This window comes from Acomys minous (assembly GCF_964271855.1).
Source record: "Acomys minous genome assembly, chromosome: 10".
NCBI lineage: Eukaryota > Metazoa > Chordata > Mammalia > Rodentia > Muridae > Acomys > Acomys minous.
Window position 1 is genome coordinate 48250500 of NC_140491.1, and position 141791 is coordinate 48392290.

The 141791-nt window shown below is 49.0% G+C and overlaps 3 protein-coding genes and 1 long non-coding RNA gene across 11 annotated transcripts in view; 1 reads left to right on the forward strand and 3 right to left on the reverse strand.

The window, feature by feature from the left end:
- Positions 1 to 3498: 3498 nt before the first annotated feature.
- Positions 3499 to 62492, reverse strand: AP1B1 (adaptor related protein complex 1 subunit beta 1). Of its 3 annotated transcripts, none has more exons than XM_084798689.1 (22): positions 62267 to 62492; positions 36773 to 36834; positions 33362 to 33467; positions 30865 to 31000; positions 29227 to 29472; positions 27952 to 28142; positions 26700 to 26921; positions 24092 to 24212; positions 22597 to 22692; positions 22305 to 22420; positions 21684 to 21849; positions 16193 to 16291; positions 15147 to 15406; positions 14606 to 14807; positions 14012 to 14032; positions 13359 to 13514; positions 8675 to 8820; positions 7048 to 7177; positions 6709 to 6793; positions 6064 to 6150; positions 5824 to 5978; positions 3499 to 4376 (listed from the first exon to the last, which is right to left on the reverse strand). In XM_084798689.1, exons 2-22 carry the CDS (start codon positions 36807 to 36809, stop codon positions 4302 to 4304), a joined length of 2853 nt encoding a protein of 950 aa, XP_084654815.1. In that variant the 5' UTR covers positions 36810 to 36834; positions 62267 to 62492; the 3' UTR covers positions 3499 to 4301. The 3 variants fall into 3 exon arrangements, with proteins under 3 accessions (XP_084654815.1, XP_084654816.1, XP_084654817.1); XM_084798690.1 differs by lacking the exon at positions 62267 to 62492 and adding an exon at positions 60876 to 60966; XM_084798691.1 differs by lacking the exon at positions 14012 to 14032.
- Positions 62493 to 84635: 22143 nt separating this feature from the next.
- On the reverse strand, positions 84636 to 102055 carry LOC311606349. The gene is made up of 3 exons (XR_014782302.1): positions 101965 to 102055; positions 96762 to 97052; positions 84636 to 85683 (listed from the first exon to the last, which is right to left on the reverse strand). It is a non-coding gene; the product is annotated as an uncharacterized lncRNA (long non-coding RNA).
- Positions 101909 to 111690, forward strand: NEFH (neurofilament heavy chain). Of its 3 annotated transcripts, none has more exons than XM_084797649.1 (5): positions 101909 to 102858; positions 104516 to 104715; positions 106011 to 106135; positions 109102 to 109990; positions 110177 to 111690. In XM_084797649.1, the coding sequence occupies exons 1-5, from the start codon at positions 101976 to 101978 to the stop codon at positions 111077 to 111079; spliced, it is 3000 nt and encodes a 999-aa protein (XP_084653775.1). In that variant the 5' UTR covers positions 101909 to 101975; the 3' UTR covers positions 111080 to 111690. The 3 variants fall into 3 exon arrangements, with proteins under 3 accessions (XP_084653775.1, XP_084653774.1, XP_084653773.1); XM_084797648.1 differs by having other exon boundaries at positions 109102 to 109559; positions 109596 to 111690; XM_084797647.1 differs by having other exon boundaries at positions 109102 to 111690.
- Positions 111691 to 129202: 17512 nt separating this feature from the next.
- The window catches only part of THOC5 (THO complex subunit 5), a 38822-nt gene continuing 26233 nt past the window's right edge, over positions 129203 to 141791 (reverse strand). For all 4 annotated transcript variants that reach the window (XM_084798698.1, XM_084798699.1, XM_084798700.1 and 1 more), the window contains 9 exons: positions 141598 to 141706; positions 138389 to 138490; positions 137235 to 137331; positions 136623 to 136737; positions 135162 to 135265; positions 134962 to 135049; positions 133704 to 133819; positions 131848 to 132038; positions 129203 to 129392 (listed from right to left, as the gene is read on the reverse strand). In XM_084798698.1, coding sequence (XP_084654824.1) covers positions 129329 to 129392; positions 131848 to 132038; positions 133704 to 133819; positions 134962 to 135049; positions 135162 to 135265; positions 136623 to 136737; positions 137235 to 137331; positions 138389 to 138490; positions 141598 to 141706 — 986 coding nt within the window. In that variant the 3' untranslated portion in view covers positions 129203 to 129328. The remainder of the gene's footprint in view (positions 129393 to 131847; positions 132039 to 133703; positions 133820 to 134961; positions 135050 to 135161; positions 135266 to 136622; positions 136738 to 137234; positions 137332 to 138388; positions 138491 to 141597; positions 141707 to 141791) is intronic.

Sequence of the window (141791 nt, forward strand, 5' to 3'; positions counted from 1 at the left end):
GAGATGTCCCATTCAGAGCTGAGCACTTGACAGTCATTTATCCTCAGTACCCTGAGCAGCCAGGCGTCTACATGTATTGCTGTTCGCTGTAAAAAGAAGCCTCTCGGGCTGGAGAGATGGCTCAGAGGTTAAGGACACTGTCTGCTCTTCCAGAGGTCCTGAGTTCAATTCCCAGCACCCATATGGTGGCTCACAGCCATCTGTAATGTGATCTGATGCCCTCTTCTGGTGTCCATTATCATATACATTAAATAAACAAATGCTTAATAAAAAAAAAAAGGTCTGTCTGATCAAGGCTTGGCAATGTACTCATTTAACAAAACAAAAGCAGTAGGTTCACTCTAGTGCCTGTACCTCCACAGCCATGGGCTTGTGACCAGGTCCACAGTGCCACATACATCCTCCTCCTGTGGAGCAGGTCTCAGATCCTAAGTCATGCCACTATCGAAGATCAACCCCAGACAGACTGGCCCACACAAGCCATGAGGTTTACTCAGTTGCTGAATACCCAGAGCCAGGAGACAGGAGAGAACAGGCAATCCTGAGGGCAGCAACAGTGTGTAAGGCAAGGCAAGACTGTGACAACAGAGTCCAGTGGGCTTGGCAGGACTTTGAGGCTTCAGTGGCTTTACTAAACCCATAGCCTTTCAGTCTGGGTCAAAGAGGCCCTGTGTGATCTGGGCTGACAGGTCAGGATCATAAAGTGCTAAAGCAACTGAGAAGGGAAAAGGAAAAAGGCAACATAGAGGCCCGTTTGGGCCACTTGAAAGCAAACAGGCCAAGATTTGTGTCCAACTGAAGTTCACAGGGGAAAAAAATGGCCAGAAAGGCAAAATGCAGTGTTCAGGAGCCTCTGGAAGCTCCAGAAAACAGCTCTCATTTCTTTTTTGTTTTTTGTTTTTTTGAGACAGGGTTTCTCTGTGTAGCCTTGGCTGTGCTGGACTCGCCTTGTAGACCAGGTTGGCCTCGAACTCACAGTGATCCATCTGCCTCTGCCTTCTGAGTGCTGGGATTAAAGGCGTGCACCACTATGCCCAGCTCAGCTTTAGCCTAATGGGCCAGTTTCAGTGATGAAACTGATGTGCCAGAGAAACACTGGGGTTGGGACCATTCACACGCACATGCGCAGGCACACACACACACACACACACAAAACCTAAATGACATCACCACTAGACATGTCTCTCCACATGAGACCTCCAGTGGCACGAATGTGTTACATCTAAGTGAGCTGTTGACCAAAGGTGCCCCTTGGAAACCTCAACCAACTCAAGCTTTAGTCAAGGCTATTGGTTTATTTGCTTTTAAAATTTTGCCTGTTTGTTTTCTATAGAGGAAGAATGCATGAAGTTGGATGGGTGGGGGAGGATCTGAGGAGAGACGAGGGAGGAGAAGCCATGATCGGTGTATAAAAAAACTAGAAGAAAGGTGGGGAGGGGGAGGGGGAGGCTGAAGAGATGGCTCAGTGGTTAAGAGTACTGTCTATTCTTCCAGAGGACCTAGGCTCAACTCTCGGTACCCACATGGCAGCTCACAACTCTCTCTGTAACTCCAGTTCCAAGGATTCTGACAACTTCATATCAATGTGAATAGAATACAATTTTAAAAATTATTAAAAAAGGAAGTTACTCTGATACCTTACCCCCCCCCCCCATTTTTTAAAAAAATATAATGCTCACCCCTGAGTCTCTTTCAAATTTAGAGAAGCACCTGAAATAACTTGCTAGGATGAAAAATAAGTTTATCCAGGGTGTAGGGTCCAGGGTCCAGGTGCAGCTACAGAGTTCTTGGGAATTTTATGGTTAAGGCACAGATAATACTCAACAAGATGACAGAAAGCCCTACAACAGCCTACATCTGTAAGTGTCAAACGTTAAGGAGTTTAAACGATGAAGGTGGGGAAAGGCACATTCAGAATGTTTTTGGATGAAAATCCCAGTGGCTAGGGATTTTTTTTCCCTATCTTTTTCATTTGTTTGTTTGTTTTTCGGGACAGGGTTTCTCTTGTAGTCCTGGCTGTCCCAGACTCACCTTGTAGACCAGGCTGGCCTCGAACTCCCAGAGATCTGTCTGCCCCTGCCTCTGCTGGGATTAAAGGTGTGCGCCACCGTGGTCGGCAGGGATGTTATCTTTCTGTAAGCTGATGGCCAGGGAGACTCCTGAAGCCTTAGAAATCACAAAGGCAATTGCCATTGTTGCTGACTGCACACTAGAACTGGATGTAAGTCCTTATTACCAAAGACATGATAAGCTATGTTGTAGAGCATGAAACAGTATGGCAAAGGCTGGGCTGGCAGTTCCTCCCTCTTAGCTGGCCTTCATAGCACCAGGTGGTAGGCAGGCTTATAACAAAGTGCTACCGATGGTCTTAACTATGTACACAGGCATCATGTTAACATCAGCCTGCCAAGCAAGATTTGCTTGGTGGTACAATAGTGGTACAAATGTTATGGGTGCAACCAGTTGTTTTCTCATTGGATTGAGCGCCTGCTCCATTGCAGGGAACCCTCATTTACTGTAAGACACAAATTTGTGGTTGGTGAGGCTCTAGCCCCTAGTGAGCATGCTACTGCTGCTGAGATTCTTGCTGCTGTAGACCTTGGTTAGGGAAGCTGCTTTTTGCAGTGGGCAGTGCTTCCTGCAGAAGACTCAGAATTGGCCACAGTACTGAGAATAAATGACTATTGCTATGGACTACTAGCACCAGCTCACCCCCAAAGAGCTGAAGTGGTAGGTTACCGTGGAACCCTGTTCAGGCATATGGCTGACACTGTGCCAGAGTAGTTGTGATTAATGGCACAAGATCATCACAAATTTGGACCACCAAGTTAACTCATAGAAGCGGACCACAGGAGACCCTTCCCTCTCCAAGGATAGTAAGAGGTTGGCAATGCTGAGGTGCTGCTGTTCTTGGGTGGTAGAACTTTCTGTAAGTAGCTATGTTTCTTAGGCGAACTGTTTCTTTGGTCTATTGTGAGTTCTCTTCCTGGGTGAGTCTCTCCTCAGGAAGAGACATGCAGCACTGCCCAGCCCTCTCCTGTGCACCTCACTCAGTCATTCCTACTGCTCCAAGATGACGTGACAGAGGAGGAGCCTCAAATGGGACTGCAATCCCTTCCTTGGGCCTAAGAGGACACAGCATCAGCTGGGGAGGACTTGACATCAATGACAGGAAGGTGGCAGGGACACCAATAAGCCGTAGTAGGGCACAATGAAGAAGGGAAGGCACAGTCCTCGGAGAATCAGAGAAGGGACCACAGTCAGGTATTTATGGCTTCAACCCGGGACCCCTGACCTGACACAACGGCCAGGGACACCCCTGATGTCATCATTTTTATTCAGTTTCTCTTTTTGAAAATAAGAGTAAACATACAATATATATTTTCTATTTATACGTAGTAGATATAATTACTGCAGGGGTCAGACATTAGCCCCAGCCACCCAGAAGCAGTTTCTTAGGCTGGTCTGTCTTTGTAGAGGGAAAGAAGTGTGCATGACTGCCAAAAGCAGAATCTCTTTATTATCAAACAGCAGTGACAGGAAAACCTATCACTGTCATACACACTGAGACTGGGGAGCTGGGGAGGGCAGCGGATGCTAAAGAGCCCATGGGAGCCCTGCACTGGAAGCATTTCCACTGCCCCTTGCTCCACTTTTCACCCTTTTTCTGTTCTAAGAGCCCTGGACTCGCAGAGGGGACACCGAGGAATGTTTTGTAGGCAGTGACCATCCTCCAGGGCATAAGGGAACAGAATCCCAGATGGGCTCTGGACCATGCAGGCGGTCACACCACACCATCTGGTGTACACAGGGTGGACGGTGCTTGCTGGCCCAGGTTGCTGCTTTGGGCTCATATCTGCCCATTACCACCTCCAGCCTCTAGAGTCCCAAGACCGTGACAGAGCAGTAATATTGGCACCCAGAGGGCTCTACCCAGGACAGGCTAAGTGGGAAGACAGGGCAGGGATTATGGGCTGGGACCCCAATGGGAGTTCCATGCTCACCCCAGGCAAAGGGAGAAGGAAGAGCACCCTGAGGCCTCTCGTCCAGTTTCTGCTGCTGTGCCGGCGCCATTTCCTTTATCCCACATCAACAGCAATAGAAAAGAGCAGCCACTGGAGATGCACTGAGATTTCACTCCAGGACGGGGCATGGCCCTGCTCTGGGCCCTCAGTTAGGATAAGGGAGCCTCCTGGATGGTCAGGAGCCCACCTGGCCTTTCCCTAAAGAAAGGAGGTACTGCTACCCATAGGGCTTCATTACAGGGCTGGCAGAAGGCTGGGGTGGATGCTGGAGGGACTTCAGTTCTTGAGGATCGTCTCGTAGGCCTGGTATACGTGCTGGGACACCTCCGGTGCGCGACACTTCAGGGATAGCTGCAGGAGAAGAGGGCAGGGAAAGAGCTTATCCCTGGGGCTCTCCAGTAAAGGGACGGGAGAGGATGGGCACCAGATGGGAAAGCAAGCATGAGTACATGTACATGCACACACGGCAGGGTGGAAGCTCAGTGGGGCAGATGTGAGGTAAAGCAGAGGGGGTGGCCGTCACAGGAGGGTGGGAACCAAATATATTTGCAGCCCCCACACCTGCTGTCAGTTCTGCCACCAAACCAGTGTCAGGCAGCATGATTCACAAGCTGCTGGGAGTACCCAGCCCACCCCCCTTTCTGGGCTGTCTGCCCCCCTATAACCACTGGAGGTCTAGGTCAGGAGTGATTCTGACATATAGTCCTGGTGGATGAAGGGTTAAGAAGAAACAGATCTCTGCTGGGGAATGCAAGGTGTGTGGGGCTTGCTCTGGTTCCTGCACAGAAAACAGGTTTGTGTGAGATCTGAGCCCTGAGAGTCCAGGCACAGGGGACAGAAGCCAGCCAGCCCTTCCACTAGCGAGCATCAGGTCTGTCTGAGGCTGTAATTAGGAAGAAGTGCCATGGAAAGCCCTGGTGTTGGTAGCCTCTGTGAACATCTGCTGGGCCTTAGCATCAGGCGGAAGCAAGGCCAAGTGACAGAGGGAAGCAGGGTGCACTGGGGCCAGACCAGGCAATGAGGCATGCGCAGTACTGCTAGGAAGGATGGAGGTGGGGCAGAAGAAGAGAGAAGCTGTCTGCTAACCTCCAAGTCCTGAGCCATGGCACCAGCAGGGAAGGTGGACATGCAGCAATCAAATAGGGAGATGGAAATTACCACCACCTCAGCTACCACGGCCCCACCCACCAGTGCCAAGGTCACCAGCCTTGGGAGGCAGTGTCTACAGGGCCACGCCTGGCAGGCAAGGGTACATGGGGGAGGCAAAGCCTGGACTCTAGGCCTGGGAACAGCACTGCAGTTTGCAGAGTACGCAGGCCTCCCTGGAAGGTTGCCGAACTCAGTGCACCCCTGTCCAGGCGCTCAGGCACCCACATGGCAGCAGGGCCAACACCTGTAGCCGTGATACTACTTCTCTGCCTGGGGATTTGTGTTTGTGTTCCTTGTCTTGGTAACCTGACAGGGTTGAGTTGAAGTTTAAGAAGCAATTCTCACCAGGCATGGTGGCGCACGCCTTTAATCCCAGCACTTGGGGAGGCAGAGGCAGGTGGATCTCTCTGAGTTCGAGGCCAGCCTGGTCTACAAAGCGAGTCCAGGACAGTCAGGGATACACAGTCAAGGATAACCCTGTCTCGAAAAACCACAAGGAAAAAAAAAAAAAAGCAACTCTCATAGAGACCTTGGCATAGACCCTTCAGAGTCTCCTAACAGCCTAGACTAGGAAGGCTGATTTGGGGAGGTGCCACCAGGGCAGGGAGGTGGAGGGTCAAGACCCGGCAGTGGGTACAGAGGTTCTCACCGTGAAGCTGGGGTTGCCTGGCTGGATCCGCAGCTCGGCCAGCACCCAGATGCCATTGGTCAGCTTCAGAGACTGGTAGAGCATGTCCTGACCCTCCACATTCCTCTTGGCGACGGTGAAAATGTTACTGCTTTGCAGCTTGTTGCTTGCAGCCTCTGCAGGATCAGACACCCAAGGAAGGTCCACATTCAGTGGGTCCAGGGGGAGAACAAGTGGAATGGTGGGGTTGCGGGGTCTCACCTGTGTTGAGCGGGCAGTCCCTGATCTGGAACTGGGCTTCATTCTCGTTGGGAATGTCCTTCCAGGTAGCCAGGAACATCTGCCGCTCTGCAGGGTGAGTAGGGTGGGGTGAGATGGGATCCTGGTGAACCATGGCCCCGCAGCATCACATAGCAGGAAATGGGCTGCTCTCCGGCGTGCCACCTGGGAGCTGAGGGAAGGCACTGCTCTCCCAGTTCCATCTGCGTCAGCTCAGGACACGGGCTGGTTCCTAACTGCCCTCTGCTTCCTGCCTCTCCTCTCCCCTGTATCTGACCTCATTTTCTTCCACCTCTGTGCAGCCTGTTTGTTAGACACGGCTCTGTGCAAGGAGATGACACAGGAGTTCAAACTGCAGCCTTCTCAGGGTTCTGGCCCCAGAACAGAGACTGACAGCAGGTGACTGACCTGGCTCTTTGCAACATGGGGGACAAGATAAAGAGTGAGCAGCAGTCCACAAGTGAGGTGGCACAAGCCACCTGCAAGCCAGAGAGGGGGCCCCTAGGGTGTGCCGACAATCCCATCATAAGGCAAATCTGACCTGTTAACCCTCATTTCAGGCACTAGCTTCCGGGATCCCAAGCTGCAGTGCAATTACATAGATCCCCAGGGCCCTTCACAACTCACCCATCTTCCCGTCCTCCACAAAGAGGACATGCAGCGGGTACAAGGTGCTGAAGTAGAAGACATCAATGTTGTTCTTCACAGCCACCTAGGCGTGGGCGCCTCAGTCAGTCCCCAAGGCTTGGCACCCCAATGCTTGGGCTTGTACCACCTCCGAGGCCCCAAGCAGGGTGTCCTGAGCAGGCTTTCTCATAGACCCTCCCTTGTCCCTCTGTCCCCTAGCCCAGGTCCACCTGCAGCCAACAGCACAATTCTCTCTCAGACCTTCTGCAGGTCTGGCTAGCATCCATCCCATGGCTGAAATGAGTGGAAACGGGGAGTCTGGCCCTGTGGGGGACACACCTGAAGATTGTTTAGAGGCTCCATCTTCATGACTGAGCCCACTGTGTTAAGAGGCAGGGAGATCTCCACAGTCTGGTTGGGGCTGAGCGGTGCATGCACCTGCAGTGGTGCGGCAGGGGCCAAGCCAAAGCTGAAGAAAGAGAGGGTTGTAGGGAGTGGGTGGGACGTGTGATATGTTGGCTCTTCATGCTCTGGAGTTGGGGGAGGGGCGAGGGGTGATGGGCACAGAGCTCCTTCATGAAGTAAGCCTTTCCCAAGCTCATGGCCATCAAGACAAGAGGCAAGAACCTGGGGTCAGTATTCCACCCCAGTCTGGCTAATCTATGCTTCTTTCTCTCTTCTGGCTTAGATCCTGGCTGGCCAAGGTAGCATAGCCCTGCCCTTTCCTTCAGGACCTCCTCCCAACACCAGGGGCCTGGACTTCATGCTTGTTGATGGAAAACTCTGCTAAAACCCATAACCCAGGAGGGATCTGACTACTCTAGCAAAGACAGATTTCACTGTCTGGACTAGAAGTGGCCATGCTATACAACCGTCACAGGTTCAGGAAAGCCCTGCACCTCAGGAAGACTGCTTCAGTAGGATAGAAACTTCTAGAAGGTAAGTCACAGTGGTCTGGAGGGGAACCTGAACTGAGCACTCAGTATGTCCAGGGCAGTATATGGCAATATGCCAATTTCTATACTGATAAAAACCAGAAGTACATACAATGCCTTCTTCCTGATGAGGACAGGCTTATACCCAGCTTCCAGCTCCTATAAGGCCAATGGCATTGCTGGTGAGAACTGAAATGATGCTCTCTATTCAGACTTGCCTAGAATCCAGAGGGGAACACCAGGCCTGCATGGTGGCTCTGCACTCCAGACTTTGCTGGAGTGCCATCACTGTCAGCTCGATGACCTTGGGCAGGGCCCATTACAAGGAGGAAATAACAGTTGCTCTACTGGACTGCCAGGTAGCTATGGAGACCAAGACTTTAGAGCCCTTGGCCTAGGATCTGCTACCTAGGAATGTTTAACACACAGAAGGTTGGTTGTATGCAGTCATGCACCTGTGACCTCTGGAGTCCTGTGAGGGGAAGAGGCACTGCTGCTTCCGCCTCCCCAGTCTGTCTAAGGCTCTCCTGAGGAAGCCGCCCCTTCAGTCAACTTCTTAGAGGCTCAGTTTGCTCATCACTGGAGCCGCTCAGGAAGAGGAATCATCAAGAGGGGCTGCCAAGGTTCCCAGAGAGCCTGGCCTTGCTGGCTCATGATGCTAGCAGACTTGTTTCCTCACCAACATGCAGGACCGGGAACATAGGGGCAGGGGAGCTTGGAGCAGCCACTTAGTCTCGGAGGTCGTCCTTGTCTGATACTTCTCTGGCTCTCGGGGGAGTCTGGCTAGCAGGCCTACTAACATCCCACTTTTTCAGAGCTGCTTCCCAACAGAAAAGTGACTCAGGCCTGGGAGGAGAGGCAGGAAACTTCCAGTGGTGGGTTGCTGGCTTGGAACCGTGATTTCTGACAGAACTGTCCTCTGAACAGTGGCATACAAGTTAGAGGTGCTGCCCTATCCACTTTGTCTGGAGCTTTGGAGTCCATATAGTGAACCAAAAAGTCACCGCTATTGAGTTTGGCCAGGGACTCACCTGTTCCGATTGAACTGGATGGCGAAATCTGTCATGACCTGAAGGGCCTTGTTAGTCAGCTGCAGATCCATAGAGATGGAGCCAACCTGGCGGGTGAAGGTGCCGGAGATTTCCAGCCCCTTGGCCTTCATGGCAGGGAGCCAGACCTGTAGGAAGAGGGCAGGAGGGGCTATGTGCTTCTTCACTGCCCCAAAGTCATAGCTTGCCTGGGATCCTTTCTCTCTTTCCTGAAGGGCCTTTGATCAACCTGCCTCTACGACTAAGGCATGGTACATGTCCCTTGATGATAAAGCTAACCCTGTAGTTGAGCCGGGCGTGGTGGCGCACGCCTTTAATCCCAGCACTCGGGAGGCAGAGGCAGGTGGATCACTGTGAGTTTGAGGCCAGCCTGGACTACAAAATGAGTCCAGGACAGTCAAGGCTACACAGAGAAACCCTGTCTCGAAAAACAAAAACAAAACAAAACAAAACAAAAAGCTAACCCTGTAGCCCACCCAGGGGCAGCACTGGTATAGCTGTATATCAGGTAACGGAGCACAGGGAGGACATCTTCAAAGAGCAAAGGTGGCGAAACCAAGGAAGACTAAAGAAAAGTGATGAGACAAGTGAGCCCTGCCAGCACCATGACGAGTCAAGGTCAGCTGAGTACCCAATAGCATTCTGGATCTTGGCCACAGCTTGTCCTTCCTTGCAGGAGACAGGGCTGGTCTTTCACTGGCCTGACCATGGACAGTACCGAAGAAGCTCTCGCCTGCCAGTATCCTGGCTGCCCTTCCTGGAAGCTCAGAACAGAATGCTTCCATCAGGAAGCCGCCCTCATGAGCTTGTATATGTCGTCTCCTCACTGCTGGCACAGAGCCCTTTCAGGGAAGCATTTTGAAGTTCCCTCTACATGTGTAGCTCAGAACCTGGTGTGCTGCTGCTGTGCACAGGGTGTCTACTAAGTAAATGGCAGGAACCAACCCTACAAGTGCCCCCTTCAGGTATGCAGGTGCCTCTTGGGCCCTTTGTTTGCCCTGACTGGCTAACTGACCCCCTGACATTAAAAGGCTACAGTTTTATCAGACGGCTCTAAAGGTATCCCAATGTGCCTGTCCCGCATGCTAGAGATACACAGCCCCTCTGCCTACACCTGCCCTCAAGGCTTCCGCTGCTCTACCCAGCTGGCTGCCCACTTTGTCTTTCCTCCTCTTCATAGCGGGAATCATCTTGTAAAATACGAACATAATCACGAACCCTTGGAAATCCTTTCCTACCCTGAAATTGGAGTTCATAGCCCGGGGTCCACTCCATGCTGTCTTCTACAGTTGGAAAGCGCTCCTCTGTCCACACACCTGGCAGGCTCTGACCACCCTGTGTCCCACCAGCACTGAGTCTCCAGCCAAGGCTTGGAGTGTAAGCCTAGGTACGACTCCCTCAGATCATGCTCATGATTCTGTGCAGCAAGCCTCTTGTGTTTGCAAAACTGGTCCTCTTCCAACCACCACATCACGTCTGATCCTGTACTCTTTGAGGGTCACCGTGGACTCCTGACAAAGTCCCAAAAGAACTAAATTTCACTGACTGGCTGAACCCCTCAACTGTCACTAGCTGCTAATTCATGCTGGAGTAACCTGAAGTTACCATATACAGGGAGCTCTGTGCTCTGTGTGTAAGGAGCATACTATGCAAGGCAGGTGGGGGCAACCCCAGCAGTAATAGTGTTGTGACAGAAGTACAGAGAACCTGCTACAGCTTCTGAAGGAGCAGTGACCAAGGAGGTGCAAAAGTCCTGTGGCAAGTACTCCTCCAGGAGCCTTCCTGGTTACTTCTAGCCCAGTCCCCGAGAGGCTTGCATGACCAGCACAAAGTGTGACCAGGTACATCATCTCTACCAGAGTAGCAGTGATGTCATCAGTTAAAACCTATACACACGTGGAAGGCCAGCTCCTGGCTTCTGAGTATCCAGTGAGTAACAGGCTGCAGGACTCTGCCCTGTTTCATCCCTGTGTCATCAGTAGTACTTGCTTTGAGATCCTCCTCCCTTTTAATGTTGGGATTAGAGATGGCTACCACTATGTCCTATTGATCAACTTTTTAAAAATTGGCTTGCTTTCTGTTTATTTCATGTGTGTATATATGCACATGCCATGGTATGATGGCAGGGGACTTGGGGGAGTTAATTCTTTCCTTCCACCAGAGACTGAATGCACTCTATTCATTACCCTCTGAGTAACCTCACTAGCCTCACTGAGTGTTTGTTTGCTTGTTTTGATTTCACATAGCTGAGGCTGGCCGTGAACTCCTGAGCTGCCTGCCTCTACCTCCCAAGTACGGCTGCTGTTAGGCTTTAATGAGCATGGTCTGGCCTGGTGTTCAGTGTCATCAGTTTGTGCAGTAGGCAACTAACTGCAGTTTATGTCACAGTCTGTACACTCTGGTCCTGCTGACTGTGACTTGAGACCTTAAAAAGTATGTAACCAGGCATGGAGCTGTCTACAATTCTAGACTCTGAAGACTGAGGCAGGAGAATTGCCACAAAATCGAGACCAGCTTGAGACTTCATAATGAGACGCAGGCCTGGGAGGCACACAAGCGTTCTCACTTAGGGCACAGTGACACAGAAGTTGAAGCACAGGCTACAGAGTCACTGCTCTGCATTCAATTCCAGATTCTGTCACTTACCAGCTATGTGGCCCCAGGCAAAAGCACTCAAATTTCTCAACCATAAAATGAATAACAGTAACATATGGCTGTAGGAGGACCCTGTAGGCTGCTGCTGTGGAAGGCTGCTGCGTGCCTGGCAGCAAGCCTGCGATCGCAGGCGGCAGGGCTGCTGTCATGTGGTCTTCTCAAAGCCCAAGCCTGTAAGGGGCCTGCCTGGGGGCCTGGCCGCCACCTCTGCATGTGAGACCAGGTCAGGAAGTGCAGGTGCTTGCTGTCTTCAGTTCCCACCACAGCAGACTTCTGGGGTGGACCCCTAAAGCCCCAGCGGTGGGAGCCTCAGAAGATGAGGGGTCAACAGCTGTCTAACCTTGTTGTGAAAGGCCATGCCTGCCCTTGAGGAGCATCCCTGGCACAACTGACATGGCCCACACTGGACTCCTCTTAGTCCAGGAACAAACATTTACTGTCAAACTTTGCTGTTCTCACCCGCGGCTTCAACAGGCCCTATTCCTATCTGGCTGCCTACATCGGAATGGCCTTAGCCCTTCACATCCTGCTATTTAATCCTAGTGCTGAGGAAGTTCTCATGCCACAGTCTTTGCCTGTGTTCCCAGAGCTGCTGCTGTCGTCTAGGCTGCTAGGAGCACATTGATAGTCGTCTTTGGGCAACTCCACACCTTTCCCTAGGACCAAAGCTCAAATGCTGTAGATCAAACCACTTCACCTCAGTTTAGAACTCTCCAATGGCTATCACTGACCTGTATCATGAACAAGCACTTAGCCTGGCTTGGCTTTCTACCTCCAGAATCTCTAGTCTAGCAAAATGTCTTGGTGGGTGGTGATCCCCTCAGGAGCATACGGGTACTTATGGGCCATTCTCCAGGAAGCATGGTGAGGTAGGGGTGAGGGACTATGTCCTGGGAACTGGAGACAGGATTCTGAGCATTCTGCCAAAGAACAACTCCAATTTCTCTGCATCCTTAGAGCCCTTTTTTTTGTATTCTTTGTTTTGTTTTTTGAGACAGGGTCTCTCTGTGTAGCCTTGGCTGTCCTGGACTCGCTTCGTAGACCAGGCTGGCTTCAAACTCACAGTGATCCACCTGCCTCTGCCTCCCGAGTGCTGGGACTAAAGGCGTGCGCCACCACACCTGGCTTTTTTTGGTATTCTTTACATTTAAAAAAATATATACAAACACACAAACTCCCATGGGTGTTTTTCTTTTCTTTTTGAGATAGTCTCTCTATTATACAGCCCTGGCTGTCCTGGAACTCACAGAGATCCACTTGCCTCTGCTTCCTAAGTGCTGGGATTAAAAGTGTGCACCCCCATTGCTGGCCACTTTCCCCCTCTCCCTAAACAAGGTCTCACTATATAGCCCTAGCTGGCCCAGAGCTGACAGAGATCTGCCTGTCTCTACCACCAAAATGCTGGGATTAAAGACATGCAGCACCCTGCCTGGTGACACTGAACTTTTGACCCTCTACTTCCCAAGTGCTGGGATTAGAGGGTTACATCCCCACACCCCCTATCTGTTCTGTTGAGACCTTTACCGACAGTTGGCTGCTTTAGAAAATAAACAGTTCCACTAGCCACGTCACTCATGCTGAACTACCAATGCTACCCATGCCTGCCATGTCACCATAACCGTCATATACTGATGGAGACATGGCTATTTTTTTAATTTCCCTGTGTAGACAGGGCATATGGGCCATCAGTGTTCTTCAGAGACAAGTGCTCTGTGCCTAAGGCACTGGATCTAACAGTATGGAAAGCTGTGCTCTGACAAGACCAGGTATTCCTTCTCCTCCAGGCTTCACCACAGTGCAGTCCCTATCTTTGCTCAACAAATGCTGACTGTAGCAGCTGGACAAGGGCTGCTGTCACGGGTAGGTAGGTCAGGACACTAGCACAGCTAGAGCCCGGTAAGCATGAAAGACTGATAGCAGAGATGAACCTTCAGGCTCATGGGCCATCCTCACAGGGCTGAGTTCAGTTCCTTTTCCCTGCTCCAGCCAGGAGAGAAGATGAAGGACTTACTGCTTTGGGAGCTACATAGGATCCTGAAAGGGTGCCCACGCCACTGGTCAGGTCAAAGAGGTCATTGAAGCCACTGCTCATGGGTGCTCCAAGTCTGGCTGTTGCTGCTGCTGTTGCCACTGCTGCTGGAGGTGCCCCAAAGTTGGTGTCTCCAATCTGGCAAACAGACCAGAGACATTCAGAGAGGTAGGGACATAGGGGTCCAGGGCGAATAGTCACCTGGCTCTTTAGAAAACACTAGGGTAAGAACAGGACCACCTCCATATAAACTTAAGTATCAGAAACAAGACAAAGTGAGGTGGGTGGAGGAAAGAGGCTGAGCACTCCTGAGTCCCACAAGCCTTGAACTCAAGGAGTGACTTCTGGGAGAGGACTCAACCCATACAAGGGAGAGCCAATGTATACTGCTAGGAGGGAAATGCTAAGCATATAAGGGGCTCTCCTCTAGGAGAGGCGCTCAGGGGCTGAAGGTCAGCAGTCTTTAGGATGACAAGGCAACATTGTCATGGGGTGGTGAGGATACTGAAAAATTTATGGGCACGGGGGCCAATGACAAAAGAGGTCAAAGGTTAAAGCAGAGACTGCTCAAGCACTGGACCACTGGCCACGGTTCAGCACAGATGGAGAATTGGTGACAAAGGGTTGAACCATACCCCTTCAGGCTCATCCCCCATCTCCAAGCAGAAGCAGGCAGGGTGACGAGATAGGCAGCAACATGCAGAGAGAAAGGCAAGGAAAGAATGTGAGACAAGAGAAAGAGGTTAGTTGACCGTGGCTCTAGTTCAGGTGAGTCTGTTCTGAGGCCCAGAGCCTCATCCCTTTGAAGGATACAACCCTTTCCTCATGGCTTTGACCCAGCACCCTCATATGCTGTGCTGTAACTTTCTGTACTTTGTCCTACTGACACCAAGGAAAAGGTTCAGAAGCTGCTGCTGCCCAGCGCCATCAGGTGCCTGAGGAAGGGCAGAGACCAGGGGCCAGGCTTACCACACCCCTGCCAAAGGGCAGAAGAAGTTCTACTCCTGACCTTCCATGGAGGTCTGGCTAGGCTGCTCTCCAGACGGTAGCCTGAGTGTGAGTGGACAAAGGCCTGGTTCATCAAAGCTAGGAAGTGACTAAGCATAGAGCTACCCAATCACCACTGAGGGCAGAATGAGGATTCAACATACCCTCCCTGCACAGAGGGGCAGCAAAGCCTGCTCCTCTGAAGATCATTAGTAACATCACCTGGGGGACCTAGCACATACCAGGCTGTCGAGGCCGCCACCAAGAAGATCCACAGCTCCCATTTGCACGGAGGAGGCAGCCAAGGGTGGGCCACTCACTGGGGGCCCAAGGTCCAGGTTGAGGAGATCACCTAACAGGTCACCCTGGGCAGGGATGACATCAGGCTGATCACCAGGGGGTGCTCCACTGGGTGCTGTCTCAGGGCTCTCTGTGCTCTCGCTCCTGTTGGACACAGAGATGGTCAGGTGGGGTGGAGGTGTCAGAATGTTCTAGGGAATCTAAGGAGATGTTAGTCTCTGAGGTCTTTCCCTAAGACAGGCTCCAGATCTCCTCACTGGGGGTGGAGATCTACACGACTTGTCTCTTTGCTTTCCTAGGCCCATCTAGGGTGAACCAGCTATGCATATTCTGGCTCATGCTGAAAAGGAAATGGGGTGATCTAGTGGACACCTAGTATGTAGTTAAGCATTGGCAGGTGGCTAGACTCCTAGTTTGCTTAAACTAAGGCCTTTCCTGGAGCCTCTTCTGAGGCCTCCATGCATGCTGGCCAGTTGTACTCACGAGGCAGTGCGGGGTGGCAGGCTCTTGTGCACCACTCCCCGGCCACCCTCCACAAAGGCGCTGGGCGGCTTGTGGTAGACTGAGGCCAGTGTGCCGATGCAGCAGATAAGCTCATCCAGCAGCGTAGGCTCAATAAGGTCCGTCTCCTCTGAGATGAGGGGCTTCTCAGCCAGCACCACTTCTTTGGCAGCTACAGGGTCAGTGGAGAGCAGGCGCCAGTAGATGTAGCCACGGTCCCGAAGGTCTGGGTTGTCTGAGTCCTTGTGGGTGGGGTTGGAGAAACCTAGGTAACTCCTTCCTAAATGAGAGATGGCTCCCACAGCCCAGCCTTACCATCTAACAGTTCTATTTGGTTTGGCTTGTTTCCTTTTTTAAAAATTTATTTATTTTATTCGCATTAGTGTTTTGCCTGCATGTGTGTCAATGAGAGGGTGTCAGATCCTCTGGAACTGGAGTTGCAGACATTTGTCAACCGCCATGTGGATGCTGGGAATTGGACTCAGGGCCTCTGGAAGAGCAGCCAGTGCTCTTAACCTCTCCAGCCCCTTCTTTTTGGTTTTTCAAGACAGGGTTTCTCTGTAATCCCTGGCTATCCTAGAACTCACTATGTAGACCAGGCTGGCTATGTAGATCTGCCTGCCTCTGCCTCCCCAGTGCTGGGATTAAAAGTGTGTATCATCATGCCCATCTCATCCAACAATTCTGAACATACCCAAAGGTCTGTCGCTAAACCATGTTAAGGGGCATATCCCAGCCCCCAACTTTAAGCTGGGCCTCCCTGGTTGTTTAGTTCAGGCAGGTCACGCCCACTCTTGTCTCCATTTCCCTACCTTTCAGTGAACTTTCCAGCATTTTTGGTTCCCAGATAACCCCTCTCTTCAGTTTCACATAGTGACACCATCCCATGTGGATCTGTCTGTGACTCTGACTCGTGGAGGCCAGAGACCTCAGGCTACTCTGGCACCAGTCTGCACATATGCTACCCTTGAGAGGGACTGGCTCCCAGGAGAAACGAGGCTTTTCATGCAGTGAGGAAGAGTCACTACCTGAGTGGCCAAACTGAGGACCTGCTGCACCAGCTCCTGAGTCTCTGTTGGCTTCTTCAGGAAGAGCTTCACAATGGCGGTCAATAGCTGTAGCTGGACCTGCAGGGGACAAGGCAAAGAGGTGGAGTGCACAACCAACGCAGGGCTTGGCAGGTCTCAGAGGATGGAAACCAGAAACAGTTCTGGTCTTGGGGCTGCTGCTGAGGAGCTTAGGTCTGGATCTGGGCATTGGGCTCCTAGATGCCCATCAGAGCGTCAAGTCTAAGAGAGATTCCTAGCTTCAAAAGGCAACACCTGTGACTAGTGTGCTCCTTGAAGGTGCTGATGGCGCCAGAGACTCAGGGGGCAGGCCAGCAGGGCCACACAGGGCTAGCCTGCCACGGAGGAGCTACAGGCCTATCAGAAGGTGGGAAGCATCCCCATTTCATCAAGACATGCCCGCCCTTCAGGCACTCCCCACCACAGCCATGCTGATACCCAGCCCATACTTGATGGTCTTGTCTATTCCCTCATCAGTGTCATCAGGTAGTCAGTTTTTTTCTTTTTCTCAAGATAGGGTTTCTCTGTGGAGCCCTGGCTGACCTGCAACTCACAGTGTCCCCAGCACAGGGCTTAAAGGCGTGCACCCCACGCTGTGCTGACGTGAGCTTGATGGATGGGGACAGGGTCTGTGGAGCTCACTGTGTGACCCTGACTGCTTAGGCTAGTGCCTAGGAAACAGGAGGCACTAAGAAACTCATGATGGAGCCAGGTGTGGTGGTGCACGCCTTTAATCCCAGCACTCGGGAGGCAGAGGCAGGCGGATCGCTGTGAGTTCAAGGCCAGCCTGGTCTACAAAGTGAGTCCAGGACAGCCAAGGCTAACACAGAGAGACCTTGTCTAAAAACAAAAAACAAAAAACAAAAAAAACCCAACCAACCAAACAACCAAACAAACAAAAAACCTCAGGATGGGCCCTGGTGTAAACTGGGAGAGCACATTGGCCCTTCTAGCCACAGGTTACTCAGGTCCTCTAGGCTTTTACAAGTTGGGCCCTGCTTTGAGAAGCTGTTTGAGGTATGCTCCCCACTTCCAGAAAGGCCTGGCCAGGTGGCAGATGGCTTAGAGGACTGGGCTCCTGAGACTGGAGAGTGGATGTGCCTCAAACTACATGCTGAGTCAGTCAGCTGTTGAATTCCTTCCCCGAGGTTCTGTGTGCCAAGAGTCCAGACCTTAGGGATCTGTTGAGTGCTGACCTTTTTTTTTTTTTTTTTAAATCCACTGTATTATTTACTTGTTTTGCTTCTGAGGCAGGATCATACTCTGTAGCCCAGGTTTTATTTTTTCAGATAAGGTTTCTCTCTGGGTGTGGTAGCCCACGCCTTCAATCTCAGCACTCAGGAGGCAGAGGCAGGTGGATCGCTGTGAGTTCAAGGCTAGCCTGGGCTACAAAAGCGAGTCTAGGACAGCCAAGACTGCTACACAGAGAAACCCTGTCTCAAAAAACCTTAAAACAAACAAACAAACCAGACAGGGTTTCTCTGTGTAGCCTTGGCTGACCTGGACTCACTTTGTGGACCAGGCTGGCCTCAAACTCCCAGTGATCCACCTGCCTCTGCCTCCCAAGTGCTGGGATTAAAAGCATGTGCCACCACCGCCCAGCACATGGTCCTTCCTAAGCCGTGATCTTGTTCCCTTTTTGTCAGCCTGGGGCAGGTCTATTGGTGAAGGTGGAAGCAATGGCCCAGGCAGCTCTGCAGCAGCAGTGCTGGTAGGCAGCTTCTGGCCAATTTCAGCAGGAAGGCAGGCGCTGAAATGCATGGCTTTATCTTCCTAGCTTGCAGCAGAGTCTGATAATAGGAGTGGGAATGGAGGATGGGCCACTGAGACGGCTAAGTGGGTAAAGGTGCCTGCTGCTAAGGCAGATGACCTGAGTTCAGTCCCTCGGAGTCACATGGTACAAAGAGAGAACTAATTCCCAAAGTTGTTTTTCATCTCCAAATGCTATAAAGCACCCTCCCACACTCCACTTAAAAAAAAAGAAAACAAGCTGGGCTCAGTGGCACATGCCTATGTTCCCATCACTCTGGGAGGCAAAGGCAGGTGGATCACCAGGAGTTTGAGGCCAGCCCCCCCCTCCCCAAGACCAACAACAACCCAGAAAACAAAACAAAGAAGAGGTCATTTCTCCTGGAAACAAGTCATCCACAGCTCCTTGACATCTGCTTATATATGGGTCACTGGAAGAGGAACAGCAGCTGTCTATTTCCAAGGCAGGAGTAAACCCAACATGTGACTTGCACAGTGGCCTCCAGCCATTCACCTTTAATCAGTGAAGAAGACATGTGGCCCAAGGGGGGGGTGTGTGGAGAGTGTGGTTCATACCTGCAACCCTCTCCTGGGGAGTAGAAGTGGAGCCAGAAACTCAAGGGCATTCTCATCTACCTAGCAAGTTGGAGGCCAGCATAAGATGTATGGAAACCCTGTTGCAAAAAGCACTCTTCAAAACAAAACAAAAAACCAAAACAAAACAAAAAAACCAAAAAGAGGGTCTATAGAGAGATGGCTCAGCTGTCAAAGGCAGACTGCTCTTCCAGAGGCCCGAGTTTCAAATCCCAGAACCCACACGACAGCTCACAACTGCCTGTAACCCCAAGATTTGACACTCTCACATAGACATACATGCTGGCAAAACACTAATATACATAAATGTAAATAAATCGAAAAAACAAAAAAGAAAAAAAGCATAACCTGCTTCAGGTGAGAGCTGGTGTCTTGAGCTTTGCTGACAACCTGCAGCGCTTGTCTGGAGCTAGAGTAAGACCACACCTCATCTGACTCTACACTTCCTAACAGTCATTAAGGTGATCTGACTTGGGTTCCTCATCTGTAAAATAGGCATAACTCATAAGGTTAGCGGCAAGAGTCAAACAGACAACAAATGGAAACAACCCTTTGCGTAGCTGTGCTGGGATTAAACGTGTATACTGCCACACCCTGCAAGGGTTTGGTAAACTTAAGAAACACAGAAAGCCTGAGTTTTAAACTTCTTCCTTATAGATTCCTGACTCAGCTTTTCCTTCGACTTCCCTAACCCCTGACTCTTTAGCAGGTTTATTCCTGTGGAGGAAGAGGCTACAAGATTTATTCAAATACTTGGCACTTTACAGCCCAAGGAAATACTCTGAAGTAACCCTAAGGAGGACTTGGTCACAGGGGCAGAAACCACACAGGCTTCTTGGGAGCCACAGTGAGGGGCTGATGTTAAAAGTGAAGCTTCAGGGAGGCAGGCGGCAGTGGGAGGGTGAGTGGCAGTAGAATCAGTGCTAGGCTTCTGCCACGGACATGTGCTGTTTTTGCTCACTTAGCACCCACTCTGCTGGCTTCCCTTCAGAGAACTGCCGTTGTGCCGCTTTCATCCCTACAGACCAGAATGAACAGCTGGCCGATCAGTCTTGGTAACACAGACAGACTTTGGGACTTTTGTTGGACTGCTGAGGTCAAGTTCTCTTTCTGTGGGAGTTGTTAAACTATAAGGACAGAGCCTAAACTGTTGCCCCATTGTAGCCTCCACTTGTGGGACTGTGACCAAGGCAGTGCCATTTAGGGTGACAGAGACAGCTCCAAGACCACAAGACCACAATGCCGGAGTGGGAGTGTGCTGCTTAGACACGTCAGCTGTGGGAACAGACATATGTTAAGATGAGTATAAAATCATTAAGCAAGGGTGAGGGGTATGGGCTCTGGGCTTTCTGATTCCATTGTCCATCCATGCTTGGACTCACTAGGCTACACTGCCCGCAGTGGGCAGGAACACCAATGAGAAGATGCAGACAAAACTACAGTAGCCATTACCTTCTGAGATGCTCAATCAAGTACAGAAACAGGACCATCTAAGATGGGGAGGTCAAACCAGGACAACCTCTCTACCAAATGAAGTTAGGCAAGAGCCACCCAGATCTCAAGTGTACAGTCTCTTCTCTCCAAGCTATCCGTTTAAGGATTCATCCCCAAATAGTCACAGTTCACCCCATGCTGTCTAGTCACAGCAACATGTTCACACAGACTAGACACACAAATGTCCAATGGCCTTAAAGGAAGCATAGATTAGTGATGTCATGCCTTCCAGATGTATGTTAAGGGGAGAAGACAAGGCTCTAGGCAATCTGAAGTTGGATTGTGGACTGCTATAGCATTTAAGTTCCCATACTTGTAAAGGCTTGGTTTTGATTTTTATTACAAGTGTTTATTATCTTTTCATGAGTGTGGGTGTGCACCCCATGAGATGCATGGAGGCTGGAGGAGTTGCAGGAGTTGGTTCTCTCCTATTAGCACATGGGTCCCTATGACTGAACTCAAGTTGTCACATTGGTGGCAGATGCCTTTACCCACTGAGCCGTCTCACCAGCCTTGGGGGTTTTATGTTTTTGTTTTTCTGAGACGGGGTTTCTCTGTGTAGACTTGGTTGTCCTGGATTCATTTTGTAGACCAGGCTGGCCTTGAATTCTCAGAGATCAACCTGTCTCTGCCTCTCAGAGTGCTGGGATTACAGACATGTGTCCGGCTGCTCACTAGCCTTGTTTTTACTGACAAGGTCTCATGTAGTCCAGGCTGGACTCAAACTCTCTAAATAGCCAAGGATGACCACAAATATCTGAGCAACTCCACCTCACAAATACTGGGATTACATACGCACACTGCCACACCCTACTTCCATGCCTGTAAATCTGCTTCTTGTTGCCCCCGAAAGTCAATATTCACATGGGGCTTGTATGATCAATGGAAACTTAGATCACCTGATGTATACATCCAAGACAGGGCTGGACAAGGCAAGGCTGAATCTACCTTTGTTTCAGCTCTCCTTTAAAAATGTATTGCTTCCCTCATTTGAAAGTGTCCCTAAATATGGTGTGGTAGGTAGAAGGCTGCAATGTTCTCCATGGAGAAATATGTATGCTAGATAAATTTTAAGTCACAGTGTTGTTGGCTACTGAGTTTAATGTTAATGAATCAATGATAAAGGTTACATGTTGACTAAATGATAAAAATGTCTCTAGACGTCACAAGATCTAACTTTGTATCTCCTCTGGAAGTGCTATGTGGTGGTTATGAAACACAAATGCCAAGGCCAGTAAGAATGGCAGCAAATGAACATGCATGTGTGCACGATTCTCTGTTGGTACACTCGCTCCCACAACCTCTGTATCGCCAAGCACGCTAGTAACCCGAGAGCCATAGCCAGGGAGGCAGGGAGAATGGCGCTGCTATTCTGAACCATGTCAATGTACTACAAAGATAAATATGAAACTGAAACAAAGCCAGAAACTTCTTATCAGAGGACACACACCACGGGCTCTCCTGTGTCCTCTGAGGCACTGCTGTGGGGGAGAAAAAAAAGGCCACACAGAGCCTGTCAATTAATGTCTGTTCACACCAGCAATGCAGTATGAGGAGGGGAGGCAGCAGACGTAGCCCGGCAGTCAGTAATGGGTCTGTCCACTTGAAGGCTCACCTGGGTGCTCTCGTCATGGAAACCCTCGAGGAAGCTCTCCAGCAGCTCATCTGCATTGTCAATCCGCTCAGCATACTCGCCCACTATCCAGATCATAGCAGCTCGGGCCTCAGGCTCATCCAGAGAGTCCAGGTTCTCACACAGTGTAGCTATCACACTCTCATACCTAGGGAGCAGGGTTAAGGCAGCACGTGAGCACCAGTCAGGTTTGGCTGTGTGTGTTGGAGGGCTAGGGGCCAAGGCAGATATGCAGCTTCCTAGACCTGGAGAGGTGGTGAAGACAGAAGATGGTGTGTGTGTGTGTATGTGTGTGTGTGTGTGTGTGTGTGTGTGATTGTTGTTTGGTTTTGGTTTTTGGTTTTTGCAGACAGGGTTTCTCTATGTATCCTTGGCTGTCCTTGAACTCACAGAGATCTACCTGCCTCTGCCTCCCAAATGCTGGGATTAAAGGCGAGTGCCACCACTGCCCCACAAAGAGGTATAGTTGTTCTTATTTTGGCACGGAGGGCCAGCTTGGGTAAAAGAAAAAAAGTTTCTTCTGAGAGAGCTATCTGTGAAATGAAAAGGAAAAGAGGAAGGGGAAGCTGGGCGGCCCTCTTACCAGGAGGGGTGGGCACCTACTTGTTGGGGTACTTGCGGAAGATGTCCTTAATGACCACAATGGCTTCCTGGACCACATAGTTAACCTTGGTCTGGATGAGATCGAGCAACGTGCTCACACAGCGCTCTGCAGATTGCTATGTGGGAAGAAGAAGCAGTGTGGGCACACAGTTTCCAATAGGCACCCAAAGTTCAAAGGTGACCCTTGGACTTCCTGGAGCATGAACAACTGCTGGGATCAGACTCGCTTTTTTTTTTTTTTAACACAACCTTCTCTTCCCTGGCTAAGAGTGGGATCCCAGAACCTACTCACCTCCACCTTGATGGCACAGCGGCCAATGGCACGCACGGCCTTCCGTACAAAATCCACATCTACTTCTGTAGCATACTCTTTCAGTTCCGCCAATACCTGTGGTCCAAAGAGAAAATGGGTTGGACGGATATGATGGAACAACTCATTAGAACTCGTGGGTAACAGGAATGCACAAACTCCAAAAGGGACGGGCTCTGCTGTCTGCTCAGCATGGCACAGCAGAGGACCGTCAGCTTCCTCAAAGGGAAGGCGGAGGGTGACTGGGTAGCAAGGCAACAATCCTTGCTTGACACAGACAGCCACTCATGCAAGTACCTTGTCCTGTGTGTGTGGCGGTGGGGATTGAACCTGGGGCCCTGAGTGTGTGCTAAGTAGATACTTTAACCACCAATTCTGACAACGTTCTCAGCCTCAACTACTGCTTTTGAGGGGCAAGGGCAGTGGCTCTAGACATCTGTGCACATGCTCATGGAAGGCAGAGGACAGCTTTGGGTGTTATTTCTCAGGATCAATCCATTTTTGGTGTTTTGAGACAATCTCTCACTGGCCTGGAGCTTGCCAATGAAGCTAGGTTGGTTGCCTAGCCAGCCCCAGGGATCTGCCTGTCCCCACCTCTCCAGTGTTGGAATTACAAACGCACACTAACAAACTCAGTTTCTTTTTTTTAAGATTTATTTTTATTTCTCTCTGTGTGTGTGTGTGTGTGTGTGTGTGTGTGTGTGTGTGTGTGTCCGCCCCAAAGGACAGAGAAGGCGTCAGGTACCCTGAAGCTGGAATTACAGGCTACTGTGAACTGCCTGACATAGGTGTGGAAAGCTAAACCTATGTCCTTTGAAAGAGTAGCAGGTCCTCTTCACGACAGAGCCATCTCTTCAGCTCCCACACTCGGCTTTTTATTTTTATTTTTTTTAATTTTAATTTTTTTGTTTTTTTCAAGACAGGATTTCTCTGTGTAGCCTTGGCTGTCCTGGACTTGCATTGTAGACCAGGCTGGCTCAAACTCACAGCGATCCACCTGCCTCTGCCTCCCAAGTGCTGGGATCAAAGGTGTGCACCACCGTGCCCCACTCAGCTTTTTAAATATAGGTTTTGGCCATCACTTTGGGCATGACTGCCCCTAGTAAGTGCTTCAGCAACTGAGAGATATCCCTAGGTACCCACTACCACTTTTTAGTGAATATATGACAGGTTACAATAAGGAGAAGAGGTCTCGAGTCTGTGGAGGGAGTCTAATTATGTTGCCCAGGATAGTCTTGATCTCAGGATAAGTGATTCTCCTACTTGAGCCAACCGAGTATCTGGGACTTCAGGGTGCATCTGTGTGCCCAGCCTGAGAGCATTCTTCAGTAATAAAATATTAGTTGTTTTTGCTTGCTTATAGAACTCTGCCCCCCAGGCTGGACTCTCTGTGAGTTAAAACGTCAACCCTGAGCGTGCCCAGCTGACCTAGAGACACAGCTACGGGGAAGGTCTCTGACACCAGCACGCTGCTTGCCTGGGCGATGTTGGCCTGGGAGGCCAGGCGGATCATGATGTCCAGCTTCTCTAGCTTCACGTAGATGGGGTCGTTGTACTTCACAAAGAACACCTTCATCTCGTGCTTCAGGATCTCTGGCCTGCGGGCGGGAAGCCAAACAACAAAACGGAATCACAGGCCCACGAGGAAGCCACAGCACGCCTGCTGGAGAATTCCTGGCTTTAGGTGAAGCACCACTTCTAGGGAGGCAGAGGGACCACTGAGGCTGTGTGACTGTATACAGCGACTTGCTGGGAGGGGTTCACAAGCACAGCAGGCAGCAGGCCAGGGTTTTAATCCCGACGGATGACCTCAGCCTGTGATGCATGACCTAACCCATCAGATGAGAATGAACTGTGAAGGACCTGCTGTGTATGGACTCAGAGCTTAGGGAACACTCACCCTGCTCATTCAGTGATAAAAATGGCTGACTATGCCTACGCTCTTGTAAACAATATGGTTTATGCCCAAATCCTGCTTTCCTTCTGGAGTCCTGAAATACTGGAGTGTGCCCCTAATGAATTCCTGAGGTGCCTGTCTCTCTCAGGCTCCTCGACAGAAACATTCCACACCTGCTGCTGCTCTCTTGTGACCTCCAATAGAGGGAGAGCCCATGAAGAAGATGTCCCCAGATTCTTCCACATTCTTCTTGATGACCCAGCTGGAGGTCACTCTAGCAAGTCTTAGGTAGGAGCACAGCGACAGACAACTGGGGAACGCTAGCCGGTCTCTGAGCATAGGGCTCATCTTGTGGATGCAAACACGGACTCTGGCATCTTAGGTCAAATGTGGCAGAGGAAACATCTAGCACGATCAATGCCTGCTTTATGAAGGCACCTGCCCATAGGAACCGTCCCCTGTTACTTCCTCCCCTCACATGGTACTACGGGACACATCTTTCTAAGACGAGGAAATTCAGAGATTACAAAGCTTGCATCTGCCACACACTACATGGCTGACAGCAAGATAAGAGGCACCATCCTGAGTCCACTTCTATGTCCAGGACAGAAATAAATACTTTTTTAAAACTTTATTTTTATTCATTTATTTTATTTTACTTTACATTGGTGTTTTGGCAGCATGTTTGTCTGTATGAGGGTGTCAGGTCCCCTGGAACTGGACTTACAGAGAGTTGTGAGCTGCCATGTGGGTGCTGGGAATTGAACCTGGGTCCTTTGGAAGAACAGTGCTCTTAACCACTGAACCATCTCTCCAGCCCCGAAATTAATACTTCTAAAACAAAGTTACAGCCAGGGATGGAGCTCTGTGATGGGGGCCAAGAGTCTGTGCTGTGAGACACACTGGGAGAGCCTGGCTGAGCGAGGGGCTTTCGTGGTGCTTTGTGGAGGAGGCAGCACAAGGATGTCCTCTACAATCAACACTTGACAAAGGCTGCCCAAGCATATGTCAGGCTGGCACCTGGCTGTGCCTGGGTGACATAGACATCTTCTTAAGAGATTATCATGTTAAATATAGCACAGAGATCCCTTCATGCTGACCTAGTTCCTGTATTCTAATAAATGCAGTGACCCATGGGCACTGGTATATAGAGTCCCACACTGCAACAGCAAGGCCTAACTTTCATCGCATTGCTTAGAGACTTGGAACACTTTACTCATGTTTACCTTCCAAATCTTAACAAATATCTCAGCTTAATAAGTATCTCTGGCCCTCTAAGAAATATCAAGAACCAGACAGATGCTGTGACAACGAGGGTATGCCACCCTCTTAGGGCATGGCCACTAGGTTCCCTGTTCACTGTGGTCCTGCTTCTTGGCAGCAAACAGCAGGAATGAGCTGCCACTGCCAAGCCTGACTACAGAGAGATCTATTTGGCCTACGGCTGGGAGGAGAATTTAGGAGGGCGGTTCCACCCCAGCTGCAATGTGTCCTCATTCAGAGCTGTCATAGTGGAAAGACAAGGTCCTTCCAGGGGCACTTCAGACCCAGTGATGCTTAAGCTTATGAGCACTTACCCATCTGGCACCGGACCCCTTCCTTATGAGCAGTGACTTGCCCGAGTCACCCCTCAGGAGGCAGGAAGCAGGCTGTCCAGCATTCTGTTCTACTTCTCCCCCTAGGCCTTGTGGTTATGCCAAGTCCATGATCTCTCACCATCTCTAAGGTCTCCAAATTCACGGATTTCGATGAGACCTATGGACTTTGTCCCCAAGCAAACTGCATACATACAAAAATTTCAGACAACCTTGAAGGACGCTACAGGCTCTGAGGCGCCCGATGTCAGGGTGCAGCAGCACCATGCTTGCCTTTACTTATCAGCTCTCTCTAAGGCTGAGTCAAGGCTTCATAGCCTGACCTGGGCCAGGTAGTTTCTTGTTGTGAGGGACTGTACATCACTGTAGGATACTGAGCAGTGTCCATGGTCTCTCTGTCCACTGGATGCCAGTAGCAATCTCTAGTTGTGAGAACCAAATATGTCTCCAGACATTGTCAAGTGTCCCCTGAGGGAAAGGTACTCTGGTTGAGAACCCCAACACTCGTTAAGGTTCCTGCATGGTGACAGATGAGTGTTCCTTGAGGATTCCTATCTCTAGCATGTGGCAAAAGTATGTGGTGGTCTCTGTACCTTTTCTGCACGATGAGGTTGATGTTGCGCAGAGCCACATACTGCAGCTCTGGCTCTGCGGACAGCAGTGTGACCAGGGGAGGCGCCAGCTTCTTGAGCAGCGTGCCATAGTAGTCCAGGTCCTTGGACAGCATCTCCATGAACTTCATCAGCACCTTCACAGCAGACAGCACCACAGCAGAGTTGGCATGGGAGAGCCTCGGAGTGACCCTCTCACAGATGCTGGGGTTCAGCAATTCCGGTAGAGCAGAGAGAGAGAGACAAGGACAAAGTCCTGTTTTCACTTATCAAAACAGCATGCCTTCTTTTCTTGAGACAGATGTAACCCAGATGGGCCTCAAACTTGCTATGTAGCCCATGAACGGCTCAAGTCAAAGGTTCTCCCCACCCCATCCTTTCTTTTTCTTCTAGTACTAGCACTGACCCTAGGGCCTCATATATGTGAGATAGTGTTCTACCACTGATTCTAATACTTCTGAGCTTGCCCCCACCTTTCAAGTGCACACCACTATGCCTGGTTTATGCCGTGTTAGAACACAGGAATTCCTGTATGTAGCAATCACTCTACCAACTGAGCTTGTATCTCCAGCTAAAACAGCATGTCTTTTATAGGAGGAAGGCCTTGTCTGCTGCCCACTGATTCCAGTGGGCCCAAGACACTGTTAGCCTCAGTTTCCTCATGTAAGAGTTGATGTAATGACATCTACTTCACAAACTTGTTGGAGTCTTAAGTGAAAAGAATGAATACAGAGCTTGGCCACGTGCCAGCTCTTTCCCTTTCCCTACTGCCAAAGCCTTCATTCATGCTGGTCAGGACAGATCCAGCTGGGTGAACCACAGAATCCTTTCCACCACTCTAATCCAGCCTCCTTGTCTGTAAGATGGTTGGTGGTGACAGGACACATTTCACAGAGCTGCTTTGAAGATTACCTAACCCTGAAGGAAGGAACACCTCAGCAGAGGCCAGTTACCTAGAGAATTTAGTGGTTCTGAAGTTATAAAGCTCTTGATTCAGCGCAGATGGATTCCTGTCAGTTCCTGGCCAGGCCCCATCTATGTTCACAGCAGGAAGCTCACTGCCTGAAGCCATACAACTGACAGGGTGACTGACAGCATGGCTCTGGAGTAGCTGGCTGGCTCCCTTAAAGTGTGTCTGATGCTGGGAAGAAAGGTCTTGGCAAGAGGCCCATTCAGAGAGCCCTGTGAGGACCACATCCAGCTAGGCTGGTAAGCAAGGGGTTTCTCTGCTCACCTCTGGGCCTCACGATCATCCTTGGGCATGTAGTTGGCCAGACAGTCCAGAATGAAGATCTGGCCCCACTCAGTGCATTCATTGAGGGCTGTCAGCAGCTTGTTGATGGACTGTGGGTTCAAGTCAAGCAGGTTGCTACTGGGGTGAGACTCCGCGATCTCTGAGAGGGCAGCCACTGCATTTGCTACCACCTGGTTGAGAGGGTGGAAGGGGTTGAGGCTGGAGGTACTGTTCAAGTCAGGAAGCACGGGGGATAATGACACTAGCAGATCATGATGGGACATTCTGTAAGGAATATGTCCCTATTGGAAGGTTCTAGAGCCGCAAGAAGGTCTGACCCATGACAAACACTCATCCCACTGACTCCTCTGTGAAGCAGAACTAAAGTACGCACGCCTGCCATTGGAAAGAAAGCTCCAGGCCCCTAACAACGGAAAGCAATGCCTGCTACCAATCCAACCTCCCTCTTTTGGCTAGAGTGCTCATGGCAGCGATGGTCAGCTGCGTCTGCAGATCCCTCCAAGGCTGCTGGAGTGCACAGGTAGGCGGTAGAGGCGTTTCCACCAGGTCAGCTCCTTTTATGTACAATCTACACTGTCTCCGACTTCCCTCTATGAACCAGGTTCTAGTTGTCAGTCTACTCTATGAGAGTCAGGGTTTCTGTGGATATGGAGCGGGAGTTGGGCCCAGTGTTTGATATATCTCATCTTTTCTTACATATTTTTCGAGTTTTAGGAAATATGTGTTATGTAGCACAGGCTGGCCTTTAACTCTCAATCCTTCTGCCTCAGTCTCCTGATCGCTGGGATTACAAACCCTGGCAAACTTCACTGAAAACTCCTGTCATCACAATGCTGCGGGAGCTGGGGTTCCCACCTAATATATGCTGGTGGCCTGTCTTCCACACTGCAGTACTGTAAGGTGACACTGCTTACTGCTTCCACCCTACAAGAACAAGGACTCCATGCTCGGGACTTATGGGTGGTCTTGGTTAGGAGCTGACATGACAGCGACTGGAGAGGGAAGGACACTAGCAGCGACTACGGTCACTGCTTGCCAGGTCAGGCTTTCCTGAAGTCAGGGAGCTAGGCTGAGAGGGCCAAAGGAAAACAGGCCTAGTTCCCTGCGAACCACTGCAAGGAAGAGGCACACCTAGACACTCAGTAAGATGCTAACTTCTAAGAAGGGGGCGAGCCAGGTGGAGGGTCACCCTGGGTCGTCCTCTCAAGCAATCCAGCAGTCTGTGGAGGCATGACAATGATGACAGCAACTTACCATAGGGTTAGAGTCAGAGATGAGGTCTTTGAGTGTGTCCAGGAAACCCTGGTCTTCGACCAGCTGGGCGTTGATGTCATGGAGCTTAGCCACACACACAGCAGCTGTCTTGCGCACATATGGATCTTCATCCTTCAGGCACTTCCGGAGTGGTTCACACAAGTACTCTGTGATCTTGTCAACTCGGATACAGCCCATAGTCCTCACAGCCAGGGCCCGGATGAGGGGGTTGGGGTCCTCACAGTCCTGAAGGGAACCAGTCATTGGGCAGGGGGAGGGGTAGGCTGAGTCATCTGTGGCTTCCTATTCTTCCTGGCCTCCAGATCTGAGCAACATCAGGCAGCTGCTGTGGGATCCGCACTGACCACAGCCAACAATACTCAAAGCAGATGCCACAGGATGGAGGCCAGCACTTGGCAGATTCTATGTGAGGGGCTGGCTCTACACACTTTCTCTGCTGGTTCCTGAGGCCCTGTTTCACTACCAAGGACGCCGAGGTTGTGAGACCATTCTGTGCTCACCTGGTCAGAGCAGAGCAGCGAAACAAACCTATGTGCTCCTAGTAGCACAGTCCTTACACACCTGTGTGCTCCTAGTAGCACAGTCCTCACACACCTGTGTGCTCCTAGTAGCACAGTCCTTACACACCTGTGTGCTCCTAGTAGCACAATCCTCACACACCTGTGTGCTCCTAGTAGCACAGTCCTCACACACCTGGGTGCTCCTAGTAGCACAGTCCTCACACACCTGTGTGCTCCTAGTAGCACAGTCCTCACACACCTGTGTGCTCCTAGTAGCACAGTCCTCACACACCTGTGTGCTCCTAGTAGCACAGTCCTCACACACCTGGGTGCTCCTAGTAGCACAGTCCTCACACACCTGTGTGCTCCTAGTAGCACAGTCCTCACACACCTGGGTGCTCCTAGTAGCACAGTCCTCACACACCTGTGTGCTCCTAGTAGCACAGTCCTCACACACCTGTGTGCTCCTAGTAGCACAGTCCTTACACACCTGTGTGCTCCTAGTAGCACAGTCCTCATACTTTTCGTTTTTAGATAGGTCTTGCCATGTTGCTCAGACTGGCCTGGAAATCTTTATGTAGCCTCAGTTGGTCTAGAACTCATAGCAATCCTCCTTCCTTGGCCTCCCAAGTGCTGGCATTACAGGCACATACAGCCACAGAAACCTCTAAAATTCCTGTATATGAGCATCAACTGGATAGGAATCAGTGTCCAAGTTCATGCTTTGCTCCTCATGTGGTGACAAGAAATACAGGGAGAAGTCACATGGAAAGGGAACAGAGCTGCTCTCCAGTGTTCGCTGAAATCTGCCCTGGAAACTAGACACAGGGATGACTGCCCAGCCCAGGGGAGTGAGAAGCCAGTAGGCCTGGTGCCACCTCACAGGGAATGAATGAAGCACAGTTTTTAGCTCTACGGTTCTGGAGAGGGAGGGAGCCCTCTGCTGGAGGAACAGGCCCTCAGCCTGCCCAGGCACAAGATGTCTGCAGGGTCTGCAAATGAGCCTGAGTGCCAAGCACTGAGCCAAGCCAGAGTGCCCAGCACTCCAAAGACACAAGGACAAGAGACAAAGGGCAGCCCTTGCCCCCATTCCCACTTCCACTGGCTCTCTACTCACCTTCACAAAGGTGTTGACGGCCATGATGGCCATGTCAGGCTGACTCTTGGCGTAGTTCATCAAGTACAGGTACACCAGCTTCTTCAGCTCCAGGTTATCTGTCTGCATGCAGTTCACCACATCAGGGAAGAGAGCACTGCAAAACCAATGCAGCATCAGTTAGAGGCTCAAGACAGAAAAGCAGGCTTTTCAGGCAGCTAATTGCAGGGGAGGGGAGGGAAGGGATGACAGTGAGAAGTAGGGAAAAGTTTGAGTTTCTCATTTGTAAAGATGGTACAACAGAAATGGCTTTGAGGCTGGGGCCTGGACTGAGTGGTAGAACACTTACCTAGCATATACAAAGCCCAGGGTTCAATTCCCAGTGCCCCACTTCTCCAGGCCCTTGTGATACTTAAAGAGACAGCATTCCTAAAGCATCTGGTCTTCCCTGAGTTATCACTCTTTTCCCTTGCATAGCACTTCATGTGGTCCCTTATATTGGGCTGCTGCTTCTACAGCACCTCAGGGAAGCAGGGCTGGAGGGACAGGTTTGGCAACCACTAAGAACCAGTAAGGTATACGGGCATTTGCTCTGTGCCGGGCTTGGTGCTAAGGGCTGGACATGCTTCATCTCAGGAGCCAGGGAGCGTTCCCTTTTCAGATAACTCTGAGGTTAGGAAATGTCAAACATCCAGGCAGTGGTGGCTCACACTTTTAATCCCAGCACTCAGGAGGTTGAGGCAGGTGGATCTCTGAGTTTGAGGTCAGCCTGGCCTACTGAATGAATTCCAGAACAGCCAGGGTTACACAGAGAAACTCTGTCTCCAACTCACTGCTCTCCACCCCAAAATGACAAACAACATGAGAAGCCAGATCTATGACCTTTGCTGTACCTGGTTAAGACTCTTCCCAACAGCCGGGCATGGTGGCGCACGCCTTTAATCCTAGCACTTGGGAGGCAGAGGCAGGCTGATCGCTGTGAGTTCGAGGCCAGCCTAGACTACAAAGTGAGTCCAGGGCAGTCAAGGCTACACAGAGAAACCTTGTCTCGAAAAACCAAAAACCAAAAAAAAAAAAAAAAAAAAGACTCTTCCCAACATAGTACCAGAATGATCCCAGTTACAGGCCTTGAAATGTGGAATACAAAGATCAGTTTTCTGGAATTTGAACCATCACCCTCTGTCTTGATTCCTAGACTTTTATTGCCAAGAACAAGGTAGCATAGAGCATGAAGTGGGAACCCAGCAGGACAGCTTGCCTCAGAGCTGCAGTGGACAAAGTCACCTGCAAAGATGGACGCACAGCAAGAACACATCACTGTGGGGAAGGCAGGGGTGAAGAGCTAACCCTGAATGGCGCTCAGGCTTCGTCAGCAAAGCAAGCTCTTTTGAGGAGGAAGAACCAGGGTGTTTCCTCTGTTAGGAGCTGAAGGAGAACATTTTTTCTTCCTAGAAAGTATGAGACTTACAATGGCCAATCCTTTTAACATGTCTTAACATCATAGTTTATTAAGTGTGTGTGTGTGTGTGTGTGTGTGTGTGTGTGTGTGTACATGGCACCAGGCCTCATGTGTGCCACAGAACACATGTGGAGGTTGGAGGACAACCATGTGGACCTTGAGGGTTGCACACAGGTCATCAGGCTTGGTGGCAGACACCTTTACCCACTGAGGCACCTCATAACCCAGGTGCCTTTTATAATCTGTCCTAACAAGGTCTCTGCTAAGGACCCTCCTACACTGGCTATAGGAGGCCCTTGCTAAGGTTAGCAATAGGGTAGGCAATCTGTGTGGAAGCCTGGACAGTGGGATTGTTCTGCAAAATACAACCAGGGAGCAGCTGAACCTTTGTGGTATGTGCAAGGTAGTCTGACAGAGAGAGGACAGAGTCTGGATTCTGGAAGGTCCAGACTCAATTTCTAGTTGTGCATTAGCCATGTGACTGTTAGGGAGTAATTTTCTTTATTCTTTGTCTCATTTATTTGACAGGCAAAAAAATCATTGCATACAACGGGAAGTGTATAGAACCCATGAGAAAATGTATCTGAAGGTGTTCTGCAGACTAGCCAATACACATTTGGAGTTGTCATGAAATCTATCATCACCTGGAGATGTGTCAATCCAACAGGCAGTTAAACACAGCTATATACAACATGAAGACAGCCTAGACCAGGTGCTGAGTGTTCTTCAAAAAACAAAACAAACAACAAAAACAACCAAACCAAAATGCCCAGCTGTATAGGGTTCATTCTCCTTAAGGGAAGCAATCCTCTGGAGCTTCTGAGAGGGTTTATGCCACACCCTCTCAAATGCCTGCTGCACTTTCAACCCAGTCTGCTTCACTCACTTAGTGCCTGAGCCATTAACATTTTAGCTTGTCATCCATGTGCAAACAGAATCCTGTGTTTGGAAATGAAGTTTGTCAAAAGAGCCAGACGAGGGAATATGTAAGAAGAGCCAAACTGGACCCGAGCCTCATGTTAGTCAGCACCTGGCTGTCACAAGCTTACTCCTGCATACCTGACATCTTTGCCCACAGTCATTGATGCAATCACTTTCTTTACTGCTTCCTTCTTCTTCTCCTTCTTGTCACTGTTAAGCTCTGCTTTCAGCTCAAAGATCTCCCCTAAAGAAAGGAGACAGGCATGAGCAATCCATCCTCACCCTGGTAAGATGACTTTTTTAAACTTAAAAAAAAAAAAAAGATTTAATTACTTTATGTATTTGAGTGCTCTATCTGCATGTACACCTGCAGGCCAGAAGAGGGCATCAGATAACATTACAGATGGTTGTGAGCCACCATGTGGTCACTAGGAATTGAACTCAGGACCTCGGGAAGAGCAGTCAGTACTCTTGAGCTCTGAGCCATCTCTCCAGCCCTGGTCAGATGATTTTTTGCACCAAGTTCCCAGAGAAGTAGGTGGAGGCAGAGAACAGCTTTAGGCCCTTGATTCAGGTAGATCAGGTGATAGTGAGGAGAAGAATTAAGATGAGAGAAGCCTGGAGGCCATGTTGGACTGAAGAATTAGGAGCCAAGGTCTTGAAGGCCAGGTCAGCTTGACTGATAAAAATGTAGAAGACAGCAAGCTCTCCTCAGCCTTCTCATCTGCCCTGATTCCTCAAGGCTGAATGGAACCAGGGCACTGGAGGGTGGGGGAGTTGGCTGATCTCACACGCAGGCTTTTCCTGTTTTCCCAGAACTCTAGGCTCAAACAGCTTGCTCAGGGTTTCACTTCCTCAGCCTGGGGACGGGAATTCAGCTGTTCTACAAGGGCTGAAGCATGTAATAAATTGTTTGCAAGAACTTGATGATGCAGAAAAAGGAACTGAGGGTTTGTGGTTGCCCCACCTCCATCCCATGGAGACAGGACATGCCAACAGATTAGGTGGTGGACGACGATTCCTGAGCCTTTCTCACAACAACCTGCTTTTCTCCATCTTACAGATGAGCAATGGAGGCTGCTCCATAACAGATGAGACAGGCTAAGATTGAAAACCAGGTCTGCTCCCTCCAAAGCCTATGCTCTAACTAAACCCCTCTGCTTGTTTGGCCCTGCCACGGACACTGCTTCTTTGGTCCTGCATGGACACTGCTTGTTTGGCCCTGCCATGGACACTGCTTGTTTGGCCCTGCCATAGACACTGCTTGCCTCTCTGACCCCATTTTCTTGCCTGTTCCTCTCTCCAGACTAGGCAATGAATTCTCTCACTTGCTCTTGGCTGTGAAATGTCCATCTCAGTGCCTGGCACTCTGTTCTGCATGGAGGACAGCTGCTGACCTGATATTAATTAGCCACACAAAGAATCCCAGTCTTATGTTCTTTTTCAAGTCACTTTAGGTGGAGTGAGTTGGGACTGTTATGTGTGGCAAAGTGAAGAAAAAGTTCTAAGATTCATATTGAGAAAAAAGAAAATGAGGGTCTTTTGTTTTTGTTTTTGTTTTTTTAAATCATGATCATAAAAAGAAAGTAAACACGGTTGGCTAAGAACAATGACCTAAAGCCATCTACAGGTGGTGGTGCATTCCTGTAATCCCAGCAATTGGGGAGGCAGAAGCAGGGGGAATCCCTGTGAGTTTGAGGCCAGCCTGCTCTACAAAATAACCAAGGATAACCAGGGCTACACAGAGAAACCCTGTCACGAAAAACCAAAAACCAAACAAACAAAACAAAACAAAAAAGAATAATGACCTAGCAAAGTCTGAGCAGAGTCAATTAAGGACACTGCTTAATGGCACCAGGAATAGTCTTTAGACCCTGTGGTTCAAGTTTATGAAGGAACTCATATTCCTCCTCCACAAGGCACCTGGATCCAGCAGGCAATGGCCCTGACCTCCACAGAGATGGCACTGCTTTACTCAAAGCATATGGCCAGCTGATGGATGGAGGCCCCACGAAGGCTGGTGAGGTGAGCTCAGGGTAGACTGCTTCTGAGATGTCTCCTTCCTCCAACAGGCCCCAACGCAGCCAGTAAGTTCTGGTCCTGAATCACATACAAGGAAACCCATTCCCTCTACCCCCAAGACCACACCCCAGACTCTGGTGCTGTTGCTGCATCTCAGCAGAGCTGTGATCTTGCTCTCCCTAACTCCCTCAGTCTTTTATTACAATCTGCCTGGGATCTTCCCTCACTTATAAAATGATCCAGGAGCCTGGCAGTGGTGGCACATGCCTTTAACCCCAGCACTTGAGAGGCAGAGGCAGGCAATCTCTAAGTTCAAGGCCAGCCTGGTCTACAGAGTGACTTCCAGGACAGCCAGGGCTACACAGAGAAACCCTGTCTTGAAAAACCAAACACCCAACAAACAAGCAAACAAACAAAAACAACCCAGGATGTCAGATTTAGATTTGAATCTAGGTATCTCTACTTATAGTCTTTCAATCTGTCTTTCACAGTCAAGGGGACCCATGACAGGTTTTCATGCTAAGCAGGTTCAGCTTGGTCTTGCTATATATCTAAGCATGGCCTTTAACCCTTGATCTTTCTGCCTTTTCTTCCCAAAGCTGAAACCTTACACACCTGGCAAAACTGTCTTACCTAATTAAGCATCTGCTGGGCCAATAAATAAAATGCTTGCTGATGAACAGGCTTTGGGATCTGACTCGGTGAAACAAGAAGATTAAGAACTTATTGAAAATGAGGTTTTTTGGTTTTTGTTTTTAACATGATCATAAAAAGAGCTGAAGAGATGGCTTTTTGGTTAAAAACACTACCAGAGGTCTGGGCTTTGACTTTCAGTAACCACATGGTGGCTTACAACTCTGTAATTCTTGTTCCAAGGATCCAACACTCTCTTTGGCCTTTCTAGGCAACAGGCAAAGACATGCAGCAAAAAAATCCATGTGTGTGTGTGTGTGTGTGTGTGTGTGTGTGCGCGCGCGCGCGCATCTTGTCAGCAGGCACTGGAAGGGAGAGGGAAAGGAAGGGCTGGCCAGAGAGGTTAAAGCACACCTGCCAGCCACAACTTCCACTGTTTTTTTAAAAGCAGAAAAGAACAGAGTCTCAAAAGACATTATCCCAGCTTGGTAAACTTCAATGCCTCAACTTAACTGGCTTAATACTGAGTCATGCAAGTGAGGGGAAATGTTTACGATAATGAATAACAGGATAAAAACATTTGCTACAACAAGAAGAATAATACCCAGAGATAAGGCCCAGCCTCCTCTCACAGCAGAGCTGCTGACAGGGTGCATGCTTTCCCTGGGGAGGGGGTGGATTTAACTCTTTGAGGCCTTTTCCCCATGCTTGGTGCCAATGTTCTTTCCTGGGCTCTAGAACAAATGCTTAGATTCTTAATCATCAGCTGTGAACAGTTTCTGGATCACCATTCCTAAAGGTGCTTCCAGACCTTCACCCTCCCCGTGGTCCCAACACAGCAGGGAACAGGAGACCTGGGGACATAGCTCAGGTCCGTGGTGAGGCATACAGTACCTTTCTTGGTGGTTGTGAAGTATTTTGAGTCAGTCATTTTGGTCCTCTATCTGTGGCCGGAGCTGTAAGACAGAGAAGAGGGTGGGTCTGTGTTCTATTCCACTGCCGTGAGGGTGTACATGGGGAGCAAGAGAGGGATTCAGAACACACCCAGCAGGGCAAGATAGCAGTTTATCTCTTTTTCCAGGCAAGTGAACTGTTAGATCATGGTGGGTCTTATTTTGGAGGGTAACTGGGGGAAATCGATCAGTGTTTTGATTGTCCATATTTTTTGACCCAAAAAGTTTCCTTCTAGGAATCTCTCCCACAGAATAGGAGCCTGAGGGCATCTGGCTTTTTCATTTTCATTATCTATGACTGTACTGACCATACAGACATTATGGCTGTTAGTAAGCAGACAGTTATAGGGTGACTACAGACTAAACCGTACCTAGAAATAAGAAGCCCGTGACAGTCAGTCATAGCAGGCCCCTTGTTCACTCTGTTCAGCATGCTCTAAATACCCACTCAGCTGCAGGGCTCAGCTCACCGAAGCTCATGGGGTTCCACCTTCACCTCATGTATGCAAATGACCTCGAGAAATGCAAAGCTTAAGAAATGGGGGGAGGAGTAGAGGGACTGGAGAGATGGTTCAGGAGTTTACAACACTCTTGGAGGACCCCAGATTCGGCTCCCAGCACCCACATGGAGGCTCACACCACCTCTAGCTCCAGTTCCAGGGGATCCAAACACACTCTTCTGGCCTCCAAGGACACTGCACACATACGGTGCACATACACACACTCACTTGGGTATACTCTTGCCGATAAAATAAATAGCTTTGAATTGTTATTTATGTGTACTAGTGTTCTGCCTGCACACACACCTGTGCACGTGTGCCCCTGATGCCTGTGCAGGAGTTACAGGCAGCTGTGAGTCACCATGTGGTGCTGAGAATTAAACCTGGGTCTTCTGGAAGAGCAGCTGATGCTCTTAACTGCTGAGCCACCGCCCACCCCCTAAATAAATGAAGCTTAGAGCAGCAAGGCAGGGGTGGGAGTTTCTCCTTTCCACAACTTCCATCAAGTTTCTAAAAATCTACAGTTATCTCTAGAAGGCTGAGTTTGGCACATTGTGACTGCAGTATTTCTCAAGTCTGTCTGACCAGGGTTTTTTGTTTTTGTTTTTTTAAATATAGCACCTCTCAAGATATTACCCAGTGTAAACCTCAATAGTACAAGCACTGTTGCAGTCAGGAGGTCAGAGGGCGCACTGAAGCCTCCGCACTCATCTAGCGCCCACTTCGCTCTTGACCAACAGACGAAGTGGGGGAGACACTGTGAGACGGCTAGCAGGGAAAAGCACTTTGCCATGAAAAATTGACCAGAGAGCTATAGAGGACAGAAAGAACTAACTCGTTAAAACTGACCGGATCTCAACATTCATTCATTCATTCTCCTTCCCTCCCCCGTCTCTCATCTCCCCTCCGCCCCCAGAACCCAAAATAAAGTTTAAAAAAGCAACCACATGGTATGGCATGCCTGTGATCCCAGCACACGGGAGGCAGAGGCAGGCGGAACTCTGTGAGTTCAAGGCCAGCCTGGCCTACAAGAGTGAGTATAGGACAGCCAAGGCTACACAAAGAAACCCTGTCTCCAAAACAAAAACAAAAACAAAAACAAAAACAAAAGACCCAAAAAACAAAAAACAAAATCAAGCAGCTAATAAGCAGGGCATGGCAGCACATGCTTAGAACTCTAGAAGAAGGATCAATGAGTTTAAGGTCAGCCTGAGCTACTAAAACTGTCTCAAAAGGAAAAAAAATCTATCTATCTATCTCTCTTTCTATCTCTCTCTCTCTCTCTCTCTCTCTCTCTCTCTCTCTCTCTCTCTCTCTCTCTCTCCATGGGCCACAACACCTGCATAGCAGCAACTTCTGGGAACTGCTCTGACATTTAATAAGAAGTAATCATTTATTGGCGCCTCTACTAAAATTAGAGGTTTACAAGGCCAGGGAGATAGCTGGTGGTCAAAGTGCTTAGCAATTAAGCATGAAGCCCTGAGTGCTCAGAACTCACGTAAATGAGGGTAGGTATGGCAGCCTGCCTATAATTCCAGTTAGAAAGTGGAATCTCCAGACCAAGCTGCCGAGCAAGACTCAGCCATACTGTTAAGCTCTGAATCTGATGAGTAAGGTGAAGAGCAATCCCAGATGATTTTGGACACCACACAATCCACATACCCTGACACACATGTGAAAATGGGGAAAATGCAGGTACTTTTTTATTCATCCCTACCAGTGGGCTACGTTACAGAGGTTCAAGGGTGCTGTGTAACCTGCTCAGGGAACAGCTTGTAGGCAGCTGAGTGGGAGCATCTCAGTTTTACCTGAGCTCAGGGCGTATGGTCTCTTGAATGAATTCTCCCCCATTGGGGAAGGACAGGACTGTACAGCATTAAGAACTTTGAGAACTTAATGAAAGGGGAACTTGATAATCTGCCTGTAGTTTTTTTTTCCAATTATTCTTTTTTTTTTCCTCCAATATTTATTATATAAATAGTCGTCTGTCTGCATGTACACCTGCAGGCCAGAAGAGAGCACCAGATCACATTATAGGTAGGTGTGAGGCACCATGTGGTTTCTGGAATTGAACTCAGGACCTCTGGAAGAGCAGACAGTTCTCTTAACCATTGAGCTGTCTCTCCAGCCAATACCTGTAGTTTTTCATGGCAGAAAAAACCCACACACCTGCTAGATGTAGTGGAGGTACACGAGTAATGTTAGCACCCAAGGGCTGAGGCAAAAAGATCATAAGGTGAATTCAGATTGAGCTATAGAATGAGACCTTGCCTCAAAAACAAAAGCAAGTCTGCCACAGTGGCACACACCTTGGGAGGCAGAAGTAAGTGGATCTCTGAGTTTGGAGGCTAGTCCATTCTACAGAGTGACTTCCAGGACATCCAAGGCTACACAAACACAAAAAACCTCTCTTAACTTCCTGCCCCCAAACAAAAACAAACAAATTTCCAAAGAAAACTCCATACAGCTAAAAAAGATACCTAAGGTTGGTGGGCTAATAGCTCAAGAGTTGGCGAAGTCTGACAACATGAATTCAATCTCCAGGTCCCACATATTGGCAGGGCCAACTCTTAAAATTTATGCTTTGAGCCGGGCAGTGGTGGCGCACACCTTTAATCCCAGCACTTGGGGGGCAGGGGCAGGCGGATCGCTGTGAGTTTGAGGCTAGCCTGGTTTACAGAGCGAGTTCCAGGACAGTCAAGGCTACACAGAGAAACCCTGTCTCAACAAACAAACAAACAAACAAACAAAAATTTACCCTTTGACCTCCATAAGTGCAGGTTTAAGAAAGACAAAGAGGGAGGAGAAAACAGGCAAAAAAGAAAGACATCTGAATGCAGCAAAGTCACTTCATTTCATCCATTCAGTTGCCTCAATGGAAGGGACTCAAACATGTAGCCCTAATGTGACCTTTGTATTCCCTACTAGGAGGAGGCAAAAGGAAAGGCCATGATGTCACCAATGTGAGCTGTACAGTGTCTTCCCAGCCTGACTGTATTTTTTTTTCCAAGCTCAGTTTGTATTACGACAGGATGGCACTGGAGCTGTCCCCAGCTGTTCCCCCCCCCCCCCCAAGACAAGGTTTCTCTGTGTAGCTTTGGTTGTCCTAGACTCACTTTGTAGACCAGGCTGGCCTAGAACTCACAGCAATCTGCCTGCCTGTCTCCCGAGTGCTGGGATTAATGGCATGCACCATCCATACTGGGCTTCCCCAGCTGTTTTCAGTCATCAATGGAACACTAGCATAGATAGTCTGAGGTTGTTTTAAGTCCTTATGGATTCCACAGAACAGCAGTTATCATTCTGTGGGTCATGACCCCTTTGTCAAACTCTCCATATATATCTCTAAAAGTATTTACATTATGATTCATAACAGAAGCAAAATTAGCTAAAAGGTAGCAGTGAAAATAACTTTCTGTTGGGGGTCAGCACAACATAAGGAACTGTATTAGAGGGCTGCAGCGTTAGGAAGGTTGAGAACCACTGCCATAAAAGAACAGGGGCTTCACTAGCAACAGTGTAAAGAAAAAAAAGACACAATTCTATTTTCTTTTGCAAAGTTCAGAAAGAAGGAAGGCCCCTTCACACTAAAACGTCCAGAAAGAGCAGAAGAGACACCATATCTAATGGTGTAAGTCTTGCATGGTGCTTCAGAAAAGATCTGAGTGCTGCAGGGGAGCCTCTGCATAAGCCAGGATGGAAACAACTGTAAGGGAGGCGCATGTCTGCTTGCCTCACAGCTGGCACGGGCCACCTTCAGGCCCCACACAGGGCTCTGCATAAGGCCAGGGTTCAACTGACAGTTCTTCAGAGAAACATAAAGAGGCCACTGGAGACTCCTGGAACACCTTTTGACTGGCAGCTCCGTTATGTAATGCCATGCATTCATTATCAGCAGTAATTTGCTTATATTAAATATGTTCTTTTGTACATGCACACAGCTGCTTTTTTCAGAATGCTAATGAGGTAAAAAAATATCAAGAGGGCTGGAGAGATGGCTCAGAGGTTAAGAGGACTGACTGTTCTGCTGCTCTTCCAAAGGTCCTGAGTTCAATTCCCAGCAACCACATGGTGGCTCACAACCATCTATAATGAGATCTGTGCCCTCTTCTGGCCTTCAAACACTGTATACATAATAAATAAAATCTTTAAAAAAAAAGTTGGATTTTAGGTAGAGTTAGCGATGATAATCAACCTTTAAAAAAATATCAAGAGTTTTCTGCTGTATCATAAAGGGCTACATGGTAAAGAAATCAATTTGAGATCATAACTGCCCCAAAAGTCCAAACCAGGAGAGCTCCTGTCCGGTGCTGAGTCTAGAGAATGATTAAGGCTGCAACCCAGAGAGCCACCGAGTGCAGCGCCTGAGCCTCTCCAGCATTAAATCTAGAGGGAAATAACTGGGCGTGGAGAGGCATGCCTGTAGCCCAGCACTTGGGAGGCCAAGAAAGCATGAAAGCAGAGTGCACAGTAAGATTGAGTCTTAAAGTAACAAGCTAACAAACAATCTGTAAATACTCAGTTGGAAGGAATAAAACCCACCAAGAACTACATCAGATATCCAACATTAGGCTGTTGCGGAGTTTTTTCTTCTGCAGTGGAGGAGGCTGTCAGGGACTTCCCCTCCTCTGCAGACTCAGCGTATCATCTAGGAGCCCTGATTTCCCAGGACAAACCTGCCAGGGACAGATTGAGTGTTGCACGCAACTGACCAGGAGAAGGAAGGAACGGAAAAGCTTCTTTTTATAGATAGATGGATGGATAGACAGACAGACAAATAAGATAGGTAGGCAGGCAGGCACACAGACAAGACAAGACAGAAGATGGGACAGTCTATATCCCAGCTCCTCAGAAGGCTGAGGCAAGGACTGCTTGAGCCAAGAGCCCAGGCCAGCCTGTCAAGCCACCCGCTCTGCAGTAGAGTTTCTGACACATCTTCCATAGTATAACGACGACGCACAAATTTGAGCTGGCCCTAATATGCTAATTTCTGCAGCATCTATTTTGCAGATCCCTCTGCAGAAGGCCCAGTGGGACAGATAATACAGAAATTGTGTTCCTCCAAAGCTGATCACGTCCAGAAATTAGAGGAAAGGGATACAGAGAAAAGTGAGAATGATTTGGAAAGCTACCCAAATGCCCAGGCTAAAAATAAAGACACCATCACTCCACTGTGAACGCAAGCCCCCGACAGCTTGGTGATCTGCGGTAGGGTGCAGTCCCTGTGTCCGCTCTTTAATAAGCCTCCTCACACCAGCACCAGGTCTTACTTTAGTTGTCTCTTAGCTGTCAGTGCAGGGAAGATCTTACATTCTCTCTGAAGAAATGGAAAAAACAAAAACAAAACAAAAAACCCATTCAGCCCTGAATGCAGCAGCACATTCCTCATGGTACCAGCTGTGGCCTGCATCACATCTCTCTCGCATGCAAGAGGCCAAAGGTGCCAAGGCCCTGTCCTCTGATGTGTCCGATCAAGTACATGAACCACATTTAAAAGTTAAGTGGCCAATTTAGACCAGCAAAAGTATAAAGGCTTAGATTCTCTTTTTGTGAGTGGCAGAAGACATTTTCAAAAGAAGTAGTTAAATTGCATGTAGTAGTTCACACCCATATTACTAGGGCAGGAAATAGAGGCAGGAGGGTTGCCATGAGTTTGAGGCTAGCCTGGGCTACACAGCAACAATTTGTCTGGAATAAATAAACAAACAAGGCAGTAATTTGGTAATAGAAACCACTCTGGTGGAAAGAGACCACATTTGGGGCTGCGTTTAGAAACGCCTCGAGGAGAAGGCACTCCTAGAACAACTAACTGGCCTCCCTCAAGAGCCACTGCCATCATCCCACCTCCAGCAGGATGCCCTGAGACTCTTCGTGCCACACCATACAGCAGATTCTTAGTAACTCACTTTAAAACAAGCACATTTGTATATTTACTTGTTGTTGTTGGACATCTTTGTGGAGATCAGAGGACAAGGGGGGGAACTGGTTGTCTTCTTCTACCATGCAGGTTCCATGGACCGCGCTCAGATCTCTAAGCTTGGTAGCAACCATCTTCCCCTGTCAAGCCATCTCCATGGCACTAACCTCACTTTTTTAAGACTTAAAGAAACCAAACACTAAAAGCTGAAAAGTAGCAGTTTCCCTTAGCAGGCTGATTAAGCAGCCCTTGCTAAGAACCACTGGCACACTGACCATGGGGGTGTTCAAGGACGGAAAACTACATCCAAAGGCAAAAAGAAGCCCCTCAAAAATCCACCTCATAACAATATTCCTAGCTAGGCCAGCAAGATGGCTCAGTGGATAATGGCAACTTGAGTTTCATCACCAGGTGGATGAAAGGACTGACCACACACACACACACACACACACACACACACACACACACACACACACACACACACACGATGGCATGTGTGTGCACATACAGGTAAAATAAAGTTAAGAAGCCGGGCGTGGTGTCGTACACCTTTAATCCCAGCACTTGGGAGGCAGAGGCAGGCGGATTGCTGTGAGTTCAAGGCCAGCCTGGTCTACAAAGTGAGTCCAGGACAGCCAAGGCTACACAGAGAAACCCTGTCTTGAAAAACCAAAAAAAAATAAAAAATAAAAATAAATAAATAAAGTTAAGATTAGGCTTAAGAAAGTCTTCAACACTTTTCAAATATTTTGTCTTCATATAATTTATCTAAATTTAAATTTTAAAATAAGAAATATAAACTATCTGCTAGGCAGTGGCAGGACTTAGGAGGCAGACGCAGGCGGATGTGAGTTCAAGGCCAGCCTAGTCTACAAAGCAAGTCCAGGGTAGCCAAGACAACACAAAGAAACCCTGTCTTAGCCAGGTGGTGGGGGCGCACGCCTTTAATCCCAGCACTTGGGAGGCAGAGACAGGTGGATCACTGTGAGTTTGAGGCCAGCCTGGTCTACAAAGTGAGTCCAGGACAGCCAAGGCTACACAGAGAGACCCTGTCTTGAAAAACTAAAAAAAAAAAAAAAAAAAAGAGAGAGAGAGAGAGAGAGACCCTGTCTTGAAAAACAAAAACAAACAAACACACAAAAAACATATATATTACCTGTTTTAAGCTAATAAAATGAATTTAAATATAAGAACATATGCAGCCCTGGCAAGTCTGCCTCTACCTCCTGAGTGCTAGGATTAAAGGTGTGTGCTGCCATGCCCAGCTACTAATAATTTTATTTATGTTTAAAGTTTTTAGGTTTATTTATTTTGTGTATAAATGTTTTGCTTGCATATATGTATATGTACCACATATGTGCCTAGTGGCTGAATAGATCAGAAGAGAGTGACAGATCCCAAGAAAACTGGTCTTATGGATGGTTGTTAGTCACCATGTGGGTACCAGGAGTTGAACCTGGGTCCTCTGCAAGAGCAACAGGTGCTCTTAACTGAGCCATCTCTCCAGTTCTTATTACTAGCAACTTTATAATAAAACTGTGTGCTCGTGTGTGAAGTGCAGGCACACTCATACCTCAGCACATGTATGGAGGTCACGGGGCCACCCTCAGTACCAATTCCTGGCTTTTATCTTACTCCCTGTGGTATTTCCCAGGCTCGCTGGCCCGTGAGTTCAGGGAATCTCCTGTCTCCACCTCCCATCTTACCAAGGGAGTGTTGGGATTACAGGTCCATACACCACATCACATCCTAGCGATCTGAACTCAGGTCCACACAAGTGTGATAAGACTTTTCCCTACTCAATCATTGCCCCAGCCTAACAGTAATTTTTGGAAAAAAAAATTTTTTTTTGAGATAGGGCTTCTCTGTGTAGCCTTGGCTGTCCTGGACTCACTTTGTAGACCAGGCTGGCCTCAAACTCACAACAATCCACCTGCCTCTGCCTCCAACTTTAAATTTTTTAAACTGCATTTTATGTGTGTGAGTGTTTGCCTGCCTGCATTTATGTGCACCACATGTGTGCTCCGAATCCCTTGGAACTGGAGTTATGGATGGTTATAAACCAACATGTGGGTACTAAGTAGCAAGCCCAGGTCCTCTGCAACAGCAAGGTGTTCTTAACTGCTGAGCCCTAACTCTAACTCACACATTCCTCTAACTTTTTAGAGGAATGACTACTGTACTGAAGTTAGTCAACTTCACTGCGTTTTTAAAACTGTACTCAGTATGTGTACATTTATGCACACACATACACCCATGTCCCAACATGGATGTGTAAGTCAGAGGATAACTTACAGAATTAGATCTCTCCTCCCACCATGTGGGTCCCAGAGATAAAACTCAGGTTTTATCAGGCTTGGCAGCAAGTGTCTTTACCTCCTGAGCCACTGTGCCATGGTCTTAAAATGGGGAGATCAGCCGGGTATGGTGGCGCACGCCTTTAATCCCAGCCCTGGGAAGGCAGAGGTAGTGAGTTTGCTGTGAGTTCGAGGCCAGCCTAGTCTACAAAAGAGAGTCCAGGATAGCCAAGGACTGTTACATAGAGAAACCCTGATTTGAAAAACCTAAAAAAAAAAAAAAAAAAAAAAGACGGGGGTGGGTGGGAGATCAGCACCTGCTGATCTGTGTTCCTCACATATTTCTTCCTACAGGGGGCAGTATCAGAATGATCAAATGTAAACAAAAGCTGAGAAGTACCTCACTGAGCAGGCACTGAGCATGCATGAAACCCTGGGTTTTTTTCTTAAATATTTTATTTAATTTTAATTTATGTGCATTGGTGAAGGGGTGTCAGATCTTGGAGTTACAGACAGTTGTGAGCTGCCATGTGGGTGCTGGGAATTGAACCCAGGTCCTTTAGAAGAGCAGGCAGTGCTCTTAACCACTGAGCCATCTCTCCAGCCCTGAAACCCTGGGTTTGATCCTCAGCATCAAGCAAAACTCAACCGACCAATCAGAGTAAATTGGTTTGGTTTTGGCTTTGGTTTTTGGAGACAGGGTTTCTCTGTGTAGCCTTGGCTGTCCTGGACTTGCTTTGTAGACTAGGCTGGTCTCGAACTCACAAGGATCAGCCTGCCTCTGCCTCTGCCTCCCTAGTGCTGGGACTAAAGGCGTGCGCCATCGCACCTGGCTCAGCCAGTGCTCTTAACTGCCAAGTCATGTCTCCAGCCCAACGAGCTTTTACCATGACTATCCAAGACACTCAATGGAAATGCAAGATGCAAAGTATACAAAGTATGCTAGTATCACTATTTTAAATGAATATTAATAAAATGCAAGTGTCTTATAAGTTTGTAAATGTTTCTATAATCCTTAAAAGGACACGAAAGTTATCCGTGGTTTCTTCCTGAAAGGAAACTGGGATCTAGGAATGGGATCTGAGACTGACTATTTACTCTTTGATATAACTTGGAAACTCTGTGCTGTATACCTGCTACCTGTTTAAACGTAAAGCAACTTAGATGCATTGGTATATTTATCCCCAACACTGGCTCATCAATATGCTTTAACCCTCCTGCCCCAGAGCTTCCTTCCTCTGTAGCCAGAGGGACACAGGACTCCCGGTATAGACTCACTCCTATCTCCAACCTTTCCAGAGCCTTCTTCATACCTCTAATTTGGAACCTGTTCTGTTTAATGCTGTGAACTCAGTGACTGGCACTGTGCCTGGCACATTCCAGGAGCTCACCAAATGTTGGCTGGCTCAATGAATGAAAAGGCGGGTTCCTAAGGAAGCTACAAAACCAAGGACTCACAACAAATCAAGCTCTGTGACAAGCAGCAGACAGACCAGGAACAGAAGGCTTTGCAGTTAACTTTCAACAAATACTGCAAGGCTGAGCCGATGCCAAGATGGCTCCCAGAAGTCTGGCTTTACTACAAACAGCTGTGTGGCTTTGGGAGTAAACTTCACATTTTCCAATTGTCAAAGGAGCTTCAGACTCCCTCCCCCCACAGGTGAAAGTGCAACTTTAATGACAGAAGGAAAGCTAAGGGGCTAAATCCTGGTTCATCCAACCAAGCCCTTGGTTTCCCTCCTCACCTGGGGCCCCCAGGCAGCCCATGGTTCTAAGCACAGTTTGAAAACCAATAGGATAGCAGACTCCTCCCACATTTAAAATATTCCGATTTGCTACTCAATGTAGGAGCCATTTCCCCACCAGCGGACTTTCTTCTGGTGTCAAATAAAAGGAAGCAATGTGTGATCTCTGTAAACACGATAAGGTGTTTCTTTGTTTTGTTTTTTGAGTCAGGGTTTCTCTGTGTAGCCTTGGTTGTCCTGGACTGGCTTTGTAGACCAGGCTGGCCTCAAACTCACAGAGATCAGCCTGCCTCTGCCTCCCTAGTGCTGGGATTAAAGGTGTGCGCCACCATGCCCAGTGATAAGGGGTTTCTTTCTTTTTTTTTTAAATCTTTATTGTATAGAAATACACATATATATATATATATAAAATCCCCCCAAAGATGCTATTCTCTCATTTCCCCGTCTTCCTCCTCCTCTTCAATGCCTCTGATATAAAGGACATTATTACATGATAAGGTGTTTCTAAGGGGACAAAAAAGGAAAAAAAAATCAGCACGCAGCCAAGCAGAGACAATAAACCTTATTAGTTTTTCTTATGATTTTTTTTTTTTACAATTATTTGTCTGTCAGGGGTGGGGGATGTCTCTGCCACAGCCTGAGTGTGGCAGTAAGAGGACAGCTTGTAGGAGTCGGTTCTCTCCTTCCACCATGTGGATTCCAGGAACTGACCTCAGCTCATGAGGCTTGGGGACAAGTGCCTTTACCATCTCACAGGCCCTGTTTGGATTTTTGAGACAGAATGTCCCAGTTGGCTTTTTGTTCACTTGACACAAACCTACACACTATCTAGGAAGAGATGATCTTGAGACAATGCCTCTCCCCAGGCTGCCTGTAGACAAGTCTGTAGGGCATCTTTTTCGTAATGATTGCTGTGGAGGGCCCACCTCACTGTGGGTGGTGCCACCCCTGGGCAGGTGTTCTAGGTGTAGAAGAGAGCAGGCTGAGCAAGCCATAGCTTCTGCCTCAGTTCCTGTGATGTGGAGCTGTAAACTAAAGGAAAGCCTTACCTCCCCAAGCTGCGTCTGGTCACGGAGGCCATCATGTAGGTCAGGCTAGCCTCAAACTCAGGCTCCTCTTGCCTCAGCTGAGGACAGGATTACAGGTATGTACCACCTGCTGAGTTACTTAAGTCTTTAGTAGGAAGGAACAACATAACACTGAGGCCAGGCATTGGCCAGGGCAGGACTTTCTTCCTTTCAGGGCAGTGTCTTGTCAGAGCCGTGCGGGCTCTACCCTGAGAAGCTTGAGGATGACATGCTAGCACATGCGTTGACCACCGCGGGCATGTGGTCAGTTAATGAGGGAGTGGATCAGCAGAACAGACCGGAAAGAGATGAGAACCATCTAAGGAGTTCTGACTCAGGTGCCAGCACCAGCTCTGACCGCACGGACACTTAGGCAGGGAAAACTGACCCCTGAAGGCCGATGGCTGTTTAACCGATGACTGTTAAACCCTTCCCTGGGGAGAGCTGCTCAGAAACCTGCTGTGTGCATCTGTGGATCTCAAGGACACCAGGACTAACCTAGAATAGGCGCAGAGGTACAAGGTGTCAGCCCAGCCCTCGGGAGGCCGAGCGACAAGGATCACGAGTTCCAGGCCAGCTCAGGTTTCACAGTGAGACCCTGGCTCAGAAGTACAGAGAAAAGAAAGGGGAAAGGCCAAGGAAGAAAGAATGGAAAGAGCTTTCTTCAGCCAGGAGAAAAGGCCAGTTGGTTAAGTGCTTGTCAAGCAAGTGTGAGGACCTGAGTCCTCCAGAAGTCACATGAAAAGCTGATGGTACACACCTGTGACAGGTGGCGCCTGACGCTTACTAGCCAAACTAGAAAAATTAGCGAGTTCCAGGCCAGTGAGAAAACATCTCAAAAATCAAGACGGACAGCACCTGAGGAACAGCTCAAGCTGGCCTCAGGCCTCCACAAGCACATGAATGTAGCCACACACTCATGCACCAGCACACACGTGGAAACACACACAATGGAGGGGTTAGAGTGTGGCTGCCACTTGTCCTTCACCTAAGACCACACTTTGGTCACTGCATGTGCTCTGCTCTTTCAGCTCTGTCTTGAGCACAGAGGCGGGCTTAGCTAGCTGATGTGCTCTGTACTCTGCCTAACTGTGACCCGCCCCCAGGAGGCTGAGTTGGGCTCCAGGCACTTCTCCCTGCCTGACAATCTTTTTGACTTTTACTTTTTCTAGTGGTTGCTGACAGAACCTAGTGTCAAAGCTGCAAAGCAAACATTCTACAAAGGAGCCACCAACACTCTCCACCCAACAGTCTTATAAAAGGTAAGGGTTCCCCACAGGTAAGCACCACCATTCACGTAAAGACAGGGAACAGGTAAGGCCAACGCAAAGACGAAAAGGTGAGTCATTAGCAGAAAAACCAGACTTTAGACTTTCTCTCTGAGACAGTGTGGTCACCAGACTCATACAGGCAGCTCAGCACCTATGAAAACAATATTCCATGTTCTTCAGGCTTGGCATGAAATGCAGAACAAAGATGGTGAAGACAGAAGTACAACTAACAGAGACACCCCAGAGAGTTTTAAATCTAGTCCTCACAGGGCTGGCAGGATGGCTGAGCAGGTAGGGGTGCTTGCCACCAAGCCTGATGAACTGAGTTGACTCCAAGGACCCATGTGTGAGAGAGAATCCTCCAAGTCGTCCTCTGACTTCCACACACTTATGGCACACGCAATAAGTAAATGGACTAAAAGTACATCAATTAAAAACTTCATCTTCATAGTATCTGTGAAGACTTTAATAACTAGAAATGCTAGCTCCAGACAGGCACAGGTAGAAATGCTAGCTCCAGAAAGGCACAGCTAGAAAATGCTAGTTCTAGAAAGGCACAGCTAGAAATGCTAGCTCCAGAAAGGCACAGCTAGAAATGCTAGCTCCAGAAAGGCACAGGTAGAAATGCTAGCTCCAGAAAGGCACAGCTAGAAATGCTAGCTCCAGAAAGGCACAGCTAGAAATGCTAGCTCCAGAAAGGCACAGCTAGAAATGCTAGCTCCAGACAGGTACAGCTAGAAAACAGCAGTGACAACACCTCTGAGCACTATCTTATGAGGAGGTCACAATGTCCCACTCTGTCCAGAGAGGTAAATACCCTCCTTTGAAGAAAGCCCTGGTAGAAATGCACACAGGTCAAGCTAAAGGGTACAGGCTATGGGCTGCCACACATCCTTGCAGAATTCCTCAGATGTTGAATAGCAGGTTACTTTAGGGCCCATCTAGCTACCTGGAACAGCAGGACCATCAGGTTTGGTAACATGCCTCGTAAAAGCCTGTCTGGGTAAGCCTGCCAAGCCAGGAGTCTCTTGGGATTTGGATGAGAACTGATTAATCAAAGCAATCTCTTGAGGCTCATAGTAATTAAAAGCTTCAAAATGAAAAAGACCAAAAGGTAGAAAAGTACCAAAGCAAAAGTCCTTCATCAGCAGTGAGCCTCAAGAATCTAATTTCAGAATCAGCTGTCAGTTTCCAAGGAAATCTCCAACAATAATGTGTTGAAAGCTGTTGTCCAAGAAAGAAAGAAAGAAAAAAGAAAAAACAGCCACATTCCTCTGGATTAAAAAACAACAACAAAATGAACAACAACAACAAAAAAAACCCCTGCCTGTCAGGTGGTACACGCCTTTAGGAGGCAGAGGCAGGTGGATCTCTGAGTTCCAGGCCAGCCTGGTCTACAGAGAGTGTTCCAGGACAGCCAGGGCTACACAGTGAAACCCTGTCTGGAAAAACAAACAAACAAAAACCCTAAACAATAATAAAAATAATAATAAAACAGAGCCAGGCAGTGGTGGCACATGCCTTTAATCCCAGCATTTGGGAGGCAGAGGCAGGCGGATCACTGTGAGTTTGAGGCCAGCCTGGTCTACAAAGTGAATCCAGGACAGCCAAGGCTACACAGAGAAACCCTGTCTCAAAAATTAATTAATTAATTTTAAAAAACAAGTTCGCTGGGCATGGTGGTGCACACCTGTAGTTCTAGCACTTGGGAGGCAGAGGCAGGTGGATCACTGTGAGTTCAAGACCAGCATGGTCTACAAAGCAAGTGCAGGACAGCCAAAATAACACAGAGAAACTCTGTCTCAAAGAACTAAAAAAACAAAACAAACAACAAGCTGGTTGTTGTGGTAAACACCTTTGATCCCAGCACTTGGGAGGCAGAGATCCTGTTTCAGAAAACAAAACTAATAAAAATAATAATAAAACCAAAATGATCAAATTAGTAAGGACTTCTTTATGACAATACTCATGTTAACATAAAAAGAAAGAAGCCAAAGACCACAGAACAAGGCTCACTACAGTCTGTTTTCCCATCTACCACAGGGAACACTTTCTGGAGACCTGTGTGGAGTGCCATCCACTGCCGGGCTGGGACTGTGCCCACACAAGAGCTGTACACAGTAGGCCAAAGACAGGACTGCAGAGGACAGAAGAGTCATCTGCCCTTCAGAAAACTGTCAAATCTCAGAGGGGAGTCCTGAGATGCATCATGTATGCACTTGGAAAGTGGAGCCAATCGAAATGGAGAGTTTGAGGCCTGGGCTGGGCTACACAGCAAGACCACATCACACAACAAAGGCCTTGGGAGAAGAGATGAGCAAAGAGGTTAGAGAAGGAAGCACAAGGTTCAGGGATGGCCTTGCAGGCCAGTGTGGTGGACTCTGCCAGCAGAAGACACAGCAGTCTTGTCAAAGATCAGGTGGCACCTGCCACTGCCGAGCAGCGCCTCCTCTTAGACACTGTCTTCCCTTGCATGGCAGGAACTCACTCTGCTTTCCTCCTCCCCACAAGAGAGAGCCCTGGGGCTCACGCCCAGTCCCTCTTCTCTTATCCTACACTGCTTCAGCCCTGGGCCCACCCTCCACTTCAACTCCTACTTGACATAGCCAAACCTCCTCACTGATGATCTCTCTATCTGAAGGTCCCTATAACTAGCAGGGCTCAAACTCAACAAGAATAAACTGACCTCAGGCAGGCAGCCTTTCCTCCCCAGACTAGTTGCCCTGCAGCTTCCCCCATCCACTTACTACCAATAGCATCTGTAACAACTTCCCACAATAAAACCTCAGTTTCTTGACCACATCTGCTCCCATACCCCGTATCTAGGAATTGAACCCAGGTCCTCTGCAAGAACAAGTACTCTCAGCCAATGAGCCACCTGTCCAGCATGCTTCTGTAACGTCTAGGGTCTTTGGACAATGAGCCACCTGTCCAGCATGCTTCTGTAATGTCTAGGGTCTTTGGACAATGAGCCACCTGTCCAGCATGCTTCTGTAATGTCTAGGGTCTTTGGACAATGAGCCACCTGTCCAGCATGCTTCTGTAACGTCTAGGGTCTTTGGACAATGAGCCACCTGTCCAGCATGCTTCTGTAATGTCTAGGGTCTTTGGACAATGAGCCACCTGTCCAGCATGCTTCTGTAACGTCTAGGGTCTTTGGACAATGAGCCACCTGTCCAGCATGCTTCTGTAACGTCTAGGGTCTTTGGACAATGAGCCACCTGTCCAGCATGCTTCTGTAATGTCTAGGGTCTTTGGACAATGAGCCACCTGTCCAGCATGCTTCTGTAACGTCTAGGCTCTTTGGACAATGAGCCACCTGTCCAGCATGCTTCTGTAATGTCTAGGGTCTTTGGACAATGAGCCACCTGTCCAGCATGCTTCTGTAACGTCTAGGGTCTTTGGACAATGAGCCACCTGTCCAGCATGCTTCTGTAACGTCTAGGGTCTTTGGACAATGAGCCACCTGTCCAGCATGCTTCTGTAATGTCTAGGGTCTTTGGACAATGAGCCACCTGTCCAGCATGCTTCTGTAACGTCTAGGGTCTTTGGACAATGAGCCACCTGTCCAGCATGCTTCTGTAACGTCTAGGGTCTTTGGACAATGAGCCACCTGTCCAGCATGCTTCTGTAATGTCTAGGGTCTTTGGACAATGAGCCACCTGTCCAGCATGCTTCTGTAACGTCTAGGCTCTTTGGACAATGAGCCACCTGTCCAGCATGCTTCTATAATGTCTAGGGTCTTTGGACAATGAGCCACCTGTCCAGCATGCTTCTGTAACGTCTAGGCTCTTTGGACAATGAGCCACCTGTCCAGCATGCTTCTGTAATGTCTAGGGTCTTTGGACAATGAGCCACCTGTCCAGCATGCTTCTATAATGTCTAGGGTCTTTGGACAATGAGCCACCTGTCCAGCATGCTTCTGTAATGTCTAGGGTCTTTGGACAATGAGCCACCTGTCCAGCATGCTTCTGTAATGTCTAGGGTCTTTGGACAATGAGCCACCTGTCCAGCATGCTTCTGTAACGTCTAGGGTCTTTGGACAATGAGCCACCTGTCCAGCATGCTTCTGTAATGTCTAGGGTCTTTGGACAATGAGCCACCTGTCCAGCATGCTTCTGTAATGTCTAGGGTCTTTGGACAATGAGCCACCTGTCCAGCATGCTTCTGTAACGTCTAGGGTCTTTGGACAATGAGCCACCTGTCCAGCATGCTTCTGTAACGTCTAGGGTCTTTGGACAATGAGCCACCTGTCCAGCATGCTTCTGTAATGTCTAGGGTCTTTGGACAATGAGCCACCTGTCCAGCATGCTTCTGTAACGTCTAGGGTCTTTGGACAATGAGCCACCTGTCCAGCATGCTTCTGTAACGTCTAGGGTCTTTGGACAATGAGCCACCTGTCCAGCATGCTTCTGTAATGTCTAGGGTCTTTGGACAATGAGCCACCTGTCCAGCATGCTTCTATAATGTCTAGGGTCTTTGGACAATGAGCCACCAGTCCAGCATGCTTCTGTAACGTCTAGGGTCTTTGGACAATGAGCCACCTGTCCAGCATGCTTCTGTAATGTCTAGGGTCTTTGGACAATGAGCCACCTGTCCAGCATGCTTCTGTAATGTCTAGGGTCTTTGGACAATGAGCCACCTGTCCAGCATGCTTCTGTAACGTCTAGGGTCTTTGGACAATGAGCCACCTGTCCAGCATGCTTCTATAATGTCTAGGGTCTTTGGACAATGAGCCACCGGTCCAGCATGCTTCTATAATGTCTAGGGTCTTTGGACAATCTGTCTGCTTTGCTAGGAAGGCTTTTTCTCCAGACAGCTTCATGTCTTGGACCTTACTTCTTTTGAGTCTTGGCTCAGATGCCACTTTCTTCTTTTTTAAAGACAGGGCTTCTCTATGTAGTCCTGGCTGTTCTGGAGCTTGCTATGTAGACCAGGCTAGGCTTAAACTCAGAGGCCTCTGCCTCCCAAATGCTAGGATTACAGACCCCATGCCCAGCTGTTATGTTCTGAAGGCTTTCTCTGACCACTGTCTTAATAGAAATTGGTTCTCTCCTTCTACCATGTGGGGTGCTAGCAGAATCAAACTCAGATTGTCTGGCATTGTGACAAGTGCCTTTAACCACTGAGATATCTTGCCAGCCCTACATTAGTTCTTTTATTTATTTATTTTTAAGTCAGAGTCTTAACACGTAGCCTTGGCTGTCCTAGAACTTACTAGTAGACCAGGCTAGCCACTCACAGAGATCCACCTGCCTCTGCCTCCCAAACACGTGGAGTTCTGGGGTCAAAGGTGTGATCACCACACCTGTCTTCCCTGACTGTTTTCAGACAAGGTCTTATAATTTATAACTGTGCTTAACTCTTGGGGAAATTACATATTTTATAAACCAATCTCAAACTACTAGTGACTATCTTGAAATGGAAAAAACCAGACCACAAGCTCATTTTACAGCCATAAATGGAAGGTTAAACATAAACATGATTGGAGAGAAAAAATGGCACAGGGTAGATATCCAGGTGGCGACATCTCAAATGTGGAAAAACGGGCTGAGAGAAGAGCTCGTGGCTATGCTTGCCTAGCATGCACAAGGCCCAAGGTTCCATCCACTCTCAGAAGCACAAAAAGTTAATTACTTATAAACACATAACTGTGGTAGTTAGAATGAGAATGGCCCCTGTAGCTTAGATGTGTGGACGTTGGGCCTCTGCTGTTGGAACTGCCTGGGAAGGATGAGCTGTGCCCTTGCTGGAGGAGGTGTGTCCATGGAGTAGACTTTGAAGTTTCAAAAGCACATACCATTCCCAGTTAGCTCTCTCTGCCTCATGCTTGTGGATCAAATGTCAGCTCTCAGCTATGCCTCAAGCCCCATGCCTGTCCTACTGCCATGCTACCCACCATGACAGGCATACCCCTAACCCTCTGGAACCCTGAGTCCCCAAATTACCGTATTTTTCAGACTATAAAACACACCAAATTTTTAGAGCAGTAAAACAAGAAAAACAGTAAAAACAGCAATCAGACCATAAGGCGCCCCCGAATTTCCCCCCCCACCACCACTTTTGGGGAGAAAAGTATACCTTATGGTCCGAAAAATATGGTAAATGCTTTCTTTTGTAAGTTGCCTTGGTCATGATGCCTCTTCACAGCAACAGAAAAGTAACGGAGGAAAGACATGCTCAGGCCCTTCCTTCAGTGAGGGAGGCCATAATAATCTGCTAATCTGCTCCCACAGGCTCAAAGTGGGCAGATTATAGAAGGCGGGGAAGTGTGGCATGGGGGCTACAATGAGGGCACCTCCACACCCTCAAGGATCTCAGAGCATTAGGCCCTCAGTGTTTTACTAGCTGTCTCTGGACCTGCTGATCTTACCAGGATTACCTCCTCCTGCCTTAGGATGGCTGCTCTGAGTTATCCTTCAAATCTCAGCTTAGATGACATCAGTTCAGAGACACACCCCCTGCTCCTACCATCTTAAGAAGGTATTCATCTGCCATTCTCGGTATTTCCCCCCTCTGGGATTTTTTGATACATATGCATACATTCACCAAGCACGTACCATGCACTGGAAGCTGTTTATGTGCAATGAAGGAAACAGAAATATTTGCAAACAAGCAACATTAAACAAAACAAAAAGTAAACAAACAAAAATAAAGCTGCAGACACAGGCCAAAAAAAAAAAAGGGGGCAGGAAAAGAGGAGGACAGCAAGCATGGAGCAGGGAAAGGAGACTGCCATTTAACTAGTGGACACAGAAGGCCTCCTTGAGGGGAAAGTTGGATAGGAAATATCACCCAGACCAAAGCAACAGCTGGGCTAGGTATGGGGCTCAGTGATGGAGCAAGAGCTCAGCAAGCATGAGGTCCTGGGTACCATGCCTTACCACCCTAGGGCAGACATGGGAGTGCACCTAGTGCTTCTGAGGTGACTGTGACTGAATGTGCTCTGAGGATGCAGCGAATGGCACTGAGCACTGTCAGGAGAGTGCCTTGCCACACTGTATGGGTGTGCTGGCTTTACTGTGGTGTTCTGGGGCCCTGAAACGAGACTACTTTTATACACATGCATCTTAAGATGATGTCCATTTAAACAGGCTCTGGCTGCTATGGCTTCTATTCTTCTCACACCGCATTTGTTTTCCAATTCTGCTTTTTCTCTCCATCGAGTGAAAACACCAATATGGTAAAAACTAGGCCCGGCTTGTTTACCTACTAGCACACCCCAGTGCCAGACTCTAGTCGGCTCAAACACTGAATGAATGAATGAATGAATGAATGAATGAATGCTAGACTAAGGAAGTCTCTGTTGTCAGAATCTCAACACCAAGAGTTTCAACTGTTCAAGATCAAAGAATAAAAATAATGAAAACAGACTCAACATCTGGCTATACAAAATCTGTCCTTCCACCTCAAAGAGCTTAAGACCAAAAATCAATTAGGCTATGGTTAAAAAAAAAAAAAGTATAAGGGTCAGTGAGACTGAGAACCTGCATGTGAGCCCTGGGTGGAGCCCTGATGGTGGCAGAGGGGAAAGCACTCCCAAAAGCTGTCTTCTGACTCTCACAGGCCACCGCAAGGACGGCCCTGACCCCACAGAAGGGTGTAGAGAAATGGTTCAGTGGATTAAAGGCATTTGTCAGTTCCTGACACCCACACGGCAGCTCAACACTGTCTGTAACTCCAGTCCCAGGGAACCTGTCAGTCTCTTCTGACTTCCAAGGGCACACATGGTATACATATGTATGTGTAGGCACTCATACACATAAAATAATTACAAAAAAAAAAAAGCTTTTGAGACCAGGCGTGGTGGCTCGCAACTTTAATCCCAGCACTTGGGAGGTACAGGCAGCAGATCTCTATGAGTTCAAGGACAGCCTGGTTTACAGAGTGAGTTCCAGGACAGCCAGGGCTACACAGAGAAACCATGTCTAAAACGAACAGAAAAGCTTTTGAGGGCTGGGGATCCAGGTCAGTGGTGGTATACTTTCCTGGTGTGTATAGGGCCCTGAGTTTTAATCCCCAGCACTAAAAATAAAACACAACAGAACTAGTGAGACTGCCCAGCCTGGTGAGCTGAGTGTGATCCCTATGGTAGGAAGAAGCCAAAGCGCCATCGCACACACGTGCACACACAGAGTATAAAACAAAAGATTTTGAAGTATGACTCCCAGTCATCTACCAATTCTATGTGTTATGTTAAGGTACCCTGAGAGGAACGGATTGGAACCTGGGGGATCAGTAACTACGGCATCCTAGCTGATGGACTCTGGAGTCAAGCAGCTACACTTTTGCCTTAACTAGAAGGGGGACATCCATCTTTAGAGACTACCCTGTTAGAGGTCCAGCCCAAGGCTGAAGACGCAAGGGAGCCTCAAAATCTAGAACCACAGCCAAGCTTCTTGGCCCCACGAGCTAATAAGATTCATCCTGGAATTAGAGGTTTGTAAAGCTAAAACAGGTCAACACATGCAGAATCCAGCACACTGGTTTGGCAGACATGAGCCAACACTACCGAACGTTTACCATCTCCCTGCTCCTCAGAACTCTGGAGGCCCTCGGGCACTCTACAGACTAGGAACAGCGATAGTGGCTTGAGAATAGTTCAGTCCCTCTACCAGTCACGCTGTCCCCTGTCCCTGGAGACAGGAGATGCTGGAGACACACTCAATTCAGACAAGTTCTTGCAAAGGACTAAGACTAAGAGACCTTTACTAAGAAGGCAGCCAATTACACAGAGATTTACACTCATTCTGATCACTGCCACAGGACACCTGGGGCAAGAGCAGGCGGGGTGGGGTGCAGAGAGAGAAGAGCACAAGACAAAGCACAGGTACAGCTGGCAGAAGTGGCAGCAGCAAACTGGGTAAGGTGGTGCACTCCTATAACCAGCACTCGGGAGGCAGAGGCAGGAGGATCGCTGTGAGTTGGAGGCCAGCCTGGTCTACAAAGCGAGTCCAGGACGGCCAAGGCTACACAGAGAAACCCTGTCTCGATAAACAGAAACAACAACAAAGTGGCAGCAGCTGATTTTGCCTGGGAGGAGATCAAAGAGTACAGTGGGGGGAGGAGCCGGTGAGCCAGGCGCAAGTCCGGGCCGAGAAAGGCTTGGATGCCTTGCTGAGAGTTAGCTCCAGCTCAGGGAAAGGAGGAGTCACTGATGGATTTTCAAACAGGGTTTATTTTTTATTTTTGGTTTTGTTTTCCAAAACAAGGTTTCTCTATAGCCATGGCCGTCCTGGAACTCACTCTATAAACTAAGCTGGCTTCAAAGTCACGGATCCGCTTGCCTCTGCCCTCCAAGTGATGGAATGGAATTAAAGTCAGGCTCCACCACACTTGACCAAGTAGTTTTGTTTTTGTTTTTGCTTTTTGTTTTCAATTTCCCTAACTGTTTGGGTTATATTTTCTCCATAATTATTTTCCCATCTCTTTGTATTTTGTTTTTTGGGTTTTTTTTGTTTTGTTTTGTTTTATTTTGTTTGTTTTGTTTTGTTTTGAGACAGGGTTTCTCTGTGTAGCCTTGGCTGTCCTGGACTCACTTTGTAGACCAGGCTGGCCTCGAACTACTCACAGTGATCCACCTGCCTCTGCCTCCCGAGTGCTGGGATTAAAGGCTTGCGCCACCATGCCCGGCTCCCATCTCTTTGTAAAGTGATAAAGATCAGGGGTAAAAAATGAAGAAAGAAAAAAAGACCTGTTGAGAAACACACCGAAGTATAAAGCCTAACCAAAACTGTGCCTGCTTCCTGTTAGCGCTTCGGGCTTTGGTGCCAGGCTCAAGGGGTTTTTGGGAAGTGAGCAGTAAACCATGGAGAAGATGAAAGGCCAAACCCAGTCCCAGTGAGACCACAACAAACTGTTCTCAAATACTTTTAGGAAGTGAAGTGAGAGGCACGGGAGTGGGCTTTAGTACTTAAAGGTCTAACTGGAAAAGGAAGCAATGTCCTCACAGGGCAGCCAGCCTTCCCCAGATGCAGGCCTCAGCGGTACCATGGCCTAGGGTCAACAGCAACACGCTCTACAGGAAATCCTCATCTAACACCTACAGACACTGGATGGGGCTCAATAGTGTTTCCTTGTGATTATTTTGAGTCAAGGTCTTTTTTTTTTAATGGTTTATTTATTTATTTATTATGTACACAGTGTTCTGCCTGCATGTACACCTGCACACCAGAAGAGGGCACCAGATCACATTACAGATGGTTGTGAGCCACCGTGTGGTTGCTGGGAACTGAACTCAGGAAGAGCAGACAGTGCTCTTAACCCCTGAGCCACCTCTCCAGCCCGTCAAGGTCTTTTTTGTAGTCATGGCTGAAACTTACTAGACAGACCATGCTGACCTTGTCCTGCCTCAGCCTAATGAGTGCTGGCTGGGGTTACAGGCATGTACCACACATTTCTCCAAAAACCCTTATTTTTCTCAGTGCTGAGAATGGGACCAGAGCCTTGCAAATGCTGGGGAAGTACTCTACCACTTAGCTATATCTACATATTTTAGTAGCTTAGAAACCCAGTTTAAGTGAATTATCCAGGTCACACGACTAGGAAGCTACTGACCTGGAGCTGGAGCCAGGAGCTGGCTGGCAGGGAGTCAATGGCCCTCTGAGCCTTTAAGCCACCCAGTGTGAAGCGTCCAGTGAGCCCACACTCATTAGATCTCTGCACAGACTCTGAAGGCCTGGTTCTCTGGGATTAGCAAAACCCTCTTGACAGTTCCTAGGATGCAAGGGGACCGGTGCACTCAATTCAGGACAGAGCCTGAGCCCCAAGCTCTGCTTATGCTCCTGCAAGCTGCTTTAAAACAATTGTCCCGTGGAAGGATAAGGATAAGGTGACACTATTAAGTTCCTGTGAATTCAGTGGAACTAGAAAAACAGATCGCAGAGCTCATAATGAATAGACAGACAGATAAAAGAGCTGAGTGGGCGGCTCGAGTCTGTAATCAGCTGCAGAGCTTGGGAGACTGAGGCAAGAGAACTGCTGTGAATGCAAGACACAGCGAGACCTGGCCAGTCTGGGCTAGAGTGAGAATGGCTTTTTTAAAAAGGGGAGGGGGTTCCCAGGACTTGGGAGGCAGAGGCAGGCAGATAACTTTGAATTCGAGGCCAGCCTGGTCAACAAAGTGAGTCTAGGACAGCCAAGGCTACATAGAGAAACCCTGTATGGAAAAAACAAAAACAAACAAACAAAAAAGGGGGTGGGGGTGGGTGGGATGGAGGAGACAATTAACGTAACACTTTTACTTACTGCTTTTTTTCAAAAGTGCAAAGAAACCTTCACAGGGTCACTATGCTCCATTGTACTCAAGAGGAAGTAGGAAGGCACTTAAGACTTTTTTGTGCTGCTGTCAGGGAAACTAAAGCATAACGGGAATAAGAAAATGTCTACAAAGGAAGAGAACCTCACCCTCCAGCCACTAAATCACCTTTCCACCTGCCAGGCAGGCGACTCATCCATCCCAGGCACCATGACACAGCCAAAGCCCCTTTTCCTTTGGATATGTTTCTTCTAGAACATATCCCCCCTCTTTACTGCAAAAGCAATGACGCTCAAACACAGTGGTATTTGTTTCAAGAATAGCCCATCTGGCTGGGCATGGTGGCGCACACCTTTCATCCCAGCACTCGGGCGGCAGAGGCAGGTGGATCCCTGTGAGTTCGAGGCCAGCCTGGTCTACAAAGCTAAGTCCAGTGCAGCCAAGGCTACACAGAGAAACTCTGTCTCGAAAAAACAAACAGAGTAAAAAGAAAAGCCCATTTAGTGTCTTACAGTTCCCAAAGAGTCAGGAAAAACTTCAGCCCTGAAAGTCAAAAAACACCAACAGCAACAGTCTGCGACAGGACAGCCTCCTAATGGACGTGAATTAAATGCTGCTTATGTAGATCAGACCAGACCAGAGGCCAGAAGGCTGCATCCTGACACCAACCCAGACATTATAATGGCGACAATATATAAACTTCTAGGCCCCCAAACTGTCTCCGGGTCCCTTTGTCCCCGCGCTTTGATGGTCCCTGGACACCTGCAGAGGGAGTCTGGTTTTGCCTCTACTACTCAAACGACCTTCCACGTGAGATTTAACCTCCTGTGCCTCCGTGTCCTCGTGAGTGAGGTGAGTAAAGCAATAGCAGCTACCTTACAGGGGCTGCTGTGACCCAGTCCACAAAGTGCTCGGCACTGAGCTGCGAAGTCATTAAGGGCTGGGTAATCAGTGACAGACACTCTTGTTGTGTTAGCACTGGTACAGGTGTCCCCCCCCCCTCCTTCTGTCAACTTGTCCCTGAGGGCTCAAAGGACGAGGGGGCGGGCGGCACAGGACCATTTCTAGACTTTTGCCCCACTTAGGGGGCGGTGGCTGAGAAAGAAGGCCCTGAACCGGGAGGCCCCAGGTTGGCCACGGAGTGCGAAGGGGCGAGCCGAGCGCAGGAGGGGCCTAAGTCCAAGAAGTCTCTCCAGCCGGCCTCTCCAAAGGGGACTGCGGCCCTGAGGTGACGGGCTGAGGCCGGGCCGCCACGCCGGCGTGAATGAATGAGCACGCAGCCCTTTTGGCCCACACAGGGCTCGCGCCCCTCCAGCGCAGCGTCCTCTCCGTGACCTCTGACCTCGCAGACCCTCCCCCCCCACCGCACCCCCCGCCTCACCTCGGACCCCTTCCGTTCTTCTATCTCGCCGGGCTGCCTTTTTTTTTTTTTTTTTTAATCTCGCCCGCAGGTCCAAACGGCTCCGGGTGCCACGGCTCGGCTCACTTGAGCAGCAAAATGTCCGCAGCCTCCGCCTCCCTCTCCGCCGGTGCGTCGCTACAGCCGGCAGCTCCAAGACCCGTGGCTGTCACCTGCCGAGCGGAAGTGAGCTGCCCGCGCGCGGAACTTCCGGTGGACGCACACCCCGGGGGCGGGGTCAAGGGTGCAACCCGGGGAGGGGCTGGGGACTGGGTAGGGCGGGGCCTAGCGTGGGAGGGGCGGAGCCTTGGCAGGGAGGGCCTTTATGACGAGGAAGGGTCTGGGGAGGGGGTGTGCTGTGTTCTTGGTTCTTAGGAGAGTGGGAGATTTTTAAAGTCCATCTCTTTCTGAGTTGCAGATGGGGGAGACTGAATCCAACATCATTAGCTCGGTAAATGGGAAAGCCAAAACCGGAGCTGTAATTCTGATCAGCCGCCAGACTGCGCCTGTCTGCTAGGCTAATGCTAGACTTTTTCTGCAGTCCTTGGAGAATTAATTCATCGTTCTGGCATAAAAACACAAGCTACTCCCTAGACTTTTCATCCAATGGGGAACTTCTGAGTGAGCTAAGGCGAATAACATGTCCCTTTGGCCAGGACCTCAATTGATACAGCCATTTCATTCCTGACTTTGCTATTAATTTTCTCTAATACTTGTGTCTCGCCCCCCCCCCGCCCGTTAACCATTATAAAACCTCTTTTCTAACATTTTTAGCAAACCAATAATATCTGCATTGCAGAGAAAAAAGTATATTAGTAACAAAAGAGAAGACCAAAAAATAAAAATAAAAAAAATTAAGTGGGCTTCTGAGACAATCACTTTTTAACACTTGACTATCTCCTATATTTGATATGTCTAACTTTTTACCTTTATTATTTGTGTGTTGTTAGTTTTGAGACAGGATCTTGCTATGTAACCCAAGCTGGTCCCAGTGTTGAGATCACAGTCATGTACTACCATGCCTGGTTTATGTAGCACTAGCACTCTTATTTAACTCAGGGCTTTCTGGGCCCTATTGTAACATTGTAACAAGTGAATTGCCATCACCTGGGCGGACCTGGGACTCCCCGTGAAAACCAAGATCCGCCTGCCTCTGTCCCCCCAGTGCTAGGATTCAAGCTGTGCACAACCGCGCCCAGCCATTTTTACATTCTTTAAAGCTTTGTAATAACTGTAGAGTTACAGCAAATTGTTTTTAAAAAATATGGACAAACTAGAATCCCATATGCTGGGCTGGGGAGATGGCTCAGCGGTTAAGAACACTGGCTGCTCTTCCAGACAACCTGGGTTTGATTCCTAGCACCCATATGGCAGCTCACAGCCATCTGTAACTCCAGTCCCAGGGGACCTGAAGTGCTCCTCTGACTTCCACAGGTATCACGCATGCACATGGCACACATACACATGAATATAAATAGGCTGGACATGGTGGTCCACGCCTGTAATCCCAGCACTCGGGAGGCAGAGGCAGGCAGTTCTCTGTGAGTTCGAGGCCAGCCTGGTCTACAAAGTGAGTCCAGGACAAGCAAGAAACCCTGTCTCAAATAAATAAATAAATAAATAAATAATTTAAACAAACAAAAATTTCCACACTTTTTAATCCCTGAGTTCAAGGGCAGCCTGGTCTACATAAACAGTCCCAGGCCAGCTGAAAGTTACATAGTTAGACCATATCTCAAAACAAACAAACAAACAAACAAAACAAAAAGAATATCATGTACCTCTCCCCAGCTTCCCTCCACGGTGGCTTTTATAGATGTGTAGAGGATCACATCAACACCAGGAAGTTGCCATCAGTAAGATAACTGACAGAGTGCCTTGGTTTTAAAAACAGGATCTGTATGAGATCACAGCTGACCTTGCTCACCCCAGAGAAGAATGATGAAGAGACAGCCTGTTTCTCAGGATCATTTGTGTTGGGGGCTGGAGAGATGGCTCAGAGGTTAAGAGCACTGCCTGCTCTTCCAAAGGTCCTGAGTTCAATTCCCAGCAACCGCATGGTGGCTCACAGCCATCTGTAATGAGATCTGGTGCCCTCTTCTAGTGTGCAGGCATATATACAGGCAGAACACTGTATATGTAATTAAAATAAATAAATCTTTTAAAAATATTATCTGTGTTGCTTGAAGCTGACCAGTTCAGGAAAGAGACCTTAGCCCTGCACATAGCCTCCAAACTGCATCAACTTCCTCACTCCCACACCCCCGTCCTTCTAAGGGGAGGCAGCCCCTCACTACTGTGTGACCATGAAGCGTGGTCTCACTAGCTAAGGTCACACTGTAGCCTCTTTCAGCCTTCATTCTGTCTCTTCATGCTGCCTGCAAAGTCTAATAACCTCAGTCACAGACTTTATTCCATTTTTAAAAAGATTTATTTATTTATTATTATGTATCCAGTGTTCTGCCTGCATGTACACCTGCAGGCCAGAAGAAGACATCAGATCACATCAGAGATGGTTGTGAGCCACCATGTGGTTGCTGGGAATTGAACTCAGGAAGGGAAGGGAATTGGAAGAGCAGGCGGCACTCTTAACCACTGAGCCATCTCTCCAGCTCCTTATTCCATATTTTTAAACCTTTTTTTTTTCAAAACTAAAAAGGGGGGGCGGAACCTTTTTGTTGCAGCAGCATAAATTTATTTTTCTCACAGTTCTGATGGCCAGAAGTCTACACAGCTAGAAAAGCTGCATATGAACACAGCATGCTGACTGCTCAGTGTCTGGAGGAGAGGTTTCCAAGGAGAGATTCTGGCAGTTGTCAATCATACAGAAAACCAAATTTATTGGGAATGTGAAATTTGACAATAAAAAAGCTGTAAAGTACCCTGCTGGAGAGAGATCCTAGTTAAGTGACAAATAGTAGAGGCAGAGTGTAAAATGTGGGTGTGGAGGGGCACACCTGTAACACACACACACACACACACACACACACACACACACTTGGGAGACAGAGGCAGGAGGATCGTCAGCAACAAGCCAGTCTGGACTACGGAAGGAGATTTGGTCTGAAAACAAACATTTCCAAGGAAACAGAGGCCCCAGACCTGCCTCATAAGGAACGGCCTGCAAGGGTAGGCATACATCTTCTGATTGACAGTGGGGTTTCTTCATAGGCTGAGACAGGAACCCCAGGGGGGGAAAACACTACTGAGGCAGGGAGGCTTGCAAGGGAAGTCCTGTGGAAGGTCCTCAGCGGGCGAGCATTAGATGATCAGATGGGTTCGGCAAAGGCCTGCATTCTCAGTGAGCCGGGCCCCCAGTCCCCACTACAACAGCTGTTTATATAGTATCTATGCCGTGTTCCGTCTTATGTAAGTCATGGAGTAATGTCTTAAAGTATACAGAATGATATATGTAGGTCCTATGCAAATATCATATTGCAGTATCAAGACCTTGGGCCTCCAGGGATTTTTTTTTTTTGTCCTGGTATCAATTCCCGGTAGATAGCAAGATAGACTTAATTTGGACAAATTAAATAGTGCTCTTCGGGCTGGAGGGATGGTTCAGAGGTTAAGAGCACTGTCTGTTCTTCCAAAGGTCCTGAGTTCAATTCCCAGAAACCACAACCATCTATAATGAGATCTGGTGCCCTCTTCTGGCGTGCAGGCACACATGTGGGCAGAATAACTGCATAAATAATAAATAAATAGTGCTCTTCCCCTCTTTGTCCACTAGAGGGCCCTCAAGTGCCATTAGTGGCCATCCTTTCCTCCAAATGGAGTCTGGGCAGAGGCCCTGCAAATGCACTTCTAGTCCAAGTTTCTAGACTTCTCTTCCCATATGGTTTTGAATCTCCAACCCAAGACCCTGCTTACTGCTCCTTGTTGCTTTGAATCCTTTAGATCCCTAAAAGTTGCCACGAAGTGACTGTGTTCACAAGCCTCACTGACAACAGCAGCCTCCCGCCTGCCTCTGCCTCCCGAGGGCTGGGATCGCAGGCAGGCGAAGTCCTTAAGACACAGCCAGCCAGTACTCAGAGTATTGACTGCAGCTTCTAAAGGCTCCATGTGCAACAAGTGGTGCACACCTATATTTTCAGAAGGCATACTGGACCAGCCTGTACTACTTGTGGAATTCAGGTCCAGCCTGGGCTATGTAGGAAGACCCTGTCTGTCTCTCAAAAAAAAAAAAAAAAAAAAAAAGCAAAGAACCTGTCTATCATATGTAAGGCCTTGGATTCAATTTCCAGGAAAACAAACAAACAAACAAACAAACAAACAAAAACTAAAGCAGGCAGAAGAGCAGAGCCGTGAGTTCCGGTGCCAGCAGAGCCGTGAGTTCCGGTGCCGCAGGGATCGCTCATGCCCCAGGTTCGCGCACTACAGTCCAGAAGACAGGCGGGAGGCTGCTGTCGTCAGTGAGGCTTGTGACCATAGTCACTTCGTGGCAACTTTTAGGAATCTAAAGGATTCAAAGCAACAAGGAGCAGTAAGCAGGGTCTTGGGTTGGAGATTCAAAACCATATAGGAAGAGAAGTCTAGAAACTTGGACTAGAAGTGCATTTGCAGGGCCTCTGCCCAGACTCCATTTGGAGGAAAGGATGGCCACTGATGGCACTTGAGGGCCCTCTAGTGGACAAAGAGAGGACGAGCACTATTATTTATTATTTATACAGTGTTCTGCCCACACGCGGAACCATCCTTTCTCCACTCAAACTGAAACAACACGCTCGGTGACCACCAGCGCCCAGAGCCTTCTCGCCCCAGTCCCTGGTAGCCAATTATTACAGTTTCCTTGTCCATGTGCTTGACCACTCTAGCTACGTCATATAAAGCTAAGCCAGTGTGCCCGCAAGCTGGACGGAGTCATCTGAGAGGAGGGAAGCTCAGTTGGGAAACGCCTCCATTGGATTGAGCTGTAGGCAATGTCTCCCTAGCGCTGGCTGTGTGGGTTTTCCTTATCATGAAGAGTAACATCTTCCAGGTCCACACATGATGTAGCCTATGTCAGAATCCCGTTTGGGATTCTGGGAATCCAGAATCCATCCCGTGCTGGGATGGAAACCCAGAGCCTTGTGTAACCTAGGTAAACACTCTATCATTAAGTTAGCTTCCAGACCTCTTGTGTGTGTGTGTGTGTGTGTGTGTGTGTGTGTGTGTGTGTGTTTGTGCATGTGTGTACGTGTACATACACAGATTTACATGGGAGACAGAGGAGTCAGTTCCCTCCTCTGCCATGTGCATCCGAGGGATCAAACCCAGGTCCTCAGGCTTGACGGGAAGCACCTTCTATGTGCTGAGTCATCTCACCAGCCCAAGCCTTTTTACAGCTGAGTAATATTCTAATATACACACATATGTCACACACATATCCCATCATTATTTAGCTCGTTTGTCTCAACTCTACAGAGTTCTTTTAGGTTGGCTCCTTCCGATAAACTGTCTCTTTCTCTCCTTTCCTATCTCTCTCTCTCTCTCTCTTTCCTTCTCCCTCTCTTTTTTCAAGACAGGGTCTCTCTATGTAGCCTTGGCTGCCCTAGACTCTCTTTGTAGACCAGGCTGAGCCTCAAACTCACAGAGATCCACCTGCCTCTGCCTCCCTAGTGCTGGGGTTAATAAAGGTGTGCACACCACCACCCCACAAGCCCCCCTCCCCCCGCCACCCTGCACAACATTATTTATGAGACTAGGTCTGGCTGTGTAGTCCAAGGTAGCCTTGAACTGGAGTCTCCCAAGTGCTAGGGTCACAGGTATGAGCTGCCAAGTCCAATGGTGTTCTATTATTTACTTTATTTTTTTAATAGTACTTCCTTACTTTCAGGTAACTCACTGATGGCCCAGGCTGGTCTTGTTCTTCCCCTGATCACTGTCATTATCGGTCATTTTTTTTTCAATTGTCTTTTATTGAGAATGATTGTAGACCCAGCACTTGGTAGGCAGAGGCAGGCGGATCGCTGTGAGTTCAAGGCCAGCCTGGTCTACAGAGTGGGTCCAGGACAGTCAAGGTTACACAGAGAACCCCTGTCTTGAAAACCTAGGGGAAAAAAAGAGCGGGGGAGGAGAGAGAGAATGGTGGTGGAGATCTAGTGCTGAGTGCTAGGTGTACTCATTGCCCTGAGGCGCTCGTCAAGTCACCTGACCATATCATCAGCTATAGCATAAACTGAGAGCAAGCCCCACACCCTCTGAACCACTCAAGAATGGGAGTTGTGGCTGGAGAGATGGCTCAGAGCTCAAGAGTACTGACTGCTCTTCCCGAGGTCCTGATTCAATTCCCAGCAACCACATGGTGGCTCACAAAACATCTATAATGTGATCTGATGCCCTCTTCTGGCCTGCAGGTGTACATGCAGGCAGAACACTGTATACATAATAATAAATAAATCTTAAAAAAAAAAAAAAGAATGGAAGTTGTCATCTTCTATTTATAGCATTTCCACGGTGGCGGCCCTCGCCTTTTTTCCAGTGTCCGGAAGATGGAAGCAATGGTTTGGACTGGGTCCTCTCAGTCACTGGGGAATGAACAGGACACTGTCCCACTGTGTTTGCGTGACAGGTGCTCACTGTTACCTTTCAGCCTTCAGGAAAATCCTGATGGGACTGGGAAGCCAAGGGGCAGAGCCTGGGGGCCCCCCAGATCCGCCTCTGGAGCTCCCTCAAAGTGTTTGATCTTTCGGAGGCTGTTAAACTTCTCTGAGCCCCTTCATCAGAAAGTGAGAAGCCCACGGGGGTTTAAAGAGTTAGCGACCTCACAGCAAATCTGCATTTGTTTTCTTTTGCTGGGGGACAAATTACCACTTATTTAGCAGCTTCAAACGGCATCCACTCATTAGTTCACAGTTTTGGAGGCAAACGTTCAACATCATTTGCCTGGGTTCTTTGCTGAAAACCTGGCCTGGGCTGAAGCCAGGTGTTGGCTGCCTTGTTCTGCTTGTCTGCTCCTCCAGCCTCCTTCCCAGGCTCCTCCGCTGTGGGTCAGCCCATCTTCTTTTGGTTGAAAGCCTGAGGTTCCCATTTTCTTTCCTGTAGGCTCCAACTTTTCCAAACCTACTTTATTTGGGGTTCTTTAAATGCTTATACCTCCCTTCCAAGCCACCTACCCTAGATAGGAGAGGAAGGAGGTTTAGGGGAACAGGAGGAGTGGACCTTGTTGGAATTAGTTCCTGGGAGCGATTCCCCTGGCGTAGTCGGCAGGATTTCAGCAGGCTAGCAATTCAACCAAAGTTGCTGCTTGAATGTGGAACAGCAGCCGGAGCCCGCTCCGCTTGAGCAGTCTCTCTAGGAGCGTCTCTAAGTGGAGTGGAGGACAGCCAAACAATACCAATATATGTAGATGTGTGTGTATGTGTATATATGTATATATGTGTGTATATGTATATATGTATATTGTGTATACACACACACATATCCTCTCAGAGTCTGTACTAGGATGTTTTTCAGCTGGCAGAATCTGAGCCCCCCCACAAAGTGGTTCGACTTCTAAGTGGATAAACATCACCTGTTCTCTCACAAGTCTGCTCCCCATCCTATCCCCATCCCATGCTTGGAATCAAAACGAAAACATGTTTATATCCACTACAGCAGTTTCCAGTTGTCAGCAGAAGACTAGCCCGAGGCTGTGCTCAGGGCCTGCCCCATGGTCCTCCTGCTCAGCAGATGGAGACCCTTCCTCCACATCAAATCTCAGGCTCAATTCTCCCACTTCTGCTATCAACTGGACAAAAGCCTCTGCTTTTAGAAGGCTCCTATAAAATAACCTGGAGAATCTAATGTGTGTGTGTGTGTGTCTGGGTGTGCGCGCCTGTGTCTGTGTCTATATGTTCTTGTTGGTATGTGCACACGTATGTGTGGGTGTCCACACACATGCAGTCTTTTGTTGTTGTTGTTGTTGTTGTTGTTGTTTTCTTTGAAATAGAGTCTCACTATATAGACCCACATCACATGGCTACCTGCTGTAGCTCCAGCTGCACAGGATTCTACACTTTTGGCCCCTGCAGGCACCAGCATTCATGTACACACATACACACACACACACACACACACACACACACACACACCCCTAAAAAGTAATAAACCTTTTTTTAAAAAAATACCTTTAGAGTCCTTTAAAGAAATTAACAAAAGCCGTGGTGGTCTCCTCCCATGAAAACAAACCAAAAATACAGTCCCAAACAAAGAAACAAACACCCCTCCCCCACACCAAGTGTGGTGGCACACGGCTCCAATGCCAGCACTTAGGAGGCAGAGGCAGGTGGATCTCTGTGAGTTCGAGGCCAGCCTGATCTACAAAGTGAGTCCAGGACAGCCTAGGCCACACAGAGAAACCCTGTGTTGGAAAACAAAACAAAAAAACTAACAAACAACCCTCCACAACTGTGGCATTTACAGGCTTTTGAAGAGCAGGTCAGGACCCAGCGTGCCAGGGTAGCTCAGCAGATCCCTCCAGAGACGCTGTCATTGACACTATTAACCAACACATGCCTATGACTAACCAACTAGCGTGCTGGGTTTCTTGCATATGTATTTTTTTCATGTTTTTATTTTCCCAAGACAGGGTTCCTTTATATAGCATTGGCTGTCCTGGACTCACTTTTGTATGCCAGGCTGGCCTGGAACTCTCAGAGGTCCCCCTGCCTCTGACTCCCTGAGTGCTGGGATTACAGGGGTGCACCACTGCGCCCAGCTTCATATTTTACAATATTTGTTTTGTGTGTGTGTGTGTGTGTGTGTGTGTGTGTGTGTGTGTGTGTGTATTTTGCCTGCATGTGTATCTATATATCACTTGCATGCATTGCCCTAGGAGGCCAAAATCCCCTGGAACTGGAGTTACCATAGTGACGAAACTCCATATGGGTCTTGGGAACCAAACCTAGGCCGTCTGGAAGAGCAGGCAGTGCTCTTAATGTTTGAACCATCTCCCCAGCTCCCTTTCATGTCTTTTTTTCCCTATATCTATCTATCTGTATGGTTCTTGTTATATTTATTAATATGTTTTTGCAGTATGCTAGTTTTATTTTTGCACATACTAGTCAGGCCCCTGGGATAGAAAATATTCTGGGATCTTACTAAGTGCATATTAAATTTATTTGTTTTTACATACATGAGTGCTCTATCTGCATGTACATCTTCATATCCAAAGAAGGCATCCTGCCCGGCATGGTGGCACAAGCCTTTAAACCCAGCACTTGGGAGGCAGAGGCAGGCAGATAGCTGTGAGTTTGAGGACAGCCTGGTCTACAAAGTGAGTCCAGGACAGCCAAGGCTACACAGAGAAACCCTGTCTCAAAAAAACAAAACAAAAACAACAACAACAAAAAGGCATCAGATCACATTATAGATTGTTGTGGGCCACCATGTGATTTCTGGGAATTGAACTCAGGACCTCTGGAAGAGCAGGTGGCGGTCTTAACCAACAAGCCATCTCTCCAACTCCACCTCTGCCCCTCACATATTAAATGTATTAATTGAACTTTTTTCAGATTACTACTAATTGGATTACCAGCTATTTTAGATTTCTCTTTTTTTTTTGATAACTTATTTTTATTTTATGTGCATTGGTGTTTTGCCTGTATCATATTTCTGTGTGAGGGTGTTGGATCCCCTGAAACTGGAGTTACAGACAGTTGTAAGCTACATGTGGGTCCTGGGAATTGAACCAGGGTCCTCTGGATGAGCAGCCAGTGCTCTTAACCACTAAGCCACCTCTCCAGCCCCTTATCTTAGGTTTCTATTGCTATGATAGAGATCATGACCAAAAGCAACCTGAGGAGGAAAGGGTTTATCTCAACTTACAGGGTGCAGCTTGCAGTCCATGGTGAAGGAAGGCAGAGCAGGTATTCAAGTCAGGAACCTGGAGGCAGGAACTGAAGCAGAAACCAAGGAGGAGTGCTGCTCCTGGCTTGCTCAGCCTGTTTCCTCAAACACCCCAGGACCATATAGCCAGGAGTGGATCCTGGGAACATCAGTCATCAATCAAGAAAATGCCACACAGACTTGCCTAGAAACCAGTCTAATGGAGATATTTCTTCAGTTGAGGTTTCCTCTTACCAGATGACTCTCGCTTGTCACATTTGGAAAAAACTAAAACTAAAACTAAGCGGCACAGCCAGGATTTATCATCCTATATGCCTTATGTACACTCATGGATATTCTCGGGCTCAACCATCCACATGAAAAATACATATCAGGAAAAAAAAATGAGTCTGTACAAAACACACACGAATGCTTCTTCATTTTTTTACTCTTTTAACAATATAGCCTAGCCACAATTTATTTGTGTATTTATTTATGTACTTAGGTTTTTCTTTTTTTAAAGATTTATTTATTTATTTATTATGTATACATTGCTCTGCCTTCTTGTGCCCCTGCAGGCCAGAAGAGGGCATCAGATCACATTATAGATGGTTGTGAGCCACCATGTGGTTGCTGGGAATTGAACTCAGGACCTCTGGAAGTGCAGTCGGTGCTCTTAACCTCTGAGTCATCTCTCCAGCCCTTATTTTGGTTGTTCAAGATGGGGTTTCTCTGTGTAACAACTCTAGCTGTCCTGGAACTCACACTGTAGACCAGGCTGGCCTCGAACTCACAGAGATCTGCTTGCCTCTGCCCCCCAAGTGCTGAGATAAAAGGTGTGCACCACCACCACCACCACCGCCCAGCCTGGCCACAATTTCTATAGCATTTACATTGTATCCCTTATAAGTCATGTAGAGATCAAAGTATAGAAGGGCTGGGTAAGTGTAGCTCAGTGGTAGAACCTGGGGATTAAATCTGAGTCCAGTGGGTGCCTAGGCCATTCTGTGTCCCCTGACGCTGCCAGAAGTACATGCTTCTCTCATGGGCAGTCTAGGCACTGCTGGCTTCCAGATGGCTGGAACCTGGGAGTCTCAGGTCCCACTTCTCTCAGGAGCCACTAGAGCTCTCAGAGCGAGGCTCTTGCACAAGGCTGTTTGCACAGAGTGTTACAGTTAGCTCCTTTAAATGAGATTGCCAGTACCAAACAGCAGTGGAAACTCGTGTTCCAAAGCCAATGATGATACCACAGGGTTACAGCTCTTCAGTTAAACTGCGGAGGATGTGGACAGATGCCCAGGCCTTGTCAGTTCACAGCCAGAACGCAGGTCCAGCTGCTGCTTTGTTGGCCGGCAGTGGCTTCCCTCCTCTTCAGAGGTGATGAAGGCAGCTATGGCTGCCTAGCTGGTTAGCCAAGCCCCTGGTGCTCTGTGTCAAATTCTTCAGGGAGGAGGAGAGCCTGTTCTTCCCACAAAATAAACGGTGGCGGCGAGTTTCAGGTGGTAATGGTGGAGGAATGGAGTGAGAGAGCGAGTATGTGTTTATTTCGTCAATCAGGTACATATACAAACCTTGGGCAGTGCGAGTTTTGAGTGTGAATGTGTTTGATTTGCTGGGGTTAGGGGCGTAGGGTTACTTCACGTACATGCAATAGCACAGCCCTGTCATAAGAGGGGGGACACAGTACTTATTTATCCTATGGCCTCCCTTTTTCTGCCTCCAGGGGACTTCTGTTTGTTTGGTTTCGGTTTTCTGAGACAGGGTCTCATCATACAGTCCTGGTTTGTCTGGAACTTGCTATGCAAACCAGATTGTTCTGAAATTTGGAGATTAGCCTTTCTTTGCCTCCCAAGGGCTCAGGTTGCAGGTGTGAACACCCCAGGTGGCTTTCCTGGTGGATTTTTAACATCCCACTTTGGGCAGACTGGCATTTCTCCTGTCCCGTCTCTTGGGAGGGACATTAAAAAAAAAAGAGGACTGTGCAGCAGTGAAAGCACCGCCTCATGTGGTACTACTGGCACCTCTGACATACTAGCTCTTTTCGTTGGTGGGAGGCTGCAGTCTTTCTAGTCCCCTGGATGGTCTGGGCTCCCCGCCTCCCAGGCCATGAGAGCATGTGCAGCTTTGTGGGAGAGATTCCTGCTCCTTCAGGCTACCCACACATCCCTCCCAGGTCTACAGGGCCGACTTGGGGTTCTGCCCACTCGCCTGAGCTCCTGCTGCTTTCTGTGGGTTCTAGCATGTTCTTCTTCCTGTAGACTTAAAGCTCTGACCTAAGACTGAAGGGCGACCACCTTCTAGAAAGTACTTACGCAGCTCCCATAACCACGTGAGTCCAAACACCCGGGACAAGACTTTACTCTGCGACCTCAGGGGTCTGCCTCCGGATTCTGAACTCTGACTGAATAAGCGTGGCTGCACTAGGTCAGAAGAAGGACCTAGAATTCTGGGCTACAAGCCATGAGCAGCAAGGCCTCTTAATGGGTCCACTTAGCTCCAGCTGTCCGTGTCTGGAGGAGTGAGCTTGCCCAAGCAGGTGCCAACTACAAAAAAAGCTGCACAGGTATGCTGCTTCATGGGCCAAACAACACGAGAGGGAGCTAGGTGTGGTGCTACCTATCATCCTGGCATTTAGGAAGTGGAGACAGGAGGATGAGAAAGAGGGTCAAGGTCACCCTTGGCTACACAGTGTGCTCACGGCCAACCCGAGCTACCGGAGACTCTTTAAAATAAACATTAAAAACCCTATAACCCTAGATAAGGTCCTTATTTGGGTGTGGTGCATGCACATGTAGCTCCAGCTAATGGGGAGTCTGAGTCAGGATGGAAGACCTTGAGGCCAGCCTTAGGGAAACCCCGTTTTCTTTCACTAAAATGTCAAATGTTCTCCCTAATATAGGGGTTTTGATAAGTGGGGCACCTGGAATTGGTGTGTTTTGGGAACAAAATGTAACAGGCTTTGTGTGAATGTGTGTGTGTGTGTGTGTGTACGCACGTGCACTAGCTTGTCCATCTCGCCAGTTTGGGGCCATAGCTCCCCTAAAGTAGGTCTGGCTCTGAGAGTCTTGCTTTTAGCTGGCCCAGAGGCACAGTGAGCTCTCAGCTGAGTGGAGTGGCCTCCGCATTGGGAGGCACTCTATAGCTCTGCCCCATCTGGCCACAAGGAGGCGCTGAAGTCATCTCTAGGAAGGCAGTCTGTTCTAAAGGTACACAAGGAAACAAAAACATAACCACTGTGGGGAGACTTAAAGAGGGGTTGGAGGGGGGAGGGTAGTTGTGGGGGGACCTGAATTGACTTAGGAGTCTACACCACCAATCAGGGCAGATTTCGCTGCGAGGCTGTCAGCTGTGCCTGTGAGACCTCTAGACGTCAGCGGCGAGCACTGGGACTACACTGCAGGGTTAGTAGTGTCTGCCGCACCACGGGTACACTGCTGGGAAGGCCTTGGTTATCACCAGCCAGGGCAGGAGGCTGGAGACGGCAGGTTTCATACCTAAGAGGATTTCAGAAGTTTCTTCTCAGCTGTGAATCGCATACACCATCTGCCCCGCCCCCTCCACCCCCCACCCCCCCCACCCCCCCACCCTCCCGCCCATGCAATAACCCGGCTCTATCGTTCACCTGGCTTCCTCCTTCCTAGTAATGATGCAAATGGCAGTGATGACAGCGGAGTCTTTTGTCTAAAACTCACCGCTCCTTAGAGCAGCGGTTCTTAATCTTTCTCAAGCTGTGAACCTTTAATACAGCTCCTCAGCTGGGCGTGGTGGAGCACGCCTTTAGTCCCAGCCCTCGGGAGGCAGAGGCAGGTGGATCTCTGTGAGTTCGAGGCCAGAGGCCAGCCTGGTCTACAAAGCGAGTCCAGGACACAGAGAAACCCTGTCTCAAAAAAACAAAAACAAAGACAAAACGCAACAACAACAAAAACCCAACCAACCAACCAACAAAACCCCACTCCCCATGTTGTGGTGACCCACGGGTTGCGAACTGCCGCTCTGGAGTCTAGACTATAGAAATACCTCCCGTCGCTTACACACCACCACTGGGATAGATAAGCAAAGCTGCTATCCTCATTTTATAAAGACGCACAAGGCTCAGGCTCTGTGCTGGGAGGGAGCTGGTACTTTTGCAAAGGGTCTAGCCTGGGACTACAAAAGCCTGGGCATCTTGGACTCAGGGCCTGTTGTTTTAGGCTGTGTGAGTCCCAGCAAGGCTCCTACCCTCTAGGCACACAGAGAAATCGATCATTGCATATGCTCCGTGCACCTTTGTCTGTGGTTGGGTTTGAACCACGCTACAGCCTGGACCCCCCCCCCTTCCCCATGGGTAAGACCTTGAGGAAGCAGGGGACCTAGTCTGGGACTAGGATTTCATGACAAGCTTAGGTCTCCCCTGGACACACACACACACACACACACACACACACACACACACACACACACACACACCGACCTGCCGAGTGCCTACAAAACTGCCTGCACAACCTCCATGCATTCTTCCTTGTCCTGGCCAGCAGCCTCAGCCACTCATCCTGGCCTACTGGCGGCCAGTCTCTTCCTGTTCCTTCCTTACCAAGTGCCCCCGGCCTCCTCTGTAAGGCCTGCTGGAGCCCACGTCTCTCAGCCCCTTGGGAACAGTCCCACCCTCAGGGCTAACTGCCCCAAATGCCCCTTGAGACTGAGCTATTGCTGGTAAACCACTTGTCATGTTAGCTTTGGAATCTTCTGGAATTAGCTGCAGCTGCTTTCCTCTTCACTCTCCCTGCATCGATAGATGCCATGTGCCCACGTCAGAGGCTTCCACACCTGATTTCCCTGGAGCCACAGAGAAAGGATTAGCTATCTCCCCCCACCATGCCCCATTCTGCCCCCCGAGACAGGGTTTCTCTGAGTAGCTCTGGCTGTCCCGAAACTCCATCTGTAGACCAGACTAACCTCCAAACTCAAGAGATTCACCTGCCCCTGCCTTCTGAATGCTGGTATATTGTGTTTAATTTAAAAATATGGCCTAATAAATATTTATTATGGGGGCTGGAGAGATGGCTCAGAGGTTAAGAGCACTGGCTGCTCTTCCAAAGGTCCTGAGTTCAATTCTAAGCAACCACATGGTAGCTCACCACCATCTATAATGAGATCTGGCGCCCTCTGCTGGTGCGCAGGTGTACAGAGAACAGGATGCTCACAGAACCCAGGAGAACTGAGCGCTCTGCCCTCCCTGTGTGAAACAAAATTGAGAAATGTCCTGGACTTTTATCATTTTGTTTTCTTCTCTCCCCCTCAATGCTGAGGGGGGAACACCGGCCTCACACAGGCTTGGCAAGTGCTTGATCACCAAGCTCCGCCCCCATCATTCGTTTACAGTTGTTGATGAACATACATGGCTTCTGTGCCAGGCCTTGGATCCTACCTGCCTCCTGGGACTTTGCCCTCACAGAAAAAAAAAAAAGTTAAAATACAAGGTGGGGGTGAGAACTCCCTGAAAAAGACATCTGTGTGTAAACCTTGCCCTTAGGAGCAGAGTGTCACACAGACCAAGGTTTCGATTAATAGCTGTGTGATTTGGATAAGTCTCTTTTCTTCAGCTCTCCAGGCCTCAGCTCACTCACGTGAAAATTGTTAAGATTGTTAAGAATGTGAATGAGGGTGCCGGGCGTGGTGGCGCACGCCTTTAATCCCAGCACTCGGGAGGCTGAGGCAGGCGAATCGCTGTGAGTTCAAAATAGCCAGGTTACACAGAGAAACCCTGTCTCAGGAAAAAAAAAAAAAAGGCTGAGCTGGAGAAACAGTTCAGAGGTTAAAAGCACTAGCTGTACTTCCAAAGGTCCTGAGTCCAATTCCCAGAACCTACACGATGGCTCACAACCGTCTATATTGAGATCTGGTGCCCTCCTTTGGCCTGCTGGCTCACATGCAGGCAGAGCACTGTATAAATAATAAATAAATAAATCTTTAAACAAACAAACAAACAAAAGTAAACCAGGAAGTGACTCTTTCCTTTCTTTCTTTTTTCTTTTCTTTTTTTTTTTTTGTATGTGTGTGTGTGTGTTTTTCAAGACAGGGTCTCTCTGTGTTAGCTTTGGCTATCCTGGACTCACTTTGTAGACCAGGCTGGCCTCCAACTCACAGCAATCCGCCTGCCTCTGCCTCCCGAGTGCTGGGATTAAAGGTGTGCCTTACCACCCCTGTGGCAACTCCATTTTAACATGGTGAATATTCATTCTGTGTTGAGTGGGTTGCATACCATTTAACAAGAGGACGTGAATGGCAGCGCTGCTTTCAGCAGTGTGACACTGGCCAGGTTTCTTTCCCTTCTCATTTAAAATGTATTATTTTATTGTTTTTGAGATAAGGTCTTACTATGTTTCTTCCCAGGCTGATCTCAAACTCCTGGGTTCGCTGGGCAGTGGTGGCGCACTCCTTTAATCCCAGCACTCGGGAGGCAGAGGCAGGCGGATCTCTGTGAGTTTGAGGCCAGCCTGGTCTACAAAGTGAGTCTAGGACAGCCAAGGCTACAAGAGAAACCCCATCTCAAAACAAAAAACAAAAAACAAAAAACAAAAAAAACCAAAAACAAAAACAAAAACAAAAACAAAGCAAAAACAAAACAAAAATCTCCTGGGTTTAAAGACCCCGTTCTTCAGCATCCAGAGCAGCTGGGATCGCAGTGTGCACCACCATACCCAGCAGTCAGGTGAGTTTTAAACTGTCACCTCCTCCTGTCCTCTGTTGGGTGGGGACAATAGCTACCTCTCCACCTGTTAGCCTGCAAGAAGAGGGCAAAGACCCAAGTGTGAACATGACAGGCACACAGATGCCTTGGCTGAACGCAGGAGGGCATCCGGCTCCCAGCCACTCTTGTGTTCTCCCTTCGTCCTGTCTGCTCACGTGTTCCTTCAGCTGCCCAGGCTCAGCTCCTTGGGCCACCACAGGTGCCATGATTCTCAAGCCCAATGTGGTCCGGGGCATCACAGGCTGTATAGACCAGCAGCCTGGCTAAAGGGACCGGCACACAGGGCTGGCTTATGGAGGACGTGCTACAAATGCTCCAGAGGCCACAAGAACAAGGCAAGGGATGCCCACGGGCTCTCATCAGGGTGGCAGAGTGGCCACACTCAGGCCAGGGTGGTGTGTCAGTCAGCTCTCCACTACTGTAAGAAGCACCAGAGACACTAAGCATATAAAAAGGAAAAGGTTTATTTTTGGCTCATAGCTCAAAGCTCTCAGCTTGGGCTTATTATAGTGATGGTATATTATAACACAACGTGACGTGACATGCAACAAAACTGCTCCCCTCCATCTAGCGCATAAAAGAGAAAGAAGATGAGACCAGGGCCCCACAATCCCCGATGACCCAAAGACGTCCCATCGGCCTTACCTCTTTTTTTGTGTGTGTGTCATTTTTGTTTTTCTGATTTAGGATTTCTCTGTGTAGCTCTGGCTGTCCTGGAATTCTCTCTGTAGACCAGGCTGGCCTAAAGCTCACAGAGATCCTCCTGCCTCTGCCTCCCAAGTGCTGGGTTTAAAGGAGTGTGCCACCGCGCACAGCCCTTCCTCTTAAAGGTTCCGCAGAGCACCAGGCTTGGGACCAGGGCTCCCACCCACAGGCACCAGGGAGCTGTCTAGATCTACACTACACCAATGACTAAATGAGAGGCCGCTGATCTGCTCAAAACTCAATGTCCAGTCTCCAAATCCACCAGACAAGGCACCCTGGGAGCCTCTCAGCTGCCACTTGGAAGGTATTGCTTTGGTGTCACCTGGCCCTGGCCTCCTGCCCAGCTCCTCATGAAGTAATCCCTGCACTGCTTAGTTTTTGTCAATTTGCCACAAACTAGAGTCACCTGAGCAGACGGAACTTCAGGTGAGGAAGCGCCTACAGACAAGTCTGTGGAGTGTTTTCTCCATGAATGATTGTTGTGGGCGGGGCTCAGCCAGGGTGGGCAGCTCCATGCCTAGGTAGGTGGTTCTGGGCTGTGTAAGAAAGCAAGCTGAACAAGCCATGGAAAGCAAACCAGTGTTCCTCCATGGTCTCTGCTTCCGTGTCTGTCTCTAGGTTCCTGCCTTGACTTCCTGTCCTGAAGGAAGTCCAGTGATGGAGTGTGACCTGGGAGTTGTAAGATGAAATAAACTTTTTTTATTTTTATTTTTATTTTTTTGCCTCTGACTTGCTTTTGATCAGCACAGCAACAGAAAAGCAAACCCCAAACTGGCTGATCCCCTCAGCCCAACTTGCTTACCTGCTGGGGTACCAAACAGATGCTGTTCTCTGAGATCCTATTATCATCTATGTAGGTCTCTGAGCAGGAGTGAAATGCCAAGGAGTGAGGCTGTTTTCTACTCTTGGGAGTGTGTGTCACGATGCTTTTTTTGAAAGCATATCTGTACGCAGGTACACAAGTATGCATGTGTGTGCATGTGTGCACACACACGTGTACCCACTTTCATGCCCCTCCCCCCAAATAACAACAGAAAAGAATTATAGGGACGATGGATGTAGCTCATTTGGTAGAGTGCTTAGCTAGTGTGCACGAGGCCCTGGGCTCCATAGTCAGCACTACCTAAAACCAGGTGTGACAGTGCACGCCTGTGATCCCAGCACTTAAGTGGAGGCAGGAGGATCAGTTCAAGGTCATCATCGGCTTCCTATTGGGTTTGAGGACAGCCTGACAAGTAAAGCAAACCTGGGACTTCAGAACTGGCACGCCAGGCTCTAATGCGCAACCGAGGACCCCACTGGCCTTGTGCTGAGCTATACCCCCAGCAGTTGTGCGAGCATCTTGGCCCCTCCGAGCCCTGTGAGTGGGGAGATAGCTTGGGGGCAGCTTGTCTGAGGCTAGTTCAAGGACGGAGTGTGTGTGGGAGTGGGTGTTTGTGTGTGCCATGCTTAGTACAGGAAACTCAGTGATGTGGCTGCTCGTGTGGGTGAGGAGACCATCCTGCTGCAGCTAGGAAAGACGTGAGGGCCCAAGCTCCACAAGGCCTGCCTGACTGTACTGCCTACTCATCCTCAGGCGGGCTGCGATGCAGTGCAGTGGATGAGCCCTTGCCTACTGTGCACAATGCCCTCCAAAAACAACTAAAACAAACAGAGAAGGGCGGGTCCAGTGCTCAGGTTCTGCCCACAGGGGTCTCTGCTTGTCCCTTACCCTCTCGGGCTTACCCTAGCTTAGGCTAGTTCTGGGAGGGGCTGACCAGAGCCTGGAGAAGCCTGGCCTCCCACAGGCACTGCAGAGTCCCTGGCACCGCATCATTCTTTTCTCTGTAACCTCCGGGAGGGCCTGGCAGCTGTAAGTCTCTCAGTAGGGACTGCAGAGGCTCGTCCTGGCAGCCTGGGCGGGCTGACTCCCTCACCCTCCTCCTGGCTCTGCAGGACACAGGGCAGGATGCCCAGGTCCAGGCGACTGCAGTGCTCTGGTACTGATCTCAAGGCCGTCTGAGGGGCCAGGCTCCCCATTTGCCTCATCAGGGTCCCCTTCCATCTTGGCCTCTTTCCCCATCTGAAACGCAAGCAGCTTGCTTCTGGATCCTTCTTAAAACGTAGAAGAGGGTCATAGCCACCGCCTCTATAATTTCCTCATAGATGCACATGACACAGGATTTTGTACAATTTATCCATCACTTCAGCTCCTATCAGACCCACCAAGGACCTGCCAGGTTGAGAATTTCTGCATTTCTGGAGCTCCTCTTTTTGGACTGGAGTGGTTTTTGGTTTTTTTTCCTGGCCCCCTAGGGCTCCAATATGCTAAAACCTGCCCTTTCATCTCCACCCCTAAAGAGCTGCTGCTGTTTGCAAAGCCAGGATGAATGCAGTGTGACTGTTTAAAAACCTAAGTTTTAAGATACACTTGTTGGCGCAGAGGGAAGACTGCAGGGGTCGCACGGCGGACGGCGCCACAGCTCATCTCCGGACCGCAAAGCCTCACGCACTCTCACTACATCCACAGACACGTCTGCCATGGGATCTGTCCTTCATATGTTTCTTTTTCGGGATTCTTCTCCACTTAGAATACAGTCCTAAACTTAGTATGGTGGCAAACACCTGTACCCCCGGCACCCGGGGGACTGAAGCAGGAGGATTTTGAGTTTGAGGCCAGCTGTGGAGACACAGCAAATTCCAGGCTACACTAGGAAATCCTGTTTCAAAGGAAGTAGCATAAAAAGAAAAAAACCGTTAAAGTGAAATAAAATAAAACGTTTGTATAGTGTTGTTAGCGATTTCAAATTTCCTAGGCCATTGCTCCTTTTGTGGAGCATACTGGGAGTCAGCAAGGGACCCAGTACAACCGTGAAGACTCAGGCCTTGAAAATGTGACCCATAGATCACCAATTGTATGAAGCTGTGACTTGACCCTTAGCCCTGGGCCCCTAAAGGCCAGATAATAAACCACACAGGCCTCAGTTCTTATTCCCAAAGGGACCAGTGGTAGTTCTTTTTTTTTTTTTTTTGGTTTTTTGAGACAGGGTTTCTCTGTGTAGCCTTGGCTGTCCTGGACTCGCTTTGTAGACCAGGCTGGCCTCAAACTCACAGCAATCCATGTGCCTCTGCCTCCCAAGTGCTGGGATTAAAGGTGTGTGTCACCACACCCGGCTCCAGTGGTAGTTCTTACACTTCAAAGAGTTAATTACTCTTTTTTTTTTTTTTTTGAGACAGGGTTTCGCTGTGTAGCCTTGGCTGTCCTGAACTTGCTTTGTAGACCAGGCTGGCCTCAAACTCACAAAGATCCACCTGCCTCTGCCTCCCAGGTGCTGGGATTAAAGGCGTGCGCCACGCCTGGCATGATTTTTATTTATTAAAGAAATGATTCAAGTTTGGAGGTGAGGAAGAAAGATCAGGAGCTCAAGGTCATGCTTGGCTTACATACTGAGTCAGGGGCTAGCCTGGGCTACTTGAGACCCTACTTCAAAATACTGAAGAGAGAGAGAGAGAGAGAAAAAAAAGGAAGTCAGAGGGAAGGAAGGAAAAGAGAGAGAAGGGAGGGAGAGTGAGAGGGAGAGAGGGAGAGAGAGAGAGAAAGGACTCTGCCTGGGTACCCAGTGGAGGTGGCAGGCTTCACAGGCAACTTTTCCCTACAGGCTGGATCTCAGAGTAGACCCTTAGAAGGTCTCCCCAAGGCCAGGAGAACAAAGGACAAATGTGGCTCCCGGGATTTGGCTGGACTGGCATCTGGCACCGGCTCAGCCGTGGGGCTATAAAAACCCAGACATCACCTCACTGCTGTCTCATCAAAAGAGGAGCATTTTCCTGCATCCCTCTCTGGAGGACAAACTCCTGCCAGCGTGCTACCTGGGAGGAAGTGGGGGCAGGACAGAGGGCCCAGGCATCACAGAAACCCTGGACTGCTTCTTCGTAACCATGACAACCTATGCCCAGGCATTACGTGGGTACCCTCTACTCTTACCCCTGCACTGCAGCCCTGTCTCCCTGTGATGGAAGTGTTAGTATCCCTGTCTAGGAGGAACCTTCTTCTTGAGGCCCAGGGTCCTAGCTACAGTCTGGATTTGCAGTGCTTGAACCCTAGAGCTGGAGGTCTCAGCTTCCCAGGAGCCAAGAGGCCTCTGGTGTGAGCACAGCTCTCCTCTCTCTCTCTATGTGGTCCAGGTGGGCTTTGAACTTGCTATCCTCCTGCCACAGCCTTTTAAGTAGTCGGTGTTATAATAGGACTATATCACATCCATTTTGCTAGTCCAATTCTCTCCTTCAAATTCCATGGGGGAATTCTGGGCAGGCCTAAAATCCCTCCTGAACACCACCCCTCTCAGGGGTGTTTGGTTATTCAGTCTGCTAATGCTGACAACTGTTCCAGTCCTTTGGTCATTTGCAGTGTAACCTCGGACTCACTGCCTGGCCTTCCTCTGCATGCTCAGCCTCCTGAGCGCTTACCTCTGCAAACCTCATTTCCCAAGCTCCTTTGCCAATCAGCTCTGATTAGCCCAGCCAATGGGAAACACTGAGGGGCTGGCACTGGTTTGAGTGCGTAGGGGCTAAGATTTCCTAAGTCTCAGTTTCCTAGGGACATGGTCCCTCAGTTTCAAAGGGCTTAGAGCTAGGCCACACACACACACACACACACCACTTAACTCCCATTGGGCTTTTCTAATTGCCCTTCCTGAGCTCCCTAAAGGGCTATTTTTCTCCCAAAGTATCTACTTCAAATCTCTTCCCCTCACATACACAGGTTTTAAAAGTTGTGTGAAACAGCTGGGTGGATTTTTGTTTGTTTCGTTTGTTAGATTCGTCTTTTTTTTTTTTTTTCTTCCCAGATCCAAGGACTGAATCCAGGGCCTTGCCCTTGCTAGGCGAGTGCTCTACCACTGAGCTAAATCCCCAACCCCTAGATTTGTTTTATGTTGAAACCTCAGGGCCTGTGAGAGGCCTTCCACCCTCAGCTGCTCAGAGCTTGTACTGTGCTCATTGTGTGTCACACACCATCTCAGGCCCACAATGCAGCTTAGTTGGCAGGTGCCTGCAGAGCATGCACAAAACCCTGGTTCAATCCCCAGCGTTCCATGAATCAAGCCTGGGAGGCGGAGACAGGGGTAGGGCAAGCTCAAGGTCATCCTTGGCTACATCTTGCCTCTAAGTAAATAAACACGGCATCCTCTTTATTAGCCAAGTTCACTCCAGTGGTGCTGCACCCATTCACAGTGCTCACGCCGTCCCCCAACCATCACTGGTAATTTTCCAGTTTTCCAATTTTCCATAAGCAACTGTGGACCACTTGCTTACGACTTCTATTTTGCCGGTGGCAAATACCTGCTGAGCATTTTCTTTGGGGGACCATCCCAAATCCCAAGGGGTTAACAGCTGAGGATAAAATCAAGCCTGTTTCACTGGGGTGGGAACTGAGGCTCAGGCAGCCCCAAAGCTCTTGAGTAACTAAGGAAGAAATGGACCCAGTAGCCTGACTCCCAGACCAGTGATGTTTGTAATCCCCACTTTAGCTTTCTGTTAGCCCTTCCTTTCCTCTCCATACCTGTACACACACCCACTGCTGCCCCCTGCTGTCACCTGCTGGGAGGGGTGGGAGTGCCCTGGATCTCTGTTGTCCATGTACTTGAGAGCGATGAAGACAGTAACTCCGATCCACATCCTGTCCATGCATGTTCGGTTCCGGTTCCGGGTCTGTGGCAAAGAACCTGAGTTCTAAGCACTGGCTCCAAGGCCTTGATGCCTCCAGGAGTCAGAGGTAAACTGGACGCAGGAAAAGCCCCAGGGTCTCTATAATTAAGGCAGCTCAGCCTCCTCTGTTCTTCAAGTCGGTTTTAGACTTTTTGCCTTCTGTCTCCTCGGGAGTTTTACTCACCTGGGGTGGGGTGGGGTGGGGTGGGGATCAAGGAGCCAGTTGCAGGGTGACCCCCTACAACCTGATGAAGCCTTGTAGCACAGCAGTGACCAGGGCAGTGTGAAGGATGTGGCACAAGCAGAGGGCTGGCTAAACAGCTGGCCACAGGGAGGCAAAGCAGCCACAGGAGGAGGAGCCCAGGGCTCAGAGGGAGGACACCAAGGACTTCCGTGGCCCACAGTGCTGCTGCCATGGCATGGTGGGCACACAGTATAAGCCCTGAGCGTGGAAGGCATCTCACAGGCCCTGATAAACACACATTGGACTTGTCTGGAAGGATAAAAAACAAAAACAAAAAAAAACTTGCTTAGAAATAGTTGGAGACTCAGCCAGCCGCAGTGGCACACACCTTTAATCCCAGCACTCAGGGAGGCAGAGGCCGGCGGATCTCTGAGTTTGTGGCCAGCCTGGTCTACAGAACAAGTTCGAGGACAGCCAGGGATGTTACACAGAGAAACCCTGTCTCACACAAACAAAACAAACAAACAAAAAAGGAATATACAGTCATACTTATACATACATATGTAATAACAAAGAGAAGGAGAAATTATGTTATTATATCATAACCTCAAAAAAATATTTTAAAGAGGGAGATGAGCACTAGCATGAGTGTAGCGTGGGGGATAAGAGAGAAAGCCCATTCGTTCCAACAGGGACAATGAGAAAAAGGTTCCCACTTTGTGGGGGACAGATAGGGTCTCACCATGTATTTTCTGGGTAGCCTGAACTCATGTTGTAGACCAGGCTGACCTTGAATGCATAAAGACCTCTCTCTCTCTCTCTCTCTCTCTCTCTCTCTCTCTCTCTCTCTCTCTGTGTGTGTGTGTGTGTGTGTGTGTGTGTGTGTGTGTGTCTGTCTGTCTGTCTGTCTGTCTGTCTGTCTGTCTGCAGGTTCTCAGGTAACTCAGACAAGCCTGGAACTTCTCACTGGGATTACAGACTTGTGTCACTATGCCTGGCCTATAGTGGAGTCTGGACTAACAGTGAGCGGATGAACCAGGGGAGAGGGGGTCAGGTCTGGGTGAGGGGGAATAGCGAGAGCAGTGGCCATAAGTGTGAGATTCAACAGATTATTCCAGAAGCAGCAGGAAGGAAGCCAGGCACTGAGGACAACGGGAAACTGAGGAACAGCATTGTTTATAGGAACTATGTGTTTCAGATCCTGGTTAGACCACACATCTTTTCAGTGACCTTGGGCCAGCTGAGTAACCTGTTAACTGAGCCAAAGTGGTGCTGTAGTTCTAAGAACAAGTTACTGCACGGAGGTACTGCAGGACAGCCCTCCACCGGAGCATAGCAACCATCAAAGAAGCCATGCCCTCCTCACAGACTCCCCAGTGTTGGGACCCACTCTGATGTCCCTCTTCCTGCCTGCAGTAGAGCCGGGATCACCTAGAACACTTGGAGACACTACCACCCAAGTGCTGTATCCCCACTACCTTGACCGCCACAAACACCCATGGTCCATCCCCCATCTTCCTGCTGTCGCCTGGAGCCTGGGCCTAAGCCCTGGGAGAGAGGCTCAGGGATGCTGGGCCAGGGCTGAGGGGGCAGAAGAGCCATGCTTATGGTCACTTGCTGGTGCTGAGCGCAGCACAGGCATCCTATTTTAAAGGCTGGGGTTCGGAGGTTGGATGCCCGGAGGGAGTCAGGAGTCCTGCCCAAAGCCACAGGCTTCCAAGGCTGGGTAGGCTTCTCCTCCTACACAGTTGTACATCTCTTTCTGGTCAGCTCCTGTGTGCCTGGTTGCCATGGTTCCCCGTGCAGACTCATAAGTGCCTCAGTCAAAGGACTCCATGGCTAGGGGCGACATGGAGGGGAATCAGAAGTATGATATTGGTAGATAGATAACTTCCAAATCATTTACCCTGGACAAATGGAGAAACTGAGGCATGGGGTCTTGTTTCCACCCCCCACCAAGACAGTTGAGGACACCCAGCCTAACTATATTTAACAACCTGCACTAACATCTTGGAGCCCTGCTGGGTCGGAAACTGCCTGACTGCAGGCAGGGACTTAGGCAGAACTCTTCAGAAGGACTCTGCCAGCAGTTTCCCTGGAGGGAACCCACAGAGAGCCATAAATCAGGCATTGCAGCTACTTGGTGCAGTGCAGGGAGCAGGCACCGGGGCCCAGCAGATCCTCCGTGGTGGCCCTGGCTCTGCAGAGGGACGGGCTTGCAAACTGGTGCTGAGCTGGACTCAAGATGGTTCCAGCTCGGCAAGAGATGAGGGCCAGAGTGCCCCCCCCCCCCCGCCGGCTCCCACGACTGGGGTGCCGCTTGGTGATCTTCCCCTGCCTGAAAGGAGAGGCAGAAGGAAGGCCTCCAGCCCTGACTTCCACAGTTGGCGCTGGAGGAAGAGAGAGCAGAAGCAGCTTGGGGTTTCCGGCTAGGAAGGGGCAGGTGGGAGAGGAAAAACAGGAAGTTGACAGTCCAGGGGCAAGACAATGACATAACTCACTGACGAGGTGAGTCGGTGTCATCTGAGGTGGCGTCACAGATGGCACTTTGTGGATGATGACCGCTTTAATGACAGCAGTTGGGAAGATCAGTTCTGGTGCAGAGCAGAGAGCAGAGAGTACAGACCCCGCCAGTCACTGTGATCCACGCCCCGCCCCAACAAAGCCCGACAAAGGGACTCGAGTCAGCCCCATTCTATAGACGAGGTAACCCAGGCCTGAGTAGAGTGGTGGCCTACATAGCCGGGTCTCCATCTAAGCACCTGGGGCACTCTCCGTGCCCCTCCCCCTGGGTTCTAAGCACCAGCACGGAGGGCATATTGTTGGGAGTTCCTGTTCTAGTTCAGGCATCAGTGCCTTGAATGACATTAGCCCACAGAAAGAAACTGCAAGGGGTGAAGGACGCGAACCCCTATAGTCCAGAGAGGAATGCCAACCCCTATAGAGCAGAGAGGAATGCCAACCCCTATAGTCCAGAGAGGAACGCCAGCCCCTATAGAGAGAGAGGAATGCCAACCCCTATAGAGCAGAGAGAGGAACGCCAGCCCCTCTAGAGCAGAGAGAGGAACGCCAACCCCTCTAGAGCAGAGAGAGGAACGCCAACCCCTCTAGAGCAGAGAGGGGGAACGCCAGCCCCTATAGAGCAGAGAGGGGGAACGCCAGCCCCTCTAGAGCAGAGAGGGGAACGCCAGCCCCTCTAGAGCAGAGAGGGGAACGCCAGCCTCTCTAGAGCAGAGAGGAACACCCTATAGAGCAGAGAGGAACGCCAGCCCCTCTAGAACAGAGAGAGGAACGTCAGCCCCTCTAGAGCAGAGAGAGGAACGCCAACCCCTAGCCAAGCCTATTACCTCCTGTAGCTTTAGTGTCTCTGCAGTCAGTCAACACCTGGAAAGCTACTCCTATCCCCACAAGAAAAAGCCCAGGGAGGCCACACACCTTGGTTGCTCTTCCTCCCATTCCCCTGCAGCTGACAGGAGGCCAGGCCTCTCCTCTCAGCTGTACATGAGGGACCATCTATATAACACCGGGGTGAGGAACATTTAGGGCACATTCATGATGTAGCAGACACGTAGCTTCTTATCTAATTCTCCAGCAATATTTATGATCAGCATTTATTGTACAGTGAGGAGCGTCATAAAGACTTCCTTATTTACAGCATGGACTCTGACCACACTCATGCTCCATAAGACTAAAACAGTGTGTACGGTGTATTTTCTTTTCTTGTACATTTGCTGGGGACATAAACGTGGAGGCTGATTCCGTAACACAGTTGTTGCGAATAGAGCAACGGTAAACATGGATGTGTAAGTATCTCTGTCATGTGTTAAGTCCAGCATGGTGGCATGCGCCCTTAGCCCCAGTGCTCAAGAGGCAGAGGCAGGTGGATCTCTGAGTTCAAGGCCAGCTTAATCTACAAGGTGAGTTCCTGGAAAGCCAGGGCTACACAAAGACATCCTCCTTGAAAAACCAAAATAAAGTAAAAAATGAAATTAGTCCTTCAGGAGCCGGGTGGTGATGGTGCACACCTGTAATCCCAGCACTCCGGAGGCAGAGGCAGACAGATCTCTGTGAGTTTGAGGCCAGCCTGGTCTACAAAGCAAGTTCTGGGATATCCAGGACTACATAGAGAAACCCTGTCTCAAAAACCAAACCAAACCAAACCAAACAAACAAACTAGTCCTTCAAGTAAGTACCCAGGAGTGAGTGACAGAGCGGGGTCATGTGACAATTCTACTTTGAGTTTTTTGGAGAGCCTCCATGTTGCTTTTTTAGGGACAGTGTCTCACTGTGTAACCTTGGCTGTCCTGGAACTCACTCTGTAGACCAGACTGGCTTTGGACTCTCAGGAGATCCCCCAGCCTCTGCCTCCTGAGTTCTAGGGTTAAAGACATGCACCACATGCTGGGCTTTGCCATACTTTACAGTTTCTTGGGTAACAGTTTTATTGAGACATAGTTCTCATTTTCAATGGTGTAAAGTCACAATTTCCTGGGTTTTCATTTGTTCAATAGCAGTGTACAACCACTACTATAATGGATTTCTTTTCTTCTTCTTCTTCTTCTTCTTCTTCTTCTTCTTCTTCTTCTTCTTCTTCTTCTTCTTCTTCTTCTTCTTCTTCAAGACAGGGTTTCTCTGTGTAACAGAGCTCTTGGCTGTCCTGGGCTCACTTCGTACACCAGGCTAGCCTCGAATGCACAAAGATTCACTTGTCTCTGCCTCTTAAGTGCTGGGATTACTAAGTCAGGGGTTCCTATGTGAGGCTGCTGTGGCTCTCCAACTGTGCCCCTATCAGATCTTATAAAAGTAGTTTTGTGGGCTGGAGAGATGGCTCAGTGGTTAACAGCAGTGGCTGCTCTTCCCGAGGACACAGGTTTGATTCCTAGCTGTCTGTAACTCCAGTTCCAGATGATCTGACACCCTCACACAGCTATACATGCAGGCAAAACACCAACCCACAGGGAATGAAAATAAATTTAAAAAAATTTAAAGTAGTTTTGTACTTATTTGAGTTCCAAATGAGAAGAGTGTCTTCGTAGCTGTGCCCTGAGTGCTGCGTGCTGCCTGAAGTATATTTTGGGAAATGTTTGTTGGCCACAGGAGGGGAGGAAGGGGAACTGTCACAGTGTGTGGACTTGTGAATCAAGGACTCAGCTGAGGGTTGGTCTGTACCTAAAGCTCCGGGCTCCATTCCTTCAACAAGCACAAGAACAGAATCTTGACAGATTAATTATTGCTTCCTAGATGCTGAGGCAGAGGGGTCCAGGGTTTGAGGTTAACACAGAGTACACTGTGAGACATTGTCTCAAAAAAAAAAAAAACTAAATTAGTTTTATCAACACCTATCACTGTGTCAAAAGCCTAGTATGGGGTGAGTATCTATAATTCCAGCCCTGAAGGGAGCTGGGGGCAGGGGAGCATCCCCAGGGCTCATTGGCCAGATAGTTGATTCAACAAACTCCAAGTTCAGTGAGAGACCCTGTCTCAATAAATAATGCAAAGAGTGACTGAGGAAGACACACACACACACACACACACACACACACACACACACGCATACACACACACACGCACATACACACGCGCACACACACATGCACGCATACATACACACACACTCATACACACACACTCGCATACACACACACACACACACACACACACACACACACACACACACGCACAAGCTTTGGACAGCCTGGCATCTTGGCCCTCTTGAAAATGAACCTGCAGTTTTGGGAGACGCTGGCCCCACACTTGTCATCTGCGGGATGTGGTTGCAGGTGTGCACTACCCCCATAGTTCTTACCCTGAGCACAGCACAGCCATCCCAATGCCGTCTTCTATCCTCACACAGCCAGGACCCCTCCCCAGAACTTGCTGCCAGCTTGAGACATGCTACAAGGCTCCTCAGTGTCACCCCAAGCTGCCACCTCAGAGGTCAGGGTGGCTCAAGCCTCAAAATCTGCATCTTCCACAGATTCAGCAGGACCCTACCTTTCCTTTGTCTCTCTGACACCACCATGGTCCAGAGGGAGGGGTCAGCAGGGTCCAGACAACACAGACACCCCACCCATGCCTAAATCCCAGTGAAAATAATGGTTCCCACTGGAAGCATTATTTCTCCACTTGAAAAAGGCAGAAACTGAGATCTGGAGAGGAGGGGAGGGGAGGGGAGAGGAGGGGAGGGGAGGGGAGGGGAGGGGAGGGGAGGGGAGGGGAGGGGAGGGGGGGGAGAGGAGAGGTGAGGTGGGGAGGGGAGGGGAGGGGAGGGGAGGGGAGAGGAGAGGAGGGGAGGGGAGGGGAGGGGAGGGGAGGGGAGGGGAGGGGAGGAGAGGGGAGGTGCCTCTGCAGAAGCGGCGGTGCTGGCATTCAGCTTTGGGTTAGACTGACCTGGGCAGGGGCGTGGGTGTCTAGATGACACAGGAAGTGAGCATTACAGTCCCTGCAGACATTTGGATGCATCTGTCTGTCCTCACCAGGGATCTGCTGAGCAAGGTAGGAAACTGATGCTCATTAGAAATTCTCAGACCTGGGAACGAGCTTGTCTAGCATGTGGGAGGCCCAGGCGTCATCTCCAGTAGTGGTGGGGTCAGGGATGGGGGTGGGGGGCGGGGAGACAGACAGAGAGAGGATGAGTGGAGGCTGAAAAGAAGAGGCAGGAGGCAGGAACAAAGAGGGAATACGCAGAGGACGGATTTTGCTGAATCTCAGTTTGTCTTATTATCTGGAAAATATTCAAGATAAAAGAATGATTGGAAAAGTAACTCAGTGGTAGGATATTTGTCCATGAGGCCTTACATCCCATCCTTAGCCACATGTACACACACACACACACACACGCACACGCACATGCACACGCACACGCACACGGTGGTGGAGAATAATGGTACAAGCCTGTAAGCCCAGCTTCTATTGCTGTGACCAAACATCCTGATCACAAACAACTTGGAGTTTATTTCAGCGGGGTCTTGGGACAGACTCCATCCACTGCTCAGGGGAGTCAGGGCCAGAACCTGGAGGCAGCAGCTGATGCAGAGGCCATGGAGGGGTGCTGCGCACTGGCTTGCTCAGCTTGCTTTCTTATAGAACCCAGGGCCACCAGGCCACGGGTGGTACCACCCACCTAGGCTGGGTCCTTCCACATCGCTCGCTAGTTAAGAAAATGCCCGACGGCCTTGCCCACAAACCAATCTTGTGGGAGCATTTCAAGTCTGGGCCATCCCACCATTCGTTCACTAACGCCCACCCCACCTATGCCCAAATTCTGGACCCCTACATGCAAGAATCACTTCCTGGGGCTGGAGAGATGGCTCAGGGGTTAAGAGCACTGACTGCTCTTCCAGAGGTCCTGAGTTCAATTCCCAGCAATGACATGGTGGCTCACAACCATCTATAATGTGATCTGATGCCCTCCTCTGACCTGCAGACGTACATGCAGGCAGAGCACTGTATACGTAATAATAAATAAATAGATCTTTAAAAAAAACAAAAAAGAATCACTTCCTGTTCCCGCAGGCTCGAGGCCTAGGAACAGTCAGAAGATGTAGGTGCCAGGGTGCTCCTGTCTCTGCCTCCCCCTTTGCTGCAGGAGAGCTGGGATCGGAGATGCGCACCGCCACAGCCCAGCCACCGCATGCAGCTTTGTATGAGGGTGCTTTGGATCAAAGTCAGCTCATCAGGCCTGCCAAAGCCGTATTCTCAGACCAAGGATTACATATATATATATATATATATATATATATATATATATATATTTTTTTTTTTTTTTTTTTTTTTAACGAAGCCCAGTGTGGTGTCTCATACCTATCATCTCAGCACTAGAGAGGCTGAAGGAAGAGGAAGGCAAGTTCCATCCGCTCCTGGGCTCCACAGCGAGACCCTTGTCTCAAAACAGTGACAAGAAAAAATGAGAGCTGGAAACGTAGCTCTCTGGTAGAGCCTTTACCAAGCGTTCATGAGGCCCTGCATTGACCCCAGTGTATCTGTCCGTCTGTCTCTGTCTCTCATATACACACACATCAGTAAGTGTGTCACCAACTGTCCCTCACAGATAGCAAAGCCCCCAAGGGCTGTTTTCCCTTCTCCTTCCTCCACCACTCACACGTACACCTCAAGCGCCCACTCTGGTGTGACCAGGTCCCCGGCACAGGTCCACCTTGGTCTCCTTCAGTCTTCTCACCTAAGCACTTAGCTCAGGACTGGGGCAGAGACTTTAGAAGCTTTCCTGGCACATGTCGTCCACGCTGGCATCGCTTGCCTTTGAGCAAAGTGCCACGGTGCTGTCAGGCTCCCTACCTCCTCACACAGCCTGACTGCGGAGTGACAATTTATAGTGTGCCATCCCAGGAAGGACAGATTTCACCTCCATCCAGTCTTGAGTTGCGGAGCCTTATTCAGTTATTTTAATGAGGGTCTAGTGTATCTGAGGCCATCTTCAAAGCAGTGACCCAAGGACGGACTTAAACTTCTGATCCTCCTGCCTCTGGCTCCAAATGCTGAAATTACAGACACCCCAGCATGCCTGGTTGACTTAGTGCAGGAGACCAGCTGAATGGCATCCCTAGCCCCTCCCCCGAGGGGCGGGGCTTGTTCAAAGCCCAGTCTTGATTAAACTTGATCATCAGGAATGAACTTTCCTTTGCTTGTTTCTTTGTTTTGAAGACAGGGTTGCACTATGTAGCGCTTGGCTGTCCTAAAATTCACTATGTAGACCAGGCTATCCTCTCTGCCTCCCAAGTGCTGGGATTAAAGGTATGTAACACTATACCCAGCTGGGAAGTGAATTTTTATTTTTATTTTGTTTTTTTCAAGACAGGGTTTCTCTGTGTAGCCTTGGTTGTCCTAGACTCAATTTGTAGACCAGGCTGGCCTCGAACTCACAGTGATCCACCTGCCTCTGTCTCCCAAGTACTGGGATTAAAGGCCACCACCACCCCGGCAGGAGTGAATTTTTAATTCGACTGTTAATTGGTTCAAGTTCCAACCTCTCCCTCTGAACTCGGCCATCGACTACTCTGGCCTGTGGACTTCCTCCTCTGCCATAGAGATGGAGCATCAGTGTGGTGTGGCCACAGCTTCTCCATCCCTTTCCCTGCAACCTTGCCAGAAACAATCTTTCTCTGACCTCAGTGTCCTACTCTGCGGTAGGATGACCCTGCCCACCTGCTGAGCTGCTGCGGGGTACCCCATGTGTCAGCAGCCTTGCAGGTGCTTGCAAGCTGAACCTGCTCAACTGCTTCCTTGATGACTCAGATTTACGCTGTGAAAATCAATCACCCGCTCATCACTGCTTTTGACTCAGGCGTCTCCAGGACTGGGCATATCAGAGAGCCCGGCCCGTCGTCATCATTTTGACTTCCTGACTGTCTGGGAAACTCTCTCTCTCCCCCATGCCTCCCGCGCCAACCTAGAAAAGATAAAAACCCAAACCCAAAGCCGGTTCTCAACTCCCCCTGCTTCCAGCAAGGTGCCAGACGACCCACGGAGCAAAGCCCCCAGCCAGTTGTCATGAACTGAAGAGGCGCTGGCTCCATGGGGCCTTCCTGTGAAAGCAATGTGTGATGGCAGCCTCACAGCTGAGCAGACCCTGCTGTACAGCTCAGGAAACCGGACTTGAATCTCAGTCACACCACATCCCAGCCAGACCTGCAAATCCACCAAAGGCAGCACCCAGCCTTTGAAGTAGAATCCAGCTTCCCTTCTCCCCCACTGAGTCCCAGGGCTTCAGAAGTGTGGGGAGGCATTCGGGGCTGCTGAAGGCTCTCTCAGCACTAGGAAGTCCAGGGGCGGTAAGGCTGCGGATGAGCTACGGCGGGAAGATGCAAAACTGCACGCAGTTCTGTATTTGCAGCTTGTTTCCTAAAGGGTATAAGGGTGGGGAGGCTACTTCCTTTTTTTTTTTTACTACTACAAGAAAAGAAGAAGAAGAAGAAGAAGAAGAAGAAGAAGAAGAAGAAGAAGAGGAGGAGGAGGAGGAGGAGGAAGAAGAAGACACATCATAGAAAGAAGAGGTTGGAAGAGACAGGAGGAAAGAAGGCTAAGGGAAACAGAAACTAAGGAGGAAGGAGGAGACACATGCTAGGAGTAGAAGAAAGGAGAGGAGAGGAGGGGAAGGGGGAGGGGGAGGGGGAGGGGGAGGGGGAGGGGGAGGGGGAGGGGGAGGGGGAGGGGAAGGGGGAGGGGAAGGGGGAGGGGAGGGGGAGGGGGAGGGGGAGGGGAAGGGGGAGGGGAGGGGGAGGGGAAGAAGGGGAAAGGGGGATGAAGTAGAGAAAGGGAGGGACGACAGGCAAGGATGTGCGGTATTATGGTCACTGAAGAGAAAGAAGCAAAACAAACAAGCGGACGCAGATGTCACCGACATAAAATTGCTGACCCAGGAAAGATGAGTCTAAAGGTGGTAGAGTGGCCTGGCGTGGTGGCGCACGCCTTTAATCCCAGCACTCGGAGGCAGAGGCTGGCTGAAGTCAAGGCCAGCCTGGTCTACAAAGCGAGTCCAGGACAGCCAAGGCTACACAGAGAGACCCTGTCTCCAAAACAAACAAACAAACAAACAAAAAAACTAAAGGTGGTAGAGTGGGCGGGGCCTGAGCCTCAGCAAAGCGGCTGCACATGCCCCTTCCTAAGCACCCTGGGAGCGGGCTGCCCTGCAAAGCTGAGGTCGGAAACTGTCCACACTCCTGGTGCTGAAATGTTCCTGCAGCTTAGGCAGAGCACAGGTGTCATTTCACAAGTCCTTGCTAGGCACCTACTGTATGCCACCATTACTCCAAGCACTGGTGGAAGTCAGCAGTGGATAAAATGGACAAGGGTTTCTCCACACAAAGCTCACGCTGCGTGAGAGGAGACAAGGTACACCTTCTTTAGGAAAAAGAGGAAGAAACAGCTGGGTTGGTGAGATGGCTCCGCGGGTTAAAGGTGCTTGCGGCCAAGCCAAACAATCTGAGTTCAAGCCACGGGACATACGTGGTGGAGGGAAAGAGCCAAGTTGCTCTCTGACCACCATACACATGCCGGAGCATGTTTTCGCACGTGCACGCACACAAATGCAATAGATTTTGAGAAAGAGAACACAAGCATTTGAGGGGTAGATACACAAGGACCATGGGCTCGAGGCCAGTCTATACTGAGTTTAAGGCCAGTGTAGGCTACCAAATACGGGAAAGAGAGAGGGAAGAAGGAAGGGAAGGAAAGGTGGGTAGTTTTGAGTGCGGAGACCCATGTGATGGAAGGAGACAGACAAGTTGTCCTCTGACCTCTACACAGATGGTGCGGCGTGTGTGCAGCATCTGCATGCTCTCTCTCACACACACGTAAGGAAACAGATAAATAAGTAAGCAGGCAAACGGGTGGAGGTCTGAAGAGGGAAGGAGGTCCACGTTCCTGGATACCTGAATATTCAGTTGCCAGTTGGTGGCAGGACTTGGGGAGGCTCAGGAGGTGTGGCCTTGCTGGAGGAAAGCTGTCACTAGGGAGCAGGTGCCATTCCACTCCGCTTTCTGCTGCTTATGGCTTGAGGTGTGAGCTCTCAGCTTCTCCTGCTGCCCCGGTTCCCAGTCAGTGATGGATTCTTATCCCTCTAGAGCCGTAAGCACATAGAAGCCCCTCCCTCTGCAACATCCCGGTCGCGGTGTTTATAACAGCAACAGAAAAGTAACCAATATGAGATGTAATGCTCTTTTCTAAAAAGAAAGCGAAAGAGTGCTTGGCTCCCCTCAGGGCCTGAATTCAACACTATAAACAAAATGTAACCCAGCGCGTGTAGACTTGGGCCACAGGACTCTCAGCAGAGGCCACACCCCTCCCCAGTCTCAGCTCCAGAAAGATGCCCCCACCCACCTTCTAGGGACTTTTCATTGCCCCGCCCTCAGACAGCTGATCTCTACTATGGAAGAGACATAGGTGTGTGCAGTGCTTGTTGGGCTTGGATGATTTGACACCCCGGGTTCTGTTATAACATTGAGTTAACTCAGACAATCCACTTTCTCACTCAGGCCTCAGTTTACATATCTGAAAATAGGAAGAAGGGGGAGGAGCTGGAGAGATGGCTTAGGGGTTAAGAGCACTGACTGCTCTTCCAGAGGACCAGGTTCAATTCCCAGCAACCACATGGTGGCTCACAACTGTCTGTAACTCCTGTTCCGGGGGATCTGACACCCTCACATACACACACAGTTAAGCACCAATATACATAAAATAAAAAATAAATGGATTAAAAATAGGAAGAAGGGTCCCTGCACAGTATAGGGGACCACTGAGGAGGTACCAAGGGCAATGTGCTGTGAAAACTCTCTGCTGCGCGCATGGGAGGGGGGGGACCCACTTCCCCTGCAGCCTCCTTCTTCCGAGTTGCTAGGACTGGATGATGCTAGGACTGTGATGGCCCATAACTTTAGCCTTCACCCTGCAAACATGTTCCTGAGAGGCACCAGTCACAAGGTCCACAGAAGGCAGGCCGCAGCCCCAGGACAGCAGAGGGTGAGGCACCACTTCACTGTGGCCCACTGAGATTTGGCCTGGGAGATGCTTGCAGCAAGATGGGCCCAAGAGCAAACAAGCGCAGGTACTTCAGTGTGCACGCTTGGCTCTGGGAGACTCCCAGGGCTCATCATAAGAGCAGGTAGATGCGTTCCAGTAACTCCAGTACGCATATTTAGACACAGCAGCCCACCTGAAACTCCCCATAACAGCCCGGACTGATCTTGAACTTAAAGCAATCCTCTCATCTTAGCCTCCCAAGGGCTAGAAGTACTAAGTCATCACACTTGGCTCCTCTTTTCCTTTTTGTTGGAGGAATTTCCATCGTATTTGTTAGCTATTGTGACTGAAACTTGCAAATAGAAAAGGTACATCTTGCCGGGCCTGTGATGGCGCATGCCTTTAATCCCAGCACTCGGGAGGCAGAGGCAGGTGGATCGCTGTGAGTTCGAGTCCAGCCTGGTCTACACAGCGAGCCCAGGACAGCCAAGGCTACACAGAGAAACCCTGTCCCAAAAAACAAAGAAGGAGGAGGAGGAGATGGAGAAGAAGAAGCAGGCTATGCAAGCTACAAGGAGCAAGCTTGTAAGCAGCACCTCTCCATGGCCTCTGCATCAGCTCCTGCCTCCAGGTTCCTGCCCTGATTTCTTTTAATGATGGACTATGATGTGCAAGTGTAAGCCAAATAAACCCTTTCCTCCCCAACTTGCTTTTTTTTTGGTCATGGTGTTTCATCACAGCTATACAGTGAATCCAGGACAGCCAAGGCTACACAGAGAAACCCTGTGTCAGGAAAGCCAAAACCAAACCCCTAAGAGGGAGAGCAACAGCTAGAGCTAGAGTGATAGGTAGGGGGGGGGAGGGGGGAGGGGAGGAGTGTGGAGCAAGAAGGAGGAAGAGGAAGGGAGGGGGAAGGGGAACAGGAAGAGGCTGAGGAGAGGAAGAAATGAAGGGAGGGAACAAAGGGAGGAAGGGAGGAGGAAGAGGGCCTGGGAACCACAGCCCCCTTTAGGAGCATGCCCATAGTTTCTGGAGACCTCTGAGCAGGATTTAATTGCTTAAAGTTTTCACCATCTTCCATTGGCAACTCTCTGGGAACTAAACCTCTAACATTCAGGATCCAAATCATAGCATGGAACACCTTAAAGGTCCCCTGGGGCATTCTGGGCTGAGATGTGGCAAGAATTGAGAATCATTCAAGGAGACGCCTAGGAAGGTGGGCTTGTGGGTTTCAGTGGCATCACTTCCTGGTGTGTGTCTGTCACACACAACATAGGCTTAATAAGCAATTAACAGACTTGCTGCTAAAAGGATGCAGGAAGGGAGGCAGAAGTAATTTGAACCCTAAGGTCTTAGAAAAGAATCATGTGTCACCCTGGCTGTCCTGGAAACTAGCTCTGTAGACCAGGTTGGGCCTCAAACTCACTGATCCACCTGCCCCTGCCTCTGCTTCTGCCTCTGCCTCTGCCGGGATTAAAGGCATGAGCCACCACCAACACCTGGTCGAAAGAATTATACTTAGTTATCTATGGGTCGCATGTTTTGTGACCCAGGACACACAACAGATTGGGAAGTGCACCGCAGAGATTAGCACTGGGTGGGTGGGTGGGGGCACAGAACCCCAGGAGGGGATAATGACTTCAACCAGAGTGAAGGAGGCCACAGACAGCTTTCTGAAGGTGAGTCTGAAGGACTGACCAGGGTTCCAACATTCATTTTGTAAGCACGGAAGTCACACCGGGTGCCTCTTAGAAGCCACAAGTTACCTGCCATCTGATGGTCGCCACCTTCACCACTCCCCACCCCAGTCCTGTCATTCAGTTTTGCTGTCACCTGCTTGTCAGACTTCGCACACCCAGGAAAAGCACGCATATTCTGCAGACAGCCGAAGAGACTCAGAGGAACAAGGATCCAATGGCAAAATTCAAAGCAGGATGAAAAATAAATGGGGGTGGGGAAGAAAGAAAAATAAACGGGGAGCCATCCGGGTGCCAGAGGCGGGGTCTGTACGCTAGCCCCCCTCCCCACGAAATTCTTCACCGCCCCAGACAATCTACTCATCCTTTTCAGCAACATTTGCCGACTAGCCTTTCTGCCCCTGCAAACAGCAGCCTGACTGGGACCTTTAAATTGGGAAACTGCTTCATCATGTTCTGCTTCGCCACGGAAAACTAGAGACTCCCTTCCCCCTCCTCCCTAGTGCACTCTCCTTCCAGTAAAACGTGGTTAAAGGGACCGCGCCACCGCCACCGCTTCCCCTAGCTGCGGGGGTCAGCCTGCAGCCAGGGGCTGGGGATGAAACAGAGGGCAAGGAAACAGGGGCGGGCAGAGGTCTCATTTGGGAATCTGCCCATTCCTGTCCCGGGCACCCCTCCGAAGAGAAAAGCCACAGTAAACTGGGGTTCAGTGGGGGCTTAAGGTAATTGCTTGGGAGAGGCTCTGATCTCAAGAAGTCTACACGGGTGCCCAGAGCTTGTCAGTGGACCGTGGAGTGGGGTTCTCTGGGCTCCAGGTAGAGGTTTTACGGGGAGACCTTCACAGAAAGCGGGGCACTGGACAGGACGTGCAGGGGTGGGTCACTCACTTCGAGACCTTGCCGTATGACTCATCCATCCCTCCCCGTTACCGCAGAGGGGGTGATGCTCTGAAAAGCTGTGAAACCTCCCAACTCTGTGAGGCCTAGGATTCACTCTTCCCGTCTGAGGGGTAGCCTCTGTCCCTGGTGCTGAAACGATAGCGTCCCGGGAGCCTCCACTAACGAGGCGTCTGACCGGAAAACCAAACTAAGAACAAGCCATAAAACAAAGCAAGGCCCCAAGTCTGAGCCCCTCTGCCGCCCCTTTTACCTGAATCCTCAGTAGGGCTTATGAGGGTGATGGACTTTGGTACTGAGAAACCACCCCACCACTTCCTGCAGAGAGTGATGAGATGCCGATGGCAGTATTGGCTTATCTATTGTAGGAAAAGGAGCGAGATGACAAGATGAAACAGAGAAAAATCGGACAAGGAGAGGGAGAAAGACAAACTTCTCAAGTGAAGTGGCTTCCCCTCCCCAGACTCAGCCAGAGATCCCCCAAGTTGGAAGCTCCTAGGGGTGCGGAGGGGGCTTGGTGTTGCATCACATCTCTGTGGTACCCGAGGGAAAACCAAACTTGGGAGAACACAATTTATACAAGGTCATCCGGCTAGCAGAGCACAGAGCTGACCCCACCCTCCACCCTGTTTGCTGACCTTGGCTTGATGCCTACTCAGGGACCCTTGCTGGGTAAGATGCAGTCTCTACTTCCAGTCTTGATCACTGGACGTTTAAAAGAGAGCACCACGTCCCTCCCTCGCCCAGTGTTCCCTTTCTCCTCGTGCAGTATTTTCCATGTTCCTTCAGGGTAGCTCCGCAGTCCTTTCAAACTCCATGTCCCCTTCTCCTACCCCCAAGCCAGCTGTAGAGTTCCTTAAGTCCCTCCGGGTAGCCGGTGGCCGCTCTAGTATAGGGAACACTTGCACCTCCACCTTGGAAGTCCCCATTTATCCTCAGTAGCATCCATCGCGCAACCACATTCAGAATCCCTTTCTAGATCTGCACTCGTCTCAAGGTCCTCTTTAACTATTTAGGGAACCCTGTGTTGCCTCTCATTGGGGTGGGGTGGGGGTCCTCTCATAGTAATCACTGCAGTCTCCTATTGCTTCAATAGTAAGGCTCCCTGCCCCATCAGTTCTGCAGGCCTCTCCCTATTTCGGGGGCCCTCTCTTATTCTGAGGGTCTTATTCTGACCAATAGGGTCTTCCGACAGGCACCTGGAGGTCTGCACTTGTCCGCTCCGGAAGTCCTTTACTCCTTGGTCTGACCTCGGGAGGCTCCACTGAAGATGCGATGCGACGATTCCGCTGCACTCCTGGGTCCCTCACCCCACCCCGCCCCGCCCCTCTCACTGCGGCGGAGCCGGTCGGCCCGGGGCCGCGGGGGAGGAGGTGGAGAGGGCGGGGCCCTTCCTCCCAGCCCCCCACTGCTGAGGGGCCGGACCCGGCCACCGCGGATATAAAAGAGCCGGCGTCCCGGAGCTGCCGCAGTGCTCCCCGCCCCGTCCCGGCCCCGCACTCCCGCTCCGCCGGCGGCCGCACCTGCTCCGGCCATGATGAGCTTCGGCGGCGCCGATGCGCTGCTGGGCGCCCCGTTCGCGCCGCTGCACGGAGGAGGCAGCATGCACTATGCGCTGGGCCGGAAGGCAGGCACCGGCGGTACGCGCTCCGCGGCCGGCTCCTCCAGCGGCTTCCACTCGTGGGCGCGGACGTCCGTGAGCTCCGTGTCCGTCTCCCCCAGCCGCTTCCGCGGCGCCGGTGCCGCCTCGAGCACCGACTCCCTAGACACACTAAGCAACGGGCCGGAGGGCTGCGTGGTGGCGGCGGCGGCGGCGCGCAGTGAGAAGGAGCAGCTGCAGGCTCTGAACGACCGCTTCGCGGGCTACATCGACAAGGTGAGGCAGCTGGAGGCTCACAACCGCAGCCTGGAGGGCGAGGCGGCGGCGCTGCGGCAGCAGCAAGCCGGCCGAGCCGCCATGGGCGAGCTGTACGAGCGCGAGGTGCGCGAGATGCGCGGCGCCGTGCTGCGCCTCGGGGCGGCGCGCGGCCAGCTGCGCCTGGAGCAGGAGCACCTGCTGGAGGACATCGCGCACGTGCGACAGCGGCTGGACGAGGAGGCCCGGCAACGCGAAGAGGCCGAGGCGGCGGCTCGCGCCCTAGCGCGCTTCGCGCAGGAGGCGGAAGCGGCGCGCGTGGAGCTGCAGAAGAAGGCGCAGGCGCTGCAGGAGGAGTGCGGCTACCTGCGGCGCCACCACCAGGAGGAGGTGGGCGAGCTGCTCGGTCAGATCCAGGGCTGCGGTGCCGCGCAGGCGCAGGCGCAGGCCGAGGCGCGGGACGCCCTCAAATGCGATGTGACGTCGGCGCTGCGGGAGATCCGCGCGCAGCTCGAAGGCCATGCGGTGCAGAGCACGCTGCAGTCGGAGGAGTGGTTCCGAGGTGCGCGGGAGCTCGGGGTGGGAAGGGGTGGCCCTCTCCTGGAGGGGCAGTGAGCAGCCTGTGGGTTCAGCAACGGTCATGATAGAGGACTCCCAGAGTAGCTGGACCCTCTACAAAGTGCATGTCACCCCAAAAAGCAGCGGTTTTACTCTGGTCCTTCCTTGGGGCGCCCTAACCCTGGGTTTTCCTTTAGTTGCCGCCCTCCACATTATTTATGTCTGTATTTAAACTCCACTGCTCCACACACTGTTAGGCAGAACCCAGTTTCAGAGCGATCTCCCTTCCAAAACAGAACAGGCCCTTTCCAGACCCAGGATATTCAGCGCCCGCTTGCCCCTGCACCTGTGGGTGAAGTGGGTGGAGCAGGAGTATTTTGCTGACACCTACCAGGCTTCTCCGTGCTCAGTGCATAACACCCCCCACTTTAGTAATCTGCTGTGTAAGATGAAAGGAGCCATTTCTTTTCACGCCCTTTCTAGCCAGTATGGAACCAGCGTGTGAACCCGGACCTCATGACTGCAAGGCAGCCTGTGTTATTTAATACCCCTCTTCTTCTCGAATGCTAGGACCGCCCTTATTCCCAAAACTTAACAGGGGTTCTGAGTGGGCCTGACTGCCGTTGCCCTGAATCCCTGCCCAATAGCTGCACAGTGACCTTGATCAACATTGGCCTTCTCTGGCTCTGGTTTCGTTCGGGAATGGGGTATAGAGTAAACTGGGCTTCTTACTGCCCGCTCGCTGCAGAATCCTTCCTGAAATCTGTCTATAAACTGGAGGCGATCGCAGGGCATCGCCGCGTTTCAAAGGTATATGTGATCCGTAATAGCTGAGAATCTTTACTTGAGTGCGTTTGAAGTCTTTGCTAACAATAGGGGAAGCCAGGAAGAATGGGGCCTGATCCTTGGAATTTTTCCTATCACGCTCCGTGCCTTTGCAGTGGCAGTGAACCGTCCCTTCCCCCATCTCTGCAGCAAGGCGCCTCCTCCCTGAGGGGACCTCTTCTTTCCTCTTAGGTTTGCCCTTCACCCAGGCAGAGCATCCCAGGCTCTGTGTCCCCAGCAGCTGGCCTCTTTCTTTCCACCAGGACTCAGCTCTTGGATGTAGGATATTCACTTTCAGGAGCTTAAGTTTTTCTGATTTCCACTGGCCCAGACAAGATCTGAGAGCCGGGAGCGGATGGGCAGAGGCCCCACTTGCTGTGGCCGGGCTGCACTCGGTAGAGGAAGGGACCGGCCTTGTTTTGCTCTCCAGCGACCTTGGACTCTGCGGAAATCTGCAATGCAGTTACCATGGCTACATTGTAACTGATCACTCCCACAGCTTTCACAAGCCTGCAGACCACACCTCAGCATTAGGCCTCATGCTAGAAACCCTCAGTGTGCCAGGACCAGTGGCTTCATTTTTTTCCTGTATGGTGTATGGATCAAGCTGAGGGAGACAGTCTGCTCTTCAAAGCCAGATAGACTACTTTTGAACCTTGCAACTCATTAGCTGGGTGGCTTTGGGCAAGAGCTACTTAACTGTCATAGGATGGGTTGGATAAAACATCCCGACACCCAGCAGAGCTTTAACCCATGTGTGCTACCTTTCAGATCTAAGCATTAGAACCCAAGCTCAGACGTGCCTAACCCTGTGCCCTGATTCCTCCCCTACTCAGTGAGGTTGGACCGACTCTCCGAGGCAGCCAAGGTGAACACAGATGCTATGCGCTCCGCACAGGAGGAAATAACTGAGTACCGGCGGCAGCTGCAGGCCAGGACCACAGAGCTGGAGGCACTGAAAGGCACCAAGGAGTCGCTGGAGAGGCAGCGCTCTGAGCTAGAGGACCGCCATCAGGCAGACATTGCATCCTACCAGGTGATCAGGGGAGGGGAGGTTAAGTCACGTCCTTTCTTAGAGCAGGACCCTGGTCTCTGAGTCAGACATCACATTATTTTTGTTGTTGTTGTGTGACCTGGAGAGTTATCTGCCTACCTGAATTTAAAACTCCTTCCCTGAAGTTAAAAGGAGGAAACCAACAACAAAAGCCTCTGCTTTGCTGGAGGTTAAGAGCACTGGCTGTTCTTCCAGAGGTCCTGAGTTCAATTCCCAGCAATTACATGGTACTTCATAGCCATCTATAATGAGATTTGGTGCCCTCTTCTGATGCGCAGGTGTACATGTAGACAGAACACTGTATACATAATAAATAAATACTCTTTAAAAAAAAAAAGCCTCTGCTTTGCAGAGCTCTGAAGGTCACCAGTGTTGGGGATATAGCTCAGAGTTAGAGTTCTTGTCATCCTAGTATGAGTGAGGGCCCGTGCTCCATCCTAGCACCTAATATCTAATTTACTGCTTAAATATAAATGCTCAGCATAATCTTGGTTAGAGCAGGCATTCTAGTCAACAGTGTCACTGGGGGTGGCCTGGAGTTGGCTTGGGGGGAGAAACAGTCTTGGGGGGGGAAGGGTCTCTTTCTTAGAACCTAGTAAATAAATGCAGTGAGTACAGAGATGTTGGAAACCCGGAGGAACACAAAGGCGTAGGTAAAAGGTAGCTGTAATGGTTCACTTTACCGCAGTGGTTCTCAACCTTCCTAATGCCATGACCCTTTAATACAGTTCCTCATGTTGTGCTGACCCCCAACCATAAAATTATTTTGGTTGCTACTTCATAACTGTAATTTTGCTACTGTTATGAATTGTAATGTAGGGGTTTTTGTGTGTGTGTGTGTGTGTGGAGAATGAAGTTGGCCAAAGGGGTCCCGACCCACAGGTTGAGAACCACTGCTGTAAGCCGTGTCCCCAGGGAGAAGTTTCATCTGTGTTCAGTATGCTTCTGGGTACCCACAGCCCCGCCAGGTAACCAGAGAGCAGACGCTTGCCAAGCACGGACACTTTGCAGGTGCTTTTGGAAATAACGGAAAACACAGTAGCTGAGGAGCTCTCCCCCAGGGCCCTGTGTGTGAGTCTACTCACGTGTTCTACCACTGGGCTGCACCGTAACCTCGTCGTGGGGCATTCTCTAAGACGTCTGTGAAAATTCACCCACCTTTCTCACTGTGCCAGTGTCTGTTGACAGGGTGAAGCTTTGTCCCCAGTCAGGTGGCTTCCCTGGACCTGAGGCCAGGTACCGGCTGGCAGATGACTTTTCTGATCTGTCACCCCCAGGATGCTATTCAGCAGCTGGACAATGAGCTGAGGAACACCAAGTGGGAGATGGCGGCGCAGCTTCGCGAGTACCAGGACCTGCTCAATGTCAAGATGGCCCTGGATATCGAGATTGCTGCTTACAGGTGAGATGGCCCTTGAGGAGCCTTGAGGCAAAGCAGAGCCCCCATGTGAGCCCATAAAGAACTAGGCCTTCTGTTTCAGGCTGTGTTTCGTAGCCTGCCTGCTTTTTAGAGACAAGAGTTTTTTTGGTTTTGGTCTTGTTATGTGTTGAAACAGATCTTACTATGTAGTCCTCTCTGGCCTTGAACTCACAATGTAGACCAGGCTGGTCTCCAGTTCATGGACACCCACCGGCCTCTGCCTCCCAAGTGCTGGGATTAAAGGTATGCACCACCACAGTGTACCTAAAGACAAAAGTATTTATATTTATTTTTTACGTGTGTGTGTGTGTGTGTGTGTGTGTGTGTGTGTACACGTGTTTATGCATGCTGTGGTGCCTGTGTGTGGGCCAACTTTATAGTGTCCCCTCCCACCTTTACAGGGGCTCTGGGGGTTGAATTCAGGCACCAGACCTGTGCAGCAAGCATCTCTACCCATTGGGTAATCTTACCAGTAAAAGGTATCTCAGGTATGAGCCTTAATCTTTTTTTTTTTTTTTAAGGTGAGCCTTAATCTTTAACAGTTCAATTCTGCCCCCCAGTCCTAATTATAGTACCGTATGTTTTACTGCTGTCTGAGCAGCAAGATGGTTCAGTGGGTAAAGGCACTTGCTACATAAGCCTGAGGGCCTAACTTTGATCACTACAATCTATGGTAGAAAGAGAGACAGATTGTTGAAACTTGTCTGTAACCTCTCACACTCTCACACACTATGGCACACATGCATCCACACTCATGTACCACACACACACACACACACACACACACACACACACACCACTAAAATAAAAAATGTTTTCAAATCTGTATCTTGAAATCTGCCATTTAAAGGAACAGTTCAGTGGTGTTAAGTACATTTGCATATATTTGCATACAGGTCTCCTTCCATCTCCAGAGCTCTTTTCACCATCCCAAACTCAAGCTGTGCCCGCCTTATAGGACCCCTCACTGACCTCAGTCCCCAACAGCTACTCTACTTCCCAAGAGGCAGAAATGTTGCAGCTGACTTACCTTAACTACATTTTATTTGCGTGTGTGCACACCTACATGCACACCTGTGTGGAGGTCAGAGGCTAGTCCAGCCAGTTGGTTTTCTGCTTCCCGCTGTGTGGGTCCTGGGAATCAAACTTGCCACCACATCCATGGGCTTAACCAGCAGTGTGTTTATCCACTGAGCTACCTCACTGGCTGAGAAGTGACTTGTTTTCTTCCTGTCGGTGACTTACAATTTAAAATCCCTTCTCTACCCCGAGCCCAGTTATTTAGAGATTTGCTTTGGAGGGAAAGAGGTGCTTAGGTAGTCAGAGACTGTTGTAGCCCCACCCTTTGGAACGGTTTAGCTCACTGGGCCTTCATTCCTTGCAAAACTGAATGGAGACAACAGAAACAGCATCCAAACCATGGGCTGTCGGGACCTCAGCCAGTCCTGTTCCCATGAGGAGACAGTCCCCAAAGATGAGGCATCCCAGCCATGCAGGACTGACGTCACAAGGGCCTCTTCTGCTTGGTGACCTTGGCTGTGCATCTGGTTCTGGTCTCTTGCTTCTCAGTGCAGTGCACTAGCCAGGAATCAGTGAGCCTAGAGTCAGAAAGACAGGCCCAGGCCCTGCCCCAGGCTGCTGGACTAAGATCTGCAGGTTGACAAGATCCACGGAAACGTGTGATGTGTTTAGTTTGGAAACCACTGGGGAAGACTCTATACTTCCTCTAAGCAGGCCCCTTGCCAAAGTCCTTAATATTTATTATCTCACAGATACAGCCTTCTGAGGTGAGGACCACGGAGATCACCTTTTACCAATGAGGAAATAAAGGCCTTAAGGGTCTGGTAGCTTAGATAAGGCATCATCTAGTGAATAGCCAAGTGAGAGGAGGAACCCCAAAGCATAGCTATGAAAGGTGACAGGACAACTCTGAATGTCAACATTCCAAAACCCCTCAAGCAGTCACGGGAAGGACTTATTATATTTTACTGTGTGTGTGCACAGCGTGCGTGTGTAGGATATGTGGAGGAGTCATTCTCTCTCTCTCCAAACACAGGAGCTCATACATACTGGGCCAGCAATATGCCACCGAGCTGTGCCCCCAACTTTCTCTTGAATTAGGTTTTTCTTTTCTGAGGGTGAGGGGCATTCAAGACAGCCCTGGCTGTCCTGGAACTTTCTTTGTAGACTAGGCTGACCTCAAACTCAGACATCCACCGGCCTCTGCTACCCCCCACCCAGCCCCACCCCCTAGTGCTGGAATTAAAGGCATGTGCCACTATGCCCCACTTGAATTAGGTAAGTGTAAGTTTTGTCAATGTAGGCATTTTATATTGAGGACCTTTTTTATTTTTTTCTTTTTTAAGATGTATTTATTATGTATACAGGGTTTTTGTTTGCATGTACTCCTGCAGGCCAGAAGAGGGCACCAGATCTCATTACAGATGGTTGTGAGCCACCATGTGGTTGCTCGGAATTGAACTTAGAACCTTTGGAAGAGCAGCCAGTGCTCTTAACCTCTGAGCCATCTCTCCAGCCCCTGAGGACCATTCTTTAGGGAGACGTTTCCAGCTGTAAGCGGCAGTGCAGCCCCACAAGGGCCAGGCTTTGTAGGTGGCCACCGGAACACTTTGTTAAGTAGCCTCTATTCTCAAGTCAACAGCCTCCTGCCAAGGCTGTGACTCAGTGTAGAGTGTGTGCTAGCATGATTCCATCCCCAGCACCAGAAAAAAAAAAAGTTTAAAATGTCTATTAGTAATGGAAATGAGAAACATGAAAAGGAGAAAGCAATAGGGAAGTAAAGAAAGAGAAAGGGAAAGAAAGTAAAACCGCTGCCATCCGTTCATTCACAAACCCTGTCACTTAGCACTGTGGGGCTGCTGGAAAAGCAACCAAGGTCCTGGTGTTAGTGAGTTAACGCAGTGTCTCATCCCTTGTCCGTCCTGCAGAAAGCTTCTGGAAGGCGAAGAGTGTCGCATTGGCTTTGGTCCGAGTCCCTTCTCTCTTACTGAGGCACTCCCGAAAATTCCCTCCACATCTACTCACATAAAAGTCAAAAGTGAAGAGAAGATAAAAGTAGTAGAAAAATCAGAGAAGGAAACTGTGATTGTAGAGGAACAGACCGAAGAGATCCAGGTGACTGAAGAAGTGACAGAAGAGGAGGAAAAAGAGGCCAAAGAGGAGGAAGGAGAAGAAGAGACAGAAGAGGGAGGAGAAGAAGAAGAAGAAGAAGTGGCTACATCTTCCCCTGCAGAAGAGGCCCCATCTCCAGAAAAAGAAGCCAAGTCTCCTGTGAAGGAAGAAACCAAGTCCCCAGGTGAAGTCAAGTCCCCAGGTGAGGCCAAGTCCCCAGCTGAGACCAAGTCACCAGCTGAGGCCAAGTCCCCAGCTGAGGCCAAGTCCCCAGGTGAGGCCAAGTCCCCAGCTGAGACCAAGTCACCAGCTGAGGCCAAGTCACCAGCTGAGGCCAAGTCCCCAGCTGAGGCCAAGTCCCTGGCCAAATCACCAGCTGAGGCCAAGTCCCCAGCTGAGGCCAAGTCACCAGCTGAGGCCAAGTCACCAGCTGAAGTCAAGTCCCCAGCTGAGGCCAAGTCCCCAGCTGAGGCCAAGTCACCAGCTGAAGTCAAGTCCCCAGCTGAGGCCAAGACCCCAGCTGAAGTCAAGTCCCCAGCTGAGGCCAAGTCACCAGCTGAGGCCAAGTCTCCAGCTGAAGTCAAGTCCCCAGGTGAGGCCAAGTCCCCAGCTGAAGTCAAGTCCCCAGCTCAGGTCAAGTCTCCAGCTGAGGCCAAGTCCCCAGCTGAGGCCAAATCCCCAGCTGAAGCCAAGTCACCAGCTGAGGTCAAGTCTCCAGCTGAGGCCAAGTCACCAGCTGAGGCCAAGTCACCAGCTGAGGCCAAGTCACCAGCTGAGGCCAAGTCCCCAGCTGAGGCCAAGTCACCAGCTGAGGCCAAGTCTCCAGCTGAGGTGAAATCTCCAGAGAAGGTAAAGACCCCTGTGAAGGAAGGAGCAAAATCCCCAGCTGAGGCCAAGTCTCCTGAGAAAGCCAAGTCCCCTGTGAAGGAAGAGGTGAAGCCTCCAGCTGAGGTGAAATCCCCTGAGAAGGCCAAGAGCCCTGTGAAAGAGGAAGCAAAGTCTCCTGAGAAAGCCAAGACTCCAGTGAAGGAGGAAGCAAAGCACCCGGCAGACATCAAATCCCCTGGGCTGGTCAAAAGTCCTGCCAAGGAGGAGGTCAAGTCTCCAGAACCGGTCAAGTCCCCCGAGAAGGTCAAGTCCCCTGAGAAGGAAGCTGCCAAGGCTCCTGAAAAGGAGCTTCCCAAGAAGGAAGAGGTGAAGTCTCCTGTAAAGGAAGAGGTGAAAGCCAAAGAACCCCCAAAGAAGGCAGAGGAAGAGAAGACCCCAGCTACACCAAAACCAGAGAAGGACAGCAAGAAAGAAGAAGCACCCAAAGATGCCCCAAAGCCCAAGGTGGAGGAGAAGAAGGAAAAGGCCAAGGACTCTCCAGCGGAGGCCAAGAAAGACGAGGCCGGAGATAAGAAGAAAGCAGCGACTCCGGAAAAGGAGGCTCCTGCCAAGACAGAGGTGAAGGAAGAGGCTAAACCCAAAGAGAAGACAGAGACGACCAAGACAGAAGCAGAGGACACCAAGGCCAAAGAACCTAGCAAACCTGCAGAGAAGGAAAAGCCAAAAAAGGAAGAGACAGCAGCGGCCCCAGAGAAGAAAGACACCAAGGAGAAGGCGGCGGAGTCCACGAAGCCTGAGGAGAAACCCAAAGCGGACACCAAGGCCAAGGAGGATGACAAGAGCCTTCCCAAAGAGCCCAGCAAACCCAAGACTGAAAAGGCTGAAAAATCCTCTAGCACAGACCAAAAAGATAGCCAGCCCCCAGAGAAGGCCACGGAGGACAAAGCCACCAAGAAGGAGAAGTAAGGCAGAGACAGAGGAACGTCTAGAACAGCCAAAGAAACTCAGGAGAGTCCCCGCACTCAAGGGTTGGCGTAATAACTTTTATTTCTTCCTTTCCTTCCTGTAAGAAGAAACACCGCTTAGGTGACGGGCCTGCCCTCACCAAGCAGGAATGTCTACTAGGATTAAGTTAGCAAGAGAGATACCCTGATCCCTGCCCCTACACCCTAAGCCCTTGCCAGGTGATGGACAATTATGATAGCTTATTGTAGCTGATCGTGATGTATGCTGAATGCTACACACACACACACACACACACACACACACACTTGACTAAAAACTGCCCCCCTCCTTTCCAAGTAAGTGCATTTATCTCCTGTATGTACAACTGACAGATGACCGCCATAATGAATGAGCAGTTAGAAATGCATTATGCTTGAAATGTCGTAACCTATTCCCGAATGCCTTCTCGTTTTCCAAAGGAGTGGTCAGGCCCTTGCCCAGTATGCTCTCCTGGAAGAGCTGCAGCAGGTGAGGCAGGGCACTGGCCCCTGAACCATGCCAGGGCGCACTGTCCACTGGAGTCCACTTTCAATTGCTTCCATGCAATAAAACCAAGTGCTTCTAAAATAAAACCGTGGCTGTTCTCACTTGTTCTCCTCCCCTCGGAAGGATAGGGGCAGGGGGTCTCAGATGTCACATCAGAACCATGCCGGTAGTCTAGGGCATCAGTCCTCAGTATTGTCTGTGGCTCACCTTTGTCGGCATCACCTGGGAGGTTTATAGACCCACAGACTCCTGACTCCACACTGTTGACATCACAAGCTGAGAGGGAGGCATGGGGAAAGTACACACTTTGCCAAATCCCAGTTTACCCTAATGAACACTGATGCGGGGATGCCTAGGACCAGTGAGCCCCAGGAGAATGTCACATGGTCCATAGACTCTGCATGCTAGATGCGTGGTACCTATGCAGAAGGGGTCACACGTGGCTAATTCATCTGTTGTGAAGACTACGGTGGCAACTTTTCAACCGTCGCCTAATTTACACTCAGTGTGCTTCTCTGGGCATCGATTTTTTTTTTTTGGTATTCATCCCTATTATGTTTTTAATTTTGAGACAATGTCTTGCTTGGAACTTGTATTCCTGTCTCTCCAACCCAAGTATCTGGGGTTACATGCACACACCATGATCCCCAGTTTTGGAAGTAACTATGGAGGCTATGTGGTCTACATGTTTCCATGACATCCTCACTGGTAAGTCCCTGTGTGGTGGGGCTGGCGTGACCCCTTATTCTGTATGCTCAACGTGTCTCCCAGGAATTGCGTCTGCTCCTGCCCTCAGCCGATGGCTCTTGGCTATGGCGTCCGTAATTTCCTGCCTCCAGTCACGCTGGTGGTTGCTCCAGAATGGGATTTTAAACTTGGGGCCAGAGTGGCTGATAGGGAGCTGTGAGTCAGGGGCTGTGGGCACCCATGCTTCCAGACCTATGGTAAGATAGTCCGAGATGCTGAGATGAACAGGGACGAGATGCCTAGAGAGCACCACGGTGGACTTCCTGGTGACCCAATCTGTGGATTTTGGCCATTCCTTGGAGTGATAACTCCATCGCCTTCTTTCCCAGACTCATTGGGTTATGACACTGCTTTACAGGCAGAAAGACTCTGAATAATAGTACTGCGACTAAAAGGGGCAGTTGCCATGCTAAGCAACAAAGCGGTGATACCTCAGGGAGTGGGCGAATGTCCCCTCTCACCATATCCCCAAATTTTGTTCATCATCAACACTCTGGTACCCATCTCCATCTTCCACAAAGACTGAATTATTAAACGAATGCCCAGAGCTGGGCGTAGCAGCGCACACCTTTAATCCCAGCACTTGGGAGGCAGAGGCAGGCGGATCGCTGTGAGTTCGAGAACAGCCTGGTCTACAAAAGCAAGTCCAGGACAGTCAGCGCTGTTTCACAGAGAAACCCTGTCTCAAAAAACCTTTTTTAAAAAATGCCAAGACAGTTTAGGGTGGCCACCTTTAAATAAAGGACGTTTGTTTGCCACAGTCTCATATATTCCAGGGTTACCTCTAACCTGGTATGTTCCTAGAGGACACCAATCTCCTGCTCTTCCTGCTTTCTCCGGCTGGAAGTATAGGCATGTTCCACGGTGCCTGGAAAATAACCTGTAGACTTCGACCTTTTCCAACCTACTTTGAGTCTCTTTACTGCTTATACCTCCCTTCCAACTCACCTACCCTAGATAGGAGAGAAAGGAGGTTTATGGGAACAGGAGAAGTAGACCTTTTTGGACTCAGTTCTTGGAAGCGATTCCCCTGGCATAGACGGCAGGATTTCAGCAGACCAGCAATTCCACCAAAGTTGCTGCTGGAACCTGGAACAGCAGCCGGAACCCAGAGCCCTGAAGCATTCTCTGGAGCAGTTCTCTCCTAGGGAGCATCTCAAAGTGGAGCAATGAACAGCCAAACAATATCAAGACCCAAAAAGCCCCAGCTTCATGTTGTGGGATACGGGATACGTGTGTGTGTGTGTGTGTGTGTGTGTGTGTGTGTGTGTGTGTGTGTACACATATCCTCTCAGAGTCTGTACTGGGATGTGTTTCAGCTGGCAAAACCCAAGCCCCTGCATAAGGTGGTTCATCTTCTAGTGGATAAACATCACCTGTTTTCTCACAAGTCTGTTCCCCATCCAACACTTGGGATCAAAACAAAAACATGTTTATATCCACTACATATCCTCCTTTATATTAAAAGAATAGGGCCAGGCGTGGTGGTGCACGCCTTTAATCCCAGCACTAGGGAGGCAGAGGCAGGCAGATTGCTATGAGTTTGAGGCCAGTCTGGTCTACAAACCAAGTCCAGGACAGCCAAGGCTACACAGAGAGACCCTATCTAAAAAAAAAAAATAATAATAATAATAAACTATATACTATAAAAATAATTATGAGAATTATCCAGTAAAAGTTAGTTACATTTACAAGGACCAGTCCATTTGTATTTGACAATCTCGGAGAAGTTATTCCACTGTCTATTGTATCCTATTGAGTCTTATCATAGTGTCCAATGTTCTCCTAAATCACTTTATTCTAATTTACATTTATCAACCTCTAAACATATTCTTAGCTCTTAAACTAAAGCTTATAGTAATACTATGGCTATCTAGTCTTCAACTCCATCAGAGACTTAAGAAGGAAATATTATCTAATATGAAGGAAGTGCAGGCAAGCAACTCCCAAAAGTGTAGACAGGACAGAGAGAGTTGACTGCCTGGACAGTCACAGGTTTTTCTCTAACACTGGCACATCCAGTCTTCAGCCTGCCAGCCCAAAATGTCTGACAGATTGTTATGTGAAGCAGGAATTGTGAAGGACTGGCCCACCTCGTCTCTGCAAAGCTGGACAGCCAATTTCTCAGTGTCCTGCTTGATCACAGTTTGGACAGTCAGTCTGCTATCAGCAGTAGAGATAACAACAGTGCCTCAGTCCAGGGGCTGCTCTGCCACGCTTGTTCCTGGATGCCCGTCATCTTCATTGAAGTAAATTGGAGGTGCTGCCAGGAGCAGATGTGTCTCTCTGTCAGAGAAGCCCTTTGTTATTAAATGCCACATTATGTAGATTGCTGAAGTGTTTGACGACCATCTGTCTATTTACTATAGCGCATAATCATGTCTATCTATTCTATCTATGTATCTATCAATTGATTGACTTATCTATCTCAGTATATCTAAATAGACAAGCATTGTTTATTTTTAGCCATGCACTATCTGCTTAACCTTGAAAACATGTACAAGAAACTAAATAAAGCTTCTTCTGTAATTAACTAAACTAGGATCTAACAAGACTACAAATAAGATTTATATATAAGTCACTACTAACTTGTATCTCCAACCATCCCGAACAGTTTGTAATAGTTAGCTCGGATAAGACTAGAACATTTTTAGTGACACATTTTTAAATGAGTTGCATATGTACAAATACATTAAACAAACATTGAACAAAATCTATCAATATATAATATGTACAATGCATAAAACAAAAGTTGAACAAAATAATCTTAAATTTCTATCAATCTACAATATCAATGTAAAATATTTGAGGCTAATAGATTCAATAATCTCCCTTTTACCCTATAGTTCTGTATCCTCCCCTTTTATCCTTCCCTTTCCCCCTCCTTTCCCCTAACACTAGATAGGATAGAAAGATAAGAGAGAAAGAAGAGTAGAGGGAGAAAGAAAGAAAACCCTAAATGTAACCTTTACTAACTTATAACCAACCCCCCTAAACAATAACAAACATTGGTAATCCACCAAAAACACCCACTCCACCTATTGGGAATGGGGGCATCATGTTCTCAAAATTACTTTTTGCTGTCTGGGCATAAAAACATCCTTTGGGTACCCTTAGAAAAATAAGATATTGGGCTGGAGAGATGGCTCAGTGGTTAAGAGCACTGACTATTCTTCCAGAGGTTCCTGAGTTCAATTCCCAGCAATCACATAGTGCTTTTCAACCATCTATAATGTGATCGGATGCCCTCTTCTAATGTGCAGGTGTACATGCAGCTAGAGCACTGTATATATAATAAGTAAATAAATAAATCTTTTAAAAAAAAAAAGAAAGAAAGAAAAATAAGATATTGGCCAAGTGCTAGAAAAGCTAGCTGTATCTGTTTCTGTCCAATCTTTTTGGCATCAAGACTTTGGGCTAGCCCTTTTAAAGTTGATAGTCATGCAAATTCTTAAGGAAACAGTAGCTGAGGCTTTGTCTTCATTATTATCTGTTGTTGTTTTGCTCTGAAAATAAGCAAACTTTTACAAGTATTAGTATGGGTACAAATCTACATATATATGGAATATGCAAGGTGTACAAATTACCAAAAGGTAACCATCTGCCCTATTTTTGAGCAGGTATAAGACATCAACTTTATACATCTGTTTGGGCTATAGTATCCATGCTACATGAAAGAATGACATGTCATAAGACCAGGTAGCCCTTAAGATTCCCTTGCTAGCACGGTGCGGTGGTGCATGCCTTTAATCTCAGCACTTGGGAAGCAGAGGCAGGTGGTTGCTGTGAGTTCAAGGCCAGCCTGGTCTACAAAGTGAGTCCAGGACAGCCAAGGCTACACAGAGAAACCCTGTCTGAAAAAACAAAACAAAACAAAAAGTCTTCCCTGGTAAATTCTAATCTTTATAAGTTTTGTTGGTAACCATATGCACTCCCTATAGATACATTGCAGGAATATTCATTTGAGTACCCCATTGTTGTAAAAGATCCCTTCCTGTTGGGGGTCGGTCCGATGTATTTTGATGCTAATTAATAAAGCCATCACCTGGGCAGGGCAAATGAGATAGGTGTGGCTAAGGTTCCCAGGCTTGGAGAGACAGAGAGACTCTGGGGACGAAGAGAGTCCTGAGCAGAAGAAGGTAGCGCCATCATGTGTTAGATGAAAGAAAAGCACATGGCTGGCGTGGATGGAGGATTTGGCTCAGATGATGATAATTAGAGAGTATTTGGGATTATGGATGGGAGCTATCTTGGTAGAAATTATTAGAAGCAGATGGCATGGGATTGGAGCAGGTATGAGATACCCGCCCCACTATGGGAAGTAAGATTGATATCTGCCCTTCCCCAGGCTAACTAAGGCTATTTTGAAATATAACAGGTGTCTGTGTCTTGACTAATTGCTAGTGGGTTAGAAAATACTGTCATAATAATAATTATAGTCCTGATAATAAACATTCTTAGGTCTTACTAGTAAATCAGCAATAACACCTTCCCCATAAATTTATGGGGATGTCAGCCAAATAGGGTATCAACTTCCCTGTTTGCCCTGCTGGTCCCACACACTTAATCTTATTTGTCTTAAGACACACTTTGTCTTATTTAAGATAATTTACTAATTCCTGTAAATTGTGTATAAACCTTCTGAAATGGCCACTCTGGCTTCCAATACTTTTGAGAAAGGATTGTGACATCTGCTTCTGTGTCCACCAAACCTATTTCAACACCATTCATTGGTACCATTAATTTAGGTCTCTGATCATTAGCCTTTGTTTGGCAGAACACACATCTTCAAGTACTCCCAAATGCACCTGTTCTTTCTACTGGAGTGGCTTTGCCCTTGATGTAAGGAAATGATAACAGTTGGACAATTCTATCCCCTACATTAGTCTGCACATCCTTTACATACATCATGATTTTAATTTCTTCCTTACAATTCCCATCTATAATACCAGGATAAACAATAAAGCCTTGAGAAGTTTATCCACTTCTTGCCAAGATTATTCCTACTAAAGGTAAAAGACTGTAAACACCAGTGGTTATTTTGTAACATTCAACCTGTGAGGATAGTGTGAGATTTATCTGAGGCCAAATCCAAAGCTGCACTGCCTTCAGTAGCATGCATTAAATCATTGATACTTAATCTTTGTTTTCCTGCAAGTTTGTTACCTCCTGAATGACCAAAGAAAGATGGCTTATATTGTTTGCTCAAACTAACAGGCCCCTCCGTTCATTTCCCGATGTCAAGAGATTATCTCATAAATCTCTCTTGGATTGACAATCCCCAGACCAACATTTTCCCTTCCCACAGCAGCTACAATACCCTGGAAGTCTTGGCACATCATCACCATCACGACCAGAAGCTCCTTGTGCTCTTCTATGAGTACCATTTACTCCAAAGTTAGTGTACCTGTTATTTTGAGGCCTGGAACTGTTTGTTTGCTTATTTTTGTTTTTCAAGACAGGGATTCTCTGTGTAACAGCTCTAGCTGTCCTGGAACTCCCTCTATAGACCAGGCTGGCCTCAAACTCACAGAGATGCACCTGCCTCTGCCTCCCGAGTGCTAGGATTAAAGGCGTGCGCCACCACGCCCGGCGATCCTTGTACTTTTTTTTTTAATTATTTTTATTTATTTATTATTATGAATACAGTGCTCTGTCTGCATGTACGCCTGCAGGCCAGAAGAGGACATTAGATCACGTTATAGATGGGTATGAGCCACCATGTGGTTGCTGGGAATCGAACTCAGGACCTCTGGAAGCGTGGTCAGTGCTCTTAACCTCTGAGCCATCTCTCAAGCCCCGATCCTTGTACTTTTAATGGTCTAATTGCTCTCTTACACTCAGTATTTGCATTCTCATACGCCATGATCAGTGTCAATGCCTGTTTGGTCTCAGGATCTGGTAGGGCTCTATCTAGACTTGAACCTAATCTCTGTAAGAATTCTGTGAAGGCTTCTCCAGGGCCTTGAAATACCTTAATACACAAAGTGGGGGCTGGAGAGATGGCTCAGAGGCTAAGAGCACTGACTTCCCTTCCAGAGGTCCTGAGTTCAGTCCCCAGCAACTACATGGTGGCTCTCATGACGCCCTCTTCTGGTGTGCTGCCATGCATGCAGGCAAAATACTGTATAAATAATAAATAAATAAGTCCTTTTTAAAAAAAATAAATGAAGTGGTTTTTTTTTTACCAGGTTCCTCAATCATGTCTCAAGCTCTTAAGGCTGCAACATGATGTTGTTCAATTGCTACATCTTCAGATCGGGTTCATTCTCTTAAGTCAGCATAATGTCCTTCACCAAGCAATTGATGTTGGTTTTTTGTTTTTTGTTTTTTTTGGGGGGGGTGTTTCAAGACAGGGTCTCTCTGTGTTAGCCTTGGCTGTCATGGACTTGCTTTGTAGACCAGGCTTCAAACTCACAGCGATCCACCTGCCTCTGCCTCCCGGAGTGCTGGGCTTAAAGGCGTGCGCCACCATGCCTGGCTTGTTGTTCTATTCTTTTTTTTTTTTTTTTTAAAGATTTATTTATTATTTATGTATACAGTGTTGTCTGCTTGTATACCTGCAGGCCAGAAGAGGGCATCAGGTTACATTATAGATGGTTGTGAGTCTCCATATGGTTGCTGGGAATTGAATTCAGGACCTTTGGAAGAGCAAGCAGTGCTCTTAACCTCTGAGCCATCTCTCCAGCCCTGTTTTTCTATTCTTGTGACTTCATTTCTCCACCATGATAACCACTGTAACTGTTGAGCAGCTTCTTTTTTAAAAAAATTATTTATGTACAGTGTTCTATTGCATGTACACTTGCAGGCCAGAAGAGGGCATTAGATCACATTACAGATGGTTGTGAGCCGCCATGTGGTTGCTGGGAATTGAACTCAGGACCTCTGGAAGAGCAGTCAGTGCTCTTCACCTCTGAGCCATCTCTCCAGCCCCTGTTGAGCAGCTTCTAACACAGCTGACACCAATCCCTTCCAATCTTGGGGAATAAGTCTATGCTGCATAGCCCAGTTATTTAACATTTAACAACAGATGAATGCATTTCATACCATAAAATAGCCTCTTTAAAATGCTTTACATCAGCTGGGCGGTGGTGGCTCACGCCTGTAATCCCAGCACTTGGAAAGCAGAGGCAGGCAGATCTCTGTGAGTTCAAGGCCATCCTGGTCTACAGAGTGAGCTCCAGGACAGTCAGGGCTACACAGAGAAACCCTGTCTCAAAAAAGGGGGGGGGGAGGGTGGAGAAAGGATTAGAAGTCCAAGGTCATCCTAGCACTACATAAGAAGTTGGAGGGGCTGGAGGATGGCTCAGCAGTTAAGAGCACTCAGAGCCACTGTTGCAGAGGCTCAGGTTCCATCCCAGCATCCATGATGGCTTATAACTGTCTCTATAGCTTTAGTCCCAGGGGATCTGTTGCCATCTTCTGGCCTCCACAGGCACTAGGCATACACATGGTGTACAGACATACATGTAGATACAACACTCACACACATAAAATAAAATAATAAAAATAGTTAATGAAGGCAGGGCAGTGGTGGTGCACGCCTTTAATGCCAGCACTTAGGAGGCAGAGGCAGGTGGATCTCTGTGAGTTCAAGGCCAACCTGGACTACAGAGTGAGTTCTAGGACAACCAGAGTTATTACACAAAGAAACCCTGTATCGAAAAAAGGGGGAAAAACGAGTTAATGATAAGATAATAATAAAACTAATCTCCAGACAGCCAGCTTGGAAAAAGTGAGACCCTCTCTGAAAAAATTAAGAGAACTATTGAGTCTATTTTGTGTCTACTCACTACTGGTAATGAATGCACCACAGTGAACACATTGAACACACAGGACACACCAGCATTAAACAATCTGATCAGAGATCGAGTATTATTTTTTATATAAGGTATCAGCTGTAACCCAAGCTGGCCTGGAATTTGCTATGGAAACCAGGCTGGCTTTAAACTAAAAAAGATCTGCCTCCTGAATGCTGAGATTAAAGGGGTCTGCCACTAATCTGTCTGAATAGAGAATCTAAAAGATAATTTCTAATAGCATTAAAAGATCCACTTTCATAAGCCAGGCACGGTGGCACACTTCCCTAATCTCAGAATTTGGGAGGCAGAGGCAGGCAGATCTCTTTGAGTTCAAGGCCAGCCTGGTCTACAAAGTGAGTTCCAGGATGGCCAGAGCTGTTATACAGAGAAACCCTATGTGGAAGGGGGGCTTGCGGGGAGATCCACTTGCAGAGGTAAGGAGATCAGTGTGTGAGGCCAGTCTGGTCTACACAGTGAGTTTCAGTCTCAAAAAAATAAGATCCATATCAACTGAAAGACGCTCCTTATTTGTGGATTATAATCCTTGACATTGTTAATTTTGGTTGTTTGTTTTGAGACAGGGTCTCACATAGCACAGTTTGGCCTCAAACACACTAGGTTTACAAAAATGGCTCCTGCTTTTCTTGCCTCCATTTCCAAAGTGCTGGGATTTCAGTGTGTGCCACCACATCCTAGCCTTATTTTATTTACACGGCAATACGCTCAAGGGCAGTTTACAGATTCACTACAATCCTATTAAAATTCTCAAGCCTGGGCCAGTGAGAAGGCTCTGTGGGTAAAAGCACTCATGGCCAAGCTGATGACTGGAGTTTGATCCCCCGAACCCTCAAGGTGAAGAGAAGAAACCAACTCTCAAAAGTTGTTCTTCCATTTACACACACACACAAACACAAGCACTTGTGAACATGCACACATACAGACACATGCACTCACAAAACACAAGCCCACACACAAATTCAACAGCAGTTAGCTGGGCGTGGTGGAGCACATCTTTAATCCCAGCACTTGGGAGGCAGAGGCAGGTGGATTGCTGTGAGTTCGAGGCCATCCTGGTCTACAAATCGAGTCCAGGACAGTCAGGGTTACACAGAAAAATCCTGTTTCAAAAACAAACAAACAGGACTGGAGAGATGGCTCAGTGGTTAAGAGCTCTGACTGCTCTTCCAGAGGTCCTGAGTTCAATTCCCAGCAACCACATGGTGGCTTACAACCATCTATAACGTGATCTGAAGCCCTCTTCTGGCCTGCAGATGAACATGCAGGCAGAGCTCTGTATACATAATAAATAAATAAATCTTCAAAAAACAAACAAACAAAATTCAACCATCGTAATTAAAATGTTGCTGCTAAACATTTTTACTTTTTCATAAATGGAAAAACTGATCTGTAAACTTGCCTAGAACTGCACAGCCTCCCAAATTACCAAATAACGAGACAGAACAAAGCTGGAGCTCTTGTATGTAGTTCCCCGTCTTCTGAAAACATGACATGCAGCCACAACAATGAAAATAGACAGACACATCAGTTGAATTTTTAACATCTATGCTCAATTCATGTGTTTGCTTTGACTTAGAAAGGGTCTTACTGTGCATCCCTGGCTCTCTTCGTGCTTGCCATGTAGCCCAGGCTGGCCTTGAACCCCCAGCAATCCTGCTTCAGCCTCCCAAGTGCTAGAATTACAGGTATACACTACCATACCAGGGTGATCAATTGATTTTTGACAAGACTGCTAAGATGATTCCATACGGAAATGAATAGCATATTTCTTCTGGTTTCTGGAACAGTTGGATATTTATATGTAGAAAATGAAGTTCAATCCCTACCTCACATCATATAAGAAATGCTTTGGGTCAGTCACAAATATATAAACTGAACTCATAAAAGCTCTTAGGCATGGGTATCAATATGGTTCTTGTCGCGAGCACTGAGCACTCCGCACTCAGGATCCCGAAGAGACTCAGTCTGTGACATGTTAGTGATAGTGGAGCAAAGGCATTTATTGAAACTTACTGGGTGTTCCAGTAAGAAAGCAAAGCAAAAACAACACCACACTAAAGCTATGGTGGCCACTACTAGTGCAAACCACCAATACCATTCCATTACAATCTTATACTTAACACTATCTTAATCCTAATGGGAGTGGCATCTAACATTTCATAGCATAAGGGTATATGACCTGATCGAAGAGTCGTGCCCAGCTCGTCAGGTTCAGAGCCGCGCTGTCGTTTGCTCGACTGCTCGGTGTTAGTCCGAAGTTAGGTGTTTTCTGGCTTTCGGTTTCGGATCGTCAGAGGTTTGGTCCTCGTCTGCGTCGGTGGATCTGGTTCACGAACTGGCCGTGTTTAGGCAGTCATGGTGAAGGCGAGATAACTGACTGCTTCTTTTCAGGGTTTTTATACTTAACTTAACCTTATAATTTCTAATTCACATGTTTCTGTTAATCTAGCTTTCTACGTCACTCTTATCACGCATATGTTGGAAGGATTGAGCAAGGGTCCCATAGCTGTCCCCTGACCTACACACATAGTGTGTGGATTGTGGGAACCCCCTCAGCACAATAACAAAGAGGCACACAAACTGTCGCATGGTTATCACATTGGTTGTTCTAGGGGTCTCCATTGGCTTTTTCTCTCTATAGCTTCCAATCATCGCTGAGAACTACACCTACCCTACTTGGGAACACCACCTCCCACTCTTAGGCTATGTGATGGACTAAATAATGGTCCCCTGAAGATATGAAGAGCATCATCACCACGTAGGCTTTGAACTTACAAACCTACTTTATTTGGGGCTCTTTAATGCCTATACCTCCTTCCTCCTTTCCAACCCACCTACCCCGACCCTAGATAGGAGAGAAAGGAGGTTAACAGGAGTGGAAGAAGTAGATCTTTCTAGACTCAGTTCCTTGGAACAATTCCACTCCTTGTCGTCAGGATTTCAGCAGACCCGTTAAACTGCAAACCAGCAATTGAGCAAGGTGACGGCTGCAACGGCAGCAGCCAGAACCCAGAGCCTCAAAGAATTCTTTGGGGCATTTCTTTCTAAGAGCATCTTGAAGTGGAGCGATGAACAGTCAAACGAATAGAAGTGATGCCTCTGGTTTGGGATTACATATATGTGTGTGTGTGTGTGTGTGTGTGTGTGTGTGTGTGTGTATAAATGTATATGTATATATATATATGTATGTGTGTATATATATCCTCCCAGAGTTCATACTAGGATGTTTATCAGTAGGCAAAGACATCGCCACCATCACCACACCACCCCCGCAAAAGGCAGTTCCCCTTCTAGAAGACAAGCACCGCACACCCTCACACAAGTTTGTTTCACATCCTACATTTGGAATCCAAACAAAAACATGTTTACATCCACTACATCTCCAGGATATGCAGCTGTTGCCATATGGCCCCGAGGACTTTGCAAGGCTGGTGAGGTTAAGAGTTTCAAGGTGTGAAGATTATCCTGTGTATCTGGGTGGGCCAGTGGCACCAGAAGGGTGGAAGACAGGCCAGAGAACTAAAGCACAACAGAAAGTGCTATGATGAGGAGCACAGATTAGAAAGATACACTTGGAAGATGGAGGGCTGAGTCACACAGGCAAGGCCAACAGGATAATTCCTGAGCAGCAGTTCTCAACCTGTGGGTGATTTAGACAAAGAAACCTGTACAGACCATGTGCCGGGCCAGAGACCTGGGCTTCCTGCCAGAGGGGCAGGCCTTCCAGCAAGCTTTCCTCACCTCCAGGCCTCTTCTCAAGGCAGAACCCAAAGAGCAGAGGCAAGAGCCTCTCCGCTTTATAGTCTAGGTGTGAGGATGTAACCTTGCCTTAGGCTGGGCCCAGTCTGGGCGGCTTGACCCCACTGACACCTTGTTTCTACAAACTGATAAAGATCTTAGACTCAGAGAGATAGATGAAGTTTCAGCCCAAGACAAAAGACAGGCTCCAGCGACTCCACCTGGGGTATTGTATTACAAAAAGGACCATCGATTAAGAGAAGGACATTGAGGTATTGCAGTGAGAGAGACCAGAGGTTCCTGCCCGACAGCGACGGCGTGGGGGAGTTGGAGGATTTAGCGGCTGGCGCTGAGCTCGGTGGTTTCCTCCAGCTTTGGTCCACTGATGGAGCGGCTTCTTCTGTCAGATAGAGGCTCTGCTAGACTCCTGAGAATTACGCCAAGGGGCTTTTGCCCTGAGGAACTGATACCTGGAAGGTTTCTTTCTTGTTCTCCTTCACCTCCTTTCTCTCCTGTTTAGGGTGGTCGGGTTGTAAGGGAGGTACAGGCCTTTAATAAATTACTAATAAAGTAGGATCAATTAAGGAAGCAGAGCCAACATCTAGATGTTGGGTATGGTACTAAAATTAGATTTTCGGGGACCAGCATGGTGGCACATGCCTTTTATCCTAGGGATAACAGAGGCAGGAGGATCTCTGTGGGTTCAAGGCTAGTCTAGTCTACGTATCATGTTCCCAGACACCCAGGGAGAAACCCTGTCTCAAACAAACACAAGGTTACATACATTTACTTATTATGGGTATTTTTTGTGTATGTACATGTGTGGGCCCATGTGCATTACAGTGCTTGTGTGGAGGTCTAGGGACAACCTGTAAAAGTCAGTTCTCTCCTTCCATTATGTGTGTCCTAGGGAATCAAACATTAGGTCACTAGACTTGTACAGCAAACATCTTTAACTGCTAAGCTATCTAATTGTTGTGTGTATGCATGGTGACTAGGCATATATGCATGGGGGTCACATGATATTTTGTGGAGTTAGTTCTCCCCTTCCACTTTTACATGGGTTCCTGGGATCAAACTTTGGTCACTAGATCTGTGCAGCAAATCCCTTTATCCCACGGAGCTATTTTCCTGGCCCCAAGAGTGAGTTCTTAACCCCCCACAACCAGTGCCAGCTACTTCCAGTTGGAAATAAGGGCTCATCCCAACACCAGGGACGTACAGAACAATCTGTCCTAAAGCACCCAGTTATGTTATGTGACTATGTTTTTGTTTTAATCCCAGGTGTGGGACATGGGGCTGCTTTGGATTGTCCACAGCGGCTATGATCTGCCTCATGCCCTGGCACGAGTGTGACTCTGCCAACGGAAGATTGTTTATGCTTGGAATTCTGGGGACTCTTTTTTTCTTTATTGTTTTTCTCATAACTTCTTCAGGTTACATCCCAATTGGGGACTCTTGAGAAGACATAAAATTGCCAGAGTCCCCGAGACAAGGGGCAGCAGCTGCTCCCGTGCTGCTGCTGGCGCCTGCTGTTGCTTTTGCTAGATACTGAGTGCTGTTTGCTATTTGGAAATATCCTTATGATGAAGATCGGAGTTGTCCCCAAGGAATGTGACACCCCTAATCAACAGGAAGTAGTCGAAAAAGAAGGTCTATACCCCCTTTACCCTGTATCCTTCTTTCTCCCCTATCTAGTGTTGGGGGGGGGTTGAAAGGAATTGGGGTGAAGAAGAGTGGTAGATATAAAAGACCCCAATAAAGTAGCCAAAAGCCTGGCTATAGTCCAGGATCACTCAGCTGCTCACAGGTGGGAAAGGACTCAGTGGGCTATTATGACACTAAGATGTAGTTCCTCACCACCAGGCTCCTCTGAGTGTTCGGACATAAACAACAGTATCGCTTAAATGGACCACAGCTCAGAAAGAGTGCCGGCGTGAGCAGGCTTTAGCCTACAGCTACTGTGCAAGCCTCAGGTGCAGACAGACCCCTCTGAGGTCAAACCTGGAGCAGCTCCAGAGACAAGGAACATGGACAGTCAGGGCGCCCTGAGCCAGTTTTGCTCTGCTGTAAAAATGAAGAAGGCGTAGCTGGATGTAGTAGCACAGGGTACTATACCACTGCGAGGACCTCCAGGCCAAGGCCAGTAGCATCTGTAGACTGAGTTTCTCAACCCACCCATCCATGCCAAAAAGAAGGGGATACATGTATACTGGCAACCTGATGTAATTAAATAGAAATGTCTAATTATGATTAGTTCAGGGCCTTGCCTAAAGGAAAAACTTAATGTCTGCCCTGGCCAGAGGCCACTGAACACATGAGGTCAGATTCAGGTGCACAGACAAGGCAGGAGGACGGCAACTGTACCTTCTCTGATGAGGGGTTTTCATAGCTTGTTCCACCAGTGGGCTCAGTTGGGTTTGTAGAGAAAACAGCAATGTACGGGATGGGGAGAGGGAGGGAGAAGCTAGGCGTGGTAGTGAACGCCTATAATCCCAGTACTTATGAGGTGAAGGTGGGAGGGTCAGGAGTTCAAGGTCATCCTCAGCTATAACAAACTCAAGAAGAGGGCCCAAGAATATGGAGGCAAGTTTTTAGAAAGGCAAGAATAGCACACCTTTACTCCCAGCACTGGGGAGGCAGGGGCAGGTGGATCTGTGTGAGTGAGAGATCTGGTCAACCTGGGCTATAGACAGAGTTTCCAGGACAGCCAAAGTTACACAGAGAAACCCTGTCTTAAAGGCAAAAACAAAGAAACAAACAAGCAAACAAAACCAAAACAAAAAACAAACAAAACAAAAACAAAAAGAAAGGAAGGAAGGAATACAAAGTTGGTTACCTGGCTAGTTTTTAACGTCAAGTTGACCCCAGCTGTAGTCATCTGACAGGATGGAAACTCATTTGAGAAAATACCCAAGAAGACTGTGTTGTAGACAGGAAAGCCTATAGGGCATTTTTAGAATTAGTGATTGATGTGGACATGTCCAGCCCATTGTGGGCGGGGTCACCACTGGGCTGGCCGTCCAGCTCTGTAAGAAAGCAGGCTGAGCAAGTCATGAGGAGCAAGCCAGTAAGCAGCCCCCACTGTTCCGCTCCTGCCTCCAAGTTCCTGCCCTGTTTGACTTGCTGTTTGGAGTTCCTTTGATGATACAGTGATATGGAAGTGTATGTAAGGCAAATAAACCCATCCTCCCTAACTTGCTTTCGGTTGTAGTGTTTTATCGCAGCAATAGTAACCCTAAGACAGACTGGCAGAGGGGTGCAGCTCAGTGGTACTTGCGTAGCAAGCATGCCGTCCTGTGCCGGATACAGCGCTGCAAGGGACATGAATGGAGTTCTCTGGTGCAGGGCAAGTGCTGGCAGGGGCTGCAGCTTGGGGTGTGCCCCAGCTCACCAACTGCAGAGACCATGGACAATTGTAGCAGAAGCAGCTGTGAGGTCTGTCCCATCTGCTCACTCTAGGCATGGACGGCTCCACTCAGCATCCCCGACAGCTGCATTGTCATGCGTCTCTCCATAAGGCCAAAGGATTCCTTTGTTCCCTCTTCTGGTGGGGACAAGCTGTACCTGGCAAGGAGAGCCCCTCCCAGCACTCCTGCAACAGTTCCTGCTTCATTCTAGAGGTTGAGCTTTTGTGCTGAGTCAGTTTGGCTCCCTTCCAGCAAAGACCAGAGATGGCGGCTGCAATGCAGGGGCCATTAAAGAATCTATTTTTAGCCTGTTTTAATCTTATTCAGCACAGGCAGTGAGATACAGGCCTGAAAGTAGCCAGACCAAGAAGATGCCAGCAGGGACAAATATAGCAGGGACTGGCCAGTGGTTAAATAAAGGTAAGGAGACTTATTAACATTTAAAAGCTTAGGCCTTAGCTGGGCTGACTCTGAGCTAGCTCATCCCAACTACTCTAGCCCATGACCGGCTAGTTCTTTATCTCTCTCCTGTTCACATCCTTTCTCCTGTGTCCTCTGGCTGAATGCTCCATGTCTGAATTCTCCCAGAGACCCTTTGCCCTGCTATATTTGGTGCCTCACATTGGGCACTAATCTTCTATGCTAGTCTTGCTGTTTCCCAGCCATGTGCCCCAAGTGGTCCTGCCTGGGCTGTTTTTGTTCCATCAGGTCAGTTCTTTTGTTTGTTTTTCAAGACAGGTTTTCTCTGTGTAGCCCTGGCTGTCCTAGACTCACTCTGTAGACCAGGCTGGCCTCAAACTCACAGCGACCCACCTGCCTCTGCCTCTGCTGGGATTAAGGGCGTGCACCACCACGCCTGGCCCCCTCAGGTCAGTTCTTAATTGCCTTGCCCTTTCTCTACCTCTTCTTCCCTCTCTCCTCATTGTCTCAACCCAAGACCCCAAAACGGAGAACAGAAGTTCCACCTACTCCTCTCCTGCCCAGCTATAGGTTATCCAGCTTTTTAAATTAACCAATCAGGTATGTACATGGCAATGCCCTTGTCTGAACTGCAACCAGATCTTGGGGCCCACACAGATCAACCCCCAACACCGGGGTATTGTGGAACCAGGAGGAGCTGGTCTAAAGCAGGGGTGAGGTGGAGTTGCAAACCCTGGAGAGCAGTAGGAGCGAGGACCACTCCCTCCCCCGCCCCAGGCCTGCATGTCCATGGCGAAGATGCCCAGAGTCCTGCACCCCTCATCTTAACCTACATTGGAAGAGGTCTTGTGGTGGCAGCCATGTTAAACGTCCCCTCTCCTTATAAGGTCATCTCCAGCAAGCACCTGGAATTCTTCATGCAAATAAGACATTCGCAGCACCTTGGCCAATGATGTACCCTGAAAGCCTCTATCCACTCCCCAAACGTTTAAATAGCCTTTGTTCCCCGAAACTCACCCACTGCTAGAGGTTTCCATCACCCCCAGCTGTTCCTGGTTCCTGCTGTCTCTGGATCTACCACCCTCAGTTGTGGGCCTGCTGCGAGCCCGGACAGTGTCACTGACCATGAAGACGTGAAATGTTTAGAATATTTGTCTGTTTTATCTGTTTTCTATTTAATGTATTAGGCCATCAAGGGACAAAGACAGGTCTAGCAGAAAGAAGGTGAGAAAGGAATATTTTATCTACTGACTTCAGTTTCTCCTGCAACTTCCTAATCAGTAGAGACCTACGATAGTGAATCCCAACATACTTTGTCCCCACGCAACCACACAAGGCAGGTGGCACCTCTCTAGGGCCTACACTTCTCAGCCACCTTTAAAAAGTGCATCCAGAAACAGTCTTCATGCTGCCTGGTCCCACCTGCTCTTCCAGACTGCCCAAGGAACTACGAGCAAAGGCTATTTGGTCAGGTGACATTTTAATCAGCTGCTGTCTTTGGAAAATGTCAAGAACTACATGTGTCTAGAGCAAAAAGCAGATCCAGGCCCCGGGGCAGGGCTTTGGGGGAATGACAAGTGGAGCGGGAGTCAGCGGTGGCTGAAGAATCCTTGAGGATGGTTGTATTTAAATGGCTTCATCCTACTTGGGCCCCTAGAGAACAAGAGAAGGGAGAGCAGTTAATAACATGCCTTCTGCACGGATAAAATAAATTACAGTTTACTCACAAGAGAATGCCATGTAGCTGACACTGGGGGGAAGTCAGGCTTGCATAGTGCAAGCATAGGGCACAGTGAGAAAATCAGATCACACTGGTGAAGGTGCGACACCATCTTTGTAAAAGTGTCTTTATCTGCTTACAAATGTGTGAACCAGGAGGATCCCTTAATGTAGCATTTTGGGGACAGTGTCCAAACATTCTCATGTTTTATCAACAAACACTTTATTTCTAGGATTGCAAAGGAGACAAGATTATACTCAATAGCGCATGGCCAGGAGGCAACTGAGACAAAACCCAGAGGTCTGACACCAAAGCCTGTTTGTACCCCGAAGGCTGAGTCACAGCCAGGCAGGCAAGACTTATGTTCAGACTTCCTCCCTCCCTCCTTCACATAAAATCTATGTGAAGATTTTAGCAGTAATTCTGGGTCCTCCAGCAAAACCTCACAGAGGGACATCTTTCACACAACTCAGCAGACAAGCCTCTACAAGAAGGGCTCCTTTCTACTCCATCTTTGTCTGTCCATGAATGACATCCACAAACAGTAACAGCAAGTGACACTCTGGGACGTGGTCTAAGGGAGTATATGTATACAGGACAGTTCTTTGTCAACTTAAGTCAGGGTCAAATGGGAAGAAGCAAGTGGAGTGAGCACGCCAGCGAGCAGCAGTCCTCCACGGCCTCCACTTCAGTTCCTGCTCCCCCCACCCCCCAGTTGCTTTTGGTCATGACGTTTATCACAATAAGAAAGGAACTAAGACAATGTGAGTAGGCAGCAGGGAGCGGAAAGCGGTAAGGAGAGCTTTGCTCGTCACCCCTGGCTGAAGGGTACTAAAATCCAAAGCTTACCCAGCACGTGCTGCTTTGAGGATGAGGTACAGAGACTACAAATGAAACCTCAGCCAGCGGTCATTCGTGCCTTCCGCCTCCAAACACTAGAGGGGTATACCTACGCAGAGCAACGAGGTCCCAAGCTGCAGCTCAGGTCTACCTCTGCTCACACCGGCACCCCACACTCAGCCTGTTGATGATCCGAACCCCAGTAGTGAGCTGGACTCCAGGCCAGGAACCTAGCAGCCCACCCATCAAGTACGATGGTCAGTCCTCCCAGACCGCTGACGAGCTCCACACCTCAGGAAGTGAGGCCTCTGGGAGCCACTTAAGAGAAAACAAGCCCAGGCCGTGGGGCTCCCATCCTGCAAATGTGCTGGAGGAGGCAGAGGTGGGAAAGGCTGAGGCTTCACAAACACCCACTGCACAGCGCTAATGTCAGCTCTGCTTCCTTGTAGCCACTTGGGGAGGGAGCTGGTTATTAGCAAACCAACACCACGAACCAGGGCAGTGAGGGGCCTGACAAGAGCAAGGTGTTCTAACGTGCAATTTCCTGTACGACAGAACTGGCTATGCAAAAACAACACTGAGAGCAAGGTGAGAAACTCTTGGTTTTATTTATTCTGTAGCTAAGGCCGGCCGTAAATTCATGGCAATCCTCCTGCCTCCAGCTTCCAACTGCTAAAATTATAGGCATGAGCCACAACACCAGGCCTGATAGATTATAAAGAATTATAATCCAAACACAGATATTCGTCACCCCTTGTCCAGAGAAGGGAGACCTTCTCTAGGGTTTTGAAAATATAAAAACACGCTTGGGGACAAACAGGAAAGAAGGCCCTAATACCCCACAAAAAGGAAAATTAGCCTGGGATACTGCAAGCCCAGACACTCTAATTGCACATTGCAAGACCTGCTGGCATTCCCAGAGGCCTGAACTTGGATCATCTGGGGACTTTTCACAAACTACCTGAGTCATCTGAACTCTTCCACAGAGGCTCTCACTTCAGCCTAAGGAGAAGGGCGTGGCGCTGGGCAGACGGACCGATGTCACTAGTATGCTCACCTGCCTGCCTTCTAGAGAGCTGGTTTGTTTATTTTGTTTTGTTTTGTTTTTCTGTGCTGCCTGGTTGCCACAGTCTTGGGTCTCACAAAGGATGAGCACTCAAGGACGCCAACAAACTCACTAGGGATGGTGGGGTGAGCCATCCTAAGTGCTCACTTGGATATCAAAAGTAAACGATCCCTGCTGTCTCTCACACTCAGGAACACTTGAAGTTCAGCCAACGCTTTTTAGCGTGGCTCCGCGCAGTTTCCTGGGCTGGGTGACCTTCTCCAGGGTGACCAAGAAGAACAGGTAAGCCAGGCTGCAGCTGGCGGGAAGTCTCAGGAAGGAGAAAACAAAATTCTTCCCGGAATCTGGCAGCAGAATTTTCTGGTACAAACAGAAACATGCCTCTGTGCCAAGGCCTGGCCAGTGAGACTGAGTATCCTAGAGGGCTGAGACCTCTGTTCATGTCCTCATGAGGAGACGCATGAGCCCAGCCCTCTACTCACCTGAAAAGCCGCAGGCACATCTTCTCCTGAGGAAACTCCTTGGGGCCCTCTACGCTGTCGTCGTGGCTCTCGGTCTCCAGGTAGACATCCAGCAGCACACACAACCTCTGCAGCTGGTTAGTCAAGAGCTGGTGGCCGGGCCGAGGGCCACACAGCTCCTTAGAGCACACGTTGACCTCACTCTCCATAGCCTGTGTGGGTGGGAAGCCAGCACCTCAGCATTTGCTTCCTCAGTACGGCTGGGCACACTGGCCAAGCTTTTACCTCACAGCTGAGCCTGACAGCACCACAAGAGCTACGGCTGTTCAGGAGCTGTACACACAGAACTGTGCCACAGCCTTGTCCAGAGACCCCTTTTCCTTAAGGCAATGGAGTTCTCCTGACTCTCACCCACTTTACCACATCAAATGCCTCCAGCAAGAAATTCAGGTATGTAGAGAAATTTTTTTTTTTTTTGGTTTTTGTTTTTTGTTTTCCAAGACAGGGTTTCTCTGTGTAGCCTTGGCTATCCTGGACTCACTTTGTAGACCAGGTTGGCCTCAAACTCACAGCGATCCACCTGCTTCTGCCTCCAGAATGCACCACCACACCTAGCCTTAGAGAAAGAATTTTAAGTCCCAAGTCAGAAGGCACTAGTCTTAAGAGCATGCTTTGTGGCCATAAGGCTACAAAATTCCATCAAGAGGCATGATCTTAAGCAGCACCTGTAGGACCCTCACTGTCATCAAATCTGAGTTTTTCTATAATGCTTCTGAGTTTATTTACCAACTTACAGAAGGCCAAGGTGACATTGTTTTTGTTGTTGTTTCTTTTTCTTTCTTTTTTTTTCTTTTGGTTTTCAAGACAGAGTTTCTCTGTGTAGCCTTGGCTGTTCTGGACTCACTTTTGCAGCCCAGGCTGGCCTCAAACTCACAGAGATCCCCCTGCCTCTGACTCCCGGGGTGCTGGGATTACAGGCATAGGTGATAAGATTTTAAGAAAACTTTTTTGGGGGCTGGAGAGATGGCTAAGCGGTTAAGAGCACTATCTGATCTTCAGAGGACCTGAGTTCAGTTCCCAGCAACCACATGGTGGCTCATAACCATCTATATATGTGACCTGATGCCCTTTTATGGCCTGCAGGTGTACATACAGATAGAGCACTGTATACATAATAATAGATCAATAAATAAGAAATCTTTTTTGTGTGTTTTTGTTTTGGTTTGTTTGGCTGGCCTTGAAATCACAGAGATCTGTCTGCTTCTGCCTCCCTAGTGCTGGAATTAAAGGTGTGCCCCACCATGCAAAGTCCTGAGTCAATGTGTGCTGTTGCCATGAGCTGGCCATGTCAAGAACCCTAGCCTCAGATCTGCTCAAGTACGCCGCGAGCCACCCCCCCCCCCATGAGGCTAAAAGGAATGGCAAAGCTTTCCCTTCTGATCCAAGTGGGAATGCTGGTGGTGTGTTCAGAAAGTGTCTCCTGTGGGTATTTACCACCTGAAGACTGCTCCTACTGGGATTCGCTGACCCGCCTCCCTGTTCCACTCTAAGTAATAAGCATGCTGGGCTTGGGGTGGGCTAAGGTCTCTCCATCTGATTCCTGTTTTCTGTGTGCTGCTTCTGTCTTCACTCCCTCAATGCCCTTAGGTCCAAGTCCCTGTAGTGCTCCAAGGACACAGCACCCTCTTAACAATGCTAGCTGACAAATGGGGAAAGCTGTGGGTCTCGGGGAAATGAGGTAGTGAGCAGTCTGTAAATTCTGGTATGTCCCTTCCTGGGACTGACACACACCTACAGCCTCGGCAGCTGCAGGTTTGGCCTCTGCCCATCTCTCTAGGGGCTCGCCCCATTCCTCCTGACACCCATGTGGCTCTTACCCGGATATTGTCATCATTACTGTTGGTTTTCTCCCCTTTCCAGTTGAGGCAGAGTCGGAAAACAGGTGGGATGCAGGAGTAGCCGGGGCTCAACACCACAGCGGCCTGAAGCTTAGCTAAGAGGAGGGAAAGGCACGGTCAGCGTGTGCCAGCTCTCCACGGTGGTCTCCACACCGTGCCAGAGCCAACACAGACATGCCCTGTTACCTCAAGTGCTGCCAACCATGCTGGTGCTAACTGTTCTAGGATCTACGTGGAACTGCCAGCTCGCTGAGTGTAAGGTATAGGAATTCTGGCTTCTCCAAAGACCACATTCTACTTACTGGGGTTTATCAATGCGTTAAATCAGCTCCCTTGAGAACTAATTAAAAGAATTGTTTTGTGTGTTTGTGTGTCGATGTTTGATCGTTTTGCCTCCATGTACCTTCGTACCAGCATGTGTGCAGCGCCTTCGGAAGCCAGAAGAAGGCACTGGGCCCCTGATGGCTGTGGGCTGACATGTGGGTGCTGGGCTGAGCTCAGGTCCTCTGGCTGAGCAGCTCCTGGCCAGCAAGCATCACTCTAATCCCTTTCATTTTGTTTTAAAGGATTTTTAGTGTTGCTGAGAGTCTCATGTAGCCTAAGCTAGCTTCAAATTCAGTGTATAACCTAGGACAATGCTGAACCCCTGGTCCTCCTGCTTCTGACTCCCAACCAGGACTAGTGGCAAATGTTCCCAGCCTCACACCCAACACACATATGAGGACAGTGTATGCATCAGAAGAGGAAGGAGCCAAAGGCTCCTCATCTCCACAGGGACTGCTCAGGAGTCTTCACAGTCAGCCCTGCCCTCCTGTGAGGCGGGGAGAAAGGAAGTCTGACGCTATGGAGAAGTAAAACAAAAGGCAACAAGCACCATACCGCACCGCACCAAGACGAGAGCACGCTTGGCACTCAGGCAGGATCTCATCAGCTGTTAAGTGGGATGAGCCCACCACCCCAGTGACTGTTGTGGACAGGGTCTCTCTGTGTAGCCTGGTCGTCTTAGAACTTACTCTGTAGACCAGGCTGGCCTCCAACTTGGAGATCCACCTGCCTCTGCCTCTGTTGTGGATTTAATGACATGAATTTGTGTGGCTACGCTGTAGAACAAGTCCTCGCTGAAAGGTGTGGTCCCCTAGTCACTAGTGTGTATGAATCTCTGTAGAGCTTCCTAGACCTTTTTGCTTCTTTTGGGAAATCTCCAGATATTGGTGGTATTTCAGGGGCAATCACCTACCTGTTCCCCTTTCAATAAGCGCCAGGTAGTAGAGATTGGTGTCCCCAGCCAGTCCTGCCTCTACAATGTCCTTAGTGAAATGCAGCTCCTAGGACAGGAACCAGTGTGAGCTGCTGCTCCCCTAAGCCTCTGCACTGACAGCAGGGGTTGGGGACAGAAGCTGATGGGTGACACGGTCATAGGGCTGCAGTTTTACCTACCATGTAATCTTCATGGGCGATTATCACCCACTTTACCAGGCGAGAGACAACCTTGGCAGGGAAGAGGTACTGGCAGTCACTGGTAACTGGCACAATGCCGTGTTCTAAAAGAGAGCAAGGCAGGAGGCATCACAGGTAGGAGTCAGGTGCCACAGCTGGGGACTAGCGTGGCTTGCTGGAGGGCTGAGACGGCCTTGCCATTTGTCCAGTACATCTGCTCCTCAAGAAGTGCTGCTCCACATGTGGCAGGACTAGAGGCATTTCAGTGACAACCACTTCACACAGGGCTACGTGCCTGTGGTCAGACCCAGCACCCCTACATTCATGGGTGCTTTATCCATAATGCAGACAATATGGAGCAAAACAGAGCCCTGCAGCCATAGCTAGAATCAGGGCCTCTGCGGCAGGAACTGTTAATTAGATCAAATAGCTGAGAGGGTTGCGTTTTCTCAGCTGACCTGGACAGAAAAACCAACTGCAGTGTTCTGTGTCACTTCCCTGCTGGTGTTTCAAAAAATATGCCAACACAGGGAACACTGTCTGGACAGTGATCCAACCTTGGCAGTGCTGAGCGGGGAGCAGGGCCTGAGGGATGGGTGACCTGCAGGAGGGAAGAGGGTTTCTAGATGGGTCCTGAAAAACCAATGCCTAGCTTAACAGTGATTTTGTTTGTTTTTTGCTTTTTTGAGGCAGGGTCTCTGTGTAGCTTTGGCTGTCTTGGAATTCGCTCTACGAACCAGGCTGGCCTTGAAAACTCACAGATCCACCTGCCTTTGCCTCCTCAATGCTGGGATTAAAGGCATGCGCCACCAAAACCTGGCTGACAGTGATTCTTTAATATCAAAAAGATCTGACTCCAAAACCTTACCCCCAACCCTACAAGCCTCTTGTAAATACCCATCAAGTTTTTACTGAATGAATTAAAAGAAGCCAGCTGGCCACTACCTAGGTCAATCACTCATCATAGTCACCTGGGAGCTTAGGAGACAATCCAAGGGGCTCAGCTGTACCTTTGGAAGCTCTAGCTCAGTAAGTCTTAGGGAAAGGATAATGGGGTGACCCCTGTATAGCTACAGTGAGCTGAATGTGAGTTCAGTGAATACAAGGGTGTATTGTTCCTCCCCTCAGGCTATACGGTGAATTAGACTCTCATTAAATACCTGCCAAGTGCATATGAATCTGTGACGCATGAACCTAGGACAAAGCTGCCTTGATGAACCCGTGAACTTGTACCAATGGCTCTGAGGGGGCTGACGCAGAACTCATGACGCCGCAGGGAGCTCAGACCTCTGTCTGAATGGGCCTGCAGCTCACCCCACTGGCTCAGTGAGGCCAGGAACACAGATCTCTTTGATCTGTAATCAGGATAATCAGGATTTACAAGTTCTGAGGGAAAGGATGTGCTTTTTGTTCCTGTGTTGACTGAGTAGCTGTCAGGCCCTAGTAGCTGCCCCAGCTTACCCAGAGATGCAAACTGTTTGTGGAGAGCCAGGCGGGACTGTACCCTGGTCTTCAGCAGTTTCATGGTGGTCTCCATGTGGCTGGCGCTCTGTGAGTGGTCAGCCATCACTGTGTGCTAAGAGGGAATGACAATGAGGATACACGTGAGAGCTCCCCTCTCCTTCCCCCAGGGACCTCCACCTCTCCTGGGAGCAGCCAGACTGCACAGCCATGTCCCAACGTGGCTGCTGTTTGGGAACAGCAGAGGTTACCCCCTGTAACAGGTGAAATGCTTAGCACTGGCAAGAATACAAGATGCTGGGCTCCCATGAGGCTGTGACCAGCTCCTGAGGAAAGGCAAGCTGCTAAGGTATCTGGTCCGGGACTCTGCCCATCCTCACTTGCAGCACCCTTGTACATAAGTCCAAGGGCAGCAAAAGCTGTAGCTGTGCCTATCTGGGGCAAGACCAAGTTATCTTTCGTTTAGTGGTAGGGAAGGCCAAGTCATTTCAACACTTGAAGACTAGGTAAGGTATTCGGCTAGATCAATCCCCTACGGAGCTATCAGAGGCCTCTCTGGAGTCTGTCCAGAAAGAGGAGAGGGACCCAAGAAGGCAGGGTCAGAGGACACACCTGAGGCTGCTCTTTAGGAAAGTGGAGGCCACCCAGCTTCTGTACCCACAAATAGGGGTGACCTAACTCAAGCACATAGTCTCTCAAAGTCAGGATGCTGCAAAAAAAGAAAAGAGAGTAAAACAATTGTATGAATTGGGAATGCAGCTCATGAGGAGAGCCCTCACCCAAGGCCCTGTGCTCAATCCCTAGTGCGGCACGGCGCCAGGATACAGTCCCCCCGCACCCCAGGGCCAGACGCTCCTTAGCTGCAAAAGATCCTGGAACCACATCTCCAATATTTACTGCTTTTGCCCTGGAACCTTTGCCTCTAAAGCACTTCCCAGAAAGGCAGTGTACTGGCCTCCTCACTACTCCACCCACTTATAAAATAGCTTTTAAAGTCTGGAATACTCAAGAGAATTACAATGCAGACAGTTCATTGGGGTTTTTGTTTGTCTTTACTTTCATTTGCATGAATTTTATGTTTTCTTATGCTATAAGTTTCCATTTCTTCTGTGCAACTCCTCTTCTGGTTTTGGAGCAATTTCTTCCTTTTCTGTAAGGATCGTCTTATTGGGGGGAGGGGAGGAAGCTCACGCACGGGTTAATCTGGCCATGAGCTGTGTAAGCTGGCTGGAGAATCTACATCTAAACCTGGAAGGCCAGCATGACTCTGCATTCATAAGCATGTGCAGCAAAACTTCAGCACTCTTTTCTTTAAAGTGACATCTTTCAGATACTTGGTGGCTTTCTGGATATGCATACCCTTGATCCCTTGATGGCCTGGGCAGTTTCACACAGGTGTTCTTAAAGTGAACATGAAGATTTAAACCTCTTGATTTACATGACTTTGTAGGGTTTTCTGGGTCAAAAGAGTACTCAGCCCTTTTCACAGGTCACCGCAGGCCCCTTGCAGACATCTGTGGTACTAGGGATCTAATGCCCCAGACCACCACAGAGCCACATTCCTAACCCTGCTGCCCTCTATTCCCCACGCTCTCAAGAGTTCCTCTTTCCATGATATCCCTTTGTCTTCTGCGTAAGAACAGGAAGATGTCCCCTCCAGCCCCAAGGTCCTCTGGGTAACTGCTGGCCCTAACAGGTCTCCAGCTTGGCCTGAACCACCAGACATAGATACAGAATCTGTGAAGGTTGAAACCCTGTTTACTCACCCAACTTTATCAAACTGATACTGGTTGGCTGGATTTGGAGTTTTCTTTCCATGGTCTCCTGGATACAAGCAGCTCAAGACGGAGTCAGGAGACAGTAAGTCTCTGCAGAAGAAAAGACTGCAGTGAGAATGCCAGCCAACATGGTCCTCAAAGTGGACCTGGGCATTTGAGAGTGGCAATATACCACTCAGACCACTTCCGATGTCAACCACCACCTTTTTTGGGGGGGCTGGGAACAAGGTTACTCTGCGTAGCCCTGGCTGTCCTGGAACTCACTCTGTAGATCAGCCTGGCCTTGAACAGAGATCCACCTGCCTCTGCCTCCAAGTGACGGGATTAAAGGTGTGCATGACCACACCTGGCTCTACCACCATCTTTCACTGAATGAATGCTTCCTGTGAGCCAAAGCCTTCCTGTGCTTCAAGCTCATGGCCTCTCACAACACTGTGAAGCAGAAGGGGTTAGCATCTCATTTCTCAAGGCTTTGAAAAGTGGACATCGAAGTTCATGATGCTAATAAGGATAGAGGCCAAAGTCACCCTCTCCGATCAGAAAGATAGCATTTTCTCTTCACTCCGTGTTCATGTGTGTGTACTGTGGCACGGAGGACAATTTTCAGGAGTCACTTCTTGTCCTCTATCTTATTAAGGCTTTGGGCTTGCTTGCCCCAAACTCCCACCTCAGTGGGCTGATGGGTACAGTCACCTCTGGCTCTGTACAGGGGCTCTGGGAACTGAACTAAGGTCATCAGGCTTGTGTACCAAGTGCTTTTCCCAATCTCCTTGGCCTCCAGGAATAGGAGCCCTTAGTATTTTGCTGTGCTTTGCTGTTTTTGGTGCACGCCTTTAATCTCAGCACTGGGGAGGCAGAGGCAGGTGGATCACTGTGAGTTTGGGGCCAGTCTGGTCTACAAAGCAAATCCAGGACAGCCAAGCTACACAGAGAAACCCTGTTTCGGAAAAAAACAAAAAAACAAACAAAAAAACAAAAAAACCCAACAACTTAAAAAAATAAAAAAAATACCAGCACTCAGGAGGCAGAGGCAGGCGGATCACTGTGAGTTCGAGGCCAGCCTGGTCTACAAAGTAAGTCTAGGACAGCCAAGGCTAACATAGAGAGACCATGTCTTAAAAAAACAAAAATAAATAAATAAAATAAAATAAAATAAAATTATCCCTTCCAGAACTGTATAGTGGTCTGAGAAGACAACTCAGTTGGTAAAGGGCTTGCTGCACAGCATGACAGCCTGAGGTCAATGTCCACCATCCAAGTAAGAAAACCCAGGCACAGCAGCCCACACCTATAATCCCTGAGGAGGCAGAGGCAGGAGCCTGTGGCTTTCTGGCCACCAGACTAGCTGAGTGAGAAAACTCCAAGTTCAGTGAGATCTTGTTTCAAAAGTAAAGCGGAGAGTGAGTGAGAAAGACACCTAATGTCAAGCGTCTGGGTTCTACACATGTTTACCTGCACATATACACACAGACACACATGTATACCTGCACATATACACACAGACACACATGTATACCTGCACATATACACACAGACACACATGTATACCTGCACATATGCACACAGACACACGCATACAGGTTCTCTGGGGCCAGGGCACTACTTTGGAAGAAGAAAGCTACATGAAGTTAGAATTAGTGCCAGAAATAATTACAAAAATAACTTTACATGCACAATTAAGTGTTCTGTTTTTCTACAGAGCTTGAGCATACTAGAAAGCACCATATTTTGGAGCAATTTTCTATATTCTACATATGGAAAAACAGTATACATGTGTATACTGTATAATTCAATGAGCAATGATCGGAGTACTTAGCATTTCTCCCTCTCTGAACCTACTTGCTCTTTTGGAGAGAGGATCTTACTGCGCATCCTAGCCTGGAACTCACTGCACAGCCTGGGTGGACCTTCAAGAATCAGGATGATCTCTGTGAGCTGGTCTACACAGCATGTCCAGGAAAGCCAGGACTACACAGTGACACCCTCTCAAAAACAAACAAAACAGGAGTCCTAAAACGACTGGGTGAAGGGCTGGAGAGATGGCTCAGCGGTTAAGAGCACTGTTTGCTCTTCCAGAGGTCCTGAGTTCAATTCCCAGCACCCACATGGTGGCTCACAGCCATCTATCATGAGATCTGGTGCCCTCTTCTTGTATGCAGATGTACATGCAGGCAGAACACTATATATGTAATAAATAAATAAATCCTTAAAAAAACAAACAAACAAAGCCGGGCGTGGTGGTGCACGCCTTTAGTCCCTGCACTTGGGAGGCAGAGGCAGGCGGATCGTTGTGAGTTCAAGGCCAGCCTGGTCTACAAAGCAAGTCCAGGATAGCCAAGGCTACACAGAGAAACCCTGTCTCGAGGAAACAACAACAACAACAACAACAAAAACCAACCAAACAAGCAAGCAAGCAAACAAACAAACAAACAAAAACTACTGGGTGAAGGAAAGACCTGGCTGAGATGTGAAGCTCAGAGGAAGCAAGCTCTGGACTCCCTCTGCTGGGAACAAGGTTAACTGCACCCAGCATCCCCCAGGTAGCCCAACTACCAAGTAAAGGCTACAGCGATCTGGCAGGATGGACAGGGGCAACAAGAGCTCTGCTCCACTAGGCATCAGACCTGTGCCTTTCTGAGCCTTGGGGTTCTTTCTCCAGCTGACCGCAGGACCAGGTCAGGCAGGGCAGGACTACTAGGACAGGGCAGTGATCCTCTAGTATAGCCTAGCTTACCCCAGATCCTTTCAGTCCTTGTTCTTCCTACTCTGGACTGCAGAACAAGAATACCAAGTCAGGGGCTTCCTGGGGATGCCATGGCTGCCTGTTCATAGTCCTGCACTTGCCACCAACTTAAGGACAAACCTTGGGACTGAACTGAGCTGGGGGGCAACCCTGCCACCTTGGGACAGAAATGGGGAAAAAAGGGACAAAATTTGTCAATCTGGTTATGTCTCCCATACTCATTCATATATTTACATATTTTACTGGCTGCAAAGAGCCTGTGGCTGTGCTACACAGCAAATATGCTATTATCACAAAGGTCTCACAAATGTAAATCAGAGAACACTTCTAAATCTCAGTGAGTGCCAGGGCTGCCATGCAGAAGTCTACAGGGCAAAGGGCCCTCTTCTAGCCAGAGGGAGGCTGCAGAACAGGGCTCTCCTCACACCCCTCCCTCGCCCAGCTTCCCCCGTACCCTGCACTGATGGGGGTGATCAGCTCCACGGCGGTTGTCACTTTGGCTTTCACTGTCATGATGTTGAGGTTCATGAGATAGTAGAAAGTCAGATGGAGCACACTGTTGTCTGCAGGGGCAGGGAGAGAAGAGCTCGCTTACCAAACACGTCAGAGGGCAGGCGAGGCACTGCATATATTTAAGCCCAGCACTTG

Coding starts and splice junctions, on each gene's coding strand:
- NEFH (XM_084797647.1), top strand. CDS start 101,976: ATGATGAGCTTCGGCGGCGCCGATGCGCTGCTGGGCGCCCCGTTCGCG. Junction 102,859..104,515: donor GTCGGAGGAGTGGTTCCGAG/GTGCGCGGGAGC, acceptor TCCCCTACTCAG/TGAGGTTGGACCGACTCTCC. Junction 106,136..109,101: donor ATCGAGATTGCTGCTTACAG/GTGAGATGGCCC, acceptor TCCGTCCTGCAG/AAAGCTTCTGGAAGGCGAAG.
- AP1B1 (XM_084798689.1), bottom strand. CDS start 36,809: ATGACTGACTCAAAATACTTCACAACCACCAAGAAAG. Junction 14,808..15,146: donor CTGCCACCCCGCACTGCCTC/GTGAGTACAACT, acceptor TGTGTCCAACAG/GAGCGAGAGCACAGAGAGCC. Junction 8,821..13,358: donor CCTATGTAGCTCCCAAAGCA/GTAAGTCCTTCA, acceptor CTCTTCCTACAG/GTCTGGCTCCCTGCCATGAA.